The 144179-nt window shown below is 38.0% G+C and overlaps 1 long non-coding RNA gene and 1 pseudogene across 1 annotated transcript; both read left to right on the top strand.

Moving 5' to 3' along the window:
• Nucleotides 1–46998: 46998 nt before the first annotated feature.
• On the top strand, nucleotides 46999–125589 carry LOC107773980 (protein VACUOLELESS1-like; annotated as a pseudogene).
• Nucleotides 125590–127978: 2389 nt separating this feature from the next.
• Nucleotides 127979–129503, top strand: LOC142164894 (uncharacterized). Its single transcript, XR_012695976.1, has 3 exons — nucleotides 127979–128045; nucleotides 128161–128308; nucleotides 128843–129503. It is a non-coding gene; the product is annotated as an uncharacterized LOC142164894 (long non-coding RNA).
• Nucleotides 129504–144179: the final 14676 nt, after the last annotated feature.

The following is a 144179-nucleotide window of genomic DNA, read 5'->3' as shown; positions in this document are numbered from 1 at the left end:
TTTCATCCTCATTCTCCAGGTGGATGCCTGACTTCTTTAACTCTCATCATCGTTCTCCAGGTGGACGCCTGATTCCTTCTTTAATTCTTCATCCTCATTCTCCAGGTGGACGCCTGATTCCTTCTTCAATTCTCATCCTCATTCTCCAGGTGGACGCCTGACTTCTTCAATTCTTATCCTCATTCTCCAGGTGGACGCCTGATTCCTTCAATTCTTCATCCTCATTCTCCAGGTGGACGCCTGATTTCTTCAATTCTCATCCTCATTCTCCAGGTGGACGCCTGACTTCTTCAATTCTCATCCTCATTCTCCAGGTGGACGCCTGACTTCTTTTCTTTTCATCCTCATTCTCCAGGTGGACGCCTGACTTCTTTAGCTCTCATCCTCGTTCTCCAGGTGGACGCCTGATTTCTTTAATTCTCATCCTCATTCTCCAGGTGGACGCCTGATTTCTTCTTTAATTCTTCATCCTCATTCTCCAGGTGGACGCCTGATTTCTTCAATTCTCATCCTCATTCTCCATGTGGACGCCTGACTTCTTCAATTCTTATCCTCATTCTCCAGGTGGACGCATGATTCCTTCTTTAATTCTTCATCCTCATTCTCCAGGTGGACGCCTGATTTCTTCAATTCTCATCCTCATTCTCCAGGTGGACGCCTGATTTCTTCTTTTCTTTTCATCCTCATTCTCTAGGTGGACGCCTGATTTCTTCAATTCTTATCCTCATTCTCCAGGTGGACGCCTGATTTTTCAATTCTTTTATCCTCTATCAAGTGTTTCCTGAGACAATGTTGTTTTTGCCCCTGTTTTAAATCAAAGAAAACTTCGTTAGTTTAAAGCAGGGTGGTTAAATGGGGTATTCTTGCCGATGGTGGGGCTTCTTTTTCGTCTTGTTTTATTGCCTTGGAATGGTTGAAAAAGACTGTTTTGTCTTTGTAATTGATCCTTGACTATAGGATTCCCCTCTGTATGTTTTCCTTCAAACCCTTTTAACTGTAATCATATGTCCCTCCTGACATTGCTGATCCACTTTTGATTTCACTTTTCTTACACCCATATCTTATTATTTTATCTCCCGCCTTTCATGGCCGTATTTTGCATCATGTAACCTTGAATCTTGGTAGTATACCTTGACATTCCTTCTTATTTGTTTGGAATAAAACTTATCTCAAAGCTTTAGAAAAGTAAGATTATTAGTGACGAAACACGCTGATTTCGATAATTATAGAATGAAAAGAAAAATCCAAGTTTGGATGACTGTTGGAGAAAGAATAAAAACTTATCTGATTGGAGTTACTGGCGCCAATGATCAGGGTATGCATTTCGGATTAATCAACCCAGTCTTTTAATCAATCTCCTTTCAATTGTCTCATTTTTGTTTTCCCCCAAAATTTCCGTAATCCAACTTCATTTTTCATTTTATAGACCTGTTGGACTTGCAATATCTCAAAGAGTTTTCACCGATAAACCTTCCTCATTTGTTCATTTCTTACTTATTTTTCGCCTTACAGTGCCTACGAAGGTTTTCACCAATAAGACTCTCTCATTTTACTTTCTCTCGACTTCCGTCGCCTTATGGTGCCCGTGTGGGTTTTCACCTATAAGACTCTCTCATTTTTACCTTCTTTTCTTGTTTGTACCAGAGCGTTATGAATCATCTTCATTTGTTTGACTCAGCATTTTTCTAAGATTGGTCGAAAGGTCTTTTTGGTATGTGGTGGGAAATGGAAAAGGTACTAAAAGCTAGATAGCTTTGGTATGGGTTTAAAATTACAACTCTTGGAATCTTTTTCTTATTTCCAATACAATTCTTTGCCCCAGTTTCTTGATTGGGGTCTCTTGATGTTTCTTTTTGTGCACATTATGTATATTGTTCACCCTATGACCGAGCCGTGAGGCGCCTATGTATCCTTCTTTGAGGAATCAGGTCAAACGTAGTTCACTAAATAATAGTGATTTTTTTTTTATTTTTATTTTTTTTGTTTCATATTTGATTTTCATTGATTCCAAGAGAGGGTAAGAAAGAAACAAATATGGCTCGAAGGGGAAGCAAATGGTATAGTGTTTGGATAGCAGAATAAATTGCCTTTGTCATTCCAATATTCGAAATAATGCTAAATACAAACATTCAAAAAGTTATGCATAATATCTCTTTACCGGGTCAGAATTGATCGCCATGTTTATGAATTTGCCTTCAATATCTGTTAAGCATAGTGCACCATTCGATAATACTCTGGTCATAATGAATGGTCCTTGCCAATTCGGGGCAAATTTGGCTTTTGCCTCAACCTGATGTGGAAGAATACGTTTCAGCACATGTTGACCCACTTCGAACTTCCGTGGACGCACTTTTTTGTTGTATGCTTTTGCTATTCCTCTTTGATATAATTGACCATGACATACTGCGGCCAATCGTTTGTCATCAATCAAGTTTAACTGTTCTAGACGGGTTTTAACCCATTCATCATCATCAATCTTTGCTTCAGCGATGATCCGAAGAGAAGGAATCTCAACTTCTGCAGGAATTACTGCTTCAGTGCCATATACCAACAAATAAGGAGTTGCTCCTACTGAAGTGCGAACAGTAGTGCGATATCCCAATAACGCAAATGGTAGTTTTTCGTGCCATTGTCTTGAACCTTCTACCATTTTCCGAAGTATCTTCTTTATGTTTTTGTTGGCTGCCTCGACTGCTCCATTCGCCTTGGGCCGATATGGGGTAGAGTTGTGATGCGTAATCTTAAACTGTTGACATACTTCCTTCATTAAGTTGTTGTTAAGATTAGCACCGTTATCTGTGATGATCACCTTTGGGATTCCGAATCGACATATGATATTTGAGTGGACAAAATCGACCACAGCTTTCTTGGTCACCGATTTGAATGTCTTAGCCTCAACCCATTTGGTAAAATAATCGATGGCTACCAGAATGAACCTGTGCCCATTGGATGCTGCCGGCTCAATTGGTCCAATCACATCCATGCCCCAGGCAACGAAGGGCCATGGTACTGACATTGTGTGCAACTCGGATCGTGGAGAATGAATCAAATCTCCGTGTATCTGGCATTGATGACACTTTCGCACAAAACTGATACAATCTCGCTCCATGGTAAGACAATAGTAACCAGCTCGGAGAATTTTCTTTGCCAACATATATTCGCTCATGTGGGGTCCGCAAACTCCAGAATGTACTTCAGACATGACAGCTGTAGCTTGTCTGGCATCTATGCATCTTAATAATCCAAGATATGGTGTTCTTTTATACAAAACTCCTCCGCTTAAGAAGAATCCATTTGCCAATCGCCTAATGGTCCTCTTTTGATCTCCTGTGGCTTGTGCGGGATATATCCCCATCCTGATATACTCCTTGATGTCGTGGAACCATGGTTCACCATCAAATTCTTCTTCAACCATATTGCAATAAGCGTGCTGATCGTGGACTCGAATATGTAGGGGATCCACATAAGCTTTGTCTGGATGGTGCAACATTGATGCCAAAGTAGCCAATGCATCGACAACCTCATTATGAATCCTTGGAATATGCCGGAATTCCACTGATTGAAACCGCTGACAAAGATCATGTAGACATTGTCGGTATGGTATGAGCTTTAAGTCTCGGGTTTCCCATTCTCCTTGAATTTGATGTACCAGAAGATCCGAATCTCCCATGACTAAGATTTCTTGGATACCCATGTCTGCGGCTAGCCTTAAACCCATAATACAAGCTTCGTATTCAGCCATATTATTGGTGCAATAAAATCGTAGTTGAGCCGTAACAGGATAGTGATGCCCTGTTTCAGAGATGATTACAGCTCCTATCCCGACTCCTTTCATGTTAGCGGCTCCATCAAAGAAAAGTTTCCAGCCAGGTTTTTCAATTCGCTCCACCTCGTCGATATGCATTATTTCTTCATCAGAAAAATAGGTTTTCAACGTCTAGTATTCCTCATCGACCGGGTTTTCGGCTAAATGATCGGCCAGTGCTTGGGCTTTCATTGCAGTCCGAGTCACATAGATGATGTCAAACTCTGTGAGCAAAATTTGCCACTTTGCAAGTCTTCCCGTTGGCATAGGCTTTTGAAAAATATATTTCAATGGATCCAAACGCGAAATGAGGTAAGTAGTGTAGGACGACAAATAGTGTTTCAACTTTTGAGCCACCCATGTTAGGGCGCAACATGTCTTTTCCAGATGAGTATACTTAACCTCATAAGCTGTGAACTTTTTGCTAAGGTAGTAGATGACTTGTTCTTTTCTGCCGGTGAGGTCATGTTGCCCCAATACACAACCAAATGAATTTTCCAAGACCGTCAAGTAAAGAATCAAAGGTCTTCCTGGCTCTGGCGGGACCAACACGGGTGGGTTCGACAAGTACCCTTTTATTTTGTCGAACGCTTCTTGACACTCATCGGTCCATTTGTCCGCAACATCCTTTTTCAACAATTTGAAAATTGGCTCACAAGTTGTTGTGAGCTGAGCAATAAACCTGCTGATGTAATTTAACCTTCCCAACAAACTCATTACTTCAGTTTTGTTCCTTGGAGGTGGCAATTCTTGGATGGCTTTGATTTTTGATGGGTCTAGCTCGATGCCTCGTCGACTGACTCTGAATCCCAGCAACTTTCCAGATGGAACTCCAAATGCGCATTTGGCATGGTTAAGCTTGAGGTTGTACCTTCGAAGTCTTAAGAAGAACTTCCTCAAATCCCCAACGTGGTCGGCCTGATGCTTTGATTTTATGATCACATCGTCCACGTACACCTCAATCTCCTTATGTATGATATCATGAAACACTGTGGTCATTGCTCTCATATAGGTTGCTCCGGCGTTCTTCAAACCGAATGGCATTACCCGGTAGCAATAAGTTCCCCATGGTGTGATGAATGCCGTCTTTTCTGCGTCTTCTTCATCCATCAGAATTTGATGATACCCGGCATAACAATCCACGAAAGATCCTATATCATGCTTGGCACAATTATCGATCAAAATATGGATATTGGGTAATGGGAAATTATCCTTCGGACTTGCTTTGTTGAGATTGCGGTAGTCGACGCATACTCTAATTTTGCCATCTTTCTTTGGCATAGGAACGATATTAGCTAACCAAACAGGATATCGAGTGACTCGAATGACCTTCACTTCCAACTGTTTGGTAATTTCTTCCTTAATTCTCACACTCATATCAGGCTTGAATTTTCTCAGCCTCTGTTTGACAGGAGGCACCGTTGGATCGATGGGCAATTTGTGAACCACTAAATCAGTGCTCATGCCCGGCATGTCATCATATGACCATGCAAAAACATCTTTGAATTCTATGAGTGCTTTAATTAAATCTTCTCGGATCTTTGGTTCGAGATGGACACTTATTTTAGTTTCCCGGATATTACTCGTGTCCCCTATATTGATGTCCTCGGTATCACTCAAGTTAGGTTTGATTTTTTCCTCAAAGTGAATTAACTCTTTACTAATTTCTTCAAAAACCTCATCTTCGTCATATTCTGATTCATAATCACAATATATTTCTTGAATTATTACTTCAGAACCAGATTGATTTTTAAGACTGGGCTGAGGATTCCTCATGCATGCCATATCACTAGAGCCAGCGTAAAAAGAACTTTACAGAAAAAAGAAGAAAGAGAAAAGAAAACTATCAGGAATGATAATAAAAAGGAAACTGCTTTTTATTGGATGATGAAAGATAACAAGGTTTGCACACTTAAAACAAACTGTAAGATAAGCTTTGGGATTACAACCCTGAAGTAACCCAAACAAACTTGAAAGAAAATCAAAATAAACTACCAAGACTCCTTTCGAATGGGGGGAGGAGTGGCTTTCCAGTTATTAAGCTTTGTTTCTGGCCCAGTGAATTGAACTTCTGCGTTGCTACACCCTTCTCTGCTTTCCAACATATTCACATCATCAAACAATTTCTCGAATCTTTCAATTAATTCTTCCTCAGGATTGACCCGGGATTTAGGAATTGTTGTTATCGGGCGATTTTTAGCACCGGTCTTGACAAAAGACTTTGACAGATGCGGGACTGGTTTTGGAAGAACCCATGCTTTGTGTTTCATCTTTCTGGCCGTTATCATGTCATTGACAGTGGGTATGAACCCCAAACCGAATGTTCCCCAGTTCTCGGGGAGAGATACTGGTTGTATAATTCCTTGCAAAGATAAGCCCAGACCTTTGCCGGGTATAAAACCATTCTTTAACATTTCATAAGCTACCATGACTGAAGCAGAGTTTATCTTTGGATTCGGAAGGTACTTCCCTTCTGGAATTTTCTCTACCAACACTGTATCGGACACTTGGTATACCCATGGTCCCTGGTCATTTTCTATTCCCTCGACCGGTACAATGGCACTGCTGCGAGCATTTAAACTTTCTTCCCCATGTACAACTATTTCTTAATGATCCCATTCAAACTTGACAACCTGATGTAGTGTTGACGGGACTGCTTTAGCAGCATGGATCCATGGTCGACCCAGCAACAAGTTGTAAGAAACAGTTATGTCCAACACTTGAAATTCCATTATGAATTCAACTGGCCCTATTGTTAATTCCAACACTATGTTGCCAAATGAATCTCTACTTCCACCGTCAAACCCCCGTACGCAGATACTATTCTTCCGGATCCTCTCCTCTTTAATTTTTAATTTGCTTAAAGTGGAGAGAGGGCAGATGTTTGCACTTGACCCATTTTCAACCAATACCTGGGCTACTACGGAGTTTTCACATTTCACGGTGAGGTAAAGAGCTCTGTTGTGCTCGGTACCTTCTACAGGCAATTCATCATCAGCAAATGTAATTCTGTTTGTCTCAAAGATTCTGTTGGCTATTCTTCCCAAATGATTTACAGAGATTTTTTCAGGAACATGAGCCTCATTCAGGATTTTCATCAAAGCCAGACGGTGCTCCTCTGAATGGATCAGTAATGACAACAATGAAATTTGAGCGGGCGTCTTCTTCAATTGATCCACAACAGAATAATCATGGAGTTTCATTTTTCTTAAAAACTCTTCCGCCTCTTCTTCCGTCACAGCTCTCTTTATTGGTGTTGGATTATTTTTAGTTTTTCTTAACTCTTCGGGCGTAAAACATCTTCCCGAACAAGTCAAGCCTTGCACCTCACACACTTCTTCCTTGACTTCTTTTCCCTTGTACATTACAGTCACTCGTTCATAGTTCCATGGAATGACCTTGTTGTTGATCACTGGTAGCTGGGTTACAGGTGTGATAATAACCCGATCTACACGGACTCCTTCCACGACTACAATGGGTTTACTGACCACCCCTGGTACTATCATTTTCAACCTTTCTTGCTTTGTGGCAACCTTGCTCGAAGACCCCTTCTTGTCTACCACAGATGATTCATCACCATTTCTGCTCTGCTTAGGTACCGGCTTCTCCTCTGTTAACTGCTTATCTGGCTTGGCTTCATGAGACTTGATCATAATGATAGTTTGTGACGGCTTCTTTGTCTCCCCATCAGCTTGTATGGTTTCTATCATATTAGCCTCTTGATGGGCTGGCATTGGATTTCTATTGATATTGGGAGCTTCGGGGGTTTGAACCTCGATTTTATTAGTATCAATCAGCTCTTGTATTGTATTTTTCAAATGCCAGCATTTCTCCGTATCATGGCCTGGTGCACCGGAGCAATACTCACAGCTAATGGTGTAATCCAGATTCTTTGGAGGAGGATTGGGTAGCTTGGATTGTATTGGTCTTAACATGTCTAGCTGTCTCAGCCTGTGGAACAGACTAGTGTAAGACTCTCCCAATGGAGTGTAAGTTTTCTTTTTCTGTTCCCTTTCTCCCCTAAATGCTAGCCTAGGCCTGAAACCTGGTCCGGGATAGGCTCGTGGGTAAGTACTTGGTATGACAGGAGCACGCCAATTGGTGTGAACAGGTGGCTGATTGTATGCTTGAGCATGGTTAATGGAAAAATGAGGCTCCGAAGGGTGATAGTAATGTTGGGATGAATCGTGGTGGTAAGTTGATTGGCGAGGTCGTTGTTGATTATAGTAAAGCGGTGAACCTCTGGGTCCTGACCAAATTCCTGAATCAACTACCACTGCTTCCTCCCTCTTCTTTCTTCCGATTCCTCCTACCCCGCCTTGAATAGCTTGAGTAGTCGCCTTAATCGCTGAATAGCTCATGATTTTATTTGTCTTGAGGCCTTCTTCCACCATACCTCCCATCTTCACCACTTCGTTGAATGATTTCCCAACAGCTGAAACCAAATGGGCATAGTAAGTTGGTTCCAAGGCTTGAAGGAAGTAGTCTACCATTTCACTCTCCTTCATAGGAGGATTTACTCTTGCTGCCTGTTCTCTCCACCGGAAACCATACTCTCTGAAACTCTCATTGTGTTTCTTCTCAAATTTTGTCAAAGATAGTCGATCTGGGATGATTTCCAGATTGTATTGGAAATGGTATGCGAATGCCTATGCCAGGTCATCCCAGGTGTACCATCTCCCATGGTCCTAGCGTGTATACCACTCCAAAGCTGATCCGCTTAAACTTTGACTGAAGTAAGCCATCAATAATTCATCCTTTCCCCCAGCTCCTCGCATCTTGCTACAGAAACCCCTTAAGTGGGCTACTGGGTCGCTGTGCCCGTTGTATAGGTCAAATTTGGGCATCTTGAAGCCAACTGGTAATTGTACATTGGGGAATAAGCACAAATCTTTATATGCTACACTGACTTGCCCACCTAATCCTCGCATGTCTCTGAACGATTGTTCTAGACTCTTGACCTTCCTGAATATCTCTTCTTGTTCAACATTTTTGGTTGGCTTGTCAATTTCGGTTGGGAGATCAAAACGAGGAGCAGTTGAATGGATTTCGGAGGCTTTGAGGGTGGGCTCCGGGGGGTAATATTGGTTGTTCTGGGCCTAGAATGTAGGCTCACTAGGAGATTTGTGGAATGTAGCCGGGGAAGGCGCTACGAAAACAGGAGTCATAGGTGGAGGAAATATGGAACTGGTTTCGGAGGTGGAGACTGCGGTGTCTGAGAGGTGGTGCCTCGGTAGTGCTGGTAAATGGGGAAATTTGGGGATAATTCAGTGGTAATATTATCCTAAGTTTGGGTCATTGATGGAGCAGGGTTAGTTGGGTAAGACGGGGGTAACTGTCCTGTAGACCAGGCTTGGTACATCTCAGCCATTTGCTGCTTGAGTTTGAATATCTCTTCTTTCATTTTCCCGACATCCATCTCCTCTAGCTCCATACCTGTGTCAACATCTGGGATAGACATATTTTCGGGTATTGGTCCTTTTGATCTCGTGTGATAATGATAATATGCCAGTATACTCTTTAGAGAAACTAACTGCTTGAATTCTGGAAATGAACAAACTTGTTAGTTTTGAGATTTTAACACATATATAATTACACGTTGAGATGCAATGCTCCTAGACAAATAATCCCTTTCTATTATGCATTTGCTCGGCTGCTTGTGTCGTCCCAGCTTTCTTGAAATTTTTATTGTTATTCACTTTTAATTTTATTTATTATATATATCTTTTATTGTGGTGGTCGAATCTTATAGAGATTGCCTACGTATCATGCCCCCGCACGAATCAGACCTTGCATAGTTCGGACATGAGGCAAACACTTTTATTCATTATACAAAGATGAAATTACATTTGAAAACTTTAAGAAAATGATTTGAAACACACACACTTAAATAAAGATACAATTCTTAACATCTCACAACATGCCCCACTTTCCACTTTTGTTGTCAATTATTGGATTATCTGCTCAATGTGGGGCTTGACCTGGATGACCTCCCATCGTACGATACATCATTTCCAATTCCATTGCTAGATGACGGGCAAAAATGGGTGCATGCTCTGTAAACCTTTCATAATCCATTCCTTGGCAGTTTACGTAACTTTGAGAGGTGTAGACTGCCAGGTCGTGGATTTGTGCCCTGAAATCTTGGAGACGTTGGTCTTGGTCCTGCAATTGCTGCTGGCGAGTGGCGGCTATATCTCTGTCACGGTTTTCACGATCTAGAGCTGACTCTAATAGAGCTCGGAGTCTGGCCTGCTCTAATCTTGCATGCGCTCTTTCCCTGTCGATGTCTGCTTGTTGATGTTCTTTGTTGCATCTTCTTGCCTCTCCTAGTTGTGCACGAAGCTGATCTTCTGATCGTATCCAATGGTCTTTTTCCTTCTTGAATTGTGCCCTGTCTTCTTCGGATTGCCTTACTTGGCGTTCCTTATTAGATCTGGCCTCTTCGTTTAATTGTTGGATCCTTTCTTTTGCTTTGCTCAACGCCCTTTCGTTTTTCGCAAGAATGGAATCATAATCTTGCATTCTTTCAAAAAGATTGGCGATGGTTTTTTGATCCTTCCAGCTCCTCTTTGGTGTCTCAGAAATTCTTTTCATTTTTTGGAATCGAGCATGAAGATTTTCATTCTCACAAGCTAGACTCTTCTTCTCGCCTTCGGCTTCTTGTGCTTGCAAATCTTTCTCCAAACTGAGGCTTCTCAGATTTTCTTTTAGGGCATGGATAGTTGCTTTGTACCCTTTTTCCTTTTCTCCCCAGATCAACCGCTCTTGGATTTTATCATTGAAGTTTTGAACATGGGGTCTTTTTGTTGGCCTTCTTAGCTCAGGCTCTGGTACATCATCCACGCGAGACCGTTTTTCAAACCACCTTGCATATCCAGGATTTATCTCACCCTTTTTAGTGTCTGGGACTTGAGTATCACTTTTCAAGTATCGACATCCATTCCACATCTGTTGAAGTAGAGCCTCGGGAATAGTGGCTTCTGGGTGTAATTCGATTACTTGCATACTCAAATCTTCATCATCCGGAACTACTTGATATCTCCCTAGTTGTCTTAGGACTCTTAGTGGCGCATACGACTGGATGCTTCTCAATCCCAATAGTAGCAGATAACTATTTGAGGTTGACATGTGTATCACTTCCCTCATCGGGAGCCATCCCAAAGTCCATTCAATCTAATTTGCCGTTAAAGCCTTTAGATGAGATACCCATGCTTCTATCCCTTCTAGAGCCTGATAATTTTTTATTCTTTCCTCATAACTCTCGATGCAATTATCATTGTTTGACCCATACTGTATGATCTTGGGCTGTTGTTGGAGATGTTCAATCACCCACATTTGCAACAAAATTTTGCATCCTTCAAAGACTTTTGCTCCTGATTTACATAAAGTCAAAGCCCGATAAATGTCTGAGAGAATGATGGGGACAAGGGTGTGATTTTCTTTGGTGGTGAGGATTTGCACAACTTTCGCGGTGCGAATATCAATTGTTCGCTCTTTGTTTGGGAAGATCATGATTCCTAGAAAAGCCACCATGAAGGCAAAGCGACGGTGAATCTGCCAAGTGTCTTTGTTTTGTTTGTTAGTAAGGCCTTTCTCATGAATTTCGAACCCATCTGACTTTCCGAACCTTGAATACAAAAAGTTGAAGGAACAACATCCATTGATGACATTGCTTTTCCTGATTTGACTGCTGATATTCAGAAGACCGAAGAATCGATGTACCGAAGGAGCCTTTGTGAATATTAGGCTTTGATTTCTTAGACTTTCGTCAAAACCAGCATATCCAGCTATCTCCTCTAATGTAGGAGTAAGCTCGAAGTCAGAGAAACGAAAGACATTGTGAACAGGGTCCCAAAAAGTTACTAACGCCGCAATCATATCATCACGGGGTTTAACTTTCATAATATCCGTGAGATTTCCCAAATGCTTGACGACCCATTTTTGACCATCTTTGCCTAAATCATACCACCACATTTGAAGCTGAAATAGAAACTCTTCTGTATTCGTGGATGGGGGGTTTTGCATGGTGCTCATTTTATATCTGAAATTTAATTTAATAAAGTCAAGACTCATTTTGAAAATATACACTAAAAAATCATTTTCAAAATTTTTTATTTATTAAATACCTTTATTTCAAGATTTAAAGCTATTTTTTGGAAATTTTTAAAACAACCCATTTTATTCCTCGGTTCTCACCATGATTTCATTTAAGCTGGTCAACAAGCATGTTCGAGGCAAATGAATGCATAAGTAGCAAGTAGGATGTATCAAGATGGTCTTTTTGTTTCGGGTTCACCTGTCCTAGACAGACCCAACCCCTGTGTTGAGTCTCCAAGGTCAAATGTACATGATGCAAATAGACGTTCCTACTAGGGATCCGGTACATGGCTAAGTTATTCTAGGTGAAAAACCTGAGGTTGATTGTTCTAAACCTGGCTTACCCAAACGGACAGTTTGAGCCGAAGCGGGGGCAACGTACCGGGAGAACGAAAGTCTATCCGGCCTAGTTACTTGTCCCAACTTCGTCTTATTTGGTATGACCTTTAACAGAAAGGTGGGCCACGCGCACATGTGCACCATAAATTCAGAAGACTCAGAAAGAAGGGGGTTTCGTAGCAATTGTATATGCACAATTCAAATAATATTAAAGTAGTAAAAAACAACATTTAGCATATTAGCATATAAACAGGTAAAAATCATATAGTAAATAAAGCCAATTAACACAGATATTTTAAGCTCGAATTCTTTAAACCCTGAACCAATGGTTCTGGGTTACAGTTTACACTGTAGCACCAAGTCCCCAGCAGAGTCGATAGAGCTGTCGCACCTCCTTTTTACCGCGCCCGCGGGGCGCGTGGGGAGTTTTCTCCAATTGAAGGACAGTCGAAACGGGATTTATTTAATTATTTCAGAGTCGCCACCTGAGAATTTTAAGGCGTCCCAAGTCACCGGTTTTAATCCCTGAATCGAGGAGAATATGACTCTGTTTATTATTCTGCGAACCAGAAATCCTGAGTAAGGAATTCTGTTAATCCGGAAGAAGGTGTTAGGCATTTCCGAATTCCGTGGTTCTAGCACGGTCGCTCAACTGTTTTTATTATTGGCTTAATTATCTTGATTTTACTAAATACATTTTTTATTGCATGATTTTACTACCGCTTTTACTTATTGTTTACAATTATATAAACGAATTACGCGTACGTATATTCGTATTATATAACTTTCATAATTACGGGGGATCATGTCACGCATACGTGTACACAATATAATTGACCATATTATGTCCTTTATTACAAATTCATATGTTCGTGATTTAAAATAAAATTATGAACGTCATCACCCTTATATTTAAACAGTGAACTGCATATCCCGGGTTATATGAAATTATTTTAACATTTTTGGAGAAATCTTTTTTTTTTTATTAAATATTCGCTCGAAATTGCGCGTACGCATAATCCGGATTTTCCACAAATTGTTTATTATAACTACACATTTTATATGAAAAATCCTGAGAAATTCACATTCAAGGGATGCCTTTAAATTCTTTTAAAAGAATTCACAGTTTATTAAATGTTGCCCATCGATTATAATTTTCGAGTATAAATTATATTCATCCACACTATTCTGATTCAAAGAAAAGAATAAAAATATGATTAATACTGTTTTTAGCAAATACAACATATATATATATGCCAAAGAATGAATTGTATATGAAACTAACAAGAATGATTTATGAAGGGAAGAAATATTTTTTGAAGAATTTTTATTATTTTTTATTTAGTGCAAATTCTATTTTTACTTACCATTGATATAAAGTATTGCAATTTATGCTTGTACACCTCATTTCATTCTCATATACTTGCTTTTAATCTAATAGGCCTAATTGTTTGGTTAATTTATTTATGAGGGTAAATAGGCATCAAGTTGATAAGAAAGGAATTATTATACAAGCCGATTCAATAAAATTGCCTTACATGCAACCTAACTGTATGTCGTAAACATCGTAACAAGCTATATCATATCACCTTTCGCTAATGGTTATACACACATCTATTATCTTATACATGAAAAACACCACCAACACCATTTTAACCTTATTTAACAATAGATGTTACTAGTGTAGTTTTCTTGATATTTCTACATTACTCTTTACTTAGCTAACAACACCAAAAAAAAAAAAAAATTAAATAATGGCCAACATTCATGCCCTATTCCCTACCTTGACAATTCAATCATATACTTTAATGAAATTCTAGAATAGATAATATTATTACAACACTTATATGAATTTCAAAAGAGAATGATCAACTGAATATTAACATGTCAAGCATACTACTATATTAAACGACATGAAACAAAACTGAAATTTATAATAACAAACTTAGACAAATGGAAAAATAGAATTGCAATTCAAGCTTCATCGATTTGTCATGCTGAATCTCTTTCCAACATAGAATTTAAAAGATAAGTACCTGGAAATGAAGGTAGAAGAAGTAAATTTCAGCAGTTGCAGCAGTAATAAAATCAACAGAATACCAGTATCTCCACAGATTTGAGCAATAATACAGTACCCGAGAAACCCAGATTCACAAGAGCAAAGCTTCTTAAAGAATTTCAGATTTTAAAACCAAATAGTATCAATACACAGATCCGGACAGATTCCAAAAAGAAAAACAAGGTTTCGGATTTTTCTTTTCTTTTCTATTCTCTGTTTCTGATTCTATTTCTATCTCTTTCTTTCTTTCTGTTTTTCTCAAATGTATCTCTCTGAAAACTGATCTCTCTCCTCCTCTAAAATCTGTTTTATTCTCTTAAAATCAGATCTTTTCTCTTAATTTCCTTCTGATTTTTCCTTTCTTCAGTTTTAAAATCTGTCCTCCAGATTAGATTTTTTTCTTTCTCTCTTTCCTTTATGTCTGAAAGCTCTCCTCAAGTCAGTCCCAATCCCCCTCTTTTATACAGGTCTGCCTCATCTTTTTTAAGTGTTGCCTGGACCCTTTTCTCTTTTTAAAAATCAGAAAGTTCCATTAAAAACTGCTTTTGAATACTTTAAATGATCTTATCCTGATTTTAAGCAGCCCCATTACCCTTTGTTCCCCATTATTATCTTAAACTATAGCCACTAACATTCCACTTTCAGCTCACTATTATTATCAGATTACCTTCACTGTTTTACCCCAGATATGCCCCAGATTTCTTACTGTAATTACTGTTATTACTGCCTTAAATTCAGCATCTAACACTACAGATTTTAAAATCTGTTTAAGTATCTATAACCAATCCTAGGATTAACCTCCTAATATAATTGTATTCAACCAACTTTTTGTAAACTTGAATTCAAAACTAACATCACAATACTATTATACTGAATTCAACCTAATAATTCAACTGCATTTCAACATTGGACTAAAATCAAACAAACACAGGAGCATTGTCAATATACTGACAATGCCCTGTTCAGAAAACAATATATACACAACATTCATTTGAATTTACTGATTTGCAAACAAACATGATTTAATTGACGAGTATTAATCAGTTGACTATTTACAACATTTGTCAATAATTAGTCTAAAAAAAATAGAAACAGACTGTTTCAATCAGCATTTTCAGAAACAGGATTTATAACACAACTAATCGACGAACTTAATCAAGTCGATTACACATATTATAAACAATCATAAACAAACAGAAACAATTATAATTCTGATCAAATAGACGAGTATGAGACAGTATAACAGAATTGACTAGAAAATTATGAAAAATTAAACAAACTAATGAAACAATCATAGAATACATGTAGAATACACATAAGAAATAGACAAGTACCTCTGAACCTTCAAATTTATTCAGACTAGAACTCCTCTTGGATTCGGATTTTTTGTTTGAAATCAAACAGACCTTAGTCGAAGTATTTTCAACTGAAAATACTTTGACTAAGGTCGATTAAACCTCAATCTTCTATTTAATTTGGGCAGAATCCAAAAATTGGTGTTTCTAGGGTTCTTGAAGGTTTGATTTCGGACTTAACCATTTCTGGTCAGATTCGAGGGGAACCAACAATGACACAAGGGTGAGGGAAACCTAGGGGTGATTTGATGTTAGTTTAGAACAAATCTGGGTAAGTTCTTGTTTGGTTCGAACCTTCAAAAGAAGATTCGAAGAGTTCTGAGGGGATTCGAACCAAACAAACACCGGATCCATAACGAGGCATGCTAGGGGGTACTATGGTGTTAACTAGGGGTTGTTTGGTTTAGATCTGAGTTTGGCTCGAATCTTCAAATGAAGATTCGAGAACTTTCAGAGAGATTCGAGCCAAGCGGATAACATATTCGGATAGAGGGTGTTCAGGGGGTTCTGGGGTGTTAAGGTGGTGACCGGCGGCGTTGTTGCAACCGAGTTTCAGGCGGTGGGATGTTAGGGCGGCTAGGGTTAGGGGTGGGTTTGAGGAAGATGATGATGAATAGTGGAGATGAGAGGGGGGGGGTGTTAAGTTAGGGACCGGGGTAGGGGTTTGGGCCTTATATAGGGGTGGGGTGGATTGATCTCATCCGTTGGATCAATTAAGATGCACGATTGAGATCAATCCACTTAACCAAACGTTGTCGTTTGTTTGAAGTTCGGGGTCACGGGTTGAACCGGGTATCGGATCGGGTAATGATCACGGGTTAGGTTCGTGGGATCTCAGCCGTTGGTTGGCTTTGATCCAATGGTCACTGATAAACTACGACCAAACGCTGTCGTTTTGACTCGTTTGAATAAGACCGGATCTAGGCTGTTTGGATTGGGCTGTGGGGGGGTAACTTGATTTGGGCCTGGATTTTAATCTAGGTCCGAGTTTCATTTTACAACTTGTATTTTTATTTTCTAATTTTATTATTAATCATTAAAATCTTAATTAAAATTATAAAAACAAAAATTACCCTTCTAAAGATATTAATTACCTTTTAACAATTGTTTAACACACAGACCAAACATTAATCACACAGTGAAATATTAAAACTAGAACAGACACATATTTTGTGATTTTATTTTTTGAATCAATTATTAAATGCATAATTAAATCCTAGATATGCATGCAACATATATTTTTATTTTTATTTTCATTTTGTTATGACAAAGTAAACATTTACGGATATAAGACAAATATTTAACAAACACCACGCAAATTTAAAAATTGTAGAGTAAAAGAAATTTATTTTATTTTTGATTTATTTTGGAATAGTTTTCGTAAGGCAAAAATCACGTGCTCACAGGGATTATGACAGAATTCCTTTAGGATTCTACAAAGCCTCTGAAATCCGAGTTTCAGCAATTAACTCGAATTTCCCACAAGAACAGAATATTTGTGAGTTGTAGAAAATAAGTAGAAGAAAAAGAGATGAATGTTTCAGATGTCTTTCGTTTTGGAGATGATATCGGTATTTATAATGCCTCTAGTAGTCTGTTAATTCAACAGATTCATCTCTTCATAACATGCACCTTTTAAAACCAATAGTCACCTTTTTTAAATTTAAAAGAAAGCTGTTAAAAACGTTTTCTGAAATTAAAAGAAAAAAAATATAAATTAATTAAATAAAGGTGACTAAAATATTAATTTCGGGCTACTTAATTGGCCCAAGTGCCCAATCTTACTATTAATAATATAGTCAAATTTCAATTTCCCTCCAAAATACCCTTAAAATATTCAAACTATAAAAGACAAAGAAATGCTTTAAAACACTCTTCCTTTCTTTCTTTTCCAATGAGGGACAAAACAACATCTTCTCAAATACTCCCGTCAAATACTAACTACTCTAACAGAGATAACAATAAAATATAGAAGGTTGAATTATACCCCATTAATGTACAATTTATTGTGCAACAATTATGTGCATAGTTATAAAGAAAAATGTCTAATTTGTTCATATTCTAGTTGGACTTGTTTAATTTTATCATGTCACGACCCAACTTTCCTTCCATTTGGGCATCGTGATGGGATCTAGTCTTATGGACTAGGTAAGCCTAACTTGCACTGAATAACAACAATAATAAATAAAATTTTATGGTCTCGAAATAGAAACCTCTACAAAATTTATAATTTCCCAGAACCGGCGGTACAAGTCATAAGTTCTGACAGAGTTCGCTACAACTTCTAAATACAACTGTATGAAAATAAGTACAACAGTGTGAATACAAAATAGGAAGGTGACTCCAAAGCCTGCGAACGCAGCAACAGGGTTACCTTGAGTCTCCTCGGCAAGAATCCGCACAGCTACTAACGATCAATACCTGGATCTGTACAAAATAATGTACATAAGTGTAGTATGATCACACCACTGTGGTACCCAGTAAGTATCAAGACTAACCTCGGTGGAGCAGTGATGAGTGTGAGCACGTGATTTTTGCCTCATACGAATTACTCCAAAATAATTCCCAAAATTAGGTCTTTTCTTTAATTATGTGTTATTTTTAGGAAATATTGTGCGATTTTCCTGTTTGTTTGCATAGATCTGTGTGCATGTTTAATTTTATTAATGCATTAAAAATACAAAAAAAATATAGCATTTGCATTTAGGATTGGATTTTTATATTTTTGGAATTAATTAATAATTAGGTGTTTTACAAAATGGGAAAGTCACAAAAAATATTTACTTTGCATCTTTTGCATTTAATGTCCGAATTGTGTGATTTTTATCGTTATTGATGTTTAATTTCGTGTAATAGTTATTATTAAGTGTCAATATTTTTAGTTAATTGCCAATTTTACAATTTAATTAGAATTTTTAGTTTTTTTTTTTGAAAAGAAAAAATTGAAAAAAATAATAAGAAGAAGAGTTAAATTCAGTTGGGCCAATTTGGCCAAGCCCAAATCCTTATAGCCAAACCAGGCCAAAAATCAGCCCATACCCGCCCAAATCCAGTCCACCTGCGACTCAACCAAACGACGTCGTTTCAGGCGTATCAATCTAGACCGTTGATCTCAGCCGATCAAACGGTCCCAAAGCTTTGACCAAACACGACCCCCAACCCGTCACTCTAATACCCGGACCGCCCTAGTACTACTCCAAATGACACTGTTTGAGTTAAGTGAACTGATCTGGACCCTCGATCTCTCTTGATCGAACGGACAATATCAAACCACCCCCCACTATATAAATGAAACCTCATACCCAGCCCTCCCAGTCCAAACCCCTATTCATCATCGTCTCTCAGAGACGAAGCCCTTCCCCCAAACCCTAGCCGCCATGGCATCCCTCCGCCTGAAACCCGGCGGCAACGACTCCGCCGATCACCAAAGTAACACCCCTGAACCTCCTAACCACCCCCAATCCAAATCCCTTACCTGTTTTGCTCGAATCAACCTCCAACTTCTTGAATCTTCAATTGAAGATTCGAGCAGGACCTAGATCTACCCCAACCAGTCCCAAACTCATACCGGACATGTCCATGACCTCCCTCGTTACCAAACCACCGTTGGTTTGGTTCGAATCTGGCTAGAAACACTCGAACCCCAAATCAAAACGTAAAAACCTTAGAAAAACCAAAACTGGCTTATGTCCGAAGTTCAAGAGGTTTTGGGTGTTTAACTGACCTTAGTCGAAGTGTTCTCAGTTGAGAACACTCGATTAAGGTCTGTTTGACCTCAAAAAAGTTCAAATTCGAGTCGATTCGAGTCCGTCTGTTCTTTGTTCCATTTAAGGTATTTTTCCATTTTTCTTTTATTCTATTTTCTGATGTTTTAAGTGTCTGTTTATGTGTTTAGTATTGTTATATTAATTTTTCAGTTTTGTCGATTGTTCTGTTCTTCTCCCTCAGACCTTTTTATTTGGTCGAATTTGTTTCTGTTCTTTATTGTGTATAATTATAGGCTGTATAATCAATTCAAATAAGTTTCGTCGATTAGTTAAGCTTTATTACAAATCCATGTTCTTGTCATTGTTACTAGAATGGCCTGATTATCTATTTCTGAGTAATTGCTGTCAATTGTTGTAGACAATCGGTTAATTAGTTTTCGTCGATTAATTCGTTCTTGTTTGTAGACCAATAAGTTCATCAAATGATTATTGTGTATGCTTGATCTGTGGACACTTAGCTTCAGGGTATTGTCAATAGGCTGACAATGAACCTGCATTCATGTTACCTGCATTCATGTTCATTTTGATTCAATTTTCAGTTTCAGTTATAATGATTCTGTTGAGTTCTGTGTTGTGATTTAAATTCAGTCCATGGGATTCAATGGGAACTCAACCTTAGTCATTCAGTTGTTAGGAGAATTGGCTATAGCTGTTAATCAGATTTAGTTTTAGATAATTGTTAGTTTGAACAAGATTTAAGAGTTAAAGGTTTTAATGCAGATGAATGGTTTGTATTGGGACAGTAATATTAAGGGGTTTCAGGGGTGATTTGGGAATGAAACAGTTAGAATAATATTTTAATGTTAGTGTTTTGTTAGTGGGATATTAGTGTCTTTAAATTAATATGGTAATGGGGAACAAGAGGGAATGGGGGGGCTGAAAATAAGGAAAAAGCTTTCCTTAGTGGGTTTTAAGTGGAAAAATTCAAATTTTAGTGGGAAAAAGGGGTCGGACAGTAGGTTTAAAAGGTAAGGCAGGTCTGTATAAGAGGGAAGAATTAGGATTTTTTTGGGAATTAAATTAGAAGAGCTGGTGAAGTTGAAAAAAATAACTACTGTTTTTCATTGCCTGGTTTAGGATCTGAAATAGCTAGAACTTTCTTCCTTTTACTTCTGCTATATACTTGGGGAAGTATAAAGCTGCTGGTTATTTGTTAATACACTGCTGTTGCAACTTCTGTTTGCTACTACTGTTGCTGCTGATCCTCTACTTCTTCTTCTTCTTCTTCTTCTTCTTCTTCTTCTTCTTCTTCTTCTTCTTCTTCCTTCTTCTTCTTCTTCTTCTTCTTCTTCTTCTTCTTCTTCTTCTTCTTCTTCTTCTTCTTCTTCTTGTATTGTCAATACCAGGTACATACTCTTGATTATAAACATGTAAGACCGGCTCATCTGATGTTTTGAGGAAAAAATGAAGATTTCTATTTTTTTATCAGATGTTTCCTTTCTTATCTTCTTTCTTATTCAACATGTGGATTCAATTTCCTTGTCTTAGCATGTGAAAAGAAAGGTTGTGTTGCGAACATTGAGACCTACGTTGAAACTGTAATCGGACTGTTATTCAGTATTTGTTGATTTCTATTTGTTTTAATTACATGGGCTTTATTATTGTTGGAAAGAGTAAATTAATTTTAGGTTTCAGGTTGTGTTTTTTAGATTACATAAATATTTCGTTAATTACGAAATCAGTATTGTGAAGTTGAGCATGATTTTATTTTTTATATAGTCCAATTCTGTGAAGCGAGGAAGCTTATCATGATAGTGCTGAATGCAATTAGTATTTTTGCTGCTGTAAGGACTCGAAATGGAGTCTTGACCCTTAGTTCTGACCTTGGTCAGATCTGGGCTCTTGAGTCTGGGCTAGGAGGTTTTTGGTAAAGAGGGTAGTATGCCATGGTTACTTGGGCCTGTCCAGTAAGCTCAATAGGTTGTTCATTGCTGCTGGATTTTTCACCGTGGTCTGACTAAACTGCATGTCCTAAGAAATTGAAAACCAAACTGGTGATAAAAATTAGAATTAAATGCTAGCTTCATCTCATATGCTCATATAATTTTGGTTGATTAATATTAATCTCACACAAGCATTGATTCCTATTTGAAGATGCCCCAAGAATATAATTTGCTTTAAGTATTGGCGTGGGGATTTTGATTTGGGGTTTGTCAATATTAGTCTGTTATGTCAAACTACCCTTGGGATGACAAATTCACGACATGGGCCTCATGAATAAGCCCAGCTGAGCTTCAGGCTCGTGCTTGAGTGCGACAATTGGCTATTGGGCCTACAGCCCATCTGGGTTCCTTTCACAACTAAATACTGACTCTTTTCATTTCTTGTCAATTTTAATGATCACTAGTTTAACTGGAGCTTCAGCTTGAAATCAACTAAAATTCCTATAAGCTTTTCTTAATCAATTAATTAGGCTTTAGTTAGTGGAGGTGAGCCATATTAGATAACACAAATAGCTTATGGCCCTCCAAAATTCAATTTGAATTTCTTTTTTTTTTAAAACTGGAATTGAGGTGTGCCGTGCCAAATAAAATCTTAAAATGTGTGGTCCTCGCTTAATTAATATTTCAATCCTTAGAAATCGAGGCGTGCCATTTAATAAATTTCCATGGCCCTCGCAAAGTTAAAAAATGCGTAGTTGCTTTAGGCATGTTATTTTAATAATATTACTTTCCTAAACTCGGGTGCATATTTATGTGACCCAAATCCAAATCTTAACAACATTAAAAAAAATATGTTGCGGATCGCAGGCGCATTTCATGGGAAGTAATTATGATTTCCAAATATAAGTCAAAGTATGCGTTTGCGCAACTTTGGGCGACACAATTTTAGTAATAATAAAATGTTATTAATTCAATTGTGTACACGTTCGCGTGACACGATTACAATTTCTAGAAAATGAACATTCGTAGTCTGCTTTAGGCTCGATTTAGACTAGGGTTGTGATTACATATACGTTTCGCGTAACATGATAGCAAATTTGATTCTAAAAAGTGACTTGAGGGATGCGTTCGCGCAACTTCAAACAAATATTTCTTAATAAATCGACAAAAGCGTTATTAATCATGGACACGTTCACATGAGATGATTTTGACGTGCCAAAAGTGTTATTAATTATGTACACGTATGCGTAATGTGATTCCTTACACGCCAAAAAAATAAAACGAATATACGTACGCGTGATTCGTTTCAAGATAATTCTATAATTACAAATAATCAAGCTAAAAGCAGTGATAAAAGCTAAAAATACACAATAAGTTAAAAATGTGTAATAAGTTAGATAATTAGGCCAAGTATAAATTGTTAAGCGACCGTGCTAGAACCACGGAGTTCGGGAGTGCCTAACACCTTCTCCCGGGTTAACAGAATTCCTTACCGAATTTCTGGTTCGCAGGCTACAATACAAAGTCAATCTTTTCCTCGATTTGGGATTCGAACCGGTGACTTGGGATACTATAAATTATCCCAAGTGGCGACTCTGAATCTTTAAATAAACGAATCCCGTTTCGATTGTCCTTTAATTGGAAAAACTCCATTTACACCCCTACCTTCGGATGTAGGAAAAAAGGAGGTGTGATAGCTCTGGCGACTCTGCTGGGGACCAGAACCCAGAATCTCTGGTTCAGGGTTCAAGAATTCGAGCTTAGAATAATTATATTATTTGGCTTTATTTATTATATGATTTTTACATGTTTGTGCCTAATGTGCTAAATGTTGCTTTTTACTGCTTTGATATTATCTGAATTGTATATATAAAACTGCTACGAAACCCTTCTTCTTTTGGAGTCTTTTGAATTTATGGTGCTCGCGTGCGCGTGATCCACCTTTCTATTAGAAGTCATACCAAATAGAACGAAGTTGGGACAAGTAACTAGGCCGGGTAGACTTTCGTGCTCCCGGTACGTTGCCCCCACTTCGGCTCAAGATGTCCGCTTGGGTAAGCCAGGTCTAGAACAGTATACCCCAGGTTTTACACTTAGAATAACTCAGCTTCATGCTGGACCCCTAGTAGGAACGTTGTTTGCATCATGTGCATTTGACTTCAGAGACTCAACACAGGGGTTGGGTCTGTCTAGGACAGGTGCACCCGAAATGAAAAGACCATTCTGATGCATCTTACTTGCTATTTGTGCATTCATTTGTTTCGGATTTGCATGTTGACCAGCTTATAGGAAAAGTTAGAAAAGGAAAATCAATGTGAGAACCGAGAAAGAAAATTGGCTGTTTTCAAAAAAAATAATTTCCAAAATAGTTTGAAATTCTGAAAAGGAAAGGAAATGTCGTGTTTTTTTTTAAAAATGGTTTTATTATTTCGAACTACGTAAGTTTGATTCTCTCCAGATGTGAGATACGTAGGCAACCCACATCGGGCCCAACTATTTTTTTTAAAAAATAGATAATAAATAATTAAAAGTGTGGGTACATAAATGTCATTGTGTTGTCATAAGTAAGGCGATGTCATTCTTGTCCAAAATATGCCGAATGTCCCCAAAAGGGCACCGGAAGGCTATTTTTGCAAGAACAGCCGCCTTTGGTCATTTTTCTTCAAAAAAATATTTTGCCGGTCAGCAAACACAGCCTTTAAACCTTCTTCATCGAAGTGTTTTTTTTAATATTAATGATTTTTTTAAAATGAGTCTTGATTTTGGGTTTTTAAAATTAACATCGCTCATTGGTACAAAATGAGCATCATCCAAAACTCACTGTTCACAGATATAGATAAGTTTCTATTTCGGCTTCAGATGTGGTGGCATGAGTTAGGAGGAGATGGTCAGAAATGGGTCATTATGTATTTGGGAGCTCTCACAGATATTATGAACGTTAAACCACGCGATAATTTGATTACGGCGCTAGTGACTTTTTGGGACCCTGTTCATAATGTCTTTCGCTTCTCTGATTTCGAGCTTACTCCCACATTGGAAGAAATAGCTGGATATTCCGGTTTTGATGGAGATTTGAGAAACCAGAATCTTATATTCCCAAAGGCTCCCTCAGTACACCGATTCTTTAGTCTTCTGAATATCAGTAATCAAATTAGAAAAAGCAACATTGTCAAAGGGTGTTGTTCTTTCAACTTCCTATATTCAAGGTTCGGAAAGCTGTATGGATTTTAAATTCATGAAAAGGGCCTTACCAACAAACAAAACAAGGACACCTGGCAGATTCACCGACGCTTCGCTTTCATGGTGGCTTTTTTGGGAATCATGGTTTTCCCAAACAAAGAGCGGACAATTGATATTCGCATAGCCAGAGTCATACAAGTCCTCACTACCAAGGAACGTCACACCCTTTCCCCGATCATTCTCTCAGACATTTATCTGGCGTTGACTTTATGTAAATCCGGGGCAAAATTCTTCGAAGGGTGCAATATTTTGTTGCAAATGTGGTTGACTGAACATCTCTGACATCACCCCAAGTTCATGTAGTATGGTCCAAGCAAGGACAATTTCATCGAGAGTTATGAAGAAAGAATAAAAGATTATAAATCTCCAGAAGGGGTGGAAGCCTGGATATCCCATTTAAGATCTTTAATGGCAAGTCAAATTGAGTGGACTTTGGGATGGCTCCCGATAAGAGAGGTGATATACATGTCAACTTTGAAGAGTTATTTGTTGCTGTTGGCTTTAAGAAGCGTCCAGCCGTATGCGCCACAGAGAGTTCTAAGACAGCTAGGGAGATACCAAATGGTGCCTGATGATGAAGATTTGAGTGTGCACGTGATCGAGCTACACCCCGAAACCACTCTCCCTGAGGCTTTAATCCAGCAGATTTGGAATGGTTCTCGATACTTGAAAGATGATACTCAAGTTCCAGATCCTGCGAAAGGCGAGATAAATCCGGGATATGCTAGGTGGTTTTAGAAAAGATCCCGCGTGGATGATGCACCAGAACCTGATCTTAGAAGGCCCATAAAAAGACCACATGTTCAAACCTTTGATGACAAAATCCAAGAACGGTTGGCTTGGGGTGAAAAAGAAAAGGGGTACAAAGCAACTATTCATGCCTTAGAAGAAAGCCTGAGGAACCTCAATTTGGAGAAAGACTTACAAGCACAAGAAGCAGAAGGTGAAAAGAAGAGTCTGATTAGCGAGAATAAAACTCTCCGCGCTCAGTTTCAACAGATGAAGAAAGCCTCTGAAGCGCCAGTGAGAAGTTGGAAAGATCAGAAAATCATTGCCAATCTGATGGAAAAAATGCAAGATTATGACTCCATCTTGACAAAGACTGAAAAGGCGTTAGATAAAGCTAAGGAAAAAATCATACAGTTAAATGAGGAGGCCAAATCTAGTAAGGAACGCCAAGTAATAAGATTCGAAGAAGACATGGCTCAATTCAAGAGAGAGAAGGACCATTGAATACATTCAGAAGCTCAACTCCATGCACAGTTGGAAGAAATAAGAAGGTACAATAGAGAACATCAGCACGCAGATATTGATAGGGAAAGAGAACAGGTAAGACTCGATCAGGACAGACTTCGAGCTCAATTGGAGTCAACTTTAGATCGCGAAGACCGCATAAGAGATATAGCCACCACTCGCCAATAGCAATTGCAAAACCAAGACCAAAATCTCCAAGATTTCAGAGCACAAATCCATGATTTGGCTGTTTACACTTCTCAAAGTTATGTAAACTGCCAAGGGATGGATTATGAAAGGTTTCTAGAGCATGCACCTACTTTTTCCCGTCATCATACAATGGAGTTAGAAAGAATGTACCATACACTAGGAGGTCAGCCGGGTCAAGCCCCATCGTGAGCAGATGTTCCATTAATTGAAAGCAAAAGATTGTGGAGTGGAGCATAGTCATAATTGTTGGAACTTTTTATATAATAGTCATGTTTTAGTTTGAGTCCGTGTCAAGTCTTTTAAACCATTTTCTTAAAGTGTTGTCCAAATGTAATGTCATTTCTGTCTTTGTACTATTTCGTTTGTTAAAAAATAAATAAGAGTATTAATAATTGTTTCCGCCAGAACTACGCATGGTCTGATTCATGCGGGGACATGATACGTAGGCAATCTCTATAAGATTCGACCACAACCAAAAGAAAGTAATAAAATGAAAAGGGGGAGGGAAATAAAGATAGGCGTGAGTGACAATAAAAGGAAAGATCAGGAAAAGCTGGGATGATACAAGCAACCGAGCAAATACATGATAGAAAATGGTTAATTGCTTAGGTGCATTGCATCCCAACGTGTAATTGCATATGTGTTAAACTCTAAAAACTAACAAGTTTGTTGTTTTCCAGAATTCAAGCAGTTAGTTTATCTAGAGTATACTGGCACATTATCATTACCAAACCAGATCAAAAGGACCAATACCAGAAATTATGTCTATCCCGGATGTCGACACAAGTGTTGAGGTAGAAGAGCTGGACATCAGTAAAATGAAAAAGGAGATGCTTAAACTTAAGCAACAGATGGCCGAGATGTATCAGGCCTGGTCTAAAAGACAATCACCCCCAGCTTACCCTGCTAACCCTACTTCCACCCCACCACCAGCTCAAACTCAGGATCATCCTGCCACCGATCTATCCCCGAGCTTTCCCATTTACCAGCACTACCGGGGCACCACTTCTCATACACCACAATCTCCACCCCCTAAACCAATTCCATACCCTCCTCCACCAGTAACTCCTGTCTTCGTAGCACCTCCACCAACTACACTCCACAAATCTCCTAGCGAGCCTATATTCCAGGCCCAGGACAACCAATACTACCCCTCGGAGCCCACTTTCAAAACTTCAGAAACCCATTCATATACTCCTCGCTTTGACCTCCCAATAGAAGCTGATAAACCAGTCAAAAATACCGAACATGAGGAGATGTTTAGGAAAGTTAAAAGCTTAGAAAAATCGTTCCGAGTCATGCGGGGGTTAGGAGGGCAAGTCAGTGTGGCCTACAAGGACCTATGTCTGTTCCCAAATGTGCAATTACTGGCCGGTTTCAAGATGCCCAAGTTCGATCTATACAACGGGCACGACGATCTAGTAGCCCACTTGAGGGGTTTTTGCAACAAGATGAGAGGAGCTGGAGGAAAAGATGAATTGTTAATGGCTTACTTCAGTCAGAGTTTGAGTGGATCAGCATTGGAATGGTATACCCTCAAAGACCATAAGAGATGGTACACTTGGGATGATCTGGCGCAAGCATTTGCTTGTCACTTCCAATACAATCTTGAGATCATTCCATATCGACTATCCCTGACTAAATTTGAGAAGAAGCACAGTGAAAACTTTAGAGAATATGGTTTCCGGTGGAGGGAACAAGCAGCAAGGGTGTATCCCCCAATGAAGGAAAGTGAGATGGTAGATTACTTCCTACAGGCTTTGGAACCTACTTACTATGGCCATTTGGTCTCAGCTGTGGGAAAGTCATTCAATGAAGTAGTAAAGATGGGGGGCATGGTAGAAGAAGGCCTCAAGTCGAATAAAATCATGAGCTATTCGGCTATCAAAGCAACTACTCAGGCTATTCAAGGCGGCATGGGAGGGATTGGGAAGAAGAAAAGAGAAGAAGCGGAAATGGTTGATTCAGGAACTTGGTCCGGATCCAGAGGTTCACCTTACTACTACAATCAACCTCGACCCCACCAACAAACGTATCACCACAATCCACCCCAACACTACTATCCCCCACCAGAACCTCATTTTTCCGTCCACCATGAACAAGCATACAACCAACCTCCTGCCCACACTCAATGGCGTTCTCCTGTCCTACCAAATACTTATCCACATCTACGAGCCTACCAAAACACTCCTGGACCAAATTTCAAGCCGAGTCAAGCACTCAAGGGTGAAAGGTTGCAGAAAAAGAAAACCTTTACTCCGTTGGGAGAATCATACACTAGTCTGTTCCACAGGCTAAAACAGCTAGATATGCTAAGGCCGATGCAGTCTAAACTGCCAAATCCTCATCCAAAGAATCTTGACTATACTGTCAGCTGTGAATATTGTTCTGGTACTCTGGGTCATGATACAGAAAGGTGCTGACACTTGAAAAGTGCGATACAGGAGCTGATTGATACCAATAGAATTGAAGTTCAAGCTCCCGAAGCACCCAATATCAACAGGAATCCGATGCCAGCCCATCAGGAGGCGAATATGATCGAAATAGTGCATGCGGAGAGGGAACCCAAAAAGCCATCACAAACCGTCATGATGATTCGGTCTAGTGGAGTCAAGACAGATGAACAATTAGCAGATGAGAAGTTGGTGCTCAAGCAGAGCAAAAAGAGTGTTGAACCATCTGTGGCAGTTGAGAAGGGGTCTTTAAGCAAAGTTGCAACGAAAAAGGAAGGGGTAAAGGTGATTGTACCGGGAGCGGCCAGCAAACCCATCCTAATCATGGAAGGAGCCCGCATAGATCGGGTTATTATCAAGCCAGTAACTCAATTACCAATAATCAACAGCAAGGCTATTCCATGGAATTACGAGCAGGTAACGGTGATGTACAAATGGAAGGAAGTCAAAGAAGAAATCTGTGAAGTACAGGGTTTGACTCGCTCGGGAAGGTGTTTTACTCCCGAGGAGTTAAGAAGAGCTAAAAATAATCCAGCACTAATAAAGAAATCCGTAATTGAAGAAGAAGCAGAAGAATTCTTGAGGAAGATGAAGCTGCATGACTACTCTATCGTGGAATAATTAAGAAAGACACCCGCTCAAATTTCACTATTGTCATTACTAATCCATTCGGATGAGCACCGTCAAGCTTTAATGAAGATCTTGAATGAGGCGAACATTCCCGATAAGATCTCCGTGAATCACTTGGAAAAAATAGCCAACAAAATCTTCGAAGCAAACAGAGTCACGTTTTCTGATGATGAATTGCCTGTAGAAGGTACTGAGCACAACAGAGCTCTTTACCTCACATTAAAATGTGAAAACTCTGTGGTGACCTTGGTATTGGTTGACAATGGGTCAAGCGCAAATATCTGTCCTCTCTCCACTTTAAGCAAGCTGAAAATAGAAGATGAGAGGATCCGTAAGAACAGTATTTGTGTGCGGGGATTTGATGGCAGAGTTAAAGATTTAGTTGGGGACATAGTGCTGGAGCTGACGATAGGGCCAGTTGAGTTCACAATGGAGTTTCAGGTGCTGGATATAGCTGTTTCCTATAATTTACTGTTGGGTCGACCATGGATCCACGCCGCAAAAGCAGTCCCATCAACACTACACCAGGTAGTCAAATTTGAATGAGATAGACAAGAAATAGTTGTGCATGGGGAAGACAGCTTATGTGCTCACAACAGTCATTGAAGTGAAAAATGACCAGGGACCGTGGGTCTACCAGGTTTCTGACACGATGTTGGCAGAGAAAGTTCCGGAGGGGAAATACATTCCAAATCCAAAGGTTATCGCCGCATCAGTCATGGTAGCCTATGAGATGTTGAAGAATGGTTTTGTACTCGGTAAAGGTTTGGGCTTATCTTTGCAAGGCATCATACAACCGGTGTCTCTTCCCGAAAACTTGGGAACATTTGGTTTGGGATTCAAGCCCACTGCCGCAGACATAAGGAAGGCCAGAAAGCTAAAACAGAAGGCATGGGTCTTTCCAAAGCCAGTCCCATGTCTTTCCAAATCTTTTTTCAAGTCCGGTACCAGAAGTCGCCCAGTAACAACAATTCCTAATTCTATGATTAATCCTGACGATGAGTTAATTGAAAGATTTGAAAAGTTGTTTGACGGTATGAACATGGTGGAAAGCGGTGAAGGTCCTAACAACGCAGAAATTCAATTCGTTGGGCCAGAAACAAAGCTTAATAATTGGAAAGCCACTCCTCTCCCCATTAGAAGGGAGTCTTGGTAGTTTATTTTGATTTTCCTGCAGTTTGTTTGGGTTATTCCAGGGTTGTAATCCAGATTTTTATCTTTCAGTCTGTTTGAAGTGTGCAAACCTTGTTATCTTTCATCATTCAATGAAATGCAGTTTCCCTTTCTTTATCATTCATGATAGTTTTTCTTTTGTTTTTCTTTTATTTTATGTACAGTTCTTTTTACGCTGGCTCTAGTGATATGGCATGCATAAGGAATCCTCAGCCCAGTCTTAAAAATCAATCTGATTCCGAAATAATAGTTCGAGAAGTAGATTGTGATTACGAATCAAAATACGATGAAGATGAGGCCTTCGAAGAGATTAGTAAGGATTTAATTCACTTCGAAGAAAAACCCAAACCCAACCTGAATGATACAGAAGCCGTCAATTTAGGAGACGCAGATAATATTCGAGAGACTAAAATAAGTGTCCACCTCGAGCCAAAGATCCGAGAAGAGTTGATCAAAGCGTTCATCGAATTCAAAGATGTTTTTGCATGGTCATATGACGACATGCCGGGCTTGAGCACTGGTTTAGTGGTCCACAAATTGCCCATCGATCCAGTATTTCCTCCCGTCAAGCAAAAGTTGAGGAAGTTCAAAACTGATATGAGTGTGAAAATTAAAGAAGAAATTACCAAACAGTTGGATGCAAAGGTCATTTGGGTCACTCGATATCCTGTTTGGTTGGCTAATGTCGTGCCTGTGCCAAAGAAAGACGGCAAGATCAGAGTATGCGTCGATTACCGCAATCTCAACAAAGCAAGTCCGAAGGATAACTTCCCATTACCCAATATCCATATTTTGATCGATAATTATGTCAAGCATGAGATAGAATTTTTTGTGGATTGCTATGTCGGGTATCATCAGATTCTAATGGATGAAGAAGATGCAGAAAAGACGACATTCATCACGCCGTGGGGAACTTATTGCTACCGGGTAATGCCATTTGGTTTGAAGAACGCCGGGGCAACTTACATGAGAGAAATGACTACAATGTTTCATGATATGATACATAAGGAGATTGAGGTATACGTGGATGATGTGATCATAAAATCAAAGCACCAGGCCAACCACGTTGGGGATTTGAGGAAATTCTTCCTAAGACTTCGCAGGTACAACCTCAAGCTTAACCCTGCCAAGTGCGCATTTGGTGTTCCATCCCGAAAGCTATTGGGATTCATAGTCAGCCGGTGAGGCATCGAGTTGGACCCATCAAAGATCAAAGCCATCCAAGAATTGCCACCTCCGAGGAACAAAACTGAAATGATGAGTCTGTTAGGGAGGTTGAACTACATCAGCAGGTTTATTGCTCAGCTCACGACAACTTGGGAGCCTATTTTCAAATTGTTAAAGAAGAATGTTGCGGTCAAGTGGACTGATGAGTGTCAAGAAGAATTTGATAAGATAAAAGGATACTTGTCAAACCCACCCGTGCTGGTTCCGCCAGAACCAGGAAGACCTTTGATTCTTTATTTAATAGTCTTAGAAAATTCATTTGGCTATATACTGGGGTAGCATGACATCACCGGCAGAAAGGAACAGGCCATCTACTATCTTAGCAAGAAGTTCACGGCTTATGAGGTTAAGTACACTCATCTGGAAAAGACATGTTGCGCCCTAACTTGGGTGGCTCAGAAATTGAAACATTATTTGTCATCCTACACTACCTACCTCATTTCGCGTTTGGATCCGTTGAAGTATATCTTTCAAAAGCCTATGCCAACAGGAAGACTTACGAAGTGGCAGATATTGCTCACAGAGTTTGACATCATCTATGTAACTCGGACTGTGATGAAAGCCTAAGCATTGGCCGATCATTTGGCCGAAAACCCGGTCGATGAAGATTCCGAGCCTTTGAGAACTTATTTTCCCAATGAAGAAGTGATGCATATCGATGAACTGGAGCAAATTGAAAAACCAGGCTGGAAACGTTTCTTTGATGGGGCTGCCAACATGAAAGGTGTCGGGATATGAGCTATGATTATTTCTGAAACAGGGCATCACTATCCTGTTACGGCTCAGCTTCGGTTTTAGTGCACCAACAATATGGCTGAGTATGAAGCCTGTATTTTGGGTCTAAGGCTAGCTGCAGACATGGATATCCAGGAAATCTTGGTCTTGGGAGACTCGGATCTTCTGGTACATCAAATTCAAGGAGAATGGGAAACGCGAGACTTGAAGCTCATACCGTACCGACAATGTTTACATGATCTTTGTCAACGGTTTCAATCAGTGGAGTTCAAGCATATTCCAAGGGTCCATAATGAGGTCGCCGATGCATTGGCTACCCTGGCATCAATGTTGCACCATCCGGACAAAGCTTATGTCGATCCTCTGCATATTCAAGTCCAAGATCAACATGCTTACGGTAACATGATTAAAGAAGAACTTGATGGTGAACCATGGTTCCAAGATATCAAGGAATACATCAGAATGGGGATATATCCAGTGGAAGCCACAGGGGATCAAAAGAGAACAATTAGACGGTTGGCAAATGGATTCTTTTTAAGTGGAGGAGTTTTGTATAAGAGAACACCAGACCTTGGATTATTAAGATGCATAAATGCTAGACAAGCTACGGTTGTCATGTCCGAAGTACATTCAGGAGTCTGCGGACCACATATGAGCGGATATGTGTTGGCAAAGAAAATTCTCCGAGCAGGCTATTATTGGCTTACCATGGAGCGAGATTGTATCAATTTTGTGCGCAAATGTCATCAGTTCCAGATACACGGAGATTTGATTCATTCTCCACCATCAGAATTGCACACAATGTCGGCACCATGGCCCTTCGTTGCTTGGGGCATGGATGTCATTGGACCAATTGAGCCAGCAGCATCCAACGGGCACAGGTTCATTCTGGTAGCCATTGATTATTTCACCAAGTGGGTTGAGGCCAAAATATTCAAATTGGTGACCAAGAAAGCAGTGGTCGATTTTGTTCACTCAAATATCATCTGTCGATTCAGAATCCCAAAGGTGATCATCACAGATAATGGTGCTAATCTTAACAGTAACTTGATGGAAGAGGTATGTCAACAGTTTAAGATTACACATCGCAATTCTACCCCATATCGGCCCAAGGCGAATGGAGCAGTCGAGGCAGCCAACAAAAACATAAAGAAGATACTTCGGAAAATGGTAGAAGGTTCGAGGCAATGGCACAAAAAATTACCATTTGCATTGTTGGGATATCGCACTACTGTTCGCACTTCGGTAGGTACAACTCCTTATTTGTTGGTATATGGCACTGAAGCAGTAATACCTGCAGAAGTTGAAATCCCGTCCCTTTAGATTGTCGCTGAGGCTAAGATTGATGATGATGAGTGGGTCAAAGCCCGTTTGGAGCAATTGAACTTGATTGATGAAAAACGATTGGCAGCAGTATGTCATGGCCAGTTATATCAAAGAAGAATATCAAGAGCATACAACAAAAGGGTGTGTCCCCGAAAGTTTGAAGTGTGTCAGCAAGTGCTGAAACGTATTCTTCCACATCAGGTTGAAGCAAAAGGCAAGTTCACCCCGAATTGGCAAGGGCCATTCATTGTGACCAGAGTATTGTCCAATGGCTCTTTATGTTTAACAAATATCGAAGGAAAATGCATAGACATGGCCATCAATTCTGATGCGGTCAAGAGATATTATGTATGATTTCTTTGTTATAATTGTTGATTGTTTGTACTTGGCATTGTTTCAAAGATTGGAATGACGAAGGAAATTTGTTTTGCTATCTAAACACTTTACCCTCTGTTCCCCCTTTTGAGCTGCATTTGTTTCTTTCATACCCCACTCTTGGAATCAATAACAAAAAGAAAAGGAAAAGAAAGAAAAAGAGAAAAGAAAAGAAGTGAAAAGAGAGAGTATAACAACAAGGAAATTCATGTGTGAACTACGTTTGACCTGATTCCTGTTAAGGATATGTAGGCAGCCTCACGGCTCGGTCATAGTAAAATAAAATATCAAAAGATCCCCAAGCAAGAAACTGGGGCAGAAGTTGTACTTGTAATAAGAAATGTGATTCCAAGAGTTGTAATTTTAAATCATGTCAAATTGTTTTGAGCCTGTGATACCCTTTCTTTCTAACCCATCCAAAAGCCCACATTACGGTCCAAGACCTTCCGATCAGTCTTCGAGAGAGGCCAAATCAAGCAATGTAAAGAGAATTCATATTAGGGGCAAACTCCGGTTTAAGCAAGAAAAATCAAAAATGAGAGAGTCTTATTGGTGAAAACCCTCATGGGCACCATGAGACGACGAAAACTGAGAAAACAAATGAGAGAGGTTTGTCGGTGAAAACCCGTAAGGGCACTGTAAATCGAACAAGGTCCGTAAGTTGGCAGAAGGTAAAATTGGGTTGTGGGAATCTTGGAGAACAAAGTAAAACAATTGGAAAGGAGATTGGTTAAATAGACTGGGCTGATCACTCCAAAATGCATACCATGATCATTGGTGCCAGTGACTCCGCTCAGATAAGTTCCTTTTTCCTATCTCCAACAATCATCCAAGTTTGGATTTTCGTCTTTATTCTTAATTCGCAAAATCGTCGCATTTTATTGCTGTTAATTGTTACTCCCCTAAAGCTCTTCTGAGGTTAGCCTTGTTCCAACAAATAAGAAGGAATGTCAAGGTATACTACCGAGATTCAAAATTGCACAAAGCAAAATACGGCTAGGATATGTTGGAGGTAATATGATGAAAAATGAGACATAGGGTGTAAGCAAAAGTTAAATCGGTGAAATGGTTCAATAATGTCATGAGATATGTATGGTTATGAATAGAAGGGTCAGAAGTGAAAACAACAGTTGGGGATCCTGCAGTTAAGGATCAATCATGAGGTCAAAACAGTCCTTTCAACCGGTTCAAGGCAGTCTGATGAAGCAAAGCAGGGCAAAGAGAAAACCCTCCCCAGCAAGAATGCCACAACTAACTACCACATTTTAAACTGACAAGATTTTCTTTGATTTGAAAACAGGGGCAAAGATGGCATTTGTTTCAGGAAGCACCCTGTGAGGAAAGCAAGTACCATGCAGGTTTGATCGTATAAATTTTCAGGACCCTCATAGAAAATGGGACTTAGCTTTAATTCAAAACATTCATGAATACAAGATATGGCATAAGCTCTACTTCGTGAAAATATAAGTTGGTTTGAATTTTTTTTTAAGACAAGACTCAATTAGAAACTTCAGGACCCTCCTGGAAAATGGGACCTAGGTTAAACCCTAAAACAATCATAAGTAGTAAATGTAGGACAAAAGTGCACCAAAGGGAATATAAGTTGGCTTCAAAGTTCGCGTAAGAGTTATCTTAACCCTCCTGTATAATGGAACATAGTTTAAAACTGGTTTAGATAACAAGATTTAGCAGAAGTCATGCCTTTAAAAGATATAACTTAGATTTAAAATTGTCGTTTAGTTAAGAGTTGTCAGGACCCCCTGGATAATGGGACATAACTTTCAAATTCTTGATAATATTTGGTAATATGATTTAGTTTTACAATCACATCTGTCCCCAACTACCAAACTGGGGCAGAAATTTTTCTTTGCTTTTGTATATTTTGTTGAAATTAGGCGTCCACCTAGAGAACAAGGAACAATAGTTGAAGTATCAGCAATCAGGCGTCCACCTGGAGAACAAGGAATAACAGTTGAAGTATCAGCAATCAGGCGTCTACCTGGAGAACAAGGAACAACAATTGAAGTATCAGTAATCAGGCGTCCACCTGGAGAACAAGGAACAACAGTTGAAGTATCAGCAATCAGGCATCCACCTGGAGAACAAGGAACAACAGTTGAAGTATCAACAATCAGGCGTCCACCTGGAGAACAAGGAACACCAATTGAAGTATCAGCAATCAGGCGTCCACCTGGAGAACAAGGAAGAATAGTCGAAGTATCAACAATCAGGCGTCCACCTGGAGAACAAGGAAGAATAGTCGAAGTATCAGCAATCAAGCATCCACATGGAGAACAAGGAACAACAGTTAAAGATTCAGTAATCAGGCGTCCACCTGAAGAACATAGAACAACAATTCAAGTTTCAGCAATCAGGCGCCCACCTGGAGAACAAAGGAGTACAATTCAAGTTTCCGCTTTCAAGTTCTTACTGATGTTTGGTAACATGATTTAGTTTACACTCATATATATGCCCAACTACCAAACTGGGGCAGAAATAGTTCTTTGCTTTTTTCTATTTTGTTGAAATCAGGAGCCCACCTAGAGAACAAGGGAATACAATTCAAGTTTCAGCAATCAGGAGCCCACCTGGAGAACAAGAAAATACAATTCAAGTTTCAGCAATCAGGAGCCCACCTGGAGAACAAGGGAATACAATTCAAATTTGTTATATTCAGGAAGCCGCCTGGAGAATAGAGGTTTTATATGTTTAAGAAGTTGTTGAAGTCAGGAGCCCGCCTGGAGAATGGAGGTGTTGTATGTTTGAGAAGTTGTTGAAGTCAGGAGCCCGCCTGTTAGAACGGAGGTTGTTATATTTGAAGTTGATGAAGTCAGGAGCACGCCTACAGAACAGAGGAATGCACGTCAAGATCAAGTCAGAAGTCAGTAATGCGGAGGGTCACAACAAAAATACCCCCAGCACGAATCCCATTTCAGAAAACAGAAAGAAGACTACAAGAGCAAGTCAAAGATATATAAGATTTTGTAATCATTAGTTTAGTCTAGCTTTTGTTTTCTTTCTAGCAATGGTGTAATAAGGAGGTCAGTAAGCAGTAGTAGCAGCAGTAATAGCAAAATCACAGTTCCATGGTAGTCCCAGCTACCAAAACTTCCTGAACTACATTGACCTGATTCCTTTATAGCCAAGGATATGTAGGAAACCTTTGAAGTAGAGGTTCGGTCAAATCTTTCAAAAAATGCTTCTCACGGAGTATTCAAACAGGCAAAAATCACTCGTATCCGCTCACTTTATCTTTGCATGAAAACTCTTCGTGTTTCCAGAGGGGCAGTTGTGAGCACGTGATTTTTGCCTCATACGAATTACTCCAAAATAATTCCCAAAATTAGGTCTTTTCTTTAATTATGTGTTATTTTTAGGAAATATTGTGCGATTTTCCTGTTTGTTTGCATAGATCTGTGTGCATGTTTAATTTTATTAATGCATTAAAAATACAAAAAAAATATATAGCATTTGCATTTAGGATTGGATTTTTATATTTTTGGAATTAATTAATAATTAGGTGTTTTACAAAATGGGAAAGTCAAAAAAAATATTTACTTTGCATCTTTTGCATTTAATGTCCGAATTGTGTGATTTTTATCGTTATTGATGTTTAATTTCGTGTAATAGTTAATAATAAGAAGAGTTAAATTCAGTTGGGCCAATTTGGCCAAGCCCAAATCCTTATAGCCAAACAAGGCCAAAAAGCAGCCCATACCCGCCCAAATTCAGTCCACCTGCGACTCAACCAAACGACGCCGTTTCAGGCATTTCAATATGGACCGTTGATCTCAGCCAATCAATCGGTCCCAAAGCTTCGACATAACCCGACCCCTGACCCGTCACTCCAATACCCGGACCGCCCCAGTACTACTCCAAACGACACCGTTTGAGTTAAGTGAACTGATCTGGACCCTCGATCTCTCTTGATCGAACGACCAAGATCAAACCACTCCCCCACTATATAAATGAAACATCATACCCAGCCCCCCAGTCTAAACCCCTATTCATCATCGTCTCTCAGTGACGAAGCCCTTCCCCCAAACCTTAGCCGCCATGGCATCCCTCTGCCTGAAACCCTGCGGAAACGACGCCGCCGGCCACCAAAATAACACCCCTGAACCTCCTAACCACCCCCAATCTAAATCCCTTACCCGTTTTTCTCGAATCAACCTCCAACTTCTCGAATCTTCAATCGAAGATTCAAGCAGGACCTAGATCTACCCCAACCAGTCCCAAACTCATACTGGACATGTCCATGACCTCCCTCGTCACCAAACCACCGTTGGTTTGGTTCGAATATGGCTAGAAACACTCGAATCCCAAATCTAAACGTAAAAACCTTAGAAAAACCAAAACTGGCTTCTGTCCGAAGTTCAAGAGGTTTTGGGTGTTTAACTGACCTTAGTCGAAGTGTTCTCAGTTGAGAACACTCTATTAAGGTCCGTTTGACCTCAAAAAAGTTCAAATTAGAGTCGATTCGAGTCTGTCTGTTCTTTGTTCCATTTAAGGTATTTTTCCATTTTTTTATTCTATTTTCTGATGTTTTAAGTGTCTGTTTATGTGTTTAGTATTGTTATATTAATTTTTCAGTTTTGTCGATTGTTCTGTTCTTCTCCCTCAGACCTTTTTATTTGGTCGAATTTGTTTATGTTCTTTATTGTGTATAATTATAGGCTGTATAATCAATTCAAATAAGTTTCGTCGATTTGTTAAGCTTTATTACAAATCCATGTTCTTGTCATTGTTACTTGAATGACCTGATTATCTATTTCTGAGTAATTGTTGTCAATTGTTGTAAACAATCGGTTAATTAGTTTTCGTCGATTAATTCGTTCTTGTTTGTAGACCAATAAGTTCGTCAAATGGTTATTGTGTATGCTTGATCTGTGGACACTTAGCTTCAGGGCATTGTCAATAGGCTGACAATGAACCTGCATTCATGTTACCTGCATTCATGTTCATTTTGATTCAATTTTCAGTTTCAGTTATAATGATTCTTTTGAGTTTTGTGTTGTGATTTAAATTCAGTCCATGGGATTCAATGGGAACTCAACCTTAGTCATTCAGTTGTTAGGAGAATTAGCTATAGCTGTTAATCAGAATTAGTTTTAGATAATTGTTAGTTTGAACAAGATTTTAGAGTTAAAGTTTTTAATGCAGATGAATGGTTTGTATTGGGACAGTAATATTAAGGGGTTTCAGGGGTGATTTAGGAATGAAATAGTTAGGATAATATTTTAATGTTAGTGTTTTGTTAGTGGGATATTAGTGTCTTTAAATTAATGTGGTAATGGGGAACAAGAGGGAATGGGGGGGGGGAGGACTGAAAATAAGGAAAAAGCTTTCCTTAGTGGGTTTTAAGTGAAAAAATTCAGATTTTAGTGGGAAAAAGGGGTCGGGCAGTAGGTTTGAAAGGTAAGGCAGGTCTGTATAAGAGGGCAGAATTAGGATTTTTTTGGGAATTAAATTGGAAGAGATGGTGAAGTTGAAAAAAAATAACTACTGTTTTTTATTACCTGGTTTGGTGCTATTTCATTGGTTTATTTCTGTTTCGTTCACTGGGATTTATTCTGCCTGGTTGACACTGTTGCTGGTTGTTGTTATTTGCTGTGTTACTGCTGCCATATTGTTGTTGCTGATCTTCTTCTTCTTCTTCTTCTTCTTCTTCTTCTTCTTCTTCTTCTTCTTCTTCTTCTTCTTCTTCTTCTTCTTCTTCTTCTTCTTCTTCTTCTTCTTCTTCTTCTTCTTCTTCTTTTTCTTCTTCTTCTTCTTCTTGTATTGTCAATACCAGGTACATACTCTTGATTATAAACATGTAAGACCGGCTCATCTGATATTTTGAGGAAAAAATGAAGATTTCTGTTTTTTTATCAGATGTTTCCTTTCTTATCTTCTTTGTTATTCAACATGTGGATTCAATTTCCTTGTCTTAGAATGTTAAAGAAAGGTTGTGTTGCGAACATTGAGACCTATGTTGAAACTGTAATCGGACTGTTATTCAGTATTTGTTGATTTTTATTTTTTTAATTACATGGGCTTTATCATTGTTGGAAAGAGTAAATTAATTTTAGGTTTCAGGTTGTGTTTTTTAGATTACATAAATATTTCGTTAATTACGAAATCAGTATAGTGAAGTTGAGCATGATTTTATTTTTTATATAGTCCAATTTTGTGAAGCGAGGAAGCTTATCATGATAGTGTTGAATGCAATTAGTATTTTTGCTGCTGTAAGGACTCGAAATGGAGTCTTGACCCTTAGTTCTGACCTTGGTCAGATCTGGGCTCTTGAGTCTGGGCTTGGAGGTTTTTGGTAAAGAGGGTAGTATGCCATGGTTACTTGGGCCTGTCCAGTAAGCCCAATATGTTGTTCATTGCTGCTGGATTTTTCACCGTGGTCTGACTAAACTGCATGTCCTAAGAAATTGAAAACCAAATTGGTGATAAAAATCAGAATTAAATGCTAGCTTCATCTCATATGCTCATATAATTTTGGTTGATTAATATTAATCTCACACAAGCATTGATTCCTATTTGAAGATGCCCCAAGAATATAATTTGCTTTAAGTATTGGCGTGGGGATTTTGATTTGGGGTTTGCCAATATTAGTCCGATATGTCAAACTACCCTTGGGATGGCAAATTCACGACATGGGCCTCATGAATAAGCCCAGCTGAGCTTCAGGCTCGTGCTTGAGTGCGACAATTGGCTATTGGGCCTACAGCCCATCTGGGTTCCTTTCACAACTAAATACTGACTCTTTTTGTTTCTTGTCAATTTTAATGATCACTAGTTTAACTTGAGCTTCAGCTTGAAATCAAATAAAATTCCTAGAAGTTTTTCTTAATTAATTAATTAGGCTTTAATTAGTGGAGGTGAGCCATATTAGATAACACAAATAGCTTATGGCCCTCCAAAGTTCAATTTGAATTTCTTTTTAAAAACTGGAATTGAGGTGTGCCGTGCCAAATAAAATCTTAAAATGTGTGGCCCTCGCTTAATTAATATTTTAATCCTTAGAAATCGAGGCGTGCCATTTAATAAATTTCCATGGCCCTCGCAAAGTTAAAAAAATGCGTAGTTGCTTTAGGCACGTTATTTTAATAATATTACTTTCCTAAACTCGGGTGCATATTTATGTGACCCAAATCCAAATCTGAACAACATTAAAAAAAATATGTCGCGGATCGCGGGCGCATTTCATGGGACGTAATTATGATTTCATAATATAAGTCAAAGTATGCGTTCGCGCAACTTTGGGTGACACAATTTTAGTAATAATAAAATGTTATTAATTCAATTGTGTACACGTCCGCGTGACACGATTACAAAAAATAAACATTCGTATTCTGCTTTAGGCTCGATTTAGACTAGGGTTGTGATTACATATACGTTTCGCGTAACATGATAGCAAATTTGATTCTAAAAAGTGACTTGAGGGATGCGTTCGCGTAACTTCAAACAAATATTTCTTAATAAATCGACAAAAACGTTATTAATCATGGACACGTTCACATGACATGATTTTGACGCGCCAAAAGTGTTATTAATTATGTACACGTACGTGTAACATGATTCCTTACAAGCAAAAAAATAAAACGAATATACGTACGCGTGATTCGTTTCACGACAATTCTATAATTACAAATAATCAAGCTAAAAGCGGTGATAAAAGCTAAAAATACACAATAAGTTAAAAATGTGTAATAAGTCAGATAATTAGGCCAAGTATAAATTGTTAAGCGACCATGCTAGAACCACGGAATTCGGGAGTGCCTAACACCTTCTCCTGGGTTAACAGAATTCCTTACCCGGATTTCTGGTTCGCAGGCTACAATACAGAGTCAATCGTTTCCTCGATTTGGGATTCGAACCGGTGACTTGAGACACCATAAATTATCCCAAGTGGTGACTCTGAATCTTTAAATAAACGAATCCCATTTCGATTGTCCTTTAATTGGAAAAACTCCACTTACACCCCTACCTTCGGGTGTAGGAAAAAAGGAGGTGTGACAATGAGGAACAGTCAAGACACCTAAGGGTCTAATAAATTGAACAAGTATAGGTATAGGAACAACAGTGCATGATTTCCACATAGAAACTACGCAATATGACTAACAATACAGTAATTACAATAAGAAAGGGAACGCGGCAAGTATCAGCAGAATACCATAATAATAACACAAAAAAGTGAGCGAAAACACAACCTAAATTCGAAACTATAGATACAATAAGGACAAATAATAACTCAGCAACTACGACAACTTTCACATTTGATTTTTAGTCAACAACCATCACGAAGTACCAAAGCTCGGATAAATTACAACTCACGGGTCGTAATACCTAAACCCTAACATTTGGCATCCTGTGCCCTCATAACCGCATTGACGACTCACGTGCCAAATAGAGTCATTCTCACATGATAGGCAAGTAAACAAGGGTATGCATCTATACTCAACAATATCAAGAAAGTCTCTTATCTGATAAGGGTGCTTAGCTACGTGTATGCTTGTACAAGTATCCTAACATAGTTCATACCAATTAGTCAGCATAGGGAAAAGAACGGACAACACGTAGAATGTTTGTAGAACAAGGGAATCTCCTGAAATACCGTTTCGTAGTCCCAAAATAAATATGCAGAACAGAGGGATCTCCCAGAATACAGTACAGACCTCATAACCGCACTGACGACTCACGTGCCATTCTCTCATGGAAGGCAAGTAAACAAGGGTATGCATCTATACTCAACAATATCAAGAAAGTCTCTTATCCGATAAGGGTGCTTAGCTACATGTATGCTTGTGCAAGTGTCCTAACATAGTTTATACTATCTAGTAAGCATAGGGAAAATAATGGACAACATGTAGAATGTTTGTAGAACAGGAGAATCTCCCAAAATACCATTCTGTATTCCCAAAGTAAATATGCAGAACAGGGGGATCTCCAAGAATACCATTCTGTAGTCCCAAAGTAAATATACGGAATATGTGGATCTCCCAGAATACCGTTCTGTAGTCCCAAAATGAATATGCCGAACATGTGGATCTCCCAGAATACCATTCCGTAATCCCAAAGTGAATATGCAGAACATATGGATCTCCCAAAATACTGTTCCGTAGTCCCAAAGTAAATATGCAGAACATGGAGATCTCCCGGAATACCGTTCTGTAGTCCCAAAATAAATATACAGAACAACCAACAGAGATAATAATTATAGCACGGGATAAACCTCGTGCATCACCACAACAAGCACAACAGCAACAATGACAATAATACAAGATACGACAGGTAAATCAACTCAAGAACGATAGAACTCATTCACAAGGAATAACCACAATAAAGAATGCTAGGAGTAAAGAGAACAACTTAACAAGGGAAAACTAAAATGTAGCAGCGATCCCATAATATACAATTCAACAACAAGGAAACTAACACGAGTCAAATAATTCTAAATAATGCTATGTCGGCTGAAATATAGGATATCTAATTTCTTTTAAGCGGAGGAAAGATAATCACAGCCTCAATTAAGACTAAACAATTATAGGATGAGATAATAATAATCTGAGATAAAGGTAGGCAGTTATGAAAAGATAGCATGATAATAGGAGAGGTACAAATATATAGTTAAGTCAAGTAAGAGTAAAATAGGTAAGAAGAGTGAATCATAAAGCAATTAATTCCAATTATTCATGTAGAGGTGAAACTAGTAAATAGGAAACTCAGTCGTATCAAGAACAACTTTGTACTCAGTGAATGTAAGGATCTAAGGACCCTAAAGGCCAACTTTCCACAAATAAGTCTAATCACGCAGTCGTCACCTTGCATACACTAACTACAATCAACATAGAAGACTCAAATCCTAAGGAAAAATCCCTCACACGGGGTTAGTCAAGATACTTACCTCAAAGAAGACAAACTGATACTCTAAAATGGACTTCTTGGGTGAAAAGACCTCCGGACTGCTCAAATCTAACCAAAATAACCAATCAATTTGCTTGAAAATCCAAAAAGAAGCTCCCAAAATCGAAGTCTAAAACTCAAAATATAAAGAAAATGGCCAAACACTCGATTTAAATGGTTTTTCCCTAGCACTTCCGCATCCGCAGACACATAAGCGCATTTGCGCTATTGCATTTGCGGGCAGAAGTTCACATTTGCGAACTTGACTTACATGCCTAGGTCCGCATCTACGGACAATACATTCACATCAGCGGCGCCACAGAATCGATAACCGGAGCGTATAAGCGGACTCCTTCGCAGATGCGATAGATCAACCGCAGAAGCGGTTTTGCACCTGTGTTCTAGCATTTGCAGAAGCTAGCTAGCTTCCAGGCCTCAAAGATTGTAGATGCGATCAGGCTCACGCCAAAGCGGAGTCACACCTGCGCTCCAAAGCTGCAGGTGTGAGACACCAGAACCAGACATGTTCAAAACTACGCAAAATATCTGAAACTCGTCTGAAACACACCCGAGGCCCCCTAGACCCCGATTAAACACACAAACAAGTTCTATAACTTAACACGGACTCGCTCGAGGTCTCAAATCACATCAAACAATGCAGAATGCAAATCGTGCCATGAATCGAACTTATGAACTTTCAAATCTTCCAACTCATAAAACTCACGCCGAAACCTATCTAATCAACCCGGAACGACGCCAAATTTTGCAGACAAGTCCCAAATGACAAGATGGAGTTATTCCAACTCTCAGAATCGCATTTCAACCCCTATATCACAAAAGTCAACTATGGGTTAAGCTTCTCCATTTTCCAAACTTCAACTTTTCCAATTTTTGCCGAAATGCTCCGAATTACCCTACGGACCCCCAAATCTGAATCCGGACGCGCATCTGAGTCCAAAATTACCATACGAAGTTGTTGACATTATCCAAAACTCATTTCGGAGCCGTTTACACAAAGGTCAAATTCCGGTCAAATTCTCACCTCTTAAGCTTCCAAAACTAGATTCCTTCTTCCAATTCGACTCTAAATCATCCGGTAACTGAATTCAACCCCGCACGCAAGTCGATACATATGATATGAAGCTGCTCAAGACCTTATGCCACTGAACGGAACTTAAATTCTCAAAACAACCGGCCGGGTCGTTACATATCATTAGTTAAACTTTAGGTTCATTTTTACCTTTGTTCATAACAAATTTTTTATTTGCCTTTACTATTAATAGAGTTTCAATGAACTTGTGTGTCTAAATTCTTCAAGAAAAAATATTCATATTTATCCTTCAACTTTTGACAATGATTTAAAATTCTCTAAGGTTGAAGCATCATTAGAGGTCAAGAATAAAAATGAAATTCATTCTCTAAACATTAGGAATAAGATTAGATAAAAAAAAATAAAACAAAAGTAAAGTTGCTCTATTTCGAATAATATTGGAGCAAACTGACTGTTATCTATGGTAATTAATTTAAGGCAGAATAGCCTAAATGACACCAATACTTGTGCCACTTTGTCATCCCGGTCCTTGTATTTCATAAAGTTTTATCCAGACACCTGAACTCAGTTAAAATATGTATTTTAAACCCCTCTAACCTTTGACTGAGCTTATGTGTCATTCATTTGGCTGAGTTAGAAAAATGCGTGGTTACACGCTCTAAAAAGGAGAGTGGATATACTTATTTTGATTTAAAAATATTAAAAATAATAAAGAATAACCATAAAAAAAAGAGTAAATTAATTTCCCAATCCAAGTACCTCTACCCGTTTCCCAACCCTTCGGACTTATTTCACCCCATTTCTCCCCGTCTTCTTCTCCCCCTATTTCCTATTGTAACCCCGTTTTCCCTGGACTTATGAATATCTTGAAATTTTGGGGGATTGTTCCATGGTTAAAAACAATAAAAATTTATGTCTCCTTCTCCCCTTTCAGCAACCAAAATTCTAAATCTTTTTCAACTTTCTGTAACCAATACATAAAAAAATACAATCTTTATAGATAATTTTGAACATAAATTTGGAAAAAATAATTGAATCGAAGTGAAAATTTTGGAGAAGAAGACTTAAAGTTTTGTGCGGATGGTTTGTATGAGATGAAATCTGAAGTGGAAGTTTCTCTCCTCTGCCCCTTTGATTGGTGACCACAAGTGATTCCCAACAAATGTTTCTTGATTCAGTGAAATTTTGGTGTACAAAAATAGATGTTTTCTACTTGGGGTTTGTTTCAGTCAACGAGAAAGAGATAAAAGATGAGAGAAAGAATAGTGGGGAGGAGTTGGAGGCGATGTGTAGTTGGTGACCTTTTTCGATCTACTCCGCTGGTGGTGTAGCAGCTGTCTCAGGCGATGGAAGTTTTCTTTTGTCGTTTATGAGTCAATGGATAGAGGAGAGCAAGTAAAAGGTTACTGGTGTGGTGTTAGATTTGGCAAGGTGAGCTTTTCCGGTGAGATATTTGGCGAGAAATTTTGGGGTGGAGACATCAACGAGAAAGAAGGGAACGATGTGCAAATATTTCTATTTTTTTCTTTTTTTTCATTCTTATTTTGGTCTCCTATTCAATCTAAAAGGCGCACTTTTCTGAACTTTATATTCCAAAAAGAAGGGTTTTTTTTTCTTGATTTTTCCAATTACTTTTTCCCTTAGGTGTATTAAGTCGATGATGTGGCATTGATTTATCTGATGTGGACATGATATTTTCTCCACGTCAGGCGAGTGACCAACATGTAACGCCGAAGGGGTTTAAAATATATGTTTTGACTGAGTTGAGGTGTCTGGATGAAACTTCATTGAATACAGGGACCAGGATGACAAAGCGGCACAAGTATAGGTGCCATTTAGGCTATTCTTCCTTAATTTAATTCCGCATAAAACTCTTCCACTCTCTAATATTCATTGGACACTTCCACCCAAAAGAATTTAAATTACATAAAAAGAATAATAGATCTAAAAAACGACAAAACAAAGAAAACATGAGGCAGTTGACAAAAAAGAAAAAAGAAAACAAAACAAAAAAGGTAAACATGGAGCAGAGCTGCCCCGGACCCGACCATGCTGCTGAAATATCTTTTCTGTAATGTTTCTGATCTAACGATATCTTTCTTTGATCAGAAGTTAAATTTTAGCTCCCAATCTCCCTATGGCTGCAGTCACAGTGGCCGTATAATGGCAGGTCCTCCACAATTGCTACTACCGAAAACCAGAACTTTACCAGATGCAATGGAAGCACGTGGACCTCAAGCGCAACAAAGTCGTTTGTGTTCCTTTCGGTGGTCCAATCGTGTCATCCATGACGACGCTAAAATCGCCCAACTCTACATCGAATCCGCACTTCGGAAGCTCCGTATCTTTAATTCTGACGGCGTTTAGATTTTCAAAACTATCTGGAAGAATCCCGACGACTGACTCATCGGAATGTCATGGACCGACGATCAAACCCTAGTTTGCATCACTCGGACGACACTATTTACCATTACAACATCCACGCCTAGTCAATTGAACCAAATTCTCAGCTCATATTAGGCGCCGACTATTTTACTCATAGCATGGTTGAATGCATATTCTAGGGAAATAGTGTTGTTTGTATCAATGAGGCATTTCAGGTTTACTGCATACCCAATTTCAATAACCCGAAACCAATCAAATTGGCAGATACTGGTTTGGAAGATTTTCTATTATGTACGGCTGTGATCGAGCCGCAATATACTATGTCTGGGAATGTTGAGGTACTGATGGGTGTTGCTGATCACGTGTTGCTGATGGAAGAGGATGGTGTTCAGCAAGTTGGGCTTGGAATTGGGCCTCTACAGAAAATAGTGGTTTCTCGGAATGGGAAGCTTTTGGCAGCTTTTACACATGATGACAGGCTTCTTATTATGTCTATTGGCTTCTCCAGCACTATTTTCGACTATACTTTTGAGAAGGTTATTTCATTCCCAATGCTCTAACTTGTCGTTTCTGCATTCTTTTAAGTAAATTCTACTTGCTCTGTATTATGTTAAGTGGCTAACTAGAATGATTTTTCGTGATGTCTTACCACGTTATTGTTAGATAGAATAATTCAAGTAAGTTACCATGCACATATAACTTATTTGAGCATCGATTGGATCTGATTTGTTGCTTTTTCACATGTAAAAAATGATTTCTGGCTATTTTAGTTGGATTTTATATCACATGTCTGTGCCACCCTTTATTTTCATCTTTTGGAATTTTTAGTTCATCTGGATCGATGAATATTTGTTTACCAACTTATCCAAAAAAAGCAGTGAATCTTTGCTTACCATGCTACTACTTTTATATTTCTAGTCAACCGTACCCCCTGAGCAACTAGCATGACATGGATTGGACAGTGTACTACTCTACTGGGATGATAAGCTTCTAATGGTGGGTCCTAGAGATCCTATCAGCTATTTTTATGATGAACTAGTTCTCCTTATTTCTGAATGTGATGGGGATAGAATACTCTCCAACATGAGCATGGAATTTCTTCATCGTGTTCCAGATTCAACTGTCTCCATATTTCAAATTGGTAGCACACTACCAGCTGCTTTATTTTATGATACCTTAGATCATTTTGACAGGCGGAGTGCCAAGGTAGGCTATATCTTTTGGTATTTACTCTATGAAATGACGAAGACCTAACTGCCTATTTCAGTCTCGAAATATTTTCATAAAATGAGCATCATTAGACTTGTCCATTTGTGCACATATTTACCGCTTCTAACAAATATGTATCTACTTCTGCATCCAGACTTGTTTTCATACCTGCATATGTACCCTGGGATGCATACCCTTAGGACATTGTAATTGATAACCCTGTTTGACGAGGATAGCAGAAAAAATGAAAAATACTTTACTGTTGCCTTTTGGATAAAGTCAATTCTCTCTGCAAGCATATCAATTCCTACTATAAATACTCTGCCATGCTACATCATTTCTCACATTCTATACTACAATTACCTCCTTCTATATTCCTAACCCAATATCATACAATGACATAAAATAGGTTTTTGAGTAACATTTTCAATTGACATATTTTTCATAGAAAACATTATGTTTAACCAAAAAGTGAAATTTTGGTCAAAGCTTTAATTTAGGAGAACACGGGTTACTGATAATCGAAACTGGATAAAGGAAAGTAATTTTTGCTAACAAAAAGATAGATAGAAGAAAACAAAGTAAACCAGTATATTCAGATGATCTTTCGTGTCCTTACAAATGATCCATTCTCTCCTTTTTATAGCTATCTCAAAGATATACGTTTTTCCTTTGTCATAATAAGGCCATTATAGACAATTAAAGGTATTAAATGATATGTTACATAATCATTGTAATTTAATACAGATTCTCTAACGTTTTTAGTATTTAATACTTATTAAATACTGTATTTGTACTCTCTTGTGCTGTCAGATTCATTCTCCTTGATTTTTGGGTATAAATAGGTACGAGCGTTGAGTCTTTTGAATAACTTCTCGTGCCTCTACTTGTACCTTTGCTCGTATATATTGCAACTCGTGCCTCTTTGTTAATCATCATTCTTTGACCAACCTTCGTGTCATGACACATCATCTTTCAATCACTTAAATATGTAAACTCAATTTTTCCCAATACAGATAGTCCCCTCACTTGCCATTTATTCATCAATTGAATATTTGGGAAGTAGATTTTATTAAAGCGGGAATTTTTGCCGCCATTAATACTATTGTAGAATCGACGCTTCAATTGTCACTTCCATTTAATGCTTATTACACGTGACATATTTTTATTGGTTCTATGACTTTGCATTGCTTTTTAAGGCTCTTTTACAGTTTCACCAATTACGAAGCGGCAGTTCTCATTATGACTTTTCCATTATTGCACCTTTTCCTTTGACGGTTGCTTCTTAGTATAAATATAATTTTTCGCCTTTGTCCTTGTCACATAAAGTTCTCTAAATATTCAATTCTTGAATTTTTGTTTGCTTCTTCCTCGTACTATCATGTTTTCATCAAACCCTAACCCTAGAAGAGTCCTCATAGTTGATAACTTTCCTCTTGCCCTTAGCAGAAGAAGAAGAGGAGGTAGACTTTGTAATTTAGGGTCTTCATCCATACGGGATTCTTCTATTCCTTCATCTAGTTCCAGTCCTTCTTTTAGAATCAGAGGTTCTTTTTCTCAAAAGTCTTCTTCTAGAGGTAAGGAACCATCTGAACCTGTTCGTGAACCTACAGAAGAAGAAATAGTTCCTACGGAACTATCTTTCTATAATGATAAAGAGTCCCTTAGAAACCAAGTGTCCTCTGATATCTATCCAACTCAGATCACAGAAGGTTTGATTTCTTTAGTTCGTAAAGGCTGTCATTGGAGTCATGACTTCCCTATCATAATTCCTAATGCAAATCAAATAATCACCTCCTATTTAGTTGGACTTTCCTTTGTTTATATGTATCCTTTCACATTAGGATTCAAACCTCCTATTGATCCTGTTATTCTCGAATTTTGCCGTTTTTTCGATGTTTGTTTAAGTCAAATTGGCCATATAGTGTAGAGGATTGTTGCCTTTTTGAGGCATTTGACTAACATGGCATGTGTGCCTTTCACCTTTGCCCATTTAATTCACCTTTACTCTCCTAGACTCTTTCGCCAAGGTGTTTTTACTTTAGTAGCAAGGAGCAAAAGAGTTCTGGTCAGTCCAGAAGATGACAGAGACCGTGGCTGGTATACCAGGTTTGTTGCTACCCCCACTGTTGGTTTAGTGGGTGATGGAAATGTTCCCTTCCCCGAGAAGTGGAATTTTGCACGTGAGTTTTCTTTTAATAACTTTCTCGTACCATTTTCTTCAATTTTGATGATTATTATTCTAATTTTCCTTTTCTTTTCCAGCAACCATGGGAATTGTTGATGAAATTCCCAATTTCTGTGGTTGGGTAGGAAAGTTGTTAAATACAACCCCAATGGAGGGCAGATCTTGGAAGAATCTTTTCCAACGATTTGGTTGGAAAGTGAAAACTCATGGTAAGAGTTTTTTTTATTAAACTCTTTATTGTTTTTTTCATAACTTATTTTAATCCTTCTTTTTATCAGGATTTGCCGTTTGAGGGATTAGTGCTGAGGCGGTCGTAGCTTCCCATATTTTTTTGGAAAGAGCCCAAGAGATAATCTTGGGTTCTTCATTAAAAAGGAAAGTTGCTAGTGACCAAGACTCCGAAGAAGAGGAAGATGGGGGTTCCTTGGTAAAAAGGCCACGAGCTCGTAGGCGAATCATTTCTGATGATGAAGCATACCCCCTCGTTCTATTTCTCTTACTGAGTCTATTGAATCCCCGGTGACGATCCCTGATGATGAAGTTCTCGTTGCTGCTCATGATTCAGTCGAGCAACTTTTTAACCGCAGATTTGGTGGTGAAAATTTAGGTCCAATTTCTGATGAAGCACCTCTTGCTTCTTTTTCTACTCCCATTCCTATAATTCCTCCTTTGCTGGTCATGGCTGTTACCGTTCCTCCCCAGGCTATTATGACTGCTTCCACAGTTCCTCCCTCGACTACTCCTCCTTCAACTGCTCCTTACACAGAAGTTAGTTCTTAAAGTAGGAGTGGTGCTATGAGGCGAGTTACCATTGAAGTCCCTGCTGAAGGTAACCTTTTAAGGAAATCAGGTCAAGCTGACGTGTGGCTAAAGCCTTTGATTGGTCCAGTTGAGAGAGCTAAGCTTGATAGCCATAGTTCTGTGACCTTGATGAATGATATAGTGCATGCTTCTTTAAAGGTATTCCTTTTTTCAAGCTTTACTTTGTTATTTTTCTATCTTCAGGATTCTCATTTTTTCCCATCTTTTTTTAGGTCAATCTAATTGGCACGGAGATGATGAAAAGGGTTACCCTCTCAGAGCAACTAGTGCGTGACTACCAAGTGGAGGCAGATAATTGGAAGGAACAGTGTGAAAGTCTTCAGATCGATGTGGAAATATTAGAAGAAAGTAAAAGTACCTTAGAGAAGCAGGTAAGGGCTTTGACTTCAGAGTTGGCAGTTGAAAAAGCTTATTCAAATCAAGCAGGTAAGGAAAAGGATCATCTGGAAACCTCTTTTTCCGAGCAATTGTCCAAGGCAAGTGAAGAAATTAGAGAATTGAGGGCTCTCTTAGGTGAAAAAGAAGCATATGCTGATGAACTCGTGCAGAATTTGACTCAAACTCAAGAAGACCTCCGGGTATCTTCTGATAAGGTTTGTTCTTTAGAAAATTCCCACGCTTCTCTTCAAGCTTCTTATGAATCTGCCTTGGCTAAAAATGAAAAGTTAAGAAATGAAATTACTGACTGGGAAAGAGATTACGAGATCCTTGAAGATAAAACTTCCATTGAAGTGAGTTGGGGATTTTTAAATTCTCTTCATGATACCCTCATTGAAGTTAGCCAGGAGAATTTTAACTTGAAATCTGAGTTAGCCAAGATCAAATAGACTATTATAAGACTCAGCAAAACCAAGATTTTTCTTTTCCAGTGGCTGAAATTTCTAAAAATATTGAAGATGATACGGGTATCCATACTCCTTCAAGTCAAGTTGAGCCTGCTGCTGTTGATGTCCCTACTTCAGTTCCTTCATCTTCTCAGTGAAAAGTTTATGTTATTTGAATTCCTTTGTGTATTTTTTTCTTTTGGTGGTATGTGATTGTGACCCTTGGTCTTTGTAAGGGTTTGTTGAAAACGTTAAGTCCCTAGACCTTTTATGGGGCACTTTGTATAACAACTTTTTGTTTATGACTAAGTTCTTACTTAGTCTAAACTTTTTAATATTAAGAAGTTTTCGTTGCTGTTTGAACTTTTGTTTTGTTTATTCTTGCCTTTATTTTTAAGGATTTACTGAATAGCTTGCATTTTTATTCTTCAAAAATGCTTCTGTTAACTTCATGAATACTTGAATTAATCATTAATTTTATAAAAGAGGGACCTTTTATATTTGACACTTAATGAAGAAGACGTCTCAACTTCATAATGGTGTTAATGTACGACAAAAAATAGGAATACACATGTTTCTTGAAATAACTTTGACAAGTTTTTATTTGAACTTTTGTCAAGTTTTGAATAACACTTTACATGTATTTGAATTACTTCTATAACTTTCTCGCAACTATTTTCCTTATAACAGATTTCAAAAAAGAAATTGAACACAAGGTTTTTCCTTATAACCCGTTTCAGTACATTGCCTTTACCCTAACTATGATAAGGTTTGGCCTTAGCTCGTGACTTTGCGCTGCACTTAACTCATTCAATGAGTGAATTTCTCAGGCTTAAACTTTGATTATTTCCCAATCTTCTTTGCCTTTTTTATACACATGTCTATGTATATTATATAGTCCCTCAAGTGTTTGAGCTTTGAAATATGAAGTCTCGAGCACTTGATTGTTCCTCTCATTTGGTCCTTTCCTTGAAAAGGAAAAAACACACGGGACTCGGAGGTGCGATTATAGATAAAGACTGCTTAACCCGTCTGAATATCTATCAGAATAGTTGTAACTCTAGACCGGGAATTTTAATTTATTCCACGTGCCTTGCAGGTCGTGATTCATCATTTAGTACGAGCTAACTTTTTGCCTATCATCTAAAATCGTTAGTAAAATTTTAACAATTCAAAAATAAAATTTTAAAATATGGATACCTGACCGTGGGTATTCCTTAGAAATAGTATCTCTTCAGGTGAACGACATTCCAGTGTGAAGGTAGTATCTTGCCATCCATCGTTTCCAGCTCGTATGCTCCTTTTCCTGCGATACTATGAATCCTGTAGGGTCCTTCCCAGGTTGGACTCAATTTTCCCGCATTAGCCGCTTTCGTAGATTGAAAAACGTTTTTGAGCACGAAGTCCTCAATCTTGAAGTATCTTAGACACGCTTTTAGATTGTAGTATCGTTCCATGACCTGCTTTTGTGCTGCCATTCTTATTAATGCAGCTTCCTTTTTTCCTTCAAGTAGATCAAGGTTTATGCGCATTTCTTCGTCATTGGATTCTTCTGACACTTGTGTAAACCTCGTGCTTGGCTCTTCTATCTCAATTGGAATTAAGGCATCAGCTCCATAAACCAATGAGAATGGTGTTTCTCCCGTACTTGTTTTTGCTATTGTGCGGTACGCCCATAAAATACCAGGTAGCAATTCTGGCCAATTACCTTTGGATTCCTCCAAGTTGTTGACTCAACTTGTCCATTACCCACCGAATGATAAGGTGTTGATGTAATCCTTTTGATATACCAACTTTGAAAAAACTCTGTGATTTGTGCGCCTATAAATTGAGGGCCATTATCACACACGATTTCCTTTGGCACACCGAATCGATAAATCATATTTTGCCAAATGAAATCTATAACTTCTTTTTCTCGCACCTGTTTGAATGCTCCTGCTTCCACCCATTTAGTAAAATAGTCAGTAAGTACAAGCAAGAATTTTACCTGTCCTTTTGCTTGTGGTAGTGGACCCACGATATCCATCCCCCATTTCATAAATGGTCATGGTGCAATGACCGGATGTAATAACTCTGCAGGTATATGCATATTATTACCGTATATTTGGCATTTATCACATTTAGCCACGAAACTTTCCGCTTCTTCTTCCATTTTAGGCCAATAATAATCTGCCCTAATCATGGTTCTTACCAATGATCTTCCTCCGGCGTGATTCCCACAATGCCCCTCGTGTATTTCTCTCATTACATATTCCATCTGAGTAGGCCCAAGGCACCTTGCTAAGGGACCACCGAACATTTTTCGATAAAGATTTCCTTGCTTTAAACAATATCAAGCAACCTTTTTTCGAAGCGCGTGAGCTTTTTTCTTGTCTTCAGGGATGGTTCCTACGACAAAAAGCAACAATCTCGTTCCTCCAATCACAGGTAAAGTTATTAAAATTTATCTCATTTTTGTCTGGATCGAGTATTGAATGAAACAAATGAATTACGGAAGCATTTTCATTGCTTGCCACGTCTGCTGCAGATGCGAGATTGGCTAGGGTGTCCACCTCGACATTTTCATCTCTTGGTATTTGCATAACTTTCCAGGTTTGGAATTCCCTGATTAGATCACGTACCTTCTCTAAGTACTGCTGCATCCATACTTCTTTGGCCGTAAAAGTCCCCAGCATTTGATTAACTACGAGCTGAGAATCGCTTTTGATCACAATCTGATTAATGCCGAGTTCTCGTGCTAGTTCTATACCTGCAATCATAGCTTCATACTCTGCCTCATTGTTAGTTATATAATGACATTTAATGGCTTGTCGAATGGTTTCACCCGTAGGTGGTACCAAAACAATTCCCAAGCCTTCACCCTTTACATAAGATGAACCATCAGTAAATAAGGTCCAAATTCTCGGATTAGATCCGTTGAACACTTGTAATTCTTTTTCTGCTTCCAATTGCATTCCTTGGCTAAAATCAGCGACAAAATCTGCTAACACTTGAGATTTTATCGCGGTTCTAGGATGGTATGTGATGTCATATTCACTTAATTCTATAGCCCATTTGGATAACCTACCTGACAACTCATGCTTGTATAATATATTGGGTAATGGATAAGCAGTTACTACAGCAATAGGGTGACATTGAAAATAAGGCCTTAATTTTCTAGATTCCATGATTAGTGCAAGTGCAAGCTTTTCCAATTGAGGATACCGCGTCTCCGCATCTAATAAAGATTTGCTGACATAATAAATCGAAGATTATTTACCTTGATCTTCACGAACTAACACAACACTTAGCGCTACTTCGGAGACAACAAGGTAGATGAGCAATCTTTCTCCAACTTTGGGTTTTGCAATCAACGACGGATTTGATAAGTATGTCTTCAAATTTTTGAGCGCCTGTTGACATTCCTCAGTCCATTCGAATTGATATTTCTTTTTAAGAGTTGAAAAGAATTTAAAGAACTTTTCTAATGATTTGGAAATGAATCTCCCCAAGGCTGCAATTCTTCCTGTCAACCTCTACACTTTCTTTTTTACTTGTAAGCATGTCAGGGATCTCTTCAATGGCCTTAATCTGTGCGGGATTCACTTCAATATCACGGTTAGAAATAAGAAAACCCAAAAACTTACCTGATGCAATACCAAATGCACATTTCTCAGGATTTAATTTCATATTAAATTTTTGCAAGATCTTAAACGTATCAGACAAGTGTGATATATGATCCCCTGAATGTTGAGTTTTAACGAGCATATTGTCTATATAGACCTCCATAGTTTTTCCCAAATATTGTTGAAATATTTTGGTCACTAGTCTTTGATATGTTGCACCCGCATTTTTGAGAACAAAAGGCATTACTTTATCACAGTAAGTCCCCCTGTTTGTTATAAATGAAATTTTTTCTTCATATCCTGCAGTAGCATCAATTAGTTGATCTATACGTGGTAATAGAAAAGAATCTTTAGGATAAGCTTTGTTAAGGTCTGTGTAATCTACATAAACTGGCCATTTAACATTATTTTTCGGTACCACAACAGTATTGGCTAACCAATTAGGATACTTTACCTTGCGGATAGACCCAATTTTTTGTAATTTTTGGACCTCATCTTGAATCACCTGATTTTTGAAAGTTCCTTGCTTTCTCTTCTTTTGTTTGACAGGCGGATATGATAGGTCTTCATTTAATTTGTGAGTCATTACCTCTGGTGGTATCCCTGTCATATCAAAATGGGACCAAGCAAAGCAATCCATGTTAGTTTTCAAAAATTCAATCAACTTACCTTTCGTGTCCTAGCTTAAATTGGCCCCTACATAGACTTTCATTTCAGGCCATTGTATGGATAATACTATAGCCTCCAGTTCTTTAGCTGTTGTTTTGATATTTTCGTTTTCCTTTGGTTCTTGAATGACATCAGGCCTTGAGTCCACATATGTTCGCCCTTGTTCAGTTGAGGTTTGCGTTGTTGTACCCTCAACTGGATTCTGTAACTGCTATTTTTCTTCATTTCTCGTACTTGAATCTGCTACAAAGTTGATGCTCTTGGATGTCTGTTGATCCCCACGAATTTGACATATTCCCCATGGTGATGGAAATTTAATTACTTGGTGTAAGGTCGACGGAACGACATCCATCTCGTGGATCCATGGTCTCTCGAGAATCATATTGTAAGCCATCTCCATATCTACCACCTGAAACTTTGTATCTTTGACAACTCCTTCTGCGAATGTAGTAAGTATTACCTCCCATTTCATCAAGACGCTGGAATTGTCAAATCCAGACATAGTATGCGCCTTTGGTATTAATTTATCTTCAGCTTGCATCTTGCATAGTCTCTTTGCAGAATAATGTTCATGGAACTACCTGGATCAATCAAAACTCATTTCATATTAGTATCATGTACAAGTAGAAATATTTCCAGTGCATCGTTATGTGGAGATAATATGCTATCCACATCTGCATCATCAAACATAATACTTTCTTCCTCTAAGACATGTTGCACCCGCTTCCCGTGGGTAATTGTGACTTTAGAAACTTTATTGGCTGCTATGTACGTCACACCATTGATGTTTTCACCTCCGCTTACAACATTAATGATCCTTTTGGGAGAAGGTGGTTTAGGGGCTCCTGCATATTCTTCATGTATGCTTGCTTACCTTTTCACTGAATAATTCGGTGAGATACCCTTGTTTTAATAGGTGATCAACTTCGCCTTGTAGCAACCTACAGTCTGCCGTTTTATGACTATGATCGTTGTGGAATTCGCACCAGTGATCAGGATTGCGCCTGTTTGGATTCGATCTCATTTCTTTTGGCCACCGCACCTTGTCACCCATGCTTCTTAAAACAGCTACGAGCTCGGAAGTGCTCACATTAAAATTATAACCGCCGAATCTTGCCTTCAAGTTTCTATCATCATCCCGCGACTTTTGCATGTTTCGATCATTCCCAAATCTTGATGATGAGCCCGACTCTCTATTCCTCGATCTATGATCGTACCTTGAATTGTTCTATTTTGATCATGAATATTTTCCCGCTGGGCCCATATATGGTTCGTACCTGTTTTTACCAGACCTTTTTTTGGTTTTCGCCCGTCTCGAACTTACCTTTTCCTCTTTTTGAGACCGTGAGATAATATCCTCTTTTATCCTTAGCTTTGTGCTATACCTGTTATAAACGTCATTCCACGTTGTTGATGGGCATTCACGAAGACTTTCCTTTTGTTGCCTCATGTCTTCTAAGCTTTTTTCATTCAAATTACTAGTAAAGGCTATAGCTGCCCAATTGTCAGGTACACGCGGTAACGTCATTCTTTCACGCTGGAACCTATCCACGAACTCTCTAAGCAACCCTGAGTCCCCTTGCTTGATTTTGAAAATATTTTCCATTCTTTTTTTGACTTTTTGAGCTCCCGAATGTGCTTTGATAAATGAATCTGCAAGCTCAGCAAAAGAATTTATGGAATTTTCGGGTAAAAGAGAATACCATATTAATACTCCCTTAGTGAGTATTTCACCGAATCTTTTGACCAATATTGATTCAATTTCCTGTTTGGTCAAGTCGTTGTCTTTTACGCCTATCAGTTTTTCCATCGTATTTTGAAATATAGGGCATTTTGAACTTCTTTGGAATTGGGAGGGGAGCAGCACTTGGCTTCCAAGGTTGTTGTGAATATTTATTCATATCTATCCCTTTGATTACGGGTGGTACTCCAGGTATTTGATCTAAGCTGTTACTTTGCTTCTTGAGCTATTTATGCAATGTTAGTACTAAATTTTGTAAATCAGAATTGACTAAGTTACCTAGTTCTCCTTCTCGTGACTCACTGGGGATTCCACCACTGCCTAAATTAGCAAGCCCAGAACGAGGGTTTTCCAAAGTGTTGTTATTTGGAGTAGGTGCGGGTGGTGTAACAGGTAACTGGCTGACAAAGGCCTCAAGAGCTTTATTGACCTGTTGAGTGATTAGCTTTCGCAAAGCTTCATTGATAGCTTCATCATTTTTAAATTGAGCGTTTCTATTTGCATTAGATCCATCAGGAGTGCCTTCTCGAGACCGTCGAGGGGAGCTTTGTGGAGAAAGGATTTGGGTGTGATCATCCTGTGGATTCTCCTGGAGTTGTTGGTTTCCTTGGGTGTTGTCATTGATGTTCGACATAGTTGATGCAACAAAAAAGGTTAGGCTAAGAAAGAGTAGATTATCAGATTCCCGGTAACGAAACCAATTTGTTTAATCAAAAAGTGAAATTTTGGTCAAAGCTTTAATTTAGAAGAACACAGGTTACTGATAATCAAAACTGAATAAAGGAAAGTGATTTTTGCTAACAATAAGATAGACAGAAAAAAACAAAGTAAACCAGTATATTCAGATGATCTTTCGTGTCCTTACAAATGATCCATTCTCTCCTTTTTATAGCTATCTCAAAGATATACGTTTTGCCTTTGTCATAATAAGGCCATTATAGATAATTAAAGGCATTAAATGCTACGTTACATAATCATTGTAATTTAATATAGATTCTCTAACATTTTTAGTATTTAATGCTTATTAAATACTGTATTTATACTCTCTTGTGCTGTAAGATTCATTCTCCTTGATTTTTGGGTATAAATAGGTACGAGCGTTGAGTCTTTTGAATATCTGCTCATGCCTCTACTTGTATCTCTGCTCGTATCTGTTGCAACTCGTGCCTCTTTATCATCATTCTTTGACCAGCCTTCGTGTCATGACACGTCATCTTTCAATCACTTCAATATGTTAACTAAATTTTTTCCAATACACATTAACCTAATACCAAACATATTCTAGGTTCATGTGACATGAATCTAAATGATTCAAAACTCATGTTACATGTCAGCTAACCTTTGATACAGATATTGAAGTAGATACGCTATAATGAGGAAAAATAAGTTTGGCCTTGCACTTAAATAAGCTCACATTTAGATTTCTTGAGTAATTGCAACAACTATGATGTTAAAGTATTTTCTTTATCTTTGCTGAAATCCAATAATAAAGGTCTGTCATTTTTTCTAAGACCTGGTGTTCACTAGTATTGAGAATTGATGGGTTCTTGCTTCTCCATCTCTGCTCTTCATTAAAGTGCAAGGATGTTGCATGAAAGCTATTTTTTTGTTAATTAATTTTTGTTGCCTACACTCTGTACTAAAACCTTGTAAATTCAACCAGCAGTGTTTGCAGCAATCCAAAGGCAGTGGTATGTAATGATCATTCAGATATGTGAATTATTAAAGACAACATTTCAGTTTTCTTTTAAATTTTTTGGTAAGTGACTAGATGTCAAATGACTCAAATCCTTTAGTCTACATTGCATTTTATATATTATTTTTAGTGTAGTAGAAAGGAAGAGGTCTGACTAGGGACGATGGAATGAGGGGTATCTACCTTTCATGGGATCATCTTAGGTATTCTAGACTAGGAGATCATCCATCTACTGGTGGATGAAGATAGATCTATTCATCACAAAATGGGTTGAGAACTTATGGTACACACTTGTTGTGCTTGTGTCACTGATCTTCAGAACAACTTCTTTTTTTCTCTCAGCATTTTTCCCTAAAAAAAGGGATACACTGTGTAAACATCAGTTTCAGTTATTTTACCTTTTATGTAAAGGTTCATATGATGTAAGCCAGTAAACTGGAATTTAAACCTTGAATTTCTCATCATTCCAATGTTTTTCCTCAGTTCGATGAATGCTTTAGCTAGTGAACTATTTTTCTGTTGGAGTTGAAGGCTGAGAGAAAGAGAAACTTGAACTTAAGAGGAATGTTACATAACCTTTGGCTTGTCTTCTTTCTCTTGAATCAGCTTCTAAGGCTCTTCCTTTTAGTCTTTTCTTCTATGGGACACTATTGTTTCTGTTGAAGTTTGGCAAATTCTTTGTCCCACATCGGTAAGCTCTTGAGTTTGGGGGGATTTTCCCCCTATAAAAGAAGGCCTAATGTGTAGGATTTAAAGACACCTCTCATTTGCCTTCTCATCTGTTTAAGGCATTTGTATCTTCTCTCTTTAGTATTATTTCACTTGTATTTTTGGAGTGGAATAAAATATTGGTTGTGTCCGAGGAGTAGGCAAAATTAGCCGAACCTCGTAAATTCTGGTGTTCCCTTTATTGTTGCTTTATTGTCTTATTTATTATTTGGTGGCTGTCATAATTTTTGGTATAGTAGTTGTGACTTATAAACACTATATACATTTGGCTTCCGCAACAATTGGTATCAGTGCCAAGGTACTGTCTAAGTATGCTCTGTGGTTGCAGCATAGTCTGATCTTCCATATCAGAAAAGATTTATCTTGGTAACTGAGTCAAGGTATTGTCTAAGTATGCTCTGTGGTTGCAGCTTAGTCTGATCTTCTACATCAGAAAGGAAATAATCTTGATTTGTGTCGTCAGCTATTAAATAATATTTGTGTCAAATATGGGAGACAATAAACAAGAAGAATCTACATCAAGTGTCAACAATACGTCATCATTGGCATCTTCGCTTATGACAAGAATTGTATCAAATGCAAAATTTGCGGTAGAAATTTTTGACGGGTCCGAGCATTTTGGGATGTGGCAAGACGAGGTTCTAGATGTCCTTTTTCAACAAGGGCTAGATCTGGCCATTGAAGAAAAGAGACCAGATGTTATTGGAGAAGAAGATTGGAAAATTATCAACCGTGTTGCTTGCGGTACCATTCGATCCTACCTTGCTAGAGAGCAGAAATATCCATACACAAAGGAAACTTCTGCAAGTAAATTATGGAAAGCACTAGAGGATAAATTTTTGAAAAAAAACAGTCAAAATAAATTGTACATGAAGAAGAGACTGTTTTACTTCACCTATGTTCCTGGTACCACGATGAATGAACATATCACCAGTTTCAATAAGTTGGTCACAGAATTGCAAAATATGGATACAACTTATGATGATGGTGACTTGGCCTTGATGTTGTTGGCGTCACTTCCTGATGAGTACGAGCACCTTGAAACTACTCTACTCCATGGAAATGATGAAGTTTCTCTCAGAGAAGTTTGTTCGGCTTTGTACAGCTGTGAACAAAGAAAGCGAGAAAAACAGAAGGGCGGAGAAGGAGAAGCACTATTTGTGAGGGGTCGTCCTCAAAATCAAACGAGGACAAAGAAGGGAAGATCCAGACCCAGCAAAGATGAATGTGCCTTTTGTCGAGAAAAAGGGCACTGGAAGAAAGACTATCCGAAGTTGAAGAATAAGGCCAAACATAAAACTGGAAAGGCCATTATGGATTCAAATGTAGCTGATTGTGATGATTCAGACTTCTCATTAGTTACAACAGAGTCATCAACATCATCAGACATATGGTTGATGGACTCGGCTTGTAGCTATCATATGTGTCCCAACAGGGACTGGTTTGTGGAATTTCAAGAAGGAGAATATGGAGTCATCCACACAGCGGATAACAGCCCTCTTACCTCATATGGCATTGGTTCAATACGATTAAGGAACCATGATGGAATGATCAGAACATTAACAGATGTTCGATTTGTACCGGATTTGAAGAAGAATCTCATCTCTGTAGGAGCCCTAGAATCAAAAGGGTTCAAAATCATTGCAGAAAATGGAGTGATGAGAGTATGCTCCGGTGCACTAGTGGTAATGAAGGCTAATCGGAAGAATAATAATATGTACCGCTATCGTGGCAGTACAGTTATTGGGACAGCGACAGTGACATCCAGTGACGACAAAGAGGCAGAAACAACCAAGCTATGGCACATGCGCTTGGGACATGCTGGAGGAAAATCCTTGAAAACTCTATCAGATCAAGGATTGTTAAAAGGAGTAAAGGCTTGCAATTTGGAGTTTTGTGAGCATTGTGTCAAAGGGAAATAGACAAGGGTTAAATTTGGTACAACGATCCATAATACTAAAGGCATTTTGGATTATGTACACTCTGATGTTTGGGGTCCTTCCAAAACACCTTCATTGGGTGGGAAGCACTATTTTGTAACCTTTGTTGATGATTTTTTCCGAATAGTGTGGGTGTATACAATGAAAAGCAAAGATAAAGTGCTGGGAATTTTTCTCAAATGGAAGACGATGGTGGAGAATCAAACAGGCAGGAGGATCAAGTGTATTCGCACAGACAATATAAGTGAATACAAAAATGATCATTTCAATAAGGTCTGTGAAAATGATGGCATCGTCCGACACTTCACTGTTAGACATACACCACAACAGAATGGAGTGGCAGAACTTATGAACCGGACCTTGCTGGAGAAGGTACGGTGTATGTTGTCCAATGCTGGCTTGGGCAAAGAATTTTGGGTTGAGGCAGTTACATATGCATGCCACCTCATCAATCGCTTACCATCTGCTGTTGTTGATGGCAAGACACCATTTGAAAAATTGTATGGAAAGTCTGTTGTAGATTATGACTCTTTGCACATGTTTGACTCAACTACATATTATCATGTGACAGGGTCAAAATTGGATCCAAGGGCAAAGAAGGCTATTTTTATGGGAATTAGTTCTGGAGTCAAAGGATATCGCTTATGGTGTCCTATGACAAAGAAAGTAATATTCAGCAGGGATGTTACCTTTGATGAATCTGCTATGGTAAATAAAGTAACAGAAGATACCAAACAAAATGAAGGTGCTTCTAAGCAGGTGGAGTTTGAGGAAAAATTTATTTTTCCTACACAAGAAGCAGAGGAGGAAACGAATGAAGATTACCCTCTGGAAGGAGAGCCAGTAGAGGAGATTCCAACTCAGGAACCTCAACAACAACTTGAATCAATAGCAACTAGCTGGCCAAAAAAAACAATAACAAAACCTGTTCATATCATAGAGACGGTTGCTTGTGCAACCTCAATTGTAGCTGATGATGTTCCTACCACTTATAAAGACGCAGTCCAAAGTTCAGAATAAGATAAGTGGAGGATTGCCATGAATGATGAAATACAGTCCCTTCATCAGAATCATACATGGAGATTGGCCAATCTCCCGAAGGGAAAGAAAGCAATTGGGTGCAAATGGGTATTTGCAAAGAAGGAAGGATTTCCTAACCAAGTAGATGTTCGCTACAAAGCAAGATTAGTGGCCAAAGGATATGCTCAAAAGGAGGGAATTGATTACAATGAAGTGTTTTCTCCAGTTGTAAAACATTCCTCCATTAGAATTATGTTTGCTTTGGTAGCACAATTGGATTTGGAACTAGTTCAGATGGATGTAAAAACTGCGTTTTTACATGGAAACTTGGAGGAGGAAATCTACATGACTCAGCCAGAAGGATTCAAAGTTGCTGGAAAAGAAAATATGGTGTGCAAACTTGAAAAATTGTTGTACGGATTGAAACAATCTTCTAGACAATGGTACAAGCGATTTGACGAGTTTATGTTGCGGCAAGGGTACAAGAGAAGCAAATACAATCATTGTGTGTATTTGCACAAGCTTAAAGATGGTTCCTTTGTATATCTTCTCCTATATGTTGTTATATGTTGATAGCTTCCAAGAATTCGGAAGAAATTGATAAGTTGAAGATTCAACTGAAGAAGGAGTTCGAGATGAAGGATTTGGGTGAGGCAAAGAAAATTCTTGGCATGGAGATAATTAGAGATAGACGTTCAAAGAAACTCTGTTTATCTCAAAAGGAATATTTGAAGAGAGTACTTCAACGTTTTGGCATAGATGACAAGACTAAGCCAATTAGTACTCCACTTTGCTTCCCATTTTAAGCTAAGTACTACTATGTCGCCAATGGATGAAGCTGAACGAGAGTATATGTCAAAGGTACCATACGCAAATGCTGTTGGTAGCTTGATGTATGCAATGGTTTGCACAAGGCCTGACATTTCACAAGCTGTTGGAGTTATTAGCAGATATATGTACAATCCAGGGAAGGAGCATTGGCAAGCTGTGAAGTGGATTCTACGGTATATTCATAATACTGTAGATGTCGGGTTAGTTTTTGAGCAGGAAGACAATCAGTCTGTAGTTGGATATTGTGACTTAGATTTTGCGGGTGATCTGGACAAACGAAGATCAACTACTGGTTATGTGTTTCCTTTTGCAAAGGCACCAGTTAGTTGGAAGTCTACTTTGCAGTCAACAGTTGCTTTGTCTACAACAGAGGCAGAGTACATGGCTATTACAGAGGCTGTGAAGGAGGCAATTTGGCTTCAAGGATTGCTAAAGGAGCTTGGTGTTGAACAAAAAGGTATCACAATTTTTTGTGATAGTCAAAGTGCAATTCAATTAGCGAAGAACCAAGTTTATCATGCAAGGACGAAGCATATTGATGTTCGGTATCATTTCGTACGAGAAATCATAGAAGAAGGAAGAGTCACGGCGAAGAAAATTCATACTACGGAGAATCCTGCTGATATGCTGACAAAGGTGGTGACTGCGATCAAGTTTCAACATTATTTGGATTTAATCAACATTGTTGAACATTGAAGATTGAAGATTTCGACACAATCAAAAATTTGAAATTTGTTATTGCGAGAAAATTGAAGATGTGGAATTTTGCCAAGGTGGAGATTTGTTGAAGTTTGGCAAATTCTTTGTCCCACATTGGTGGGCTCTTGAGTTTGGGGGGGGGATTTCCCCCTATAAAAGAAGGCCTAATGTTTAGGATTTAAAGACACCTCTCATTTGCCTTCTCATCTGTTTAAGGCATTTGTATCTTCTCTCTTTAGTATTATTTCACTTGTATTTTTAGAGTGGAATAAAATATTGGTTGTGTCCGAGGAGTAGGCAAAATTAGTCGAACCTCGTAAATTCTGGTGTTCCCTTTATTGTTGTTTTATTGTCTTATTTATTATTTGGTGGTTGTCATAATTTTTGGTATAATAGTTGTGACTTATTCACACTATATACATTTGGCTTCCGCAACAATTGGTATCAGATGCCCTTGCTTGAGTTGGCAACCCTTGAGATGGCTAGGTAAGAGAGTCCCTTGACAACCGCAAAGAAAGACCTATGTCGGGCTTCTTAGCGGGAGTACATGAGTGTCACAATGGGGTGGAGTCAGCCACCAAGGTTGTGAAAAAGAGCCAAACCATTTGATGGGGAGACATTGTGCTGAAATAATACGAAAGAGAGAAGATACAAATGCCTTAAACAGATGAGAAGGCAAATGAGAGGTGTCTTTAAATCCTAAACATTAGGCCTTCTTTTATAGGGGGAAATCCCCCCCCCCCAAACTCAAGAGCCCACCGATGTGGGACAAAGAAGTTGCCAAACTTCAACAGTTTCTACTTTTTATCTCAGATGCCCATGCTTGAGTTTACATGCTAGAGAAGAATTGTTTTTTTTGTGAAGAAGGTAACAGATTTTAACATATTAATGAAGTAGTCTTTAGTTGTGCTGAGGGTCTATTGGAAACATCTCTCTACCTTCACAAAGGTAGGGATAAGGTCTGCGTGCATCCTAGCCTCTCCGGACCCCACTTGTGAGATTTTCATTGGGTTTGTTTGTTGTTGTTGTTCTTGTAATGAAATAGTCTTTAGTACAAAGATTGTACTGAGTAAAATAGTTACAAGACACAATAACTTAACAAAAACTAGTCTTGTGACAGCTAATAGTAGAGAAAAATTATTTTGAAGTTCAGCTTCTGGGAAAATTTTAATCACCTAATCATTCACCAGGCTGATGAGAATCTGAGGCTGATACGGTCTTCGTTGCCCGAGGCTGTTGAAGCGTGTATTGATGCAGCAGGTCATGAATTTGATGTTTCACAACAACGGACGATTTTAAGAGCCGCAAACTATGGACAAGCCTTTTGCAGGTTGGTCTATTGGCTTAGTTGTAGAGATGATATTTTTGATAATATAATTTCTATTTTACTACTGTATTGGGAAAAACTGAATTTACATTGAAGGTGACATGGCATGACACGAGGACTGGTCAAATGGTCAAAGCATGATGATCAGTTAAGAGGCACGAGTGACAACAGATACGGGGAAAGGAAAGCTAAATAGGCACAAGAGGCAATTCGAATAATACAAGTTTCGTACCTATTTGGGCCATTTAAAGCCAAGAGATCAGAAGGCATAGAAGACATGGATATGATGACAAAAAGGAGTCCAAATTCAATATTAAATACCCAATACGTTAGAGAATTGGTATTAAATAGGAATGATTGTGTAACGTCTTATTTAATGTCATTTATTGCTCATAATTGTCTCATTAAGACTAAGGTATTACTCCTTTATTTAGGATCAACTATAAAAGGAGGAGGTCAGGTCATTTGTAAAGAAAGAGGATACCATCAACATTACATTAAAATACAAACTTATCTACTGCTTATTTGTCATTCTCAAAAAGTCTATTATTTCTTTTTCATCTCCTGATTATCAGTAACTCGAATTTCTATTTGTCTTTAGCTTTGACCAAAGAATCATCTTTTTGGTTAAACAAATTGGTTCCGTTACCGGGAAACTGATAATCTTTTCTTTGAAGCTACGTTTTATTCGTCTTTTATCAACATGTCAAACAACAACAACAATAACAATGATAACACATTGGGAAACCATGAAAATCAAATCCATCAAAATCAATGTGACCAACCGAACATTGACATGGTTCCCTCCCCTCCGGATTTACCACATCAATCTCGTGAAGGCACTCCTACTCCGGAATCCCGTGCTGATCAACAAGAACAATCTGAACACTTTGAATGAGGTACAAATGAAGCTTTACAAAAGCTAATTGATGCACAGGTCGGCAAAGCTCTTCAGTCTCTAGTTAATCGATTGCCTGCTGCACCACCCACACCAACTCCTAATAATAATACATTGGAGAATCCTCGTTCTGGTCTTGTTAATTCTGGAAATGGAGGAACCACCAGTGAACGTAATTCAGATAAATCCTATTTGCAAAATTTAGTACTAACCTTGCAGAAACATATTAAGGAACAAAATGAGTGTATTGAGCAAATCCCTGGAGTTCCGCCTGTAATAAAAGGAGTAGACATGGACAAATACTCACAACAACCTTGGAAGCCAAGTGCTGCTCCCCTTCCAATTCCGAAAAAGTTCAAAAGGCCTGACATCCCGAAATATGATGGTACTATAGACCCACGTGACCACGTGACTGCATTTACAACAGGCGTGAAAGGCAACGACTTGACCAAACAAGAAATTGAATCAGTACCGGTCAAGAAATTTGGAGAAACACTCACCAAGGGTGCATTAACCTGGTATTCTCTTTTATCTGAAAATTCTATAAATTCTTTTGCTGCGCTTACAGATTCTTTTATTAAAGCACATTCGGGAGCTCAAAAGGTTGAGAAAAGAATGGAAGATATTTTCAAAATCAAACAAGGGGATTCAGAATTGCTCAGAGACTTTGTTGATAGATTCCAGCGTGAAAGAATGACTCTACCCCGTGTACCTGACAACTGGGCTGCAATAGCTTTTGGAAGTAATTTAAATGACAAAAGTTCTGAAGCCACGAGAAGACTCAAAGAAAGCCTTCGAGAATTCCCTGCAACCACGTGGAATGATGTTTACAACAGGTACAATACGAAGCTGTGAATTGAAGAAGACATCATACCTAAGTTTCATCATGAAGAAATGGGCGGTTCCAGAAGATTAGAAACCGAAAAAAGATCAGGTAAAAACAGGTACGATCCATATATGGGACCTGCAGGAAAAGACTCACAGTCAAAACAAGATAGCCAGCAATATGATCAAAAATCGAGGAACAGGGACTCTGGTTCTTCATCAAGATTCAGAAATGATCGGAACAGACAAGAGTCACGAGATGATGACAGAAGTTTAAAGGCACGGTTCGGCGGATATAACTTTAACGTCACTACCTTCGAGCTCGTGGCTGTTTTGAGAAGCATGGGAGATAAGGTACGATGGCCAAAAGAGATGCGGTCAAATCCAAATAGACGCAATCCAGATCATTGGTGTGAATTCCACAATGATCACGGGCACAAAACTTCAGAATGTAGATTCTTGCAGAGTGAAGTGGATCATCTATTGAAGCAAGGGTACCTCACTGAGTTATTTAGTGAAAAAGGTAAACAAGCCTATATGAAAAATAGGCAAGATCCACCAAAGCCTCCTTCACCCAAGAGAATAGTGAATGTGATAAGTGGGGGAGAAGATATTCACGGCATAACCTACACAGCTTCCAACAAGATTTCTAAAGTAACAATTACACATGGGAAACGGGTACGACAGGTTTTAGAAAATGAAAGTATTTCATTCGATGATGCATATACCGAAGGAGTGATAACTCCACATAATGACGCACTGGTAATATCTTTACTTGTACAAAATACTAATGTAAAACGAGTTTTGATTGATCCAGGGAGTTCCGTAAATATTATACTACTAAGGGTATTATGTGAAATGCAAGCTGAAGACAAAATGATACCCAAGGCGCATACCTTGTCAGGCTTCGACAATTCAAGTGTGGTAACAAAAGAAGAGGTAATTCTAACAACTTTTGCTGCAGGTGTTGTTAAAGAAACTAAATTTCAGGTAGTTGATATGGAAATGGCCTACAATATAATCATGGGGAGGCCTTGGATCCATGATATGGATGTTGTTCCATCAATTCTACATCAGGTTGTTAAATTTTCGTCACCGTGGGGGATTTGTCAAATTCGAGGGGATCAGCAAACAACCAGGAGTATCAACGCTGTAACAAATACGAGCGCCGTAAACAAAGAAAAATAGCAATTACAGGAAACAGTTGAAGGTGCCAGCAATCAAACCTCAGCTGAGCAAGAGAAAATAGATTTAGACTCGAGACCTGATACAATTCAAGAACCCGAGGAGAATGAAAATATCAAAACAACCATCGAAGAACTCGAGGCTGTGATATTATTTGAGCATTGGAATGAACGGAAAGTTTATGTTGGAGCTAATTTAAACTCAAACATGCGAGGTATGTTAATTGAATTTCTAAAATCTAACGTGGACTGTTTTGCTTGGTCCCATGCTGACATGACAGGAATACCACCGGATGTGATGACTCACAAGTTAAACGAAGACCCATCCTTTACACCAATAAAGCAAAAGAAAAGAAAGCAATGGGCTTTCAAAAACCAGGTGATTCAAGATGAGGTCCAAAAGCTATTAAAAATTGGGTCAATCCGCGGGGTAAAGTACCCTAATTGGTTAGCCAACACAATTGTTGTACCTAAGAAAAATGGTAAGTGGCGAGTCTGCGTAGATTATACAGATCTTAATAAAGCTTGTCCAAAAGATTCTTTTCCTTTACCACATATAGATCAATTAATTGATGCAACTGCAGGACATGAACTTTTAAGTTTTTTAGATGCATATTCAGGGTACAACCAAATTAAAATGGACCCTAGTGATGAAGAAAAAACTTCTTTCATCACAGACAGGGGGACTTACTGTTATAAAGTAATTCCATTTGGTCTCAAAAATGCTGGGGCAACCTATAAAAGGTTGGTCACCAAAATGTTCCAGGAACATTTAGGAAAGACAATAGAGGTATATATAGACGATATGCTCGTCAAAACCCAGCAGTCTCATGATCATATTTCTCATCTATCTGTAACATTTGAAATTTTGCGAAAATTTAATATGAAACTCAACCCAGAAAAATGTGCATTTGGAGTTTCATCAGGTAAGTTTTTGGGTTTTCTTGTTTCTAACCGTGGTATTGAGGTAAATCCTTCTCAGATCAAAGCAATAGAAGAAATCCCTGATATCCTTACTAATAAAAAGGAAGTTCAAAGATTAACGGGAAGAATTGCAGCTTTGGGGAGATTTATTTCCAAATCTTCAGAAAAATGTTTTAAGTTTTTCTCTGCACTCAAAAAGCAAGATTGTTTTGAATGGAATGAAGATTGTCAACAAGCCCTTAGAAATTTGAAAGCTTATTTTTCAAAACCACCGTTATTGGCAAAACCAAAGGTGGGAGAAAATCTTCTCATCTATCTGGCTGTGTCTGAAGTTGCGGTAAGTGTTGTTTTAGTCCGTGAGGACCGAGGTAAACAATCTCCTATTTATTATGTAAGTAAGTCCTTACTAGATGCTGAAACGTGATACCCACAGCTAGAAAAGTTAGCATTAGCTTTGATCATGGCATCTAGAAAATTAAGACCTTATTTTCAATGCCATCCCATTGTTGTAGTTACTGCTTTTTCGCTTCGAAATATTTTGCATAAACACGAACTGTCAGGAAGATTAGCAAAATGGGCTATAGAACTAAGTGAATACGAAATCATTTATCAACCCAGGACTGCTATAAAATCTCAAGTACTAGCTGATTTCGTGGCTGATTTTAGTCAGGGGGATGAATTTAGAAGCAGAAAAAGAATTACAAGTTTTTAATGGTGCAAACCCGGGGACTTGGGTTTTATTCACTGATGGTTCATCTAATGTAAAAGGAGCAGGTCTGGGTATAGTTCTCATACCAACTACGGGTGAAACTATTAGGCAAGCTATAAAATGTCATACTATATCTAATAATGAAGCAGAGTACGAGGCTGTAATTGCAGGTGATTCTCATCAAGAGTGATTCTCAACTCGTGGTCAATCAAATGCTAGGGACTTATACAGCCAGGGAAACTCGAATGCAAGAATATCTCGAAAAGGTACGGGAACTAATAAAGCAATTCCAAACTTAGAAGGTAATGCAGATCCCAAGAGATGAGAATGTGGAGGCAGATGCTTTAACTAATCTCGCATCCGCAGCTGACATAGCAAATGACGCAAATGCTTCAGTCATACATTTATTTCATTCCGTTCTCGAACCTGACAAGAATAAGGTAAATTTTAATCATTTAACATGGGATTGGAGAAACGAAATTATTGTTTTTTTGTAGCACAGAACCGTGCCTAATGACAAAGGGAAGGCTCACGCGCTTCGCAAAAAAGCCGCTCGATATTGTTTATATCAAGGAAATCTTTATCGAAAGATGTTTGGTGGACCACTATCAAGGTGTCTCGGACCCTGTCAAATAGAATATGTGATGAGGGAAGTGCACGAAGGACATTGTGGAAATCACGTAGGGGGAAGGTCACTGGTAAGAACATTGATTCGAGCAGGATATTATTGGCCTAAGATGGAAGAAGAGGCAAACAGTTTCGTGTCCAAATATGATAAATGTCAAAGATACGACAATAATATGCACAGACCAGCTGAGTTACTACACCCTGTTATAGCCCCATGGCCCTTTATGAAATGGGGAATAGATATCGTAGGTCCACTACCACAAGCAAAGGGACAGGTAAAGTTTCTACTTGTACTCATAGATTATTTCACTAAATGTGTAGAAGCAGGAGCATTTAAATAGGTACGAGAGAAGGAAGTTAAAAACTTCATAAGGCGAAATATAATATGCAGCTTTGGAGCACCAAAGGAGATCGTGTGTGACAATGGACCACAATTCATAGGAGCTCAAATCATAGAATTTCTTCAAAGTTGGCAGATTAAAAGGATAACATCTACGCCATACCATCCAGTGGGTAATGGACAAGCAGAATCCACAAACAAAGTCATTATCAATAACATAAAGAAGAGGTTACAGGATTCAAAAGGTAATTGGCCTGAGATATTACCTGGAGTACTATGGTCTTATCGTACAACGACAAAAATGAGCACTGGAGAAACACCATTTTCAATGGTTTATGATGCGGAAGCTTTAATTCCAGTTGAAATAGGTGAATCGAGCACACGGTACGTTCAGGCAACGGAGGAATCTAATGATAAAGAACTGCGGGTCAACCTTGATTTGCTTGAAGGAAGAAGAGAAGCTTCATTGGTAAGAATGGAAACACAAAAGCAAGTAACTGAACGATATTATAATAGGAAAGCACACCTCAGATTTTTCAAAATTGGGGACTTCGTACTTAAAAAGTGTTCCAATCTGCAAAGGATACTAATTCAGGAAAGCTATGTCCAACGTGGGAAGGACCATACAGAGTTCGTGACATTGCAGGAAAAGGAGCATAAGAGTTCGTGACATTGCGGGAAAAGGAGCATACGAGTTGGAGACAATGGACGGCAAAGTTTTACCCTCACATTGGAATGCCGTCCATTTAAAGAGATATTACTTCTGAGAAAGTACCCACGGTCAGGTATCTCCATGTTAAAATTTTCTTTTGAATTATTAAAGTTCTACTAACTATTTTAGATGCTAGGAAAAAACCCTAACTCGTGCCAAATGATGAGTCACAACCTGCAAGGCAAAATGGAGTATTGTAAAATTCCTAGCCCAGGGTTACAATTAATCTGATGGAAATACACACGAGTTAGGCAGTCTTCATCTATAATCGCACCTTCGAGTCCCGTATATTTTTCTGTTTCAGGAAAAGGACCAAATTGAAAGAAATAAACAAGTGCTCGAGGCTTCATACTTCACCGCTTCAACACTTGGGGGACTACATATTATACACAGATATGTGTAGAAAAACAGATACGAATATCAAACAAAAGTCGGTCACAAAGAGACGAGTGTTGAGAAGAAGTTACGAAGTCTTCAACATTCATTATCATGTTCAACAAACACAAGACATTTATCATAGTCTTTTTCCCATGAGAACAACAGAGTCATCTTTCAAACTCATAAAGGAAGTCACCTCTCAAACCCTTCCTAATATATAAAGATAAGGTCATGACTATATACTGAAACAGGTTATGAAGAAAACCTTGTTTATTTTATATTATTTAAAAATATGTTGCAAGAAAAACAGTTACGAGAAAGTTATAGATGTATTTTAATACATGTAATAGTCAAAAAAAACTTGTTAAAGTTCATGAATAAAAACTTGTCAAAGTTGTTTCATACAAAACATGTGTATTCCTATTTCTTTCATCGTATTATAACACCATTATGAAGTTGAGACGTTTTCTTCATTAAGTGTCGATAAAATAAAAGGGCCCTCTTTTATAAGCCTCATGTTGATAATCCATGAGAAGAATCATAAAGCATTTTCAAAGGATAAAAATGCTAAGTTATTCTATAAGTCCTAGATAAATAGGCAAGAATAGAATATACAGAAGTACCGATAAAACTTCTTAATATAAAAGACTAAGTACAAACTTAGTCAGCAAAATATTTGTTTTTTACAAATGCCCCATTACGATAACTGGGGACTTCATCAAAAGATCCCTTAAAGTTACCAAGGGATAACAAAAAAAAATAGTAAAGTTTGAAATACATTCAACTAGTCACTGAAGGGGTTGGAACATCAGAAATTGCAATCTCATTTTCAGGGGCAGTCACAGGCACGGTAACAACTTCTGAAGGAGCAGCAATAGGAGCGGTTTCAATTGGGCCTGGAATGTTAAAATCACCGAGGGAAGCAAGAGTCACGGGAACTTCAGCTTCCATGGACTGTGTCATAGAAGTTTCACCCTCAGGAGCTGGAATTGCAACTCCAATTGCCGTTGTAGCTACTTCTTCATTTAAAAGCTCTTCTGCCCCAGGAGTTCCAAGTGCAGGAGAAAGAGTATCAACTGGTTGTTGGCTTTTTTCAGTAGTGTCTAAAACTTTGGCTAATTCAGATTGCAAATCAAAGTTTTCTTGAGTAGCTTCCATCAAAGCATCACGGCGAGATTTTAGAAATGCCCAACTTACCTATATGTTGAATTTCTCCTCAAGAAGCCCATATTCCATCTCCCACATAGTAAGATCATTCTTCAATATCTGGTTTTCAGCTAAGTGGGAGTCAAGGGAAACTTCAAGGGAGGCATGAGAACTCTTCAAAGCACGTATTTCGTCAGAAGAGATCCTTAAGTCAACCTAAGCTTGAGTCAAGCTTTGCACCAATTCCCCTGCATATTCTTCTTTCTTCTCCACAAGTGCCTTAAGCTCTCTAATTTCTTCACTAGCCTTTGATAGTTGTTTTGAAAATGAGTCCTCCCAAAGCTCCTTATCTTTTTCAAGTTGGCTTGAAGAATCCTTGGCAATTGCTAGCTCAGAAGTCAAACCACGCTTTTGCTGCTCCAGGAAATTTCTACTTTCTTGCAACTCCTCTATGGTTCCCTGAGCATTCTCAAACTGCTCCTTCCAGTTTGTTGCCTCAAGCTGGGTATCCTTGGCTATTCTCCTAGCCTCAGAGATAGCCTCCGCAGACTCTCGATCCTTCTTCTCTAGAGTGGAGATTCTTCTCATTAACTCAGTACCAATAAGATTAGCCTACAAGGGAAAGACATCAAATGTGAGAATATAGAGAGATATATATAAAAAAAACTTGTAAGTTAAAAGAGAAGTACCTTCAAGGTAGAATGAACTATGTCATTTATCAGAGTCAAGCAATTGTGGCTCTTCATCTTCTTCTTTTCAATATCTCCGATTAAAGGCTCGAGCCAAACATCAGCTCAACCAGTCTTTCTCAAAATGCTATGATTGGCAAGAACTTCAAGAGTAACACTTCTCATAGCCATGCCTCTGCAGCTAGAACCCGCCTCTGTATGCTGAACAGAGGGAGGGGGAACAATGGAAGGAGGAGTAGTAGAAGAGGTAAAAACAATGGGAGTTGTGGGAGTCAAAGAAGGGATGGTAGGAGTAGATATGGGAACAAAAACAGGTAAAGAAACAAGAGTCGATAAAATAGGCAAAGAAATACTCGTGGTTGTCAAAGGAATAGAAGGAATAGAAGAAGAAAGGGGAGTTTCATCAAGAACTGGTCCAAACTCTTCACTCTCAAAACCACTAACAAAGAGACATCGAATTGATTCATTAGAGCCTCTTGGAGTGGTATCCTCATCAGAAAGGATTTGAACAGGCTCGAAGATAGAGGCTCGAGCAGGAGTATCTTCAACTTCGTCTCCATCAATGACGTGTCTCCTGGTTCTTGGCCTAGCTATCAAAGAGGTATTCTCTTATTCCTCATTCTCAGAACTTTCTTCTACAACTTTTTTTTGGTAGCGTGGCCCGAGTCTTTTCCAAATCAAGTGAAGCGGTTGAAGACGCTCGAATGGCAACGACTACCTCAACTGTCATACCCCTGATACCAAATCCTGATAAAAAAAGGGATAAGGAATTGAAATAAGAAAGAATTCAATATATGACAAAGCATAAGGAAATACATATCATGGTTCTTCACTTTCCAACCATTCAAAAGAGAAATTGATTTCCAAGTTCTCGTCTCCATAGGCGCAATCTTCAAAATTAAATCTACCCAACCACGGAAGTTAGGAACGTGTTCCACATCTCTCATTGTTCCTACAAAAAGCCAAAAAGAGACGAGATTAGAAAAGAAACCAAAATTTTTAAAAACTAAGATACGGTAGGAAAAAGAAAAACTTACGTGCAAAATTCCACTTCTCAGGGAAGGGAATGTTTGTTTCACCCAACAAATCCACCGTACGTACAACAACGTTACGACAATACCACCCTTGATCCTTGTCATCTTCGGGGTTTACTAAAACCTTCTTGCTTCTTGCAGTTAAGGTAAAAACTCCATGGCGGAATAATTTGGGGTGGTATAGTTGAATAAGATGGGAAAAGGTAAAATTAACATTGGCTTTGGTAGACAAATACCTTAAGCAAGCCACAACTCTCCAAATAAGAGGCCCTACTTGAGCTAAGCAAATTTTGAAAAAGCGACAAAATTCAAGAATAACTGGGTCAATGGCAGGATTAAATCCCAAAGTAAAGGGATAAGTATAAACGAAAGAGAATCCAATTCTGAAAGAAGAAATTCTCTGGTTTGGGGCAGGAATCATCATACGAAGATTATCTCTCCAATTACAATCTTTCCTAATAGTGGGAATCACAAGTTCAGTTATTAAAGAAGGATAGGTGTCAGCTTTTTCTAAATTTTTAACTTGTTCTTGGAGAGATCTTCTATCATTCCCAAAAGATAAATCATTGGGTACGATTTCTTCAACTAAAGGCTCCTGAGTAGGTTCAGAAAGTTCTTTAACTTTAGAAGCAGGGGTCTTTGGGATAGGACTCCTAATACCAGAAGAAGAAGAAGCAGAACCAGATGAACCACTATGAGTGGATCCTAGGCTCAAGCTCTGAAGCCTACCTCCTCTGCCTCTCCTATGTCTTACGGGGGCATTGGGGAAGTGATCTAGAATTGGAACTTTTCTAGGGTTAGGGTTTGGAGATGATATTGTTGAAGAAGGATGTATTAAAGGGCAGAAAATGCAAAAGTGAATAATAAATTGCTTGTTGAAGATCTACGAAGAAGAAAACAAAAGAAATAGGGTTAAATAGGTTTATAAAGACAATCGTCAAAATTAGAAGTGTAATGATGGAAAGCCTATAATAAAGGTAACTAACACTTTGTGAATAGTGGGAATGAAGAAGCCTTGAAAAAGGGCGCAGAATTGCAGAACCAATCAAAAGGTGACACGTATGTAAAGCATTAATTAAAAAGGACAATTGAAGCGTCAGTACTGTCATAGTATTAATTACAACAAAAATTCCCTTTTTATGAAGATCCACTTCCCAGATATTTAATTGATAAATAAATGGAAAGTGGGGGGGACTATCTGTATTGGGAAAAAACTGAATTTACATTGAAGGTGACGTGGCATGACACGAGGACTGGTCAAATGGTCAAAGCATGATGATCAGTTAAGAGGCACGAGTGACAACAGATACGGGGAAAGGAAAGCTAAATAGGCACGAGAGACAATTCGAATAATACAAGCTCCGTACCTATTTAGGCCATTTAAAGCCAAGAGATCAGAAGACATTGAAGACATGGATATGATGACAAAAAGGTGTCCAAATTCAATATTAAATACCCAATACGTTAGAGAATTGGTATTAAATAGGAATGATTGTGTAACGTCTTATTTAATGTCATTTATTGCTCATAATTGTCTCATTAAGCTAAGGTATTACTCCTTTATTTAGGATCAACTATAAAAGGAGGAGGTCAGGTCATTTGTAAAGAAAGAGGATACCATCAACATTACATTAAAATACAAACTTATCTACTGCTTATTTGTCATTCTCAAAAAGTCTATTATTTCTTTTTCGTCTCCTGATTATTAGTAGCCCGAATTTCTATTTGTCTTTAGCTTTGACCAAAGAATCATCTTTTTGGTTAAACAACTACTTCCACAGAAAAAGAAAAGTTCCATTTTATACTTTGTCTCTGGTGTGGGTACATATGCAAATTCTAATGCCATACATATGTAATGCTGGTTTCATATGATGAGGGGAGTGGCAAAACGAACTGCTTCTTTGTTTGTATGAAAAAATATAGGCTCTTTAGAGGACGCAGAGCTTGCTATGCCTGCTTTGCCACAATTGCAGCTGTGGTATTCAGTTAATATTAATGTATAGTTCCTTGACTATGACAGGAATCCAAGGATAAGGCATATCTTCGCTCTGGCAATTTACTTTCTTGCTATTATTCATGAAACAAGTTAAGCGGTGATGGAAACTTTTTTGATAAACAAGCTATGGTGGAACTTCCAAGTTATATTAACCTGGCAATGCTGTTTTTCCTGTAACCTATACCCAGAGAGACACTAGTAAAAGGAAAAAATGTCTACATAAACTATTGATTGTTCCTTTGAGAAAAAATATGCATCTGGTCTAGAGACTGTTGGTCTCTTGAAGATTGATGATATTTTGGCAGTTATAAACTGGGTTTGTGTTATATCATAAACAACATTTCATGAATACGTGCTGCTTGATACCTTTTTTCTTCCTTGCTCATTAATGTTCGTCGAACCATCTCACTTATTACTTCGGGTTTTTGTATCAAGGGCTATATAAAGGGGGAAACGTAAATACCAGCAATCTATATTCTGTTTGTTAATGCGATGATGTGGGGATTGCGCGCCACCAGTCATGGGATTGTTGAAAAAGCAACAATATGTTTCTGTTTGGGCACTTGCCAGAACAGGATGCCACAATTGGGTCCATGTTTGATACTTTATCAGTACAAAGTCCTCAATGAAGCTTAAGGACTAAAATGTGATCCCAAGTGTGGAGAGGACGTAAGTAAGGAAAGGGATTTGTTTGTTTGTGTTTTTTTCTTTTCTTTTTGTTTTTGGGGATTTTCCATCTTTTTCTTCTTTCGAGTACAAGAGATGAAGGGTCAAGGGTTTGGAGGGGAAGGGGAGAAGAATTGGGGCTTTAATTATGCACTTGCCTACTTTAAGACCAATCACTAAACCAGAGGTCACTTCTCAAATAAGTTATCACGAGGAAGTACCTTGAATGCTGAATAAGCACTATGTCAAAATGGATCAAACTAATGGGACAATGGGCCTTGATTATTTGTTTATATTAGACACTCGCCTATCATTTGTGTAGATGCTGGAAAGTTGATTTTATCAAGAGATCATTTCTATTCTGATTTCTTCTCTTGTTAATGATATGCAGTTGGCTTTTGCAGCCATTTTCAACGGGATCGCATTCAAGAGATGTGTAAAACCTTACCGTTATAACGAGGAAGAGGCAAATCCGAAAATAAAGAAGATAAAAAACATTAAATTTTAATGTGGAAAACCCTTCAAATCGAAGGTAAAAATTATGAGATCACAAAGATCCAAAAAGCTCCACTATAACAATAAGAGGATTACAAAAGTTCTCCAAATTGGATACAAAACAAGTGCCAAATACAGAGCAATAATACCAACAAGAGCAACAACTAATCAATTGAAGAAAGAGTATAATCCACAAAATGAAGCTGTTGTTCGAGGCTCTAAATCAGATGCTACGAGCCACAAAATCCGATCTTCACCGTTCAAATTCAAGAGCAAGATGTTACAAATACTCAGTCAAAACTGCAGCTCGATCCAACGGTTAACGAATCGGAAAACGTCATTTGAATGTTGGTTGGTCGGAATAAAAATCTGCAGCAAAACAAATATTTTTCTTCTCTCTTCTCTCTTGATGAAAGCTCTCTCAAAAAACCACTCTTATGTACTTAAGTCTTTCAAAGACTTGTATCAATGAGCATAGAATAATTCTCCAAGGTTGTCCTATTTATAGATCATGAGTGGTGCTTTCTCTTAAAGCCAAAACCCACTCCAAATAGGAATAAACCGAATCCAATTCCAAATAGGAATGGAAACCAAAAGAGAATAGGATTAGGCCATTGGGCCTTTAGCTGGACAACATGGGCATGAGCCCAACAAACTCCCCCTCCAACCAAGGGACCAAATGTATCTTTAAGTAGAGGAACTATTGACAAGCTTCATGCCTGCCAATTTTCTACAAAATTCATGTTTATCTGCAACCACCGCCTTTGTCAGCATATTCGAAGGATATTCATCAGTGTGTATCTTTTCAACCTCAAATAATTTCTCTTCCATGGCCATTCTTATCCAATGTTACTTTCTATTTATATGTTTGGTCTTAGAATGAAAAGTGGAGTGCTTAGTGAGACAGATAGCACTCTGATTATCACAAAATAAGATGTACCTTGGCTGCTCAAAGCCAAGATCATTAATAAACTCCTTCATCCATAATAGTTCTTTGACACCTTCTATGATAGCAATATATTCGGCTTCTGTGGTGGATAGAGCTATGCACTTCTGTAGTCTAGATTGCCAAGAAACAGCTCCCCCTGCAAAAGTGATCAAATAAACAGAAGTGGATCTTGAATTATCAAGATTGCCTTCTAAATCAGAGTCTGTGTAACAACTTGCCATTGCCAAAGCACAGCTTCAAATCTGCAGTACCTTTCAAATACCTTATATCCATTTTATTGTATCCCAATGTTCTTTTCCAGGATTAGAAAGGAATCTACTAACAGTACCAACGACATGTGCAATATCTGGTCTAGTGCAAACCATAGCATACATCAATCTACCAACGGCAGAAGAGTAAGGAATACGAGATATCTCTTTTTTTTCTTCATCAGTAGATGGACTCTGACTAATACTCAATTTGAAGTGTTTAGCAAGAGGAGTACTAACCATTTTTGCATCTGTAATATTGAACCTCTTGAGTACCTTCTCAATATATTGCTTTTGGGACAAAAATAACTCATTTCTATCTCTGTGTCGGTGGATTTGAATGCCCAAGATTTTCTTTGCTGGCCCCAAGTCCTTCATTGCAAACGATTTGCTCAACTACTTCTTAAGGACTACAATTCTGGATTATTCTTGCCAACAATAAGCATGTCATCCACATAAAGCAATAAAATAATAATATCATCATCAGAGAACTTATGAAAGAATACACAATGGTCTGAAGAAGTTTTCTTGTACCCTTGTTCTTCTATGATAGATTCAAACTTCAAATACCATTGCCTTAGAGCTTGTTTCAATCCATACAGGCTCTTTTTCAATTTGCAGACATAATTTTCTTTTCCCTTAGTTACAAAACCCTCAGGTTGCTCCATATAAATCTCCTTATCTAAATAACCATGAAGAAAATCAGTATTGACATCCATCTGCTCAACCTCTAAATCTAGACTTGCAGCTAAACTTAGAACCATTCACAACAGGGGAGAAAATTTCATCAAAGTCAACTCCCTTCTTTTGGCCAAAACCTTTAAAAACTAACCTCGCCTTGTATCTAGGCGCATGGATATGGTTATCTTGCTTTATTCTGAATATCCATTTGTTAGATAAAGCTCTCTTACCTTTCGACAATTTCACTAACTTATATGTGTCATTCTCATGGAGTGACTTCATCTCATCTTCCATCGCTTCGATCCACTGATCTTTGTGAGTATCTTGCATGGCTTCATCATAATTCTCAGGTTCTCCCATGTCAGTCAAAAGTACATACTCATCAGGAGGATAACGCATAGATTTTTGCTTCTCCCTTGTAGATCTTCGAAGAGAGGTTTTAGGAGCATTCGAAGTAGTTACCTGTGCAGGAATTGGTTGTTGATCAACCACAGCTTCATCAATTGGAGCATCCATAACATCTACACCATGATGATCATTTTGATCTTGATCACTATCTCCATCATTGTCTTGGGTTCCTTCATGTGCAATAGGTGCCTTAGCAATTGAAACTGGATCAATATCAACTAAGCTCTCATTACTCTGAGAATCTATCTTCTCAGCTTTGTCAATATCTTCAATAGTTTGGTATTCAAAGAATATTGCATCACAACTTCTAATAATTTTATTATCAACTGGATCATAAAAACGATACCCAAACTCATCTTGATCATAATCGATAAAGATGCACTGCTTAGTTTTGACATCCAGTTTCGATCTATCATCTTTAGAAACATGCACACAAGCTTTACACCCAAAAACTCTCAGGTGATCATAAGAAACATCTTTGGCAAACCAAACTCTGTCTGGGACATCACCATCCAAAGAAACTGCAGGAGACAAATTGATAACATAGGCAACAGTGTTAAATGCTTCCGCCCAAAAATGTATTTGGAAGTTTAGCCTCTGAAAGTAAGCATCTAACTCTCTCAACTAGAGTTCTATTCATCCTCTCTGCCAAACCATTCAATTGAGGTGTCTTGGGTAGAGTTTTCTGATGACAAATTCCTTTTTCCTTGCACTAGTTATCAAAGGGACCACAATATTCACCACCATTGTCAGTGCGAATACATTTTAATTTCTTCCTCATTTGTCTCTCAGCTAAGGCCTGAAATTCCTTAAACATGCTAAGTGCTTGATCCTTAGATTTCAAAGGATACACCCAGAGCTTACAAGAATGATCATCAATGAAGGTCACAAAGTAAAGTGCACCACCTTTTGACTTTACTTTAAAAGGACCACACAAATCAGAGTGTACTAGCTCTAATAAATCGGGCTTTCTTGAGGGAGGATGGCTATGAAAGGAAACCCTTTTCTGTTTGCCAGCTAAATAATGTATGCACATTTTCATCTTTGCTTGTTTCACTCCAGAAAGCAAACTTTTCTTGGCCAAACACGTAATCCCCCTCTCACTCATATGACTCAATCTTCGATGCCACAATTCTGACAAAGTATCACTTTCCACCAGATTTATTGAGCCATTAAGAATAGAGCTCTGTATCACATATAAATAACCAGACTTGACTCTTCGAGCCACTACTAACGAGACCTTGGTGAGCTTCCATTGGCCATTAAAGAGGGCATTATGGTAACCTTTATCGTTTAATCTTCCTGCGGAGATCAAATTGAAAGGAAAGTCTGGGGCATGCTTGACATCTTAAAGAACTAACGTTGAACCATTATTAGTTTTCAAACAAACTGTGCCAACACCAAACACCTTAACTTCACTGGCATTGCCCATTTTTAACACTCCAGAATCAACAGGAATATAAGATGAGAAAAAGTCTTTTCTTGGTGTGACATGTGAGGTAGCTCCAGAATATACTATCCAGCTCGTCTCATGGGATACCAAATTGATGACATTTTCATCATAAGCAAAAAGAAGGTCATCTCGAACAATAGCAGCAACATTGTTCTCGTTATTTTCAGCTTTCTTTCCTTCTCTAGTGTCTTGATTCAACTTGCGGCAAAACCTTTTGATGTGTCCTTTCTTGTCACAGTGGTTGCATGTAATATTATAGTATTTGGACCTTGACTTACTTCTACTTTTACCTCTATTCCTTAAACCTCTTGTTCTATCTCTCCCCGAGTCTTCAGTAACCAAGATATCTGCTTGTGAGGACGAACCCTGAAATTTTCTCCTTATTTCCTCGTTCAACACACCACTCTTGGCATATCCTATGGTCACCTTACCTCCAGGAGCTGAATTTGTCAAAGAAACACGAAGAGTTTCCTAAGAGTCTGGCAGAGTATTAAGAAACCAAAGTCCTTGTATCTCATCATCAAAATTAACTCCCATTCTAGATAGCTGATCAAGGACGCCCTGAAAATCATTTATGTGATCAAAGATAGGGATGCCTTCCTTGTATTTAAAGGTCATCAATTGCTTTAGCAGAAACAATTTGTTGTTCCCGGTTTTTGAAGCATAAAGAGTCTCTAGCTTTTCCCACAATGATCTTGCATGTATCTCGTTAACAATATGGTTGCGAACATTATCTTCAACCATTGTTGTATATATCCACATACTTGTTAGTGCTGAAATCTCATTCTTCATCGAATATACTCTCGGGTTTATGAGCTGAAAAAACGGGTAGGTGCATCTTCTTCACGAACAACAAGTCTTTCATCTTGCTTCTCCAAATATTATAATTTCTCCCATTTAAACATACCATCTTGCTCATATTTGCCTCCATTTCATAATAACCCGGATAAATAACCAAGGCTCTGATACCATTGTTATGACGAGGAAGAAGCAAATCCGAAAATAAAGAAGATAAAGAACACCAAATTTTAACGTGGAAAACCCTGCAAATCGAAGGTAAAAATCACGGGATCACAAGATCCAAAACGCTCCACTATTACAATAAGAGGGTTACAAAAGTTTTTCAAATTGGATAGACAATAAGTGCCAAACACGGAGCAACAAGAGCAACAACTAATCAATTGAAGAAAGAGTATAGTCCACAAAATGAAGCTGCTGTTTGAGGATCGAAATCAGATGCTACGAGCTACGAGATTCGATCTCTACCATTCAAATTCAAGATCAAGATGTTACAAACACTCAGTAAAAATTTCAGTCCGATCCAACGGTTAATGAATTGAAGAAGTGATTTGAATGTTGGCTGATCGGAATAAAAATCTGCAGCAAAACAAATATTTTTCTTCTCTCTTCTCTCTTGACGAAAGCTCTCTCAAAAAACCACTCTTATGTACTTAAGTCTTTCAAAGACTTGTATCAATGAGCATAGAATAATTCTTTAAGGTTGTCCTATTTATAAATCATGAGTGATGCTTTCTCTTAAAGCCAAAACCCACTCAAAATAGGAATAAACTGAATTCAATTTCAAATAGGAATGAAAACCAAAAAAAAAAATAGAATTAGTCCTTTGGCTGGACAACATGTGCACGAGCCCAACACTTATGAGTCCTAAATGTTGTACGTCACCCAGATATTGGAATTCCTCTCAGTATTCAGCAGTATAAGGTACTCCATACTCGCTGGTTTTTAAGTGGAATTGTGCCTAAGTCACTCTAGACTCTCTGTCTGAATCAATTTCTGACATTTTTCCTGGCAGTTGCTTACGCCTGCTGTTCTGATTGCTCGTCTTATTAATGCTCATCGCCACCTTCTTGCGTTACAAATATCAGAATATCTTGGCATGAATCAGGTATGCTGTTTTTGAATTTTGTTTTATCTCTAACAAACTTCCTTCTTTTAGATGTGGTCCAATTAAGAATATAAGGCCGCACGTCATTACCACTTCTATAATGGAGTTCAGACATGAGTTGCTCAAGAAATATTATGCACTTATTGGAAAAAAATATATCAGTTTATGTGACATGTTGCTTGTTCTTCGGATACCATATAAAAGGTCAATCTGTCATTAAAATATTCGTTGTGTCTAATGTACTGCCTGTTTCACCAAAAATCTGAGTTTTTGATCAAAGCTAAAAAGAAATTCGGGTTACTGATAATCAGGAGACGAAAATAAAATATTTTTGTGAATGATGGTAAAGCAGTAAATAGTTTTGTATTTCGGTAAGATTCCAATAGTATTTCGTATCCTTACAGATGGTGAGTTCTTCTCCTTTTATAGCTAATTCTAAGAGAGGATGTAATGCCTTTGTCTTAATGATGCAATTATGAGCAATAAATGACATTAAAAGAAACGTTACACAATCATTTCTTTTTAAATTAAATATTCTAACGTATTTGGTATTCAATGCTATATTTAGACTCTTTTACGTCATCAGATTCGTATCTTCAACTTCTTCCGATCTTTGGTCTTTAAATGACTTGGATAGGTACGAGACTCGTACCTATTTTAGTAACGGTCGGCACCTATGTTGCTTTCTTTTTCCCTTATCTGTTGTCGCCCGTGCCTCTTGGCTATTTACTGTGTTTTGACCGTTTGACCAGTCCACGTGTCATGCCACGTCACCTACAATGTAAATTCAGTTTTTTCCCAATACAGATAGTCCCCCCACTTTCCATTTATTTATCAAGTAAATAATTGGGAAGTGGATCTTAATGGGAATTTTTGCCGTAATTAATATTATGACAAATACTGACACTTCAATTGTCCCTTCCATTTAATGCTTTACATACGTGTCACCTTCTGATTGATTCTGCAATTCTACCCCCTTTTTTCGAGACTTCTTCATTCACACTATTCACGAAATGATAGTTGCCTTTATTATAGGCTTTCCTTCATTGCACTTCTAAGTTTGACGGTTGTCATTATAAGCATTTTTAACCCTCTTTCGTTTACCTTCTTCTTCATAGATCTTCAACAAGCAATTTCTTACTTACTTATATTTTCTCACCCTTTTAGTACATTCTTCTTCAACAATGTCATCTCCAAACCCTAACCCTAGAAAAGTTCCAATTCTCGATCACTTCCCCAATTCCCCCACAAGATATAGGAGAGGAAGAGGAGGTAGGCTTCGAAGCTTGGGCCTAGGGTCCGCTCGTGATGATTTATCTGGTCCTGCTTCTTCTTCTCCTAGTATCGGGAGTTCTATTCCGAAGACCCCTTCTTCTAAAGGTAAAGAAATCCTTGATTCTTCTCAAGAACCTTTAGTCGATGAAATTGTTCTCAGTGATTTGTCTTTTGGGAGTGATAGAACGTCTCTTCAAAGGCAAATTGCAAATTTAGAAAAAGATGACACTTATCCTTCATTAGTAACCGAGCTTACAATCCCTACCATCAGAAGGGATTGTAACTGGAGCAATAGTCTACGAATGTCAATTCCTTCCCCAAATCAAAGAATTTCTTCCTTTAGAAATGGTTACTCTTTTGTTTATACTTACCCATTTACTTTGGGTTTTAGTCTCCGGTTTACCCAGTCATTATTAACTTTTGTCGTTTCTTTAAAATCTGTTTGGCCCAAGTCGGTCCCCTAGTGTGGAGAGTAGTGGCTTGTCTGAGATACTTATCTGCCAAAGCCATTGTCGACTTCACCCTTTCTCACCTTATTCATTTATACCATCCCAATTTAATGCGCCATGGGGTTTTTACCTTAACTGCAAGAAGCAAAAAGATTTTGGTAAACCTTGAAGATGACAAGGATCGTGGATGGTACACCCGTTACGTTGTTGTACGTACGGTGGACTTGCTTGGTGAAACAAATATTCCCTTCCCTGAGAAGTGGAATTTTGCACGTAAGTTTCCTTTTATTTACCGCACCTATTTTTGAGAATTCTGATTCTTTTTCTCACTTCGTCTCTTTTTAGTTTTTTGTAGCAACAATGAGAGATGTGGAACTTATTCCTGACTTCCATGGTTGGGTAGATTCAATTTTGAAGATTGCTCCTAAGGATCAATGAACTTGGAAATCAATTTCTTCTTTACATGGCTGGAAGGTGAAAACACATGGTATGTCCCTTTTTACACGTTTTTTTTTCTTTTTACATGTCAAACACCTTTTTCTCAATGTTGATTATGTATCCTTCTTTTGATCAGGATTTGGTGTTAGAGGAATGGCAACTGAAGTAGCTATGGTCATTCGCATGTCTGTTAATGCTGCACTTGATTTGAACAAGGCTCGAGTTTCGCTTCCCAAAAGGAAAGCTATAGGAGAAAGTTCTGAGAATGAGGAAGAGGAAGATAACTCTTTAATTGTCAGGACAAGAGTTAGGAGACGAGTCATTGATAGTGATGAAATTGAGGATACTCCTGCTCAAACTTCGTCCACCGATCCTGTTTTGATTCATTCTGACGAGGACACCGTGCCAAAAGATACTAATGAATTAACTCAGCGTCTTTTTGATAGTGGTTTTGAGAGTGGTGAGCTCAACCCTATTTTTGATGAAGCTCCTCTCTCCTCATTCGTTCCTATTTCCTCCATTCCTTTGCTAGTTTCAACTGCACCTGCTTCCGTTCCTGTGTTGGTTTCTTCATCTTCTCCTTCCATCCCTTCTTTGACTCCTATGGCTCCTGCTGCTGTGTTTTCCTTTTCTACTACTCCTCCTTCCATGGCTCCTCCTCCATTCGTTCAGCATACAGAGGTGGATTCTAGCAGTAGAACCATGGCTATGAGAAGTGTTACTCTTGAAGTTCCTGCCAACCATAGCCTTTTGAGAAAGACTGGTAAAGCTGATGTTTGGCTCGAGCCTCTAATCGGTGATATTGAGAAGAAGAAGATGGAGAGCCACAGCTGCCTGACTCTGATGAATGACATAGTTCATTCTACTTTGAAGGTATTTTTCCTTTACCAACAAGTTTTTTTTGTTTGTTTTTGATCTACAAATCCTCATTTCTATGAGTTGTCTCTGTAGGCTAACCTCATTGGTACCGAATTGATGGAAAGAATTTCCCTTCTGGAAAGAAAAACCCGTGAGTCTGAAATCCATCCATGAGGCCGAGGAAATAGCCAGGGGAGCCCAGCTTGAAGCAGATAATTGGAAAGAAAAGTTTGAGAATGCTCAGGGGACCATAGAGGAGTTGCAAGAAAGTAGAAATCTCCTGGAGCAGCAAAAGCGTAGTTTGACTTCTAAACTAGCAACTGCCAAGGCTTCTTCAAGCCAATTTAAAAGAGATAAAGAGCTTTTGGAGTGCTCAATGTCAGAACAATTATCAAAGGCTAGTGAAGAAGTCAGTGAGCTTAAGGCACTTTTAGCCAAGAAAGAAGAGTATGCAGGAGAATTAGTGCAAAGCTTGACTCAAGCTCAAGCTGACTTACAGACCTCCTCTGACGAGATTCGAGCTTTGAAGAGTTCTCATGCCTCCCTTGAAGCTTCCCTTGATTCCCATCTAGCTGAACATAAAATATTGAAGAATGATCTTGCTATGTGGGAAAGGGAGTATGGACTTCTGGAGGAGAATTTCAACATAGAGGTAAGTTGGACTTTCCTGAAATCTCGCCGTGATGCTTTGATAGAAGCTGCTCAGGAAAGCTTCGATTTGCAATCTGAAATAGCCAAAGTCTTAGACACTATCGAGAAAAGTCAACAACCTGTTGATACTCCTTCTCCTACACTTGAAGCTCCTGGAACGGAAGAACTTTTAAATGAAGAAGTGGCTACTACAACAATTGGGGTTGCAATTCCTGCTCCCGAGGGTGAAACTTCGATGACACAGTCCATAGAAGCTGAAGCTCCTGTGACTCTTGCTTCCCTCGGTGATTTCAACATTCCAAGCCCAATTAAAATTGCTCCTGAAAATGAAATTGCAACTTCTAATGTTCCAACCCCTTCAGTGACTAGCTGAAAATGAAATTGCTGTTTTTGTTTTTATTAACTGGTGGTGTTATCCTTTAGCAACTTTAAGGGATCTTTTGACGAAGTCCCCAGTTATCATAATGGGGAATTTGTAAAAAATAAATATTTTGCTGACTAAGTTTGTACTTAATTTTTTATATTAAGAAGTTTTTATTGGTACTTCTGTATATTTTATTCTTGCCCATTTATCTAGGGCTTATAGAATAGCTTAGAATTTTTATCCTTTTAAAATGCTTTATGCTTCTTCTCATGGATTATCAACATGAGGCTTATAAAAGAGGGCCCTTTTATTTTATCGACACTTAATGAAGAAGACGTCTCAACTTCATAATGGTGTTATAATATGATGAAAGAAATAGGAATACACACGTTTTGTATGAAAAAACTTTGGCAAGTTTTTATTCATGAACTTTAACAAGTGTTTGACTATTACATGTATTACAATACATCTACAACTTTCTCGTAACAGTTTTTCTTGTAACAGATTTGTACATAACATAGAATAAACAAGGTTTTTCTTCATAACCTGTTTTAGTACATAGTCATGACTCTATCTTTATATAATAAGACGGGTTTGAGAGGTGACTTTGTTTATGAGTTTGAGAGATGTCTCTGTTGTTCTCATGAATGCTGAAAACTTCGTAACTTTTTCTCAACACTTGTTTCTTTGTGGCCGACTTTTGTTCGATATTCGTATCTGTTTCTCTACACATATCTGTGTATAATATGTAGTCCCCCAAGTGTTTGAGCGGTGAAGTATGAGGCCTCGAGCACTTATTTATTTCTTGTACTTTGGCCCTTTTCCTAAAACAGAAAGAGATACGGGACTCGGAGGTGCGATTATAGATGAAGACTGCCTAACTCGTGTGTATTTCCATCAGATTATTGTAACCCCGGGCTGGGAAATTAAGAATACTCCATTTTGCCTTGCAGGTTGTGACTCATCATTTGGCACGAGTTAGGTTTTTTTGCCTAGCATCTAAAATCGTTAGTAAAACATTAATAATTCAAGAGAGAAATTTTAACATGGTGATACCTGACCGTGGGTACTTTCTCAGAAGTAATATCTTTTTAAATGGACGGCATTCCAATGTGAAGGTAAAACTTTGTCGTCCATTGTCTCCAACTCGTATGCTCCTTTTCCCGCAATGTCACGGACTTTGTACGGTCCTTCCCACGTTGGACTTAGCTTTCCTGAATTAGCAGCCTTTGCAGATTGGAACACCTTTTTAAGCACGAAGTCCCCAATTTTGAAAAATCTGAGGCGCGCTTTCCTATTGTAATATCGTTCAATTACTTGCTTTTGTGCTGCCATTCTTATCAATGCAACTTCCCTTCTTCCTTCAAGAAAATCAAGGTTGACCCGCATCTCTTCATCATTAGATTCCTCCGTTGCCCGATCGTATCGTGTGCTTGGCTCTCCTATTTCAATTGGAATTAAGGATTCCGCACCATAAAGCATTGAAAATGGTGTTTCTCTAGTGCTTGTTTTCGTCGTTGTACGATAAGCCCATAATACTCCAGGTAACACCTCAGGCCAATTACCTTTTGAATCCTGTAACCTCTTCTTCAAGTTGTTGATAATGACTTTGTTAGTGGATTCTGCTTGTCCATTACCCACTGGATGGTATGGCGTGGACGTTATCCTTTTAATCTGCCAACTTCGAAGAAATTTTTTGATTTGAGCTCCAATGAATTGTGGTCCATTGTCACACACGATCTCCTTTGGTGCTCCAAAGCGGCATATTATATTTTGCCATATGAAGTCTTTAACTTCCTTCTCTCGTACCTGTTTAAATGCCCCTGCTTCTACCCATTTAGTGAAATAATCTGTAAGTACAAGTAGAAACTTTACCTGACCTTTTGCTTGTGGAAGTGGACCTACGATATCCATTCCTCATTTCATAAAGGGCCACGGGGCTATAACAGGATGTAGTAACTCAGCTGGTCTGTGCATATTATTGTCGTATCTTTGACATTTATCACATTTGGACACGAAACTGGTTGCCTCTTCTTCCATCTTAGGCCAATAATATCCTGCGCGAATTAATGTTCTTACCAGTGACCTCCCCCCTGCGTGATTTCCACAATGTCCTTCGTGCACTTCTCTCATCACATATTCTGTTTGAGAAGGTCCGAGACACCTTGCTAGTGGTCCACCGAACATCTTTCGATAAAGATTTCCTTGATATAAACAATATCGAGCAGCTTTTTTGTGAAGCGCGTGAGCCTTTCCTTTGTCATTAGGCACGGTACCGTGCTGTAAAAAGGCAACAATTTCATTTCTCCAATCCCATATTAAATGATTAAAATTTACCTCGTTTTTATCAGGTTCGAGAACGGAATGAAACAAATGTATGACTGAAGCATTTGTATCGTTTGCTACGTCTGTTGTAGATGCGAGATTAGCTAAAGCGTCTGCCTCTATATTCTCATCTCTTGGGATCTGCACTACTTTCCAAGTTTGGAATTGCTTTATTAACTCTTGTACCTTTGCGAGGTATTCTTGCATCCGCGTCTCCCTGGCTGTATAAGTCCCCAGCATTTGATTGACCACGAGTTGAGAATCACTCTTGATTATAATCTGTGTTATGCCGAGTTCTCGTGCCAATTCTAGACCTGCAATTACAACCTCATACTCTGCTTCATTGTTAGTTATAGAGTGACATTTTATAGCCTGTCTAATAGTCTCACCCGTAGGTGGTACGAGGACTATCCCTAGGCCTGCCCCTTTTACATTAGATGAACCATCAGTGAATAAAACCCAAGTCCCCGGGTTTGCACCATTAAAAACTAGTAATTCTTTTTCTGCCTCTAAATGCATCCCCTGACTAGTATCAGCCACGAAATCAGCTAGTACTTGAGATTTTATAGCGGTCCTGGGTTGATAAATGATTTCGTATTCACTTAGTTCTATAGCCCATTTTGCTAATCTTCCTGAAAGTTCGTGTTTATGCAAAATATTTCGAAGCGGAAAAGCAGTAACTACAATAATGGGATGACATTGAAAATAAGGTCTTAATTTTCTAGATGCCATGATCAAAGCTAATGCTAACTTTTCTAGCTGTGGGTATCGTGTCTCAGCATCCAATAAGGACTTACTTACATAATAAATAGGAGACTATTTACCTTGGTCCTCACGGACTAAAACAGCACTCACCGCGACTTCAGATACAGCCAGATAGATGAGAAGCTTTTCCCCCACCTTTGGTTTTTCCAATAACGGCGGTTTTGACAAATAAGCTTTCAAATTTCTAAGGGCTTGTTGACAATCTTCATTCCATTCAAAATGATTTTGCTTTTTGAGTGCAGAGAAAAACTTAAAACACTTTTCTGAGGATTTGGAAATAAATCTCCCCAAAGCTGCAATTCTTCCCGTTAATCTTTGGACTTCCTTTTTATTAGTAAGGATATCAGGGATTTCTTCTATTGCTTTGATCTGAGAAGGATTTACTTCAATACCACGGTTAGAAACAAGAAAACCCAAAAACTTACATGATGCAACTCCAAATGCACATTTTCTGGGTTGAGTCTCATATTAAATTTTCGCAAAATTTCAAATGTAACAGATAGATGAGAAATATGATCATGAGACTGCTGGGTATTGACAAGCATATCGTCTATATATACCTCCATTGTTTTCCCTAAATGTTCTTGGAACATTTTGGTGACCAACCTTTGATAGGTTGCCCCAGCATTTTTGAGACCAAAGGGCATTACTTTATAACAGTAAGTCCTCCTGTCTGTGATGAAAGAAGTTTTTTCTTCATCACCAGGATCCATTTTAATTTGATTATATCCCGAGTATGCATCTAAAAAGCTTAAAAGTTCATGACCATTTTTCTTGGGTACGACCACCGTGTTAGCTAGCCAATTAGGATACTTTACCTCACGGATCGATCCGATTTTTAATAATTTTTGGACCTCATCCTGAATCACCTGGTTCTTGAAAGCACCTTGCTTTCTTTTCTTTTGCTTTATTGGTGTGAAAGAAGGGTCCTCATTGAGTTTGTGAGTCATCACATCCGGTGGTATCCCTGTCATATCAGCGTGGGACCAAGCAAAGCAGTCTATGTTAGCTTTTAAAAATTCAATTATCATACCTCGCATGTCTGTGCTTAAATTGGCTCCGACATAAACCTTCCGTTCAGGCCATTGCTCAAATAATATCAGTGTCTCGAGCTCTTCAATTGTTGTTTTGATGCTTTCATTTTCTTCAGGTTCCTGAATTGTATCAGGCCTCGAGTCCAAATCTGTCTTTTCTTGTTCAGCTAAAGTTTGATTTTTTGCACCTTCAACTGTTTCCTGTAGTTGCTATTTTTCTTTATTTACGGTGCTCGTACCTGTTACAGCGTTGACACTTCTAGCCGTCTGCTGATCCCCACGAATTTGGAAAATTCCCCATGGTGATGGGAATTTAATAACTTGATGTAGAGTTGATGGGACAACATCCATATCGTGTATCCATGGTCTCCCCATGATCATATTGTAGGCTATTTCCATATCAACTACCTGAAATTTAGTTTCTTTAACAACACCCGTAGCAAAAGTTGTTAGAATTACCTCTCCATTTGTTACCACACTTGAATTGTTGAAGCCTGACAAGGTGTGCGCCTTGGGTATCACTTTGTCTTCAGCTTGCATTTCACATAATACCCTTAGTAGTATAATATTTACGGAACTCCCTGGATCAATCAAAACTCATTTTACATTAGTATCATGTACAAGTAAAGATATTACCAGAGCGTCATTATGTGGAGTTATCACTCCTTCGGTATCGGCGTCATCGAACGAAATACTTTCATTTTCTAAGACCTGCCGCACCCGTTTCCCGTGTGTAATTGTTACCTTAGAAACCTTGCTGGAGGCTATGTAGGTTATGCTGTGAATATCTTCTCCCCCACTTATCACATTCACTATCCTCTTTGGTTAAGGAGGCTTTGGTGGCTCTTGCCTGTTTTTCCTATAGGCTTGTTTTCCTTTTTCACTAAAGTACTCTTGCTTCAATAGATGATCTATTTCACTATGCAAGAATCTACATTCTGAAGTTTTGTGCCCGTGATCATAGTGGAATTCACACCAATGATCTGGATTGCGTCTATTTGGATTTGACCGCATCTCTTTTGGCCACCGTACCTTATCTCCCATGCTTCTTAAAACAGCTACGAGCTCGGAGGTAGAGACATTAAAATTATATCCTCCGAATCGTGCCTTTAAGCTTCTGTCATCATCTCGTGATTCTTGTCTGTTCCAATCATTCCTGAATTTCGAAGAAGAACCAGAGTCCCTGTTCCTCGATTTTTGATCATATTGCTGGCTATCTTGTTTTGACCGTGGGTCTTTTCCGGTAGGTCCCATATATGGATCGTACCTGTTTTTACCTGATCTTTTTTCCGTTTCTGATCTTCGGGGATGTCACGACCCAAACTGAAGGGCCATGACTAGCACCCGACCACACTTGCCAAGCACCAACGTACATTTCATCTAACCTTCATTATTATCTTTTAGGGCTGACGAGATCAATATAAATGGTAGACCTAGATCATGGACAACCAGCAATAAAATATGACGGCATGAACATACATAGCAGGGGATGACCAGACAATCAAGAAACTACATATAAGGTATGAGCTACCACGCTACTATGAAAGACTATACAACAAAAACTAGCCGACAAGGCATACCAAACTATACATGAGCCGACACCTGTCTATGAGCCTCTAAAAGAACATAAGTGTTGCAACATAGCTGGAACAGGGCCCCGACATACCCATAATGTCTATAACAAAAATTGCATACCAAGACCAAGGCAAGTCCGGAGAAGGGATCTCGCCAATCACCGCTGAACTGGACAGTCTACTGTGGTGGGGAGCTGCACCTGCCTGTCTATCAGGACCTGCAGCACGACATGCAGTGTCCATAAATAAAAGGACGTCAGTATGAATAAAGTACTGAGTATGTAAGGCAAGGAACCATAAATACGATCAGTAATGTAAGTAAGGATAGAGAATATACAACCTGTAACATCTTAGTACCTCTGAGGGCTACTTACATGAAATGCATGATACATATGTATAAATACATAAACCTTTAAAGCATTCGCCTCTGTGGGCATCATCATCATCATATCGTACCCGGCCATAATAGGCTCGGTAAAAAAAACGTACCCGGCCATCATAAGGCTCGGTAGAATCGTACCCGGCCACGTGGAGCTCGGTAAAACCCAACTGATCAGTGGTTGCACAATAGGTGTCGTACCCGGCCAACTATAGTGTGGCTCGGTAGAGTAAAATAGATACATATATATAATGCATGCTCGACTCATGGAATCACATTCTAAACCTTTCGGAGTGGCATAAGGTCGGTATCCTCTGTACACATTATTAGGACTAACTCTTCACTATAAACCTTATAAGAATCAGGAAGTACCAACAACATTGATAACATAAGAATAAGAGAAGCAACATTAACATCAATCGTCCCATAAGAGGGAAAACAATGTAAGTACTGCTAGCTTCTAAGAGTAGAGTATCTTGGAAGCTCGTTCATTACATTATGTACAATCAGAGTCGTGCAAAAGAAGGAAAGGGATAGCCTCACATACCTTGTATATACTGCCCCAATCTCAAGCTATGCAATTGTCAAAACTCCTTAGTCTACAATAAGAGAAACGATACTATCATTATCATTTAAGCGTCATAACTATTATGTATCGACCACAACCTATTTTACGATGAAACGGACAGCACCTCCCCTATATATATGACCTCACACCATTCAAAACAGTCACCAAACATCCCAAACAACATCAATAATAAACATATTGAGCATCCCAAAATAGTCCACACACAGCCTAATTACTCCATACATACGACGACCACCGTAGTCGTGTCAAACAACCTGGAAATGTTACGAATAACTATCAGCCCATAACCCTACATATATATGGTGTTTCTCCACACCCTTCCTCCTCCAAAACTCCACAAGATAGTAGTAAAATACGCAGCCCAACAACAACGCAAAACAGTCCACAAAACAATAACATTACTACCAAGCCTTTCGATATATATCTCACAAGTTCTAGCTTCAATGGCTTAGCCGCAACTTGGATAATCTTAAATACATATAGCGTAAGAGGTTCCTTACCTTTATACAGAAATAACAACTCCAATTTGACCTTAAATTTCCATGAAATATCCCTCCAATGCTGCCACAACAACAAAAAAGCGAAACTAGCGATCAATTAGTGTTTTTCAGCACTAGAATCACTTTAGAAGGCTTGAATTGATATTAAGAACATGAGGGAGTATTTACAGAACATAAACCCTTTAAAACAACCTCCCACATGAGCTGGAACGACACAAAAATGAGCAACAACAAGAAGAACAAGAGACTTACTAGCGCCACGGAATTCCCGACACTTGATTTGTGTTGTTTGCCCTTTTTTGGGTCTTGAATCTTGAGAGAACCTTGAGAGGATGTTCCTAGGGTTCTAAGGTCTGAAAATAGTGAGAAGAAATGACTTAAAACGGGTTGGAGGCATCCTATATAGGTCCAAATATCTTAAACCGCCTTAGTGGGCCCCATAGAGAGGTGCTTGGCGCAGTCTCGTGAAAACGTGAATATCTCTCTACTCCGAGATCGTATCGATGAACGGTTTAATGAGTTAGAAACTAGACTCATAGATCTTTAATTTTGTTGGTAGAACACCCCGTAATTCCTTGTAAATTATGAGAAAAGAATAGAAACATTTGACCTAATGTTTAAGTAAAATTATGAACCTAAGTTGTGACAACTTTTGTCGACTTTTGTTTCATAACTCGTTTGACTTCAAGACTTATGATACGGATATTATATGATTAAAATACCTTAATAAATGACCTCTTGAGTGTATTAAGCACCGCTAGATTACCTGAAAATACGAGTTACAACATCCTTGATTCGTTTAACTTCTAATACTGGTTAATCACCCTTATACACTCTTGTATCACTTAAGACCAATAGGATTGACTTCTTATCATCTCAAAGATAATTCCTTCTTGGATTTATGTTAACTAATATATGGCATGAACTAACACATGTGGATATGGGTTGTAACACCCTCCCCCCTTAGGAACATTCGTCCTCGAATGTAAGGGTTTATGGGGAGTTTAAATCATCGTGGATTCCAATGGAAATTTCTGATCAATTTTCCCCTATAAAATGGTCGCTAGCAAAACTTGCAAGTAATTAACACCAACATATGGCTTCACAAGGCTACACAAAGCATTATGCGTATTTACATTATCTACATATCACCATTTTGTATTAAGGAGGAGTATTCTCAAATTATTGCTTACCTCATAGAGTCGTTTCACCTTCCAATGTATCCTGCCTTCCACCAGCATCCTTGTTATCTTCATTCTAGAATAAGTAAGGGTATTTAGACTTCATCTCCTCTTCTGCTTCCCATGTCATTTCTTCCATATTTTTGTTCCTCCACAATACTTTGACGGAAGCTACATCTTTTGTTCTCAGCTTGCGGACTTGCCGATCTAATATCGCCACTGGCACTTCTTCATATGATAGGTCCTCTCATATGAAGATGATAAGACCTCATAGAATTCACCTATAACCTCATAGAATTCACCTATAATAAGACCTCATTTTCCAGTTTCTGAATGGTACGTTCAGCCTGTCCGTCAGTCTGCGGATGAAATGTAGTGCTGAGATTTACCTGTGTGCCTAAACCCTTCTGGAAAGACCTCCAAAAGTTAGCCGTAAATTGAGCTCCTCGGTCTGATATAATAGATATGGGCATACCATGAAGCCTAACAATCTCCTTGATATACAACTTCGCATAATCTTCAGCCGTGTAAGTTGTCTTCACTGGCAGAAAATGGGCACATTTTGTAAGTCGATCAATTATCACCCAGATGGAGTTAAACTTATGATAAGAGCGAGGTAATCCAATAATGAAGTCCATATTAATCACCTCCTCCTTCCCGATCGGAATCTTTATATTTTGAAGCAATCCACCGGGTTTCTGATGTTCTATCTTTACTTGTTGACAATTGGGACACTGGGATACAAATTCTGCAATAGACTTCTTCATCTTATCCCACCAATACTGCTCCTTGACATCATGATACATCTTTGTCGAGCCGGGATGGATGGAATATCGGGATTGATGAATCTCATTCATAATCTTCTCTTGCAACCCTACCACATTAGGCACACACAATCGGCTCTAGTATCTCAGTGCCCCGTCTTTTTCGATCCCAAAAGCCATACTTTTACACTGTTGAATGCTTTCTCTTAATCGTACTAAGATAGGATCTTCATATTGTAGTGCTTTTACCTCGGCTACCAAAGATGATTCTGATGTATTCTGTACAGTAACACCTCTGTCATCAGAGTCTAACAATCTGATTCTCATATTGGCTAGATGATGAAGCTCTTTAATCAACCCCCATCTACCTGCCTCAATATGTACTAAGCTTCCCATTGATTTACGGCTGAGAGCGTCTGCCACAACATTGGCTTTACCGGGATGATACAATATCTCGATGTCGTAGTCTTTCAATAATTCAAGCCACCTACGCTGCCTCAAATTCAACTCTTTCTACTTGAAGATGTATTGTAAACTCTTGTGATCTGTGTAGATGTCAACATGGACGCCGTATAAGTAGTGCCGCCATATCTTCAAAGCATATATTACTGCAGCCAATTCCAAATCATGGGTTGGATAATTCTTTTCATGCTTCTTCAATTGTCTTGATGCATAAGCAATCACATTCCCACGCTGCATCAATACGCACCCCAAACCTATACCTGAGGCATCACAATATACCACATAACCTTCTGTTCCTTCAGGAAGAGTGAGCACTGGTGCAGATGTCAATCGATTCTTCAGCTCCTGAAAACTACGTTCACAAGTGTCAGACCACTGGAATTTGGTAGCTTTTTGTGTTAACTTAGTCAATGGTGATGATATAGAGGAAAATCCTTCTACAAATCGCCTATAATATCCTGCTAGCCCTAGGAAGCTGCGGACTTCTGATGGTGTTGTAGGTCTCGGCCAATTCTTTACTGCATCGATCTTCTGAGTGTCGACACTAATACCCTCATCAGATATCACATGGCCAAGGAATGCTACTGAGTTCAGCCAGAATTCACATTTGGAGAGCTTAGCATATAACTTACGATCCTGAAGCGTCTGTAATACTATCTGCAAGTGGCCCGCATGTTCCTCCTCCGAACGAGAATACACTAGAATGTCATCAATGAATACAATCACAAACACATCAAGATAGGGCCTAAATATAGTATTCATGAGATCCATAAAAGTTGTTGGGGCATTTGTTAGCCCGAACGACATCACCAAGAACTCAAAGTGCCCATATCTTGTCCGGAAGGCCGTCTTTGGAATATCCTTCTCCCTAACCCTCACCTGATGATACCCTGAACGTAAATCAATCTTAGAGAAATACTTGGAACCCTGGAATTGGTCAAACAGGTCATCAATTCTTGGAAGTGGATACTTGTTCTTTATAGTAGACTTATTCAACTGTCGATAGTCGATACACATCCGTAATGACCCGTCTTTCTTCCGCACGAATAGGACTGGTGCACCCCAAGGTGAAGTGCTAGGCCTAATAAAGCCCTTATCCAGCAAGTCCTTCAACTGCACCTTCAACTCTCGCAACTCTGTCGGGGCCATTCTGTATGGAGGAATAGAGATCGGTTGAGTGTCAGGCAACACATCAATGCTAAACTTAATCTCCCTTTCAGGAGGAAGGCCTGGGAGTTCATCTGGGAAAACATCTGGGAATTCGTTGACCACAGGGATTGATTGTAAAGTAGGCGGTTTCGCCTCTGCATCCCTAACGTGAACGAGATGATAAATGTAACCTTTTGAGATCATTTTCCTTGCCTTAAGATAGGAAATAAACCTACCTTTCGGTGTAGCAATGTTCCCTTTCCATTCAATGATGGGTTCACCCGGAAATTGGAACCTAACCATCTTCGTACGACAGTCAACATTTGCATAGCATGAGGCCAACCAGTCCATTCCCATTATCACATCAAAATCAACCATTTCTAACTCAAATAAATTTGCCGAGGTTTGACGACTACAAATCATCACAGTGCAACCTCTATATACCCATCTAGCAATCACAGAATCTCCTATCGGAGTAGATACCGCGAGGGGTTTACTTATCAATTCAGGTTCAATGCCAAACTTATTAGCCACAAAGGGTGTAACATATGATAATGTAGATCCCGGATCAATCAGCGCATATACATCATAAGAAAACACAGATATAATACCTGTAACAACATATGGAGATGACTCGAGATCCTGTCGACCTACTAGAGCATAGGTTCGATTTTAAGCACCACTCGAACTCGCCACTGCACCTCTACCCCTACCACGACCTGTCGACTGCTGAAAACCCCGTGCTGGAGGTCGAACTGATGAGGAAGAACTAGAAACAGATCCAGTCGGCTGAGCCATACCATCACCTCCTCTATTAGGACAATCCCGCATCATATGGCCAGGCTGCCCGCACGAATAGCATGCATCAGAACCTCGACGACACAGTCTAAAGTGGGCCTTGCCGCACTGATCACAATGTGGTGTTGGGGGTCTCATCTGACTAGTATCCCTGTGATGTTGCAAGCCGAGATGCCTGCGAACTCTGACCTGGACCAGAATAGGATAGATCATATCGAGGCCTCTGAAACTGTGGAGGAGCACTAGCTACATGTGGCGTCGAACTCCTCAAAAACTGTGGCCTGATGCGGCCTCTGAAGTCATCAGAATACCCTACAAATCTCGCCCTCTTATGCTGGCCTTTATCCTGCTCCCTAACTGCCCTCTGCTGGCGCTTACGATCCTCTAGGGTCTGGGCATAAGCTTGAATACGGGAAATATCCATGCCCTCCACCAAGGAGGTTGTCGTACACTCATTTATCAGATGTGGTCCCAACCCATTCACGAACATATGCACCCTATCACTCATCTCGTCCACCATATGGGGAGCATACCTTGCCAAAGAATCAAACTGCATACTGTACTCTCGCACACTCATATTACCTTGTCTAAGGTTCAAGAACTTATTAGCTCTAGCTCGTCGTATCTCAACTGGCAAGTAGTGACGAAGAAAGGCCTCAGAAAATTCCTTCCACACAGCTGGAGGAGGGTTCGGACCCCTGGATCTCTCCCAACTATCATACCAGAGAACCGCTAAATCCCGTAGCCGATAAGAAGCCAACTCTACTGCCTCTATATCACTAACATGCATAACCCGAAGTGTACGATGAACCTGGTCAATAAAAGTCTGTGGGTCCTCCTTGGGGTCTGATCCGGTAAACACTGGAGGGTCTAAATTAATAAAATCACGAACTCTTGTACTAACTGGTTTCTCAGCAGCACCTGTATTCTGCCTCTGAGCCTGAGCAGCTACCAAGCTAGTCAATAACTGCAAAGCACTCTGCATATCCTGGTCTGGAGTGCCAGACGGAGGAACTGAAGGCGCTGGGTGCCTTCTAATATCCTCTGGAGGAGATGGAGTAGATGAGGTATGAGAGGGCATCTCACTTTGAGCCTCACTTTGTCCTGCTCTGACTTGGGGCACCTGACTGGTACCCTCTCCCGCTGCTGTATCAAGCCATCTACTAATCGTTTGCTTCCTAGTCGAAGGCATCACTAAAAAAAACAAGGTGAATATTAGAGACGAACACTTACGACTCAACTCTACGCACGATCTAGATTCAGGAAGAAGGTAACAACCCTAGATGTCATGTAGCCTCCTGATTATAAATGTGGCGCGCTACACATCCATAATCAAGACTCTACTAGACACGGCTCATAGACAACCCCTAGGACAGACTTGCTCTGATACCAAGTTTGTCACGACTCAAACTGAAGGGTCATGACTAGCACCTGACCACACTTGCCGAGCACCAACGTACATTTCATCTAACCTACATTATTATCTTTTAGGGCTGACGAGATCAATATAAATGGTAGACCTAGATCATGGACAACCAGCAATAAAATATGACGGCATGAACATACATAGCAGGGGATGACCAGACAATCAAGAAACTACATATAAGGTATGAGCTACCACGCTACTATGAAAGACTATACAACAAAAACTAGCCGACAAGGCATACAAAACTATACATGAGCCGACACCTGTCTATGAGCCTCTAAAAGAACATAAGTGTTGCAACATAGCCGGAACAGGGCCCCGACATACCCATAATGTCTATAACAAAAATTGCATACCAAGACCAAGGCAAGTCCGGAGAAGGGATCTCGCCAATCACCGCTGAACTGGACAGTCTACTGTGGTGGGGGAGCTGCACCTGCCTGTCTATCAGGACCTGCAGCACGACATGCAGCTTCCACAAATAAAAGGACGTCAGTACGAATAAAGTACTGAGTATGTAAGGCAAGGAACCATAAATACGATCAGTAATGTAAGCAAGGATAGAGAATATACAACCTGTAACATCTTAGTACCTCTGAGGGCTACTTACATAAAATGCATGATACATATGTATAAATACATAAACCTTTAAAGCATTCGCCTCTGTGGGCATCATCATCATCATATCGTACCCGGCCATAATAGGCTCGGTAAAAAAAACGTACCCGACCATCATAAGGCTCGGTAGAATCGTACCCGGCCACGTGGAGCTTGGTAAAACCCAACTGATCAGTGGTTGCACAAGAGGTGTCATACCCGGCCAACTATAGCGTGGCTCGGTAGAGTAAAATAGATACATATATATAATGCATGCTCGACTCATGGAATCACATTCTAAACCTTTCGGAGTGACGTAAGGTCGGTATCCTCTATACACGTTATTAGGACTAACTCTTCACTATGAACCTTATAAGAATCAGAAAGTACCAACAACATTGATAACATAAGAATAAGAGAAGCAACATTAACATCAATCATTCCATAAGAGGGAAAACAATGTAAGTACTGCTGGCTTCTAAGAGTAGAGTATCTTAGAAGCTCGTTCATTACATTATGTACAATCGGAGTCGTGCAAAAGAAGGAAAGGGATAGCCTCACATACCTTGTATATACTGCCACAATCTCAAGCTATGCAATTGTCAAAACTCCTTAGTCTACAATAAGAGAAACGATACTATCGTTATCATTTAAGCATCATAACTATTATGTATCGACCACAACCTATTTTACGATGAAACGGACAGCACCTCCCCTATATATATGACCTCACATCATTCAAAACAGTCACCAAACAGCCCAAACAACAACAATAATAAACATATTGAGCATCCCAAAATAGTCCACACACAACCTAATCACTCCATACATACGACGACCACCGTAGTCGTGTCAAACAACCTGGAAATGTTACGAATAACTATCAGCCCATAACCCTACATATATATGGTGTTTCTCCACACCCTTACTCCTCCAAAACTCCACAAGATAGTAGTAAAATACGCAGCCCAACAACAACGCAAAACAGTCCACAAAACAATAACATTACTACCAAGCCTTTCGATATATATCTCACAAGTTCTAGCTTCAATGGTTTATCCGCAACTTGGATAATCTTAAATACATATAGAGTAAGAGGTTCCTTACCTTTATACAGAAATAAAAACTCCAATTTGACCTTAAATTTCCATAAAATATCCCTCAATGCTGCCACAACAACAAAAAAGCGAAACAAGCGATCAATTAGTGTTTTTTGGCACTAGAATCACTTTAGAAGGCTTGAAATCACCTAGGATTGATATTAAGAACATGAGGGAGTATTTACAGAACATAAACCCTTTAAAATAACCTCCCACACGAGCTGGAATGACACAAAAATGAGCAACAACAAGAAGAACAAGAGACTTACGAGCGCCACGGAATTCCCGACACTTGATTTGTGTTGTTTGCCCTTTTTTGGGTCTTGAATCTTGAGAGAACCTTGAGAGGATGTTCCTAGAGTTCTAAGGTCTGAAAATAGTGAGAATAAATGACTTAAAACAGGTTGGAGGCATCCTATATAGGTCCAAATATCTTAAACCGCCTTAGTGGGCCCCATAGAGAGGTGTTTGGCGCAGTCTCGCAAAAACGTGAATATCTCTCTACTCCAAGATTGTATCAATGAACGGTTTAATGCGTTGGAAACTAGACTCATAGATCTTTAATTTTGTTAGTAGAACACACCGTAATTCCTTGTAAATTATGAGAAAAGATTAGAAACATTTGACCTAATGTTTAAGTAAAATTATGAACATAAGTTGCGACAACTTTTGTCGACTTTTGTTTCATAACTCGTTTGACTTCAAGACTTATGATACGGATATTATATGATTAAAATACCTTAATAAATTACCTCTTGAGTGTATTAAGCACCACTAGATTACCTGAAAATACGAGTTACAACATCCTTGATTCGTTTAACTTCTAATACTGGTTAATCACCCTTATACACTCTTGTATCACTTAAGACCAATAGGATTGACTTCTTATCATCTCAAAGATAATTCCTTCTTGGATTTATGTTAACTAATATATGGCATGAACAAACACATGTGGATATGGGTTGTAACAGGGGACCACCCCTTTTTTATGATGAAACTTAGGTACGGTATCTTCTTCAATTCGCAGCTTCGTACTATACATGTTGTAAACATCATTCCACGTGGTTGCAGGAAATTCTCGAAGGCTTTCTTTGAGTCGTCTCGTGGCTTCAGAACTTTTGTCGTTTAAATTACTTGCAAAGGCTATTGCAACCCAGTTGTCAGGCACACGGGGTAGAGTCATTTTTTCACGCTGGAATCTATCAACAAAATCTCTAAGCAACTCCGAATCCCCTTGTTTGATTTTGAAAATATCTTCCATTCTTTTTTCAACCTTTTGTGCTCCCGAATGTGCTTTAATAAAAGAATCTGCAAGCTCAGCAAAAGAATTTATAGAATTTTTAGATAAAAGAGAATACCAGGTTAATGCACCCTTGGTGAGTGTTTCTCCAAATTTCTTGACCACTACTGATTCAATTTCTCGTTTGGTTAAGTCGTTGCCTTTCACGCCTGTTGTAAATGCAGTCACGTGGTCACAAGGGTCTGTAGTACCATCATATTTCGGGATGTCAGGCATTTTGAACTTTTTCGGAATTGGAAGGGGAGCAGCACTTGGCTTCCAAGGTTGTTGTGAGTATTTGTCCATGTCTACTCCTTTTATTACAGGCGGAACTCCAGGGATTTGCTCAATACGCTCATTTTGCTCCTTAATCTGTTTCTGCAATATTAGTACTAAATTTTGCAAATATGAATTATTTGAATTACCTGGTCCCCCTTCCTGTGGTTCACTGGTGGTTGCTCCATTTCCAGAATTAACAAGACCAGAACGGGGATTCTCCAATGTATTAATATTAGGAGTTGGTGTAGGTGGTGCAGCATGCAATCGACTAACTAGAGCCTGAAGAGCTTTGCCGACCTGAGCATCAATTAGCTTTTGTAAAGCTTCATTTGTACCTCCTTCAAAGTGTTCAGATTGTTCTTGTTGATCAACACGGGATTCAGTAACAGGAGTGCCTTCATGAGATTGACATGGTGAATCTGGAGGGGAGGGAACCACGTCACCTTGATTTTGATGAATTTGATTTTCATGGTTTCCCAGTGTGTTATTATTGTTATTGTCGGTGTTGTTGTTTGACATGGTGATAACAATGGACAAGATATAGCTTAAAAGAAAAGATTATCAGATTCCCGGTAACGGAACTAATTTGTTTAACCAAAAATTTGAGTCTTTGATCAAAGCTAAAAAGAAATTAGGGTTACTAATAATCAGGAGACGAAAATAAAATATTTTTGTGAATGATGGTAAAGCAGTAAATAGTTTTGTATTTCAGTAAGATTCCAATAGTTTTTCGTATCCTTACAGATGGTGAGTTCTTCTCCTTTTATAGCTAATTCTAGGAGAAGATGTAATGCCTTTGTCTTAATGAGGCAATTATGAGCAATAAATGACATTAAAAGAAACGTTACACAATCATTTCTTTTTAAATTAAATATTCTAACGTATTTGGTATTCAATGCTGTATTTAGACTCTTTTACGTCATCAGATTCGTATCTTCAACTTCTTCCGATCTTTGGTCTTTAAATGACTTGGATAGGTACGAGACTCGTACCTATTTTAGTAATGGTCCGCACCTATATTGCTTTCTTTTTCCCTTATCTGTTGTCGCCCGTGCCTCTTGGCTATTTATTGTGTTTTGACCGTTTGATCAGTCCACGTGTCATGCCACGTCACCTACAATGTAAATTCAGTTTTTTCCCAATACACTGCCTTCCCTCAATTTTATTGAATTTTAAGAGGCATTTTCCCCAGACTTTGTAGCTTTGAATAAAAAAGACTGACTCAAAGTTAACTTCCAAAAGTCAAAGGGTGAAGAGTTGATGTATCCAGATTGATCCTGATGCTTTTACATGTTAGCTTATATTGTTCTCCTTATTCAAAATGTTAGTTTATATTATTCTGTTTGTACTTTGTGTATAGGAAGTTGTAGTCATGCACTGGACATGTACAAAGATCACAGCATCGGCGGCAATCCCTGATGCCACTCTTCTAGAAATGTTACTTGATAAGGTTTGTGTTTTGAACAAGATGTCCAACATTCATTATTGTAGTGCAAACTCTCATGTAAATTTTTGGTATGTCAGCTGAAAATATGCAAGGGGATCTCTTATGCTGCAGTTGCTGCTCATGCGGATAAGAATGGTCGTCGAAAGTTAGCTGCCATGCTTGTTGAGCATGAGCCACGTTCATCTAAGCAGGTTCTTTAAATTTTTTTGATGCTCTTTGTGTTCCCGCTAATATCCTCTTCCTTCTGGTGGAGCCTAGTACTTCCTTCCCCCCCAATTACAAAAGTTGTCATCTGAGGAAGACTTCTTTGTTCTTGGCTGGCTTTTATCTGTTAATTGGATTTCTACAACATGGTTAGCTTAAGTTAGCTTATGGTGTACTATGCTATTCCTTAGGTTCCTCTATTGCTAAGCATTGGAGAAGAAGATACTGCTCTGATGAAGGCTACTGAAAGTGGTGATACTGATCTGGTTTATCTTGTCCTCTTCCATATCTGGCAGAAGGTATATAAAGATGTCTCAAGTGGACTTTCTTGTGAAATATATACCTGAACTTTGTTTTTTCTAAAAATGCCTAGTTAGTTCAGTTGTTATCAATCGTTATTAATAACCTCGTGCTTTTGCTTTCCAGAGACCAGCTTTGGAGTTCTTCGGGACAATACAGGAGAGACCTCTAGCTCGTGATTTGTTTGTTAATTATGCACAGTATGGAAACTTTTAATTTCTTAATCACTTCAAGAGCAGTTTGTTTAGCCTGCTGAATTTTGTTTCTTTTTCCAATCTCAAGGCATTTCAAGCACGAATTTCTGAAGGACTTTTTCCTATCTACTGGACAACTTCAGGTTGGTTTGTGTGAGACTCCAACTTATACTTAGAAATGTAGAATTTTGTATCCATATTGAATATCATCCTAGTGATATTGAATGCCTGTTTATGTGACTGTTTTGCTGTTCGATTAGAAGTTTTGTGCAAATGAAAGGATTAGTTTTTTTATCTGTTGATCTTTTTTGGATTTCTCCCTTATTATAGTTTTCCTTGTACTGTTTCATTAATAAATAGAAGGAAATAATTTTGATGTCAAGCATGTCATCTTATGTTCTTTAGCACATATTGTCGCTCTTATCCCTCCGTTTATATTTGTAAGTAGATAGAATTTGGTAAAAGAATATTTTTGGAACTAACAATATTTCAATTTGCCTTCTGGGATAGAACTACATTGTGTGTTGATGTGAATCTGATCCTACTTTTGGAAGCCTGTCGTAATCGCTCTGTAGTCCTTCTGTAAGATTTTGTTTTTAGCTTAATTTGCAAGACATGAAAAATTTGCTGCTAAATGCTAATATTTTACAGTTCATGGTGCTTCTCCACTTTTCCCTCTATTCAACTTTATTTATATGACAAAGTTTCAATCTTGTAGGATGTAGCTTTCCTATTATGGAAAGAATCATGGGAATTGTCTAAGAATCCAATGGATAGCAAAGGATCTCCACTTCATGGTCCAAGAATAAAACTCATTGAGAAGTCCCAGCACCTTTTTGCCGAAACAAAGGAATATTTTTTTGAATCAAAAGCTGCTGAAGAGCATGCAAAATTGTTAAGGTGCCTTTGCCTTCCGTCTTAGTTATCAAGTCATTAATTTCATTGGAGCTCTCTTCATTTATTTCTTTTGTTTGCTCTAGCTTTTCCATTTCACTTCCTGCTTATTGTCTTGAGTTGATGGTCCATTATCTTCTGCTGAGAGTGATGCTGAGTGTGCATTATGATTTATATGTAGGCTCCTGATAAAATTTCTAAATCAACGAGAAAAGCCCTTTTCTATTATAGTTGTCAAGTGCGCTAACTGCAATCAAAACATGCAATGCTAAAATTAGATGATAGTTTCAGAATGGTTACTACAACGAGTCAAATAACATTCTTATCTTTTATATTATCCATTATATATGTGCCTCATCTCTTATGTACTCAATTTGATCCCTACTTTTCTTAGATGGGGTGTATCATGACTTCCCGAGGTTTATCTTTAATGCTTTCTTCCCATAAATTTCTATTTGAGGGATGAGTTTTTCTGCATAAATTTGTAGAACTTACAACTAGTTTATGTCAAGGTGCCAGAATGGTGGCTCTGGAATTCTACATAAATACCTGAGTTTAGAGGTGACTTCGCAATAGATCAGAAGATGATATACATCCTTCCAAGTCTCATTAAGTGAGAACCACCGGCTAAAGTCTATCCTTTTCTTCCCATGTTTTAGCAGCCAAGGATAGTAGCTTAACAAGAAGGGATCTCTGACTTTCCCTATTCTTTCAATGAAATATTTCTATATGCATTTTCACTGTGGTATTTGTTGTTGTGTCTTGCTATTTCACTTTTCAGCGCAGGAATTATTTACTAGCTATCGCTTTTGCTTTGCATCTTTCTTCTAAAGTTTATGTTGTTCCTGTTTTCATATGATTTCTTTGTTGATACTAATATTGTCTCATTTTTGTCTTTTTGCTTTCTTGAGCCGAGGGTCTTTCGGAAACAGCCTCTCTACCCAAGGTCTACATACACACTACCCTCCCAGACCTCATTAATGTAATTTTGCTGGGTTGTTGTTGTTGTATTTTCACTGTGGTATTTGTATTATAATCCGGATATTATTAATTTTAACTTATCTTTTCTTTACTGTTGTGATCAATTGTATTTAGGAAATTGATAGTTTAATTCAAATAGGTTTACAATGGTTTTACATTTCAAGGAGCAGGAAATTAGGTTGAAAGTTAACACTTGAATTGGAAAATGTCATATGTACGTTGTGACACCTGATCTGGGAGTTTCTGCAATTGTGCCCTACACATTAATAGAGGTTCACTATATACCATAAGGCATCTGCAGAGATGGCTTGTCCTTACATGACTGCTGTATGTACTGCTGCTCTTTTTGATATCTTCAATTTTTTTTTCTTTCTAAGTACTAACCCCTCCTTTATGGCAGTGGCCTCCATGACCATAACAACAACAAACTCAAACCTAGTGAAATCCCACAAATGGGTCTGGGGAGGGTAAAGTGTACGCAGACCTTGCCCCTACCTTACGACGGTAGAGAGGTTGTTTCCGGAAGATCCTCAGCTCTAGAGTACCCTCCATGACCATACCTAATGTAATAGCTACAGGCTTGGCTAGCTTAGTTCTTGACGCTGAAGAAGTTAATTTCTGTAATCGCCTTCACTCTAGAGGGACAGTTAGCTACACTTCCTCTTGAATTGCTTGGTATGCTTTATCATGTTTCTGGTTAAACTAAGTTTGTTGTAGCCATGTTGAACTAGCTCTCTTCTCTTGTAGCCATGTGAAATGTATTTCTGCTTCTTGTGACTGCCAGTGGAAGGGGCACCGTGGACATTTTTGTAGATAGCATTCCAAGTAGTCCTTTGTGACCATATATTACATGCTAATAAAGGGTAATGGAAATCTTATAGTCATCCCCTTTTCTCCTCTTTTTTCTCTTCTTGGTTACCGCCCATTTGTCGAGGCATGTGTTGATGCAGATGAGAAAGGTGAAGCTCTAAAGTACATACCAAAGCTGACTGATCCTCGCGAAAGAGCAGAGGTAATATTTTATATGTTCTGAGATTTCCCACATTTGGTCTATAGACATGTTTGACATATCACATAGTCTCACGTAGTTTAAGTTTAAGTTTTGAACTTTACCCACATTTGGTCATTGTCGGCTGAGTTTTGAAGTCGAAAACAACAGATGTTTCGACTAATATAAAAGGAAGTACTTTTGTCTGATCGTTGTATGCACAAGAGAAAATATGATATTATTCACATATGTTAACAATAATACAATGAGCCATATATATATATATATAATACATGTCCTACTCCTAATACATATGATTAGGATTATTTACTACTATTTACATAACTATTCTAACACTCCCTTCAAGCTGGTGCATATAAATCATATGTAGTGAGCTTGTTACATATGTAGTTAATACGAGGACCAGTGAGGGACTTGGTGAAATATCTGCAAGCTGATCATTCGACTTCACAAATTTTGTAGCAATATATATCTCCCGAGAGTATCTTTTCTCTGACAAAGTGACAGTCAATCTCAATGTGTTTAGTTCTCTCATGGAACACTGAATTTGATGCAATATGAAGAGTAGCTTGATTATCACACACAAGTCCCATCTGACTAATCTCACCAAATGTCAACTCCTTGAGCAACTGTTTGATCCAAATTAGCTCACATATCGCCATAGCCATTGCTCGATATTCTGCTTCTGCACTAGACCGAGCAACCACATTCTGTTTCTTGCTCTTCCAAGACACCAAATTTCCTCCTACTTAGACACAATATCCAGACGTAAAATATCTATCAGAAGGTGATCCTGCCCAATCAGCATCTGAGTATCCAACGATCAGCTCATGGCCTCGATCATCAAATAATAAACCTTTGCCTGGAGCTGATTTTATATATCGAAGAATGTGGATAACTGCATCCCAATGACTATCAGATGAAGAATTCATAAACTTACTCACAATTCATAAACTGACTCACAACACTCCCAGGAAAGAAAATGTTAGGTCTTGTAACTGTAAGGTAATTTAATTTACCAACCACTCGCCTATATCTTGTAGTATCGCTAAGAAGATCCCCTGTCCTGGCAGAAGTTTAGAATTCGGATGCATCGGAGTGTCAACAGGTCTACAACCTGTCATTCATGTCTCCTCAAGAATACCTAAGGCATACTTCTGTTGTGAGATCACAATACCTGAGCTAGACTGAGCGACCTCAATACCCAGAAAATACTTTAGTTTGCCTAGATCCTTAGTCTGAAAATGTTGAAAGAGATGTTGCTTCAACTAGTAATACCATCCTGGTCATTGCCGGTAATAATAATGTCGTCAACATATACTACCAGATAAATGCAGAGACTCGAAGCAGAATGCCGATAAAATACAGAGTGATCAGCTTCACTCCGAGTCATGCCAAACTCCTGGATAACTGTGTTGAACTTATCAAACCAGGCTCGAGGAGACTCCTTTAGACCATAAAGTGATCGGCACAAGCGACATACAAGGCCACGAGACTCCCCTTGAGCAACAAACCTAGGTGGTTGCTCCATATAAACTTCATCCTCAAGGTCACCGTGTAAAAAAGCATTCTTAATGTCCAGCTGATAGAGACGCCAATGGCAAACATCAGCCATGGATAGAAAAAGACGGACTGATGCTATCTTAGCCACGGGAGAGAAGGTATCACTATAATTGAGCCCAAATATTTGAGTATATTCCTTGGCAACAAGACGAGCCTTAAGACGATCAACCTTGCTATCCGGACCAACCTTGACTGCATACACCCAACGACAACTAACAGTAGATTTACCTGAAGGAAGAGGATTGAGATCCCAAGTACCACTCATATGTAAAGCAGACATCTCGTCAATCATAGCCTGTCGCCATCCTGGATGAGACAATGCTTCATTTGTAGACTTAGGGATAGAAACAGAGGACAAAGAAGATATAAAAGCATAATAGGGTGATGACAGACGATGATAATTTAAACTGACATAATGGGAATTAGGATTAAGTGTGGTTCATATACCTTTCCGAAAATACAATCAGTGTACTAGGAAGAGACAAGTCCGCAATAGGAGCGGGGTCAGGTGCAGGACGTGAATCGGTTGGGCCTGATGCTGGGCGCGGATGGCGATGATAAGTCAAGAGTCGTGTTCCTGTGGCTGGGGCTCTAGGAGGAGCCACACTAGACTCCCCAACGGTTGGAATGTGTAAGACTTCTGTGGCGGAAGGTGAAGGAGGAGCGATAGTAAACTTTTCAAAGGTCGGTATAGGTAAGACCTCAGATATATTGAAGTGGTCAGAAGAAGTAAACAAAGGCTTAAACTCAAAAAATGTGACATCAACTGACATAAAAGTAGTAAGATCAGGTGAGTAACAACGATATCCCTTCTGAACACGAGAATAACCAAGGAAAATATGCTTGAGAACACGAGGAGCTAACTTATCTTTCCCAGGGGCTAAGTTATGAACGAAACAAGTGCTCCCAAAAACACAAGGGGGAAGAGAGTATAAGGTGACTGGGGAAACAATACTGAATACGGAATCTGATTCTGATTGGGAGATAAAGGCATCCCATTAACCAAATAACAATTTGTGAGAACTGCATCGCCCTAAAACGGCAACGGAACAAGATTCAATGAGAAGTATGCGAGCAGTCTCAATGAGTTTCCTATTCTTTCTCTCTGCAACCCCATTTTGCTGAGGAGTATAAGGACAAGAGGTCTAATGAATAATTCCTTGAGAAGTCATAAACTGCTGAAATTGAGAGGATAAATATTCTTAGGCATTATCACTGCGAAAAGTGCGAATAGAAACACAAAATTGATTTTTGATTTCAGCACAAAAATTCTGGAATATAGAAAGCAATGCAGAACGATCTTTCGTTAAGAAAAGCCAAGTACATCTTGAATAATCATCAACGAAACTAACAAAATAATGAAATTCCAAGGTTGAACAGACAATACTGAATACGGAATCTGATTCTGATTGGGAGATAAAGGCATCCCATTAACCAAATAACAAGCTGTGAGAACTGCATTGCCCTAAAAACGCAACGGAACAAGATTCAATGAGAAGTATGCGAGCAGTCTCAATGAGGTTCCTATTCTTTCTCTCTGCAACCCCATTTTGCTGAGGAGTATAAGGACAAGAGGTCTAATGAATAATTCCTTGAGAAGTCATAAACTGCTGAAATTGAGAGGATAAATATTCTTAGGCATTATCACTGCGAAAAGTGCGAATAGAAACACAAAATTGATTTTTGATTTCAGCACAAAAATTCTGGAATATAGAAAGCAATGCAGAACGATCTTTCGTTAAGAAAAGCCAAGTACATCTTGAATAATCATCAACGAAACTAACAAAATAATGAAATTCCAAGGTTGAACAGACTCTACTAGGGCCCCATATATCAGAATGAACTAAAGAAAAAACAGACTCTACATAACTCTCAATACTATGAGAAAAGGAGGCTCAGGTATGTTACCTAAGCTGACACGACTCACAATCTAATGTAGATAAACTAGACAAACTACGCACCTTCTTCTGAAGCTTGGATAAACTTGGATGTCCTAAACGTCTGTAAATTAGGTCTGGAGGATCTGTAACTAGACATGCCTTGGAGGAATTGAGTAAGTTAAGGTAGTAAAGGCCTTCTCATTCAAGCCTTGTTCCAATCGTCTATCGCGTATTGCGGTCCTGCATAATAAAAGAATCATCAATAAAATATATACCACAATGGAGGGCACGAGTCAAACGACTAACAGATGCAAGAATAAAAGTACATCCAGGGATATAAAGAACGGAATCTAGAGTGAAAGAGGGTAGGGGATTAGCTTGTCCAACTCCTTTTGCTTTAGTTTGAAACACATTGGCTAAAGTAACAATGGGAAGAGACTGTGAATACACAATATTTGACAAAAGGGATTTATTACAAGAGATATGATCAGAGGCGCCTGAGTCCACGACCCATGGTCCAAGAGTACTAGACTAAGAAATACAAACAAAAGAATTACCAGTAACAGAAGTATTGGTATGAGCAACAGAGGCTACTTGTGGAGATGTTTGCTTACTTGCTCGATACTGAAGGAACTCAATATATTCCCCTTTTGATAAAGAAAATCCCTGGTTACCTGTAGTCTCGGTCTGAGCAACATAAGAATTTTTGGATGGGCGACCATGTAAAGAATAGCACACGTTACCAGTGTGTCCAAGTTTATGACAGTAAGAGCACTTGGGTCTAGATCTTCCAAATGACCTCCTTGTCTATTCTCCATAGTATGAGATGCCCGATTGTCCACTGTATGGGATGCGAGAACACACGAGTCAAGTGTTTGTGATGAGATCACTGGGTGACTTGGTGCTACATCAAGGCGAAGTAATCAAGAGAATAATTATCAACTATGGGGATAGTCGGACTAGCCAAAATTTGATCGCGTACTGAGTCAAGATCATTAGGAAGTCCCGCAAGAGTAAGAACTAGAAACATATTTTTGTCGCTGCTCTTGCTGCTTTTCAACACCAGCTTAAACTGGCATCAACTTCTCAAATTCCTTCATGACTGTCTGTACTTGTCCCAAGTAAGTAGACATATCTAATTCATGTTTCTTTAATTTTGTCATCCGAGATATCACATCATAGAAATGAGATATGTCATTAGTGTATAAAGTGCGAGCCTTTTTCCAAACCAAATAACATGTCTGGAATGGACGAAACAAGGGCATCAACTTGGAATCAATAGATCGCCACAGAATACTACATAATTGAGCATCGATCTCCCAAAGTGCTTTGGCCTTTTCATCTTCTTCGCTAGACTTCGTGATTAAATGTTCTTGAACACCTTGACCTTTACACCACAACTCGACAAACGAAGCCCAAGCTAAGTAGTTTGAACTTTCTATTAAAGTTTCTGAGGTAATCATAACATCGGAACTGCCAAAGCCTGGAGTTTTAGACCCGAAAGCATTGTCTCCCAAAGACATCGTTGGATTGAAGTGAGGTCTATAAAATTATCACCAAATAACAGAAAGAATCAATTGAAAACTCGCTGAAACAGATGAAGGAGACACTGTTTTTGCTGGAAAATTACTGTAGCTGCCGGAAAAATCAGTGTAGTCGCTGGAAAAACTCAAAGTGGTAAGAATCAAACGAAAGCAGTATGGGTGGGGTTGGAATTGGTAGACGATCCAACTATTTTGAAGAAACTTTTTCAAAAAAATAACTGGAAGTTGGTGTATGCGCCGGTGCGTGGGGGCGCGTGGGGAGGCTGCTGCCAGAGATTTTATTGGGGTTTGGTCGACAGACAGTGGTGTCTCTTGTGGTAGTGTTGGATTTTGCACAAAACTGATAGAGACAATGCAGGCACAAACATCCTTGAAAAAGTTGCCGGAAAAAGGCTTCCGCTGACTGATTTCTCTTCCCGGAATCGCTGGAATTTATGCACAATGATAAATCTCTCACAATTGCTCTGATACCATGAGAGAATGTACGGGAGAAAATATGATATTATTCACATATATTAACAATGATACAATGATATATATATAATACATGTTCTACTCCTAATACAGGTGGAATTAGGGTTATTTACTACTATTTACATAACTATTCTAACAGTTGCAAAAAGCTAGTATGAGACAGATTAAGATATCAGAATGGGTTTACCAAGATATGCATTGTTTTTTAAAACATAGGGAGTTGTGTGAGCTTACTTATTTCAATCCACAGAGCGGTAGCGATAATGAAGAGAGGATGATTACTTCATTCACTCTTTAACATAGACCACCTGGTTGATTTGAGTGCATGTAGTGTCATAAATGCATTTCCTGTAGGATTGCGTATAGGTGTTCGTAACACGCAACGAAAGATAATAACAATCTTAGGCAGATCTTTTCATGTTTAAAATTTATTTACATATCAATAAATCGGATCTAAGACGTACCTGGTGAAGAAAGTCTTATTTCAAATTCTTCGATAGTGCGAAGACTCTATGTGTATCCACACCAAGACTGATCCTTGCTATCAACTCTTTGATCAACGAAACCCGCGAACAAATTGAACGAAAAACTTGTGCTAAAATTTTTCTCAAAAATCTCAACTCAAAGATAGAAGAACAAGAAACACTTTTCTTGTAATTGTATTTTCTCTCTTGGCTTTGTATTGCACTCTCACTTTCACAAAGTGTTTTTCTTCTCAAGAATAATAATATGCCAGGAAATTTTCTCCATCACCCTTTATATAGCATCACCTATAAACTCTTTTCCTATTTGGGTGAGGTAATGATTTACTTAGAGTAAATTTATTCCAAAAATAAACTTTGTATAATTTTCCACAAAAAATTCGAATCCCATTCAAATGGGTTTTGCCGAACAGTCACATGATTGTTCCAACTCAAAATTGGAATCAGTTGTTTTCATATTTACAAAATATTAATCCCATTCCAAATGGGATTAATTGCACATGAAATAATCCAATTCCAAATTGGAATTACTTACCAAGCCATTTATTAATATTATATTTTATATACATCTTATACAAAATAAATTTGTTCACAATATAACTCAATTTCTATTCCAAATAGAAAATTTCAATTTGTTCACAATATTAATTATATCCTCTGTGCTAGCAAAGATTATAATAATATTTCATTTGGACTAATAATTTATTTGACTAATTAAATTCTATAATTTAATCATCAAATAACAAAATAATAAATCCTTTAGCAAAGATCAGAACACTCGTTAGTGTACGACCCCATAGGTTCAATACTAAACCGGTAGTAAATTGATCACATCAATATACTAATCAAGGGTGGCGTCTAGCAACACTCCTTAACAATCGGATAGAATGAAGTATACAATTTACTCTCAAGAACCAGTAGAAGAATAATGTAGTAATTCATTCTGTCCTTATAGCTCTGGATCACCCTAGGATATGGTTCAACAGTAAAATCCTAATAGGCGACCAACTATGTGTCCATGTCAAATATATTCGACCATTGAATGACCTAAGAAACTCTTTCCTTCTTTTATTCAATTGCCCTAGCCAAGGTCTTAGTTTGGTCGTTTATAATTCATGACAACATGGAGCTTAAACTCATTACCAAGAGTTGACAGATTCCATCTTGATCAATCACTAATTCTACAAGCATTTAATCATACCAAATATCCTTTCAACTATCGCCCTAGGGCCATAGGTGTATAGTATCAAAGCACAATAAATAACTTGTCAATTACTATGACGATCTCAGGTCAAAGGAAACGGTTACATCACATTCTTCAAGAGAATATCCTATTGACAGTTTATGGTAATTCTAACCATTAGGAATTATCCAATGAGTCGGTTCAATGATCATATCTCTATGTGCATCATCTATCTATGTAATTTAGTTAATGAGATCAACTAATCTTTATCCCATAAAGACGATCACATAAATATTGATCTAATCGGATTACTAATGTCCAAATTAATAATCCTACGATCAAGAACAAATTTAGATTAAATTATAAGAAACTTCACTCTCATTATCATGATCTCCATCACAATGTCAAGTCTCAAAATTTAATCAAGGACCTTATCAAATTAATCAAGCAATTAATAACAATGATAAAAGAATATCAAATGCCATATATATTTTATAAAAATATGTTCAAAACATCAAATGTGATATTGGATCTAGGGCATATCTACTATATCCCTAACAATCTCCCACTTGCACTAGAGCCAATCGCTCTTGTACTTCATTCCCAATTTCCACTTGTGCTTGTCAAACTCCTTTGCGCCAAGAGCTTTAGTGAATGGGTCTGCAGCATTTTCTTTTCCATCAACCTTTTGAATCTCGACGTCTCCACGTTCAATGATCTCTCTTATCAAGTGATACCTTCGCAGAACGTGTTTGGACTTTTGGTGTGATCTTGGTTCTTTTGCTTGAGCAATGGCTCCAGTATTGTCACACAACAGTGGAACCGCACCTTCTATTGAAGGAACCACACCAAGTTCAGTTAAGAACTTTTTCATCCATACAGCTTCCTTAGCAGCTTCACTAGCTGCTATATATTCTGCTTCAGTCACTGAATCAGCTACTGTAGCTTGTTTGGAACTTTTCCAACTCACTGCACCACCATTTAAGGTGAATACATAACCAGAAATAGATTTGCTATCATCTCTATCTGAAGAGAAACTTGCATCAGTATAACCTTCAAGTTTCAACTCAGAATCTCCATAGATGAGGAATTGGTCTTTAGTCCTTCTTAAGTACTTAATAATGATCTTCACCACCTTCTAATGTTCCTCACCAGGATTTGCCTGATAGCGGCTAGTCACTCCAAGTGCATAAGCCACATCAGGACGTGTACATGTCATGGTATACATGATAGCTCCCACTGCACTAGCGTATGGGATCCTACTCATGTGTTCTCTCTCTTCAGGTGTTTTAGGACAATCCTCCCTACTGAGAGTAATTCCAGTGCCTATCGGTAGATAGCCTCTTTTGGAATTATCCATATTATACCTCTTTAAGATGGTATCTATGTACAAAGACTGGGAAAGTCCAAGCAGCTTCCTAGATCTATCTCTAATCTTTATTCCTAATATATAAGCTGTTTCTCCCAAGTCTTTCATGGAGAACTGTTCAGATAGCCAAATCTTGGTACTTTGCAATGCCGGTATATCATTCCCTATGAGCAATATATCATCAACATACAACACTAAGAATATAATTGTGCTCCCACTAACCTTTTTGTACACACAAGATTCTTCTTCGCATCTAACAAAATTGAACTTTTCAATTGTCTTGTCAAATCGAATATTCCAACCTCGAGAAGCTTGCTTTAATCCATAAATGGATCTTTGTAGCTTACAAATTTTATTATGATCAGACGGAGATGTAAAACCTTTAGGTTGTGTCATGTACACATCCTCTTCTAGCTCACCATTAAGGAAAGCTGTTTTCACATCCATTTGCCATATTTCATAATCATAGTATGCTGTTATAACAAGCAAAATCCGAATTGATTTGAGCATTGCCACGGGAGAGAAAGTCTCGTCATAGTCGAATCCTTCTTTCTGACGATATCCCTTGGTAACAAGACGGGCTTTATAGGTCTCCACCTTTCCGTCTGCTCCAATCTTTTTCTTAAAAACCCATTTACAACCTATAGGTTTTATATCCTTTGAAGGTTCAACTAAAGTCCATACTTTATTTTCCTTCATAGATTCCATTTCGGATTCCATGGCCTTTTGCCACTTCTCATAATCAGAACTTTGTATAGCCTCTTCATAGGTCTTAGGGTCATCATCATTATGATCAACCTCATTTGATACATCATCTTGTACCAATAAATTTAATCTAGTTGGTACATGACGTTCTCGTGTAGACCTTCTAAGAGGTACTTGTACAACCTCTTCACCTTGTGCTGGATTTGGTTGTTGTTCAATTTGGTTTAGAACTGGTTCATTAACCTGTTCTTGAACTTCAGTTAGTTCTTGAACTTCAACCGTTGAAGATGGCAACTTCCTTGGCAACTTCAAAACATCCAATAAAGGTTCTTCAACTTGGGTCTCATGATCTTTATATTGTGTTGATTCATTACTTTCTTGAACATCATCAAGTTCTATTTCTCCATTATAATTTCCTTCTAAAAGAAATTCCCTTTCCAAAAAGGTTGCTCCTCTGGCCATAAACACTTTATGGTCAGAAGGGTGATAGAAATAATATCCCATTGTTTCCTTGGGATACCCAATGAACCTACACTTATCTGATCTTGAGTCAAGTTTATCATATTGTAGTCTCTTAACATAAGCTGGACAACCCCCAAACTTTAATATGTTTAAGGTTAGGCTTACATCTTTTCCATATCTCATATGGTGTTGTAGAGACTGACTTAGTGGGAACTTTATTAAGTAAGTATGTTGCTGCTTCCAAAGCATATCCCCATAAATTTATTGGAAGATCAGTGAACCCCATCATAGATCTCACCATATCTAATAAGGTTCGATTTCTCCTTTCAGACACACCATTGTGTTGTTGTGTACCTGGAGGTGTCCACTGTGAGAGAATTCCATTCTCTCTGAGATATCTGGTAAAATCTTCACTAAGATATTCTCCACCTCTATCAGACCTTAGTACTTTGATACTTTTACCAGTCTGCTTCTCAACTTCACTACGGAACCTTTTGAACATTTCAAAAGATTCAGACTTGTGTTTCATAAGATACACAAATCCATATCTTGACATATCATCAGTGAAGGTGATGAAGTAAGAATATCCACCTTTAGCTTGAATTTTCATGGGTCCACAAACATCTGTATGAATTAGACCCAATAATCAGAAGCTCTTTCTCCACTTCCAGTAAATGGAGATTTGGTCATTTTTCCTTTGAGACAAGATTCACAAGTTGGATATGATTCAAAATCATATTTGTCAAGGTACCCTTCCTTGTACAACTTGTTAATTCTTTTCTCTCCAATATGACCAAGCCTACAATGCCAAAGGTATGCATGATTTACTTGATCTCTTTTCCTCTTAAGACTTGAAACATGCATAATCGAATTAGCATTCACATTAGGTAAGACATAAACGTCATGTTGGAGATAGCCATTCACATATAAATTATCACTATAATAAATAGAGCAAATACCATTACCTATATTAATGCGAAAACCACGTTTGTCTAACATAGAAGCTGAAATTATGTTCGAAACAAATTTAGGAACGTAATAACAATCATCCAACATAAGTACTTTGCCCATAGGCATTATTAAAGAAATCGATCCTATAGCTACGGCCGCAACTTTTGCACCATTTTCAACTTGTAGATTAACTTCTCCTTTCTTTAGCCTCCTACTTATCTTAAACCCTTGTAACATATTACATATGTTATAACCACTGCCAGTATCTAATACCCACAGTGAAGAATTAGTAGTAGCTAAAGAGACCTTGAAAACATTTTTCATTAATATCTCACCTTGTTTCTTGTCCTTTAGAGTTGCAAGATACTCCTTGCAATTTCTCTTCCAATGCCCTTTCTTCTTACAGTGAAAACATTCAGCATCATATACTGACTGCAAGATCAAATCTTCAGAAAGCTCTTTACCAAGCTTGTACCCCAACTTCTCATATTCTTCTGTAAGAACAATCATATAATTGACAGGGGTACAACTGGAGAGTTTTCAATGTCCAATTGTGTATCAACCATCTTCTTAAGATATTCAATGATTGCAATTGGATCCATATTCTGATGTTTCCTCTGGAGTTCAGAACTCATAGAAGCGAGAATGATGTATTTAATAGCAAGGCATTCTTCCAAGTATTTCTGATAAACCTTGGTGCCTTGAACATCATTCTCTGGTGGGATTATCTTTGCAGGCTTATCGATCACATCAATGAGCTTTTCATGCATGAGAACAATTCTCAAATTTCTATACCAGTCATCAAAGTTTGGTCCTACCAACTTGTTGGTCTCAAGTATTTCGCGCAGTGATATAACAGACATATTGAGAAATCTAAAATATAGAAAAGAAAAGGCAATAATATAAGAACATATTTGCATATATCATAAAGACATGGACTTTTATCTAAATGATATTTCCACTAATTATTTTAAACTATTTACCCTCATTATAGTTTACGAAATCTTTATTTCTATTAGTGGAGTAAAGGAATCCTTTAACAATATGTATGAGCCCCTTGGAAGTCAAGTCGTTTCTCACATATATTTTAAAGGTAGGTACTCTTACCAATTGTATCTCCATACAATTTCCTTAAATAGCTCTATGTCAAATAGCCCCCTGGTAGTCAGGTTGATCCTATTGGCATAGTTGAGTTCAACCATCATGATAGCAAAGAACTTATTAAATTTTATACTCCTCCGGGTGGTCTAGGCGTTTAGTGTAAAATTGAATAATTCTTTCAATCCATACATCTAATGCAATAAATAATTTTAACATATTCTCAAACTATAAGTCTCCTGGTAGTCAGGCCGCTCCTTATAAACAAGGAATAAGTAAAATTATTTACCTTGATGGATAGCTCCAGAATAAAATATCTTATATTTTATTATTTAAGAACTCAAATTTTAGTAAGAGGGAATTGTTACTAAAACAATTTTTAATAACATGAAGATCAAATCTTTTATAGCGTGTGAATTTAGTTCAAGTTGTCTACACGCTTAGTCCTTAATTAATTTACATCACATGTAATAAATAATTCAGAATTATGTAATGAACAAGCACATGACATAAAAACGAAATTCAACATCCTCTAACATGTTTATCTTATATATCACATAAAAAGAATTCATGCCAGAATATTATTATTAATTAACATCTCATGAATTAATAACAATTAAAATAACAATAGAATCATGTAACCGATTATAGATTCCCATCGTATCTAATACATAATTTCAAATTCAAGTTATGAACTATCTCAATAGTTATATGAATACATATTTTATCTACAATAAAATAATATCAACATTCAAACGATTTGACTATCGCACAAGACACATGTATTATGGTTTGAACTTTTCAAATATGATATTAAAATATTTCGTAAATAAATTTTAGACACAATAAACCACTGCTCTGATACCACTGTAGGATTGCGTATAGGTGTTCGTAACACGCAGCAGAAGACAATAACAATCCTAGGCAGATCTTTTCATGTTTAAAATTTATTTACATATCAATAGATCGGATCTAAGACGTACCTAGTGAAGAAAGCCTTGTTTCAAATTCTTCGATAGTGCGAAGACAATATGTGTATCCATACCGAGACTGATCTTTGCTATCAACTCTTTGATCAACGAAACCTGCGAACAAATTGAACGGAAAACTTGTGCTGAAATTTTTCTCAAAAATCTCAACTCAAAGATAGAAGAACAAGAAACACTTTTCTTGTAATTGTATTTTCTCTCTTGGCTTTGTATTGCACTCTCACTTTCACAAAGTGTTTTTCTTCTCAAGAATAATAATATGCCGGCAAATTTTCTCCATCACCCTTTATATAGCATCACCTATAAACTCTTTTCCTATTTGGGTGAGGTAATGATTTACTTAGGGTAAATTTATTCCAAAAATAAACTTTGTATAATTTTCCACAAAAAATTAGAATCCCATTCAAATGGGTTTTGCCGAACAGTCACGTGATTGTTCCAACTCAAAATTGGAATCAGTTGTTTTCATATTTACAAAATATTAATCCCATTCCAAATGGGATTAATTGCACGTGAAATAATCCAATTCCAAATTGGAATTACTTACCAAGCCATTTATTAATATTATATTTTATATACATCTTATACAAAATAAATATATATATATATATATATATATATATATATAAATATATATATATATATATATATATATATATATATTTCAACCAAGAGATATAATTCAATTTCTATTTCAAATAGAAAATTTCAATTTGTTCACAGTATTAATTATATCTTCTGTGCTAGCAAAGATTATAATAATATTTCATTTGGACTAATAATTTATTTGACTAATTAAATTCTATAATTTAATCATCAAATAACAAAATAATAAATCCTTTAGCAAAGATCAGAACACTCGTTAGTGTGCGACCACATAGATTCAATACTAAACCGGTAGTAAATTGATCACATCAATATACTAATCAAGGGTGACGTCTAGCAACACTCCTTAACGACCGGATAGAATGAAGTATACAATTTACTCTCAAGAACCAGTAGAAGAATAATGTAGTAATTCTTTATGTCCTTATAGCTCTGGATCACCTTAGGATATGGTTCAACTGTCAAATCCTAATAGGCGACCAACTATGTGTCCATGTCAATTATATTCGACCATTGAATGACCTAAGAAACTCTTTTCTTCTTTCATTCAATTACCCTGACCAAGGTCTTAGTTTGGTCGTTTATAATTCATGACAACATGGAGCTTAAACTCATTACCAAGAGTTGACAGATTCCATCTTGATCAATCACTAATTCTACAAGCATTTAATCATACCCAATATCTTTTCAACTATCGCCCTAGGATAGGTGTCTAGTATCAAAGCACAATAAATAACTTGTCAATTACTATGACGATCTCAGGTCAAAGGAAACGGTTACATCACATTCTTCAAGAGAATATCCTATTGACAGTTTATGGTAATTCTAACCATTAGGAATTATCCAATGAGTCGGTTCAATGATCATATCTCTATATGCATCATCTATCTATGTAATTTAGTTAATGAGATCAACTAATCTTTATCTCATAAAGACGATCACATAAATATTGATCTAATCGGATTACTAATGTCCAAATTAATAATCTTACGATCAAGAACAAATTTAGATTAAATTATAAGAAACTTCACTCTCATTATCATGATCTCCATCACAATGTCAAGTCTCAAAATTTAATCAAGGACCTTATCAAATTAATCAAGCAATTAATAACAATGATAAAAGAATATCAAATGTCATATATATTTTATAAAAATATGTTCAAAACATCAAATGTGATATTGGATCTAGGGCATATCTACTATATCGCTAACATTTCCCACCCCAACACCCAGTTCTTCCATGAAAAAGGAAGAGAGGAGAATGAACTGATGATGAAGATGAAAAGACGTTGGGTTACATAATCAACAGTAAAGATGCATTTGCTGCATCAATTAAAGTGATTTTTCTTGCTTATGGGATCTGTGAATTCATTAACAGGCTTTATGCCCGAATTGGAATGGCCAAGGAAGCTGCCGATGCTGATTCTCAGGCTAAAGATAATGAATTACTTGGGAGGTTGAAGCAGACTTTTGCTCAAACTGCAGCTGCTTCATCAATTTTTGACACACTGCGAGACCGGTTATCCTTCCCAAGTGTTTCTTGATGCCGGCCATCTCTTAGCTGCCTTTGGTGTGAGCCTGTTGTTGTTGTTGTTATGACTTTTCCAAATTAACATTGATTGAGGATTGATAGCGTTGGAGTGATGCTGTTCCACAGCACAATAAAAGAAGCCCTTGGAACCCATCCGCTACATGCCCTCTCTCCTTGCCTGTTTTTTCTATAATCTATAGCGTTTGAGGTTGTGGAAGCGTTTGAATCCGGTAAAGATGCCTCATATTCTAGATCTTGTGAATAGCTTGGCTGGAAACGATATATGAAAGCATGTGCTGATGTTTCTCCCTGAATCGGTAACAGAATTCGTTTGAGCTCTTAACATTTCCATGGTATGTAGTTTCGATTTCTATGTGGCTGATGTAACATCCTCAGTGGATGTTCGGAAATAAACTGACTCCACCAGCTCGCTGGTAATGTTTTGCTTGTTTTTCCAACTCGTTTGGACTCTTGTTTCTATCCTATGTACATCACAGGATACTTTGCTGGTTCGAGTACATACTTGAGAATTAATGATTGAGAAATCGTGGGAATTTTAGAACGTTATAGTGATATGCTGTTCTTATCTACTATTTTCATGTGATGGATACTTTCAGATTGTGCTTGTTTATCTGTACGGAATGATTTAATGAGCATCTAATTTCTCTGTTTTACTCGGTGTATTTTGACACTTCATTTCTCGTAACATCTAGATAGTCCAGCTTAATACAAGTTCGTTGCGTATTAGGTTGATCGTGTATGTGAAGTGCTTGAAAAATATACGTTGAAAGTACCAGAGCTAGACCAAGGTTTGATGGTAATATTGGCCTTTCCCATAGGAAAACCCCCCAGTGTTAATTATCATACAAAAACAAGATTTACAACTAAGTGGTAGCTAACTGTTATTTCAATACAATTCTTTTTTAAATGTCAATACGATTGGTTATGTTAAATCGATTCTCTAGCAATCCTTTTAAATCATTAGAAATAGCTAGATAATTCGTGTCACAATTGAAGACGGCAAACTGTTACTTTAGCAAGATATGAAATGAGCAATATGGGGGTGGGGGAATACTATATCTGTTTTCAATCTATTTTCTTATATGAGCCTTTGGAAATTAGAGGTAATTTCCTTTGCAATAATCCAGATTTATTATGCTCGTTTTCCCCCCTTTTTTTCGCGTATTATGTTCTTAGAATTCATTAAAAATGGTGTACCATTAGTATGTACAACATTCCACTTTGTTTTTGTCTTTTTCCACTTTGAAAGCAGAATGAAGTCGAACTTTGAGTATTACTGATAATTAGGTAGTATAAAGCTTTTGCTAGTAATTAAATTTCAACTTGAAGAAGTCAAACATGTTGGTTGTCAGTTCTATTTAGTATTTATGTTCCACAGTATTAGGCCAAATAAAGAAAACAAGTGATGACTAGCCTGTAGTTTTATCACGACTTCAAGGAAATTGAAAAGGAAGCAACATAATCAATTCAGTAAAATACTAGACGTCAAAGACTTGAAAGAATACAAAGAGTTTAGTGACTTGAAATATGAACAAGATCCGGTTCATAAGATTGGTCTTTAACTCAACCTACTCTGAATGTCCCTACTCTCTAACTGATAACTAAAGTTGAATAGTTTGACTTGCTTGACTTTTTATTTGGGCTAATTAATTAAGAATAATCATTTTGTCATCTTAAGTTCGTGGGGTTCAGTTCACAATTTCTCTTCTGAAAAAAATAAATCAATAGCCTAACTTTGCATGTCCTATATTGACAATAAAGAAAAGTTATGCTTTATGTTAAACGTGAAAATTAAGGAATCTTGATACAAATAGTCGGTTCATTTCACCCAGGCGTATCTAGGATTTTAAGAGTATAAGTGCACTATACTACCGTCTAGCTTGACTCCATCAAAATTTTGCTTTGACAACAACTTACCGAACAAACCATGATTAATACTATTATCACAAGAAAATATTATTTTGTTTACAATTGTTCTTAACAAATTTTATATCTTAAAAATGATTAATAATAGCATCATTATTTGAAGAAAACTCACTTCACAAACCAAAGAAAAATTTGAAGGAAAATATAAATGAGAGAAATGAGTTAGAGGATGACTGTTGTTGGTAAAAAAATTGAGACAGAAAGAGAGTTAAGGAGGAGATGTGAATTTTAATTTTTTAGGAATTTTAAAACTCAAGAATGAACCAAAAAAGAAAATAAAAAGGGAGAAAAGAATAAACATAAAATAAAGAAAAGATAAAACAATAAAAGAAGAACAACAAAATGAAACCAAAAAAGAAAAGAAGGAAAAGGAAGACAAGAAACAGAAAAAGAAAAGACAAAAGGTATAAAGGGAAATAGGGGAGAGGGGATTTGCCTGGACTATCAAAGGGGTACACAGCCACTAATGGACCAAAGTGGCATCTTGTGCATGGATTCACTCAGATCTAATTAAGTATAATACCAGAAAAATTATAGTGCTATATGCAATTTAGGGAGGTGAACCCATACTCCTCCCAGTAAATTCGCCCCTATATTTTACTATTTATTTTTTCTAGCAAATATACATAAATTATATATGATATATTATAGATCCGTCGGCCGGCTATTTAAGTTAATTCTTCAAAACTTAATGGTAAGAAAGTAATAATCTCTTCTAAACTCAACCATCAACACTCGAAAAGGTCGTGTACACGAGAAAAATTAGAAAAGGAAGAAAAAGAAAAGGACAAGAGGGTAAAAAGTATACTCCAAATTTACAAATTAGTAGGAGTAACTACGAGAAGTCATGGGGGGGGGGGGGCTCTTTACAGCTAGGATGTGTCATTTTAGAAATATTTTGCATCTTTTGATTTTCCATAAAACTACTATTTTGTCCTGCTAATGAGACAAATTAACATTAGTTAGCAGCATTTAACTGATAATATATCATTCAACTTCCTTAATGTAATGCCGTGGCGGCTGTCTGAACATTCCTAGAAAACAAGTGTAAGATTTTTCCACGCGATTTAAGGATAAATATAAGGAGAACTATGTCACTCAAAAATTAACTGTAACCTCACAACCTTGAAGTGTCGAAGACAGTCCAAAAGTGAAGTTTTAAGAACAAGGGAAAATGAAGGTACTATACATTTAATTTATAATGTTAGCATCCAAACAAATGCACAACAAAGTTGTAGCTTATTTAGTAGAATTACTGATAATTTACTATTGCTATTTTTGTTAATATAATGCAGCAAAAGGTGGTTGTTAATGTATCTGCTAATGGATGTAAATCTCGTTTCGGTCTGAAAAAGTTTGTTTTAGGTTGTTTGGTACCTTGCCTGGTTCAAGATGCTGCTACATGCAAATATAAAGTCATGTCCATTGCAACAACTTTACCAGGTAACTAATTAACAATATTATTGGGCTCTTTAGCACCAAAAGCATAGTAAAACCTTAACCTTATCCCAAATAGTATATGTTGAGCATTTAGTTAGCTAAAACTAATTAATAAGTACTAATATTTGCTTTGTATTATTAAAGGGTGTGATAATGGGATCATCTGAAATCTTAAGATGTTAGATGGATTAATTTCACATAAATCACTAAATTTTCCTTACTCTAACAGCAAAGTCACATGACTATTTTTTATCACATTAATGTAACTAGACTTTACTCATCATAACAATAACATGACAAACTTTACATACAACAAAGTAAAATCACCTTGACAAGTAGGTTTGTTATTATACAGGGTGAATTTCAGTTGTTAATTATGTAACTTTACTACTATAATTGAGTAAAGTTTTATTATTAACTTTACTGTGATAGTGGGTAAAAATCAATTTAATGGATATAGTTCAATGACCATACATAAAATTAATTAAACGGTGGGTGGACACATTTGTTTATTTATGTATATATTTAACGTTGCAGGGGTGGAAAGAGTAAGTATATAAGTAGAAAAGGAAGGAGCTGACAGTAATCGGAGAGGGAATAGATGCAGTAAAGCTGGTGAACATACTTAGGAAAAAGGTGGGATTTTCTACGATCTTGAGCGTTGCTCCTGAAAAGAAATAGTAGGAAATTCCAGTGCCTGTATTCTATTGTAATAATTAATAGAGTATTCCCCACGGTTGAAATGTGGAAAGTTAGAGATCCATAACACCTCTTGCTATTCATTTTGGTGATGGCTCAGATTTTTTTTTAAAAAAGAAGAATTATTAACGTGATCTAATTAGGGAATTTGCACTTCCAAAATCCAAATTAAAATATATAGAAGAAAAATTTGGATTGATGCGTTATTATAAGGACATTATCTTCTCTTCAGTTGCGCTGGTTTGGCATCTAGTTGAAAGTATAGGGGGTGGATTGCTTATTCTAAAATTAATTGTTGTAAATTGACTAGTTTTTTAATTTGTCGACTAAATGTAATAGCGAGATATTAAGAGGTGCAGAATTAAAATGCAGAAGTAAAGTGCACGAATTAAAGACATCGGAGTTTTTATACTGGTTCGGATTCAATGTGAATCCTAGTCCAGTCTCCTTGGGTTGCAAGGGAGTTCTCTTTTCCTGAGTACAAAGTGAATGGTGTAGTTTACACCAACAACTCAGTTTCTATGTCACTCGTCTTTTCTTGATACAATGCCTCACCAATATTTTCTCTCTTAATTCTCCAACTTGTTAAACATCAGATCTAATAGAGCTACAATGTTTGTTTGAAGGAGAACAAAGAGAGGGTAATTGGTTTAATCGAAGTATGTCTCTCCAAGACTTAAGGTTGCGTATAAATACTTTGTAGGAGACCGTTCACACTGGAGAGTGTTTGATTCAAAAGATATTAAAACCTTTTTGAACAAATCAATCAAAGATGAGAGGGTAAATCTTAGTCAGATGAAAGAAATATGAATGATCTTATTAAGATTCAATGTTGTCTCTCCCATCAATCGATGAGGAGGCAAATTTACACATTTTTCTAGAGACCACTTCTTCTCTATCCAGAATACAAAAAGAGAGCTTTTTGCTTATTTGAGAGAGATATCAGGAGCAGCTTCCTCGTTGAAAGCTTTCCTTGGCTATATATAATCAAGACTCCTTTTCCCTTTGCTTGACTCGATGTCCTCTTGCCACCAATGTGTCTTGTTCATGATTTTAGGCGTCACTCTTACCGACTCGTCGGATGTCAGAGAGGAGAAATGGACTGGGCTCTATTAACTTCCACTTCCCAGTTAATTAGGCGGGGCGTCGATCAACTCGGTCGTGACGGTCAGATTTTGACCAATACAAAGAGATTTGCTAACCCAAGAGATTTGATCTTTGGAAGAAATTGACTCTTTCCAAGAATAAGGTTAATTCCCATTACTCTTCCTTGATGTGTGGACTTTGACAGCTTTCCATCTTTAAGTCTTGATAGCCGCCGGATTTGCTCCTTAAATCTGGGCCCTTCCAGTAATAGCTTCTAATTGATTATCTTGCCGGATCTTCAATGCTTCTTTTCCTTTTTAATGCTTCAATCAATCTCTGATTGATTATCTTGTCGGATCTTCAATGCTTCTTTTCCTTTTGAATGCTTTAATTAATCTCTGATTGATTTCTTCCTTCAACTTTGATTCCTTCTCTTTTTGCACTTCAATCTTGGTTGATTTCCTTGAGTCCTTACACCAAAAGTAATTATATTATTTTTCATCATTAAAACTAAAACTTAACACTAGTCTATCGCACCTATGCTTCTGAAGTGATAATTTTGCACAGTTGCAAATGTGTGACCAAGGATGGTCAACTGAACACCCTTCTTTAAAAGATTATATTGTGTATAAGATAAATTATTATTGTTTGCTGTGCTAGAATGCGATATATCCGATGTACGTAATTGCTTGTACTAAACCATAAGACGTATGATTGAACTGTTACTACTACTTTATATCCTTTGCAGCTAATGTTCCGGCATTACAACGACGACAAGAAAAAAGATAAACCGTAAATTATGAGAATTATTAATCTTCGTTAAGTGAGTCTGTCAAGTGTTAACTAATGACAAATGAGCTCATGGTTACCCAAACAGAAGGGCTATATTTCTAGCACCATACTTACACGTGGTGCTTTCCCAGTTTTCATTTGGTTAAGGACAAAAAGTTCTCCCTCTGTCACATTTTATTTGAAGGTAAGGGTCAAAATGTTTAATTTTGAGTGTGAATTTGAGCATAAATTCTACAAATTTTTTCAAAAATATTATGAATAAGTCAGCATGGTTAGAATTTTTTTTCCAGAAAATCGTGGTAAATCTTTTTGCTTTGACTCCTCAAATAGTAAGCGTCAAATAAAATGAGGCATATAGTGAGGCAGAGCGTACTAATCTTCATCTTTGCAGGACACGTGTTATAGACAGATCTGTCTATTCGAAACTTTTTCCTATGGTTTCTATTGATGGTACTGATATATTATTCTTTTTGGTCTTTTTGAGCCGAATGTCTATTGAAAATAACCTCTCTACTCTCGAAGATAGGGGTAAGGTCTACGTACACATTACCTTCCCCAAATCCCACTTATGAAAATTCACTGTTGTCGTCCATTCGAAACTTTTGGCCTGTTGGATTTTTTTCCCAAAGTAAAAGCAGTGAGCATATGGTAAACGAAATCTTTCACTACCAAAAGGTTGTGGTGGGATATATGATATCTTTCATGTTTAATCAAAGGGCTCGAGCTTGAGCCATGAGAATGAAAAATATTTTGATAGATAACTCTTTTTCCTTTAATAGGTCTTAAGCGACGAGCATTCGAATTAATCGAAACCTCAATATGAATATAGAACAATGAGTGAGAAACCAAAAAAGTCATCTTTGCATTACTCGAACGGGTTCTTAATGTCAGGAAGATATTGACTTAGAAAGTCTCAACATACGGAAAAACAGTAAGCAATTGATAAGGAAAAAAGAAGAAAACATAATAGTAATATCTCCTGTTTAAAATTCGCTTCTTATATAACATAATAATAATAATTCCAAATTTGGACCCGGACCTGATTGTGATGGCGACTCTCGTAAAGACAAAGCCAGCCGACACACTCCCAATTTATTTTTAAGCAATTAAATAATAAAAACTAACTCTTTAACATAATAATAATAATTCCAAAATAAGGTGAATAATACAGTTTGCGGAATAGACATAACCCGGCATCAGGGTGTCACCAGTCATGAGCATCCATTATAAAAATTACAAGTCCGAAAGAGTCTACACAACTATTACATAACTAAAACAGGAGAAAATAAGATAGAGGGAGAAGCATTAAGCTGCGAACGCCGAGCAGCTACCTAGTGAATCTCCGAAGTCTGCTGGAAGTTCTCAACCCTCGCAAGCAGGATCTGAAGCGCCCGAATCTGCATACGGGGTGCAGGGAGTAAAGTGAGTACTCCAACTCAGTGAGTAATAATAATAAATGATGACTGAACGATAACAAATCACGTAAAGGCACATCAACAGGCTATAAAGAAGCAGTAAAATCCAGTAAAAACAATGAAACAGTGAAAACATGTAAAGTCACCTTAGTTCAGTTTAAGCTTCTTTAAAATATCTTTTTAACAGTTAAACAATTAAATGAAAACAGCTAGAACAGATAAACACATAAAAATCCGCCCCTCGGGCACAATGTCAACAGAATCCGCCTCTCGGGCAATATCATGGAACAACACCAGCTCCTCGGGCTATATCTCATATCACAATGGATACCCGCTCTCACTGAGGGTGTACAGACTCCGGGAGGGCCCCCTTACGGCTCAAGCGCAATATCAAGCCATCTCGTGGCATAATTAGTAGGCTCTTGGCCTTATATCAACAAGCCATATCGTGGCGTATAATCTCAGGCCCTCGGCCTCATAATCATAAATTAGTGTATCCTCACAACACAAGCCCTTGGTCTTACTCAGTCAGAATCTCATAAGCCACTCGGGCAACAGTAAAATAGGATGCTCAACCCAAATATTCATTTAAAATATCATTTAATGTGTTAAAACAAAGTAAACATGACTGAGTTATGAGAACAGTAGAATATAGCATGACTGAGTACAAGTATAAAGTCAAAACAATAAGGAAATATCAGTAAATATCCCCTAAGGGTCCAATGGGCACGAAGCCCAAATATGACATTCAACCCAAAACATGATGATAGCAAATAGTTTTCAATCAAATACGCGATAAAACAATCATCCGGGATGGACTAGGTCACAATCCCCAACGGTGCACGATCCCACGCTCGTCATGTAGCGTGTGCGTCACCTCAATATAGCACAACGATGTGAAATCCGGGGTTTCATACCCTCAGGATAACATTTACAATCATTACTCACATCTATCCGGTCCAAATCTCTAGCTCGCGATGCCTTTGCCTGTCGAATCGACCTCCAGAGGCTCCAAATCTAACCAAAATCAGTGCAAAACTATCAAAATATGCTAAGGGAATAAAGCCCACTCGAAAGAAATCAAATTACAACACAAATCCCGAAATTGGCCAAACCCGACCCCCGGGCCCATGTCTCGGATTCCGATAAAATTTACATCAATAGACTCCTTATCACTCTCCGAGTTCATTCATATCAAAATCATCAAAATCCAACCATAAACGACCCCTCAAATCCCAAATTCTAGGTCTCCAATTACAAGCCCTAGTTCTTCAATATTAGGCTTAAATTCTATGATTAATTAAGTAGAATTCACATTAGAATCGAGTATTAAGTCCATAAATCTTGCCTCCAAGTGTTTCCCCTTGAATCCCTCTTCAATCCTCTTCAAAAAGCTCCAAAATCGCTCAAAAATGATGGAAGTTAGCCCCAAAATCGCGGACAAATGGCTATTTAAACATTCTGCCTAGGCATTAAAAACCGACCGCGTTCGCGAAGTATAAACTGACTTTGACCAAAATTTCCTTCATCGCGATCGCGACTCCCAGCTCACGAATGCGAAGACCTAGCTCCATTACTCACCGCGAACGCGAAGAACAAATCAGCCTGAACCCAGCTGCTCAACTTCCTCTATGCGAACGCGGCATAACCTCGCGAACGCGATGTACAACAACCCCAGCCCTTCGCAAACGCGGAACCTTCCTCGCGAACGCGAAGGCTAAATCTCCAGCCTCACCTGCTAACCTTTCACGAACGCGAGGCCCCACTCGCGAATGTGAAGGCCAAATGTCTGCAACACTTCAGCAGATTTTCTGCAACTTTCAACAACTAGAAATGGTCTGATTGACCACCCGAAACTCACCCGAGGCTCCCGAGAGCTCAACCAAACATGCCAACATATCCCATAACATCATTCAAACTTGTTCCAACCTTCGGAACGCTGAAAACATCATCAAAACACCAAATTCGCATCGGATTTAAGCCTAAGAATTCCAAAATCTTTTAAATTATGCTTTTGATCAAAAACTCTACCAAACCATGTCCGAATGACTTGAAATTTTGCACACACATCCCAAATGACATAACGGAACTACTGCAACTCTAAAAATTTTATTCCGACCCCTATATCAAAATCTCACCTATCAATCGGAAAATGCCAAAATTTCAATTTCGCCAATTCAAGCCTAAATCCACTCCGGACGTCCAAAACACATTTCGATCACGCTCCTAAGTCCTAAATCACCTCCTGAAGCTATCCGAACCATCAAAACTCACATCCGAGCCCTCTAACGCATAATTCAATATCCGGTTGACTTTTCCAACTTAAGCTTCCTCAAAAGAGACTAAGTGTCTCAAACCTTACCAAAACCTTTTCGAACCCGAACCAACCAGTCCGATCATATATAGAAACGATAAACAAAGTAATAAGAAGCAGAAATGGGGGAAACAGAGCGGTAACTCATGAGATGACTGGCCGGGTCGTCACATTTCGATACCCTTTTAACACATTTTACCGATCACCAAAAATAATTATAGCGCTTAACCAAATATAAAAAAATACATATTGATTATGTGTGTGTGTATATATATACTAGTGAATTTGTCCGCGCTCGTGCGGTTACGAAATTCATATAATAATCCTTTTGTAATATTAGAAATTTAAAGATATTTTGAAGATTCTTTTTGTCTCAAAATCTAAATAGATTTTGTTTAAATTTTAATTCATCTTACTACTCACCTAAGTTTTGTATTTTAGCTATTACTATGCAGATTGTTAGTGATGTTTTTGAACCTACCCGCACAAGAATATTTGAGGGGCTTGAGCTCATTTAATAATCACATGCAAAAGCTATGGCATTAAAAGTCACAATTATCAAACTAATAAAATAATTTCCTCAAGAGAACACAAGATGTACAAATGACATGATTATAAAACTTGAATATCTTTTCAATTTTAAAATATCGATAAATAAATTGAAATAATTAATCCGCAAAAAAATTCAAAGAAAAAGGAGATAATTTGGCACCAAGGAGTTATTATTTATAACAAATCTTATCAAATAGAAATATCATAAAGTAAAATAAAAATACTTCACTATTCAATACTATTTTTATATTTTGGATTCTCCAAAAATTATGGTCATCTTTTTTCTTCTTCGTTCGTCAACTCTCAAGATATTTATTAAAAAAGGTCCACCTGCTTGATGCAGTTTCAAAAGTAAAATTATACTTGTAAAAATAAATAAAAATGAAAAAGTCACTTTTAGTTCACAACCAAAATTATTTATATCCGTCAGCCACAAAAGTACATATAATTTATATAATTTTTGTATATAACATACAAAATATATATACACACACAAAAAATAATATACAAAAAATATATATTTTTCACCTATTATTTTGAGAGCAGCTATAAGTGACTTTTCCCCAAATATATAAAATATGTCCACTTTTCTAAAAGGAAATTTATTTTCTACATAATTCAAATTATTTCTCAATATTTGATATGAGACTCACATTTCATGAATTTTATTTATCATTTTCAAAACGTTACTTTTACTTGCACTTTCAATTCAACCATGTACAATGAAATTTCAACTCTTACCTTAATATTATTCCTCAACTGCGACAGAGTAGCAAACCACATTGTTTAATAACTTTGTCATATGGTATAACTACTTTATCACAATTCACAACTATAATAAACTTAGCTCGAAGTACAATAGCAAGAACAACACGATATCCATATATATATATATATATATATATATATATATATATATATATATATATATATATATATATATATATATATATATATATATATATATATTGGAATCATGAAAATCTAACAGAAATATTTCTCATACTTTGATGAGAAAGTAATAGGACTTTTCATTTTTCTTGATGTACATCAATTTTGTAACATTTGAAGTGCTACTACTAAAATACGGACAAGCAATAAAATATTCTGACAAAAGATCTCCTAACATACGTATTTGCAAACGAAAAAAAAAGCAGTTTGTATTACTTACAAAAGTTAAAAGTAACTAAATGATAATTACATCATACTAAAGCAATACAATTCAACATCTTTCTTAGACACATACTCTATCTAATTAACTGACCCAGGAGACAATAACATTACCTTACTACAAAGAAACTCTACCTTTTTCTTCCCTTCCTTGTCCTTCATATTACATTTTTCAAGAACAATTTATCATGTGATCCAACCATTTGAGAAAATCATACCCCAGACCATGCGATAAAACTCAAGCAAATTCAAGAAAATTGATTAGAAAACTTCAGTTGGAAAACTAAGAGGATTCAAAGAAAAAAATTCAAATAAAACTTCGTGAATAAAAATATTTGAAATATCAATCAAATTTTAAAGGCAAATTCTCACTTGCTCAGTGTACTCAGGCATACCCACAAAATGTTATTCCCCTTATTTTTGGTGTTGCTAGTGCAAATTAGAGCTATTATCATCTATTATAAATATTTAAGAGAATGTTTTTCATGCTTAGCTAAAAAGAAATCCCTTGAGATCAAAATTACAAATAAATTGCAGATATATAAAGTGAATGTAAAAAGAGCTAAAATACCAAATTGAAAGATTGAATAGAACAATTACATATACTACCGTTGAACGCTACATAAGATTTCAGTTATCAATATTGCATTGCTTTTCATTTTTTATCAACTTGATAAACCTTACAATACACAAATTTCGCAGAAAAACTACTAACTACCAGAAAAATCCATCATTATTAAAGAATAAAGAAAATGTTATAAATAGAATTTTATTTATGGTGAATGTCTATATTTAGAGAGATTCTAGGATTTATTACTTGGTGGATAAGTCATCCTCTCCCTATAAATAGAGAGTTCTATTCCATTGTAATTCATCCCAAAAGAAATAAGAATTCTCTCTCTTTCTTTGCTATATTCTTCTTTATTGTTTTATAACACGTTATCAGCACGAGACTCTAACCAATTGAGTAGAAACTTTGGGATTGATCATAATGATTGTCAATTGTTCCATAAACTTCTTTCATGATTAAATTCTGGATTTAAGGTAAGTATTTTACTTTATTTTTCTCTTTTATTCTATAATTTGATTTTAAATACAAGCAAAGATAATTAATTTTGATTATAACTCTAATGGAGTTAGTAAGAAATTATAACCACTTGAAGTGGTAAAACTTCTATGTCTTGTCATGATCAAAGTCATATATGATCGTGAACACAAGAAGTGAAAACTCGTCCCATTGAATTTGCTACATTCTCATTCCCTTAAGAGAATGTGATAGCAATATGTGATAAGTCTGAAAGAAGTCAAAATTATTACCGTGAAGGTATCAATGGATGTGGACGTAGCAATAGACCTTATAATCGTCATCATTGTGATAATGAGAACAATAAGGATTCTCAAAATAATCCTTCACTCTGTGAAAGTAATATTTGTCATCGATTTGACATGATTTTATAAAGCACATATAGATGATTATGGTCCATTCATCATGTGAATGTGACAACATCTGATTTATGAATACATATTCATTCTTGGAAGAATATGAACGTGCTAGTGGTAGTGAATATACACACTCACCTCTAGAAGGAGATTTGAGATTATATAAGAAAATAATGTTATTATTATGGCATAAATGGTCATTGGTAACATACTTATTGTATGCCAAAATATTTGGCATTGTGATTATTAAAGACAATGGTAATGCAAGAAACAAACCTTGCATATAATTTTGACCATAACCATAATGGTATAACTTCCTTCTTCAAAGAGATTTTTACCATATGGATGTTGATGAATATGTGGTACTACAAAATTAATTGAGAACTCTGCAAGAGCCCATTATACTATTTTGGAGAAATACAAGTGATTACCAATAAGGTATTGTGTTGCAGTAAATCTCAAAGAAACTTATTCAGTTTCCAAAGTATACGAGAAAGCGGTTGATTATATTGAGACTATAAATAAAGGAAAGATTTAATATCTTCTATTACTACAACTTGTAGCGGGGTAATATGTATGTGAAAAGCTACCCGCTTTATTCTCCAATTTGTACTACACAAACATGTGATGACTCACTTGATATACAAGTAAATTCTGTGTTCCGAAGCCTTAAAAGCCTCCTTTTATCTCACCTCGATTTGCATGTGCGGTCGGAGCATATATCCATGTATTATGTGTTTCGAGGCCTTAAAAACCTTCTCTTTGTCTTACCTCAATTTGCGTACGCAGTTCGGGCACGCTTCTAGAAAGCTTTTATGTGAAAACTAAGTGAAATAAGGAATTTAGCTTTTAAAATTGAATAAAGTTGACTTCGGTCAACATTCTTGGTAAACGGATCTGAACCCGTGATTTGATGATCTCATAGGTTCCATAGTAAAATTTGGGACTTGAGCATATGCCCGGAATCCAATTCCGAGGTCCCAAGCTCGAGAAATGAATTTTTAAAGAAAATTATTTTCTGGAATATATAAGAGCTTTTGAAAATGAAAAGATATTTGAAATTGATGGTATCGGGACCGTATTGTAGTTTCGTAGCCCGGTACAAGTTTGAAATAATAGTTAACTTGAATCTGTAAAATTTGGTAAAGATCGGAATTGGTTTGATATAAAATTGACCTAAAGTTGAGAAATTGAAAATTTTGATGTTCTTGAGTGATTTCATGAATTTGAGGTTTAATTCATAGTTGTTGATGTTACTTTGATGATTTAATCGCACGAGCAAGTCTGTATGATGTTTTGTAGCCGAAAATTTCTCATTTTTCAAACTCTCTCAAACCTAAAACATCTTTGGGCGATTTTTCAAAGGCAACTACTCTTCCAAATCGATTGTAAGTCATTTCTAACTCATTTTCTTTAATCTATAATATCTTTTCATATGGTTTCAATCCAAAATCAAGGGTTTTCATGGAGAAAATTGGGTGCTTTGGGTAGAACTTAGGATTTTCAATTTTTGGGGATTTGGACCTCGATTTGAGGTTCAATTTAAAAACAAATTATATATTTGGGTTCGTGGATGAATGAGTAATCGGGTTTTGGTTTGAACCTCGGGTTTTGACCATATGGACCCGAGGTCGATTTTTGACTTTTTGGGGAAATCATTGGAAAACCTATTTTCATGCATTAGAATTGATTCGTTTAGCATTTATTGATGTTGTTAAGTAAATTGTGGCTAGATACAAGCGAATTGGTGGTGGAAACAAGAGGTAAAGCGGTAGTTGAGGCTTGAATTGTGTTCGTGGCATCGAGGTAAGTGTTTGGTCTAACCTTAGCTTGAGGGATTAGGAGCCGTGTCTTATTTGCTATGTGCTAATTGTTGAGTACGATGTATATGCATGGTGACGAGTATCTATACGTTGGTGTCAAGCATGCCCGTGAGTCTTATGCTATGGCTAATGTGACTCCGTTTAGTATTGTTCATGCTTTATATGATGATTTCTATTGTTGAACAAGGCTTGTGAAAGTATTGTTGGTAATTGATCATTGTAGAGCGTTGGCTCAAGTTGAGAAATGAGTTGTGAAGAAATTGTGGAAAAGAGAAGAGGTTTATAATATTGTCTCCCTTGTCGGGATGTTATTGCTTTTGATGTTATCTCCCTTGCTGGGACGCTATTATTTATGATATTGTTTTCCTTGCCAGGATATTGTTGTTATGTTATTGTTCCCTTGCCGGGATCTTATTGAAATATTATTGATTCCCTTGCCCAAATTGCTTTGTGATTGTTGCTTGGGTGAGGAAGAGTATAAAGCACAAAGGGTGATGCTGTGTATGATTTTTGAAAGTGTTCAAAGCACGAAGGGTGATGTCGTGCCGATTTTATTGATTTTTATGGTGAGGACGAGAGTAAAAGCACGAAGGGTGATGTCGTGCACTTGTCTTTTATTTCTGATCCTTGTTGATAATTGAACTATGATGTTCTTTACATTTATCTGCTGTTTTTCTGCTGATACTTGTCATTCCCTACAGCATGTTCCCCCTCCTATCCTTAGCTATAAATTTCTGCTTTTACTTTTCCGCTGTATATGATTTAACTGCACGGGTTTATTTGATTGTCCTGTCCTAGCCTTGTCAATACTTCGCCGAGGTTAGACTAGGCACTTATTAGCACATGGGGTCGGTTGTGATGATACTACACTCTGCACTATGTGCAGATTCTGGTGCTGCAGCTTTTGGACAGTAGTGAAGTTGCTGCCTTCTATCTATTCAGGCGACCCGAGGTAGTCCTGCAGGCATCCGCAGGCCCTGACATCTCCTTCTATATTTCCATTATGTTTCTTTTATGTATTTCAGAGACAACATTGTATTTATTTTTCGGACCCTTATTTGTAGTATTCGTAGATAATATGTGATATTGTGACACCAGTTCTGGGTAGCTTATGTTATGGATTGGCATTGGTATCATTATTAAATTATTACGTCTCAGTCTTTCGCTTTATATTTCCGCTATTTATATGATGTTTGTTCACCATTGTTAAAGGAATAAAATTTATGAAGAAGGTTATGTAATTGGAACAATTGACTTGCCTAACTTTCACTAGTAGGCGCCATCACTACTCCCGAGGGTGGGCAATCTAGGTCGTGACCAGTTGGTATCAGAGCTCTAGGTTGCTTAGGTCTCACAATTCACAGACAAGCTAAGTAGAGTTTGAGGGATCGGTACGCAGACGTCTGTATTTATCCCCTAGAGGCTGCAGAGTTAGGAACAATTTCACTTCCATTCATCTATGTCGTGCAGTTTGGTTTCTCAATGCTAATTGAATTTCTAGTCTGTTCTTTCGCAGATGGCGAGAACACGCGCTTCCTCGTCTACTGATCAGCAGCCCAAGCCCCCAGCAGCAGCTCCCATGAGGGGTAGAGGGCGAGGCCGAGGCAGGGGTAGTTTACTAATTCCAGACTCTAGTAGTTCAGCCAGTTGGAGTAGTTTAACCGGGTGTGGTAGTTTAGATCGGTGATGGAGCATTTATGTCTGCTGATGCCTTGTGGAGGTTGGACAGGTTCACTAAGCTCTTCACTACTACTTTTGGTGGTACTTCTTCTGAGGATCCCCAAGATTATTTGGACAACTGTCATAAGGTTCTTCGGAAGATTGGGATAGTAGAGACCAATGGGGTCGACTTTGCTACTTTTCATTTATCTGGATCTGCCAAGACTTGGTGGAGACATTACTGTTTGGATAGACCAGCTGGGTCACCAGCTTTGACTTGGGATCAGTTCTCTCAGCTATTTCTAGAGAAGTTTCTTACTATCACTTAGAGGGAGAACTATCAGAGGCAGTTTGAGCATCTCCAGCAGGGTTCTCAAAGGCAACTCCTTCTACCGCCATCTCTTCTAGGTTCCCAGCTCAATCCCGCGGGAAGTCCTCACCTAGGGAAAAGATGAAGAAGAGGAAAAGGAGGGGATGCAGAGGAGGCAGAGAAAAGAGACATAGCCCGCCGAAGCCAAAGGTTGAAGATTCGGCGGACCCTAGCCTCAATGACCGGTGGAGCCACTTTATCCCTTGGGAAAGAAAAAACCCAAGGGATGAAGTGCCATACCAGGCCAGGGTAGAAGGGTGAGTAACGGTGCATAGTCTGAATGACTTTCTAAAAAATGGGAGAATCGATTCCCTGTATGTCATCGTCTCGAGCCAACAGGGACAGCGATAGCAGACATAACAACAACCACAGCAGCAGCAGAACGACATAATCATGCTCAACGAAGAGGAGCTCAGGCAAAGGGCCATGGCACGACCTATTGGAACAATGCCAAATGACCTTGACGCCGTAGACTTTAAACATGTCGATCAACAATAGAGGAAGATGATAAAGAGAAAAGGGTGAATGAGCAGATGAAGGTACTTGGATAGAAAAACTACGCCAGAACACCACCATTTATAGGAAGTAGTGACACGGTCATCGAGGCCTTTGGAAGATTGATCGGCGGACGCAGTTAATACGTTCTTGAAGAACCAAATCGACGGCTATACTTTCACCTTGGAGAACGGGAATCGATAGTGCATTGAATGATGTCGAAAACACAAGTCCATGGGATGTCCTGGTTATCGTAGAAACTCACACCATAGGTTGAGTCATCAGTATGACATCGTCACGAAAAGCTCGAGGAGTCAAGTGTCAGAGTCATTTCCCATCGCTTTGTTCTGAGAAACGCGGAGACTATCTGTATGCGGAGAAACTAGAGGGCCTAATTTCTTGCTATAAATTCACTTCAGAAGAATGTCTCGAGACCCAAAGGATGCGAGAATTTGCGGCTGAGTTCCCTCCCTTGGGGCTCGTCGAGGCCCAACTCAAAGAAGACAAAGATCGAGGTTGAAGCAAAATGGGGAATTCCCAAGGCACGCAATTAAGTCTGATAGAGTCGCTCTGCCCAAAGCCTGCATCGAGGCGTCGCGTCTAGCCGTCCCATCTCCATGCTTTTATAATTAATGTACGTTGTACCATAACGGGATTCCCCTCCTATATAAAGGGAATCCTCACCACTTTATAAGGGGCTGCTATTGCTCCAACTACTCTATACAAGATCAATAATAATTCTCTCTCTCTTTTCTCTCTAACTTGCTCGCTCGAGGCTACTTTTTCCATTTATTGCTTTCATATTTGTCCTTCATTTATTGCTTGATATTGGCCATAAAGAGCCTTCACTAATTATATCTTGACTGTTATCCCCTTCCTAGCTACCCCCGATAGCTCGAGCTCGAGTCGGATATTGACCTCGATGCCTTTCATCGATCAGCCCGAAGCCCGGGTAGCAAGCCCCTCGGTTTGATTACTGCCCCATTTTAACTTGTATTTTGTCATTAAACTTCATATGCCTAGCATCAACTGCTCTAACAACCAGCATAAAAATAGATCACGTATTTTTGGAGTCTCATTTACAAATTTAATTGTTGTTACCATTTTCAGAGTAAACAAAGCTTCTAATAGCCTCAAATGCCAAAGTTTCATAGCCAATATTGTGTCTAAGTGTGTTCGAGTTCCCTAAGGACCTCAAGGACCCCAGACAGTGCTCACACCTAGACCTTTTTTCAAACAATAACTGATTTAGGTATCGTGTGGAAAGGCCAGCTCTAACATGCCAGAGTTCAGAAAAATCTCAAGGATCTCAAGGCAGTACACATGTTAGAGGGGCAGAACCTAGTATTCTAAGAGTAAAGTGGGAGTGCTTGACATAGTTTTGTTTTGAAAATAGTACAGAGATGACATTAGAAGTAGAAAAGATTTTTTCAAAAACAGGAAATAATTTGGTGGTAAAAGATAGTTTGAGAAGAGTACCAAACAGCAGACACTCAATTGGTCATAAAAAACATCCAGATTCAGAAAACACTTAACAAACAGATCTCATATAGGGATAAAGGGATAGAGGCACATAAGAGTAACATTGGGGTACATGGATAGGGTATAGAGGAAATATATAATCAGCAAAACTGCATAAGACACTTAGGGTCTTAGCAGGCTAAACATGGTCAATAAGTAGTTAAGACATTGATCATAGTTGACATGTCTTGAACAGGATTAAACATACAGTTTAAACATGCTAGGTAAAGAAGTAAGTAAGAAAGAGTACAGAATATAAAGCGTACATTGAACAGGACAGAGTTTAGACATGCTGAACAAAGAAGTAAACAGGAATATAAGTTGAATTCATAACTGATGAACTAGTGCAGGAATGAAACATATAGGGTTTGAATTTCAAAACTTAACTAGAGACATATCAGTTGAAGAAAATAGTGCAGAATATAAAGTAGATGAAGTTTCAATATCTGGCCTTGGCTTTCAGCCGGCTAGACCAGTGAATATCACAAGTAGAAGAGGAGAAAAGACAGCTTTAGAGTGTAAGTGTGCTTTGTGATCT

Source organism: Nicotiana tabacum, chromosome 10, assembly GCF_000715075.1.
Source record: "Nicotiana tabacum cultivar K326 chromosome 10, ASM71507v2, whole genome shotgun sequence".
Taxonomy (NCBI): domain Eukaryota; kingdom Viridiplantae; phylum Streptophyta; class Magnoliopsida; order Solanales; family Solanaceae; genus Nicotiana; species Nicotiana tabacum.
Note: the sequence above shows the minus strand (reverse complement) of the source record. Positions and strands in the feature narration are given on the sequence as shown.